Source organism: Ambystoma mexicanum, chromosome 2q, assembly GCF_040938575.1.
Source record: "Ambystoma mexicanum isolate Mex_15411 chromosome 2q, UKY_AmexF1_1, whole genome shotgun sequence".
Taxonomy (NCBI): Eukaryota; Metazoa; Chordata; class Amphibia; order Caudata; family Ambystomatidae; genus Ambystoma; species Ambystoma mexicanum.
This window is the reverse complement of record NC_090924.1, coordinates 659,474,017-659,618,195: the sequence shown is the minus strand read 5'-3', so window position 1 is coordinate 659,618,195 and position 144,179 is coordinate 659,474,017.

Sequence of the window (144,179 nt, the reverse complement as noted above, 5' to 3'; positions counted from 1 at the left end):
CTATTTACTGGTATGGGACGTCAGGGTTTAGCAAGTCTGTGCGAGTACATGCGCAACGCGCCAACGCTAACTGCTACTCTGGCTATGACGTTCCTGAACAGCTACCCTTTATGTATCCAATAAAGGAATCGTGTGAGCCAGATTTTTTTCTCTTGAGAATGGAGCCTCAGCACCATGCACTGCAGCCTGCTCAAAAACTCCATAGGCAGTCTACTATGCACAAATACTGTGCACTAAATTATGAGGCCATGACGATCATGCCAGTAGCGGCTGCTATGCCTGGCCCAGACTTCAACACTATCAAAGGCATTGGAAAAGTACTGGTTTTCCCAGACAGTCTTGTAAATTGCATGTTACTGAAGGAAGTGCTCAGGACTGTACTAGCATACTAGATATGCAAACAGAAGAATCCCCTAAAAGTCCCCACCTGACAGGTCGTTCAACAATACTTTATATAGTGTGCCTTCGCTTAAACCTCAAATATCCAACATACCATCACCTCAACATACTCAGGGAATTATCAAAAAGACTAGGGAAACAGGTGGACAAACTCATTGCTTAACACTCGCTCCTTGGATAAGCATGCTATAGAAATTCAGGACTATGGGCCTCATTAGGACCCAGGCGGTAAGGGGTTTACGGCGGCGTAAACAGTGCCGACCCTTACCGCCTGATTCCGAGGTCCCTTAGCGCCATGGAGGTTTTAACACCTGCTTTTAGCAGGTGTTAAAATCCATGGCACTAAGGGACCTTGTTGTTAATTACGCCACCGTAATTTACGGTGGCGTAATTAACGCCTTCCCCACTCCCATTATGCCCTATGGGGCAAAAATGGGAATGGGGAAGGGTAAATGGGTTAATGGGGATTTACCGCCCCACTCACCTCGGAATGGGGCGGTAAGTCCGTGTGATGGTTGACCTAAAACATGGCGCTGGTGCGCAGTGCATTCTGGGGGAACTCAGAGCCATGATGGATATTTATCCATGCCTCAGTGGAAAGCTACACTTGCTTTGCGAAACAACATGTTTTCAATGTTATTCGCTGATGAGCTTGGAATGCAGGCCTTCCCAGCCAAGGACACGGCGCTGGGAAAGCTAAGATCCGCAGGTGCCGGCTGGTACCTGATAGCAAAGTTTGTTTTGGGTTTGCTCGGCCTGTGCCAAGGTTTTGAGATGAGTTATGGAATTGTTTCCCGGGGCGTTTAGGAGAGAGAAGTGCTTTGCTCCTTGAGGTTACTGTCGGTTGACCCAGCTGGCAACCAACGGTCACCCATCAATGCCCAAGTGCATTGCCAGAAGGTTCGAGAAGTTGCCACCCCTTGTTGAGGAGGGCATATATGCAGAAGCCCTCAACGGTCAGACGGGATAAGCACAAAGACTTCAGTCGGAGGGGGGACGCTTCGGTCTGACACTCCTGTGGGTTGTTGTGCTCTTGGCCTGGCTGTTATCGGGGTCTTTCAGCCGCTGCTGGCGAGATGAAGTTCCATTAAGCTACGCCCACGGTGATGTATTTCTTTCTTTGACTTCTTTATGTTTTCTGTGATCTATGCCCATGTGAGTTGTACGAGTTATTTCTATGTACCTGTAAGCTTTGAATAAATAGCCGTAAAGAGCTGATTATCTTCTAAAGTGTGCGTGGCTGTGAATTATTGTGTCTGTTTTTGGGTTGAAGTATTTGCTCTATAATTGCACTGGTGATTTATGGTAGTTCCGTGCACTTTTCAGAGGAGAGCAATACATTTTTGGCGACGAGAGGATGGGATATTTGTGATGAATTGCTCCAAATATTAAAGAATCCGTCTGAACGCAGATATATTTGTGATGAAGTGTTCCAAATAATCTGTTTGAAGCCAAGTTATTTGTGATGAACTGTTCCAAATAATCTGTTTGAACGAGCGAAAGGTTGTTTTAATTGGGCAGTGAGTGTTGAACTGTGTTAAGCTTTCCTTTTCCCTTACTGTGAAATGACGATTGTGTGAGAGAATGCAGAGCAGGCTGTCGCCTTTCCTTGGTCGTCTCACTGCAGCTCTGAGACAGCCAATAGACAGCACCTTTTGTGTGGGCCTGCCGCGGCCGATAACATGTGTGGTTGAGATCTTTCCCCTTCAGTAAAGCAGTCGTGGCTGACTTACTGCTTGGAAATAAAAAAAAAAGGAGCCGAAAAGCCGTGAGCAGAAAGAAAAAATGTCTATGTTCACAGTGCTCCGATGAATGATGAATTAAAGATTTATGTTGAATTAGGAAAGAATTTTTTCATGCGGTTTCCCTTGACAAAGTTGCAAAGTGAAAGTTTGCTCTATTTTGGCATGAGAGCAGAGAAAGAAAAAAATGCAAGTTTTTGAAAGGCAAATTGTGACTAGTGTTTAAACCTTGTGATTCAGCCCCAGTGTGTTAGCGAGTGGGGGGCTGTAATATAAAGGAGGCGAGGATGCGCCTTTCTTATAATGTATGCTTTTGAAGTGTTCACATTCCTGAAGATAACGTGGGAATGAGCCGTGTTTAGGAGAAAGAGTAACATCAGTGTTGAAAGCTTAAAGGGTTTGTTTATGGCAACTATAAATTCCATGTGCTGGTGGTCCATTTCATTTAAAGGAACACACTAAAATTGCCTGCATTGCATTTTAGCTGTGCCATGTTTGCAAGGGGTGAGAGACTCACTTGATAAAAAAAAAAGAAAAAGTGAGTGAATGGCATTTGAATTTTCGATTTTTGTGTATTGATTTGAAATTGCAGAACCAGTTTGCAAGGGTTTGGGGGGAAAAGACAATTTACATTTTCTAAATTGCCCCTAGAGTATTTTGACTGTTTGCACGCTATACCATGGAATTGCTGCTAAAAGCAAAAGTACTGCTGTTATTAAGGGATGTATGTTTTATACGCGACAAGGACAAGTTGATTGTGATATATAGTGAAAATGTTGTTGACAAATTAACGGCCCACAAGAAATACAGAGTGTCGGTTGCTTTTGCAGATAACGTGCAGGGAGCTGCACTACACATGACATGTTTTGAATGCACTGAAATAAGTGGTTAGATTCTGGCAATGGTACAACAGAATGGAAAATCTGTGTGTGATAAAACAGCACAAAGACTTAGTGGGTTGCGGGTTCTTTTGAAAGATCGCACTGTGCATTGGAGTGAGTTTGTGAAGCCAAACTACAAGGTTACGAGGAAAAAGAAAAATGTATGCCTTTAAATAGGACATCAGTTTAATCAGGCTAAAAAGACATTTTGCAAAATTACATGAAATTGAATCTGATGACCAGAAAATGTGCCTCTTTTGAACATGGGAGTCTTGCTGTGTGGAGCTTGTGGCTTGGAGATAACTTGCACTGTCTTGGGCAAGGTGCGCGAAAAAAAAAACTGTTGAAGGAAGGCAGGAAAGAAAAATGCTGCACTCCTGTTCGGTGAAATGGTGTTTACCGAAGCTGGCAGATATGGGAGCTTTTCAGAGTTGCTGGAGCAGTGCAGGAAAGAGTTAATCTGGGTGAACTGTCTGAAACGAGTGCCTTCCATTGAAGCCGCCACAGTTTAAGAGTTATAGAGCAAAGAGATAAGCTTGCTGCGCGAAAGATAAACAATGACATTCCTGCATTCCATCCCCTGTGAGAGACACCGTCAGTGTGAGCAAAAACTGAGGAGGGGGGTGCAATTACAGAATGCTGAAACTGAACTGAAGGCAATAATTGCTGTGAGTGAAGATGAAAAAGAGCGCAATCTACCTTACACATAATGATGTATGCAAGTAAAGAATTTGCCCAGTATCAAATGGCAGACTGGGCGCGCATCGCGCGTATGAACAATTGGGGAAACTGTGCATTTGTGAATGGGCTAAGAAAAGACACAGCTGCCCATTTCAAGAGACATTGCCGTGCAAGCTGCATCCCATGCCCCATGTGATGTGAACTGAAGTAAAGCGCTGTGCACTGGAGAAGAAACCTCTAGGCGCTTTGAGAAGTGAACATACACAGCTGGCAAAATGCAAGCTACATTGCCAGGGCTGGAGTAACTGACAAAGACATTATGGTGTTCCAGATGAAAAAAAAAAACTGACAAAGGTAGCCGTTTTGCAAGAGACAACATGCAGAGTGAGGCTTTGGAGTATAACATGAACACTGCACATTAGCCATGATCCAGAAGCCTCACGGCTTAGTGCAAGAATAAATGATTTGTTGAAGCAAATAAAGGAACTGACTCAAACTATCGCTCTCAAAAGGGTGGCCCAAGAAATCCGCAAACACCCTTTAGGAAAATGACAAGTGGAAAACCAGAGGCTTGAAAGACACTGCCTGTATAGAGAACTGGAGAGAAGATAAACAAAGCTGCTTGTGCAACTGCAGGCGGTATTGGACTAAAGGACTTTACCTTTGAAAAATGGAGTGATGCCAGCAGGGCAACCTAAATCAAGATCATGAAACACTGGAAGCAAGTTGGTGCCTGGCATTCGTGATCTCTTTGGTGACAAAGAAAAACATTGATTCATTGAGAAGTGCGACCTGGGTACTTATTATATGGCTTTTGTAAAATCACAGATCAGTCTGAGGTACCATTGACCAACTTTGATCGCATTGCACAAATGAGTTTGTGAGTAGGCGGTTACACCCCGTATGGTTGAGTGCAAATAAGCGCCCAGTAACATGCAGAAGGGTGGTGTTAAGTGAAGGGGTGGAAAACGCTGATATTGAAGTTTTGATGACATCCTAATGTGGATAACACTGATAGTGTACCTTTTGATGAAATGTTAACCTTTCTGTTTGTATTTTGCCTAGGCAAATAACCACGAGAGTAGCGTGCCATGATTGGGGGGTAGACGTGTGCAATTGCCGGGTGACACTGATCAGTCAAGCAGACGCATTCTCAGAGAAAGCGAGTCACTGCGATATCAACTTTAAACCTGTCCTGCACCGCACTCAATGCTGCTAACGTGCGTGACGTATGAGGACATTTGTTCTGCAACCTGCAAGAAGTGTCCAACAAAGTAATAACGTTTACTGAACTGTCACGGTGCGGACTTGGTATATTGTCAAACATTTGATGCTGCACATTCAAATGATTTAGTCGACGGTTGTAAGGACCTTGTTGATATGTTTTGCCTTTCTTGTCTAAAGAACTGTGGACAATGAGTTGTGGACTGTGACATCATGCACCACAAACAGCTGTGTGAAACAGCACTTGAATGCCAACATGTTGAAGCCTGATTCTTAAATGCATTTTGAGATTAATATGTGAAAAGAGAAAATGAAATGTTTTGCCCTATAACTCGAGATAAAAGGTCAACCTTTGCATCTGTAGGGATTCTCCTGACTGTGATTCACATGTACATTTGTTATCAGAAGCTGAGGTTTTTAGCATTAACCCTTTCATTAGTGGGTGTTTCAGGTTTAGCTGTGAGGTTACAAATCTTTGATGAAATTAGCGTGTTTAGTGGTTAAAAGTTTTAATGCAGAACAGAGCTGCTGTTGATTACTTATTGCTGAAGCATAATTTAGGTTGTAACGCAGTTGAAGGGATGTGTTGTTTCAATTTACGTGACCACTCTCGATCCACTGAAAGTCATATTTGAGGTTTGAGAGATCTCATCTTTCAAGTTTCCCAAAATCAAAACAGAAATTGGTGGGATTGGTTATTTTCATGGGTTCCTGATATTGGAGATACACTGCATTATGCTTTCGCTTGTATTTCTATTATATTAGCTATCATAATAGCTTGCTGTTGTTGTATTCCATGTATTCCCAACTTGGTTCTGATATTTCGTCGGTTTCAAAGACCGCCTCCTTTGCCACTGGGCTATGGAAAGTAAATATCCAAGGGTGGATTGTGATGGTTGACCTAAAACATGGCGCTGGTGCGCAGTGCATTCTGGGGGAACTCAGAGCCATGATGGATATTTATCCATGCCTCAGTGGAAAGCTACACTTGCTTTGTGAAACAACATGTTTTCAACGTTATTCGCTGATGAGCTTGGAATGCAGGCCTTCCCAGCCAAGGACACGGCGCTGGGAAAGCTAAGATCCGCAGGTGCCGGCTGGTACCTGATAGCGAAGTTTGTTTTGGGTTTGCTCGGCCTGTGCCAAGGTTTTGAGATGAGTTATGGAATTGTTTCCCGGGGCGTTTAGGAGAGAGAAGTGCTTTGCTCCTTGAGGTTACTGTCGGTTGACCCAGCTGGCAATCAACGGTCACCCATCAATGCGCAAGCGCATTGCCAGAAGGTTCGAGAAGTTGCCACCCCTTGTTGAGGAGGGCATATATGCGGAAGCCCTCAACGGTCAGACGGGATAAGCACAAAGACTTCAGTCGGAGGGGGGACGCTTCGGTCCGACACTCCTGTGGGTTGTTGTGCTCTTGGCCTGGCTGTTATCAGGGTCTTTCAGCCGCTGCTGGCGAGATGAAGTTCCATTAAGCTACGCCCACGGTGATGTATTTCTTTCTTTGACTTCTTTATGTTTTCTGTGATCTATGCCCATGTGAGTTGTATGAGTTATTTCTATGTACCTTTAAGCTTTGAATAAATAGCCGTAAAGAGCTGATTATCTATTAAAGTGTGCGTGGCTGTGAATTATTGTGTCTGTTTTTGGGTTGAAGTATTTGCTCTATAATTGCACTGGTGATTTATGGTAGTTCCGTGCACTTTTCAGAGGAGAGCAATACAGTCCGCCAACCACCATGGCGTAAATGTAGTTAATGCCATGGTGGTAAAGGTACGACCCAGGCGGTAACTTACCGCCTGGGTCGTAATGAGGCCCTATGTCTCTGATCATCAAATTGATATCATGTGCATCAAAGAGACCTTGTTAAAATATTTCAGTGGCCCTAATATTGACCTAGCCAATGCGGATGGCTATAAGTTCTTTGGACAAAACAGAGAACACAATAAGGGGGGTGGCAATTTTGGCTAGGCAAGAACTCTGTTTCTTCCAATCACCCATTACCTGTTAGGGTTGTGAAAGTATGCTTTTGAAAATGAAGCCCACCCCTAACAATTGTGCAAATGTAATTTTATCATATCACCCTCCCAATGGCATGCCCTTCTTTTACGAGGAAATAGCTGGCATAATTGCTTCCTTGGATAGACCTTATAGTTCAACTATAATACTGGATGATTTTAATAGACAGCTAAATAACATTCAAGACCCTGAGGCTACGCTTCTTGAGCAACTTTTTCATATTAATGACATCATTCTTCATAGTAAGGAGCTGACCCATAACAAGGGCAATGTGCTCGATTGGGTGGTAGCCAGGAATCTTTTTCTTAGCTCTCTGGACGTCATACCGTGTATTTGGTCTGATCACCACTTTGTGAATTTTTTACTTACTCTCCCTACCAAGCTAGTTCATAAAAAGAACATGCTAAAATAAAGTTACTAGCAGGAATTTTAATAACATTCAGGCAATTGACTGCGAATGTTGTATGGCAAGGCTTATGGAGACCACTTCAGATCTTGACTTTCCATACACCTTGGCAGTTAATTATGAAGGATATTTGAATGAATTACTGACTCACATGGCACCTAGGAAGTACACGACTATAAGAGAAAGAGCTAATAGCCAGAACCAGAACACCTCGGCTCTTGCTGCTTGTAAACAAGACAAAAGAATAGCAGAACGTATCTGGGAAAACGATCGGACACAAGAAAACAAGGATATTTGGAAGTCCTTGGAAAATGTATACAAAAAGTACATACATGAAGCAAAAAGAAATGATTGTACTACTCAAATGACTAATTCTGTAAATGATACCAAGAAGCTTTTCAAGATGCTTAGGAAACTAGAGAAGCCCTCTGTTCAATTAAATCTGTTTACCCACACTGAAAAGGATTGCTCTGCAGTTCAACAAGCTTTCGCTGATGAAATTAAAATAGTCCATCTTCAAATTTCTGACAATCTGACCAAAGCTGCTAAAACTGCTATTCCCTTAGCTCCAAATGAAGCCCCTCATCTAAGCAAGCCCACCTCTGTCCTTAAGGGTATCTTTGCCTTTAAGGGTATCTCTGCAAATCATGTGGTGAAAATACTTAGAAAGTTGCAATCTACAACATACCCTGGAGATATTATTCCGTCCAAAATCATTCTTAATAATGTTGAACTTTTTGCTGCATTTCTTGTCCGTTTCACTAATGTCACATTTGCTTGTAACAAGGTTCCTGATCTTATACAAAATGAGTCAGTTACTCCAATGATTAAAAAACCTGGCCAAGATCCTAAAGTATACAGTAACCTGAGGTCCATAACAAATGTCCCTTCTTTGCTAAAAAGAGTTGACAAATTTGCTACAATGCAACTACAAGGACATCTGGAGGATTCAGCTATCTTACATCCCATAGAATGAGGCTTCACGTCACACCAGGGCATGGAAAGTGCCCTGGTGGATCTGCAAACCGAGATGTTGAACATCATTGATAAAAGCAAATCCAGCCTGTTGATGTTATTAGATCTATCAACTGCCTTCGACCTTGTTGATCATGAGACGCTCCTCACGATCTGGTAGATACTGGAATGTTCTCCAGGGAAGCTGTCGACTGGATTAGGTCATTTCTTAGGAACAGGATGGCAAAATATGTTGGTGGAATGCCTACTCGAAGCCAGCGCTGATTGCCTGTGGAGTGCCCCAGGGTGCATGTCTTTCTCCAGCCCTTTTTAATGTCCATTGCCGTCCTTTGTGCAATTTACTCGATAACCTGGGAACTGGGTTCACTAATTATGCTGATGATAACCAGCTTGTTATGGAACTGAGTGGTTACTACGATAAAGATGCTGAGAACATTTCTCAATTTATGAGACTGTTCAGGCCTGGATGACAACTAATGGATTCTGCCGTAATGGGGAAAAGACAGAGGTTGGCATATTTGGCTCAACTCAATACCAAGCCAAATTGAGAGGTAGGTACTCAGGCCTTACCATTGATCACCATCATATCAAGATATCTAATAAAGTTAAGACTATGGGTGTTATTCTTTACCCATCTTTCGGCGCTGCAGCTCAAGTGGATAATTTAATGAACTAAATCCCAATATCATCTGAGACTCATGCGATTAGTAAAGCCTTATGTGTCTTCGACAAATTGTGCTACACTGGGTACAGCCATCATAATCCCTAGGCTTGACTACTGCAGTGCCCTTCTCAGCATAGCAAACAAAAACTGTATGAAAAAGTTATAGACACTACAGAATGATGCTGTACGCATCGAGAAAAATATACCAAGGAATACTCACATCTCCTCACACAGGAGGGATTTGCATTGGTCACCAGTTGATGCCAGAATTTGTTTTAAGGTTAATAATATCATATATAAATGCTTGTACGGATCGTCACCATCGTATCTATGTGATTGTCTCACCCAACAGCAGTCTGTATCAACGACTCGGTCTAGTAATACCATGCTCCTCTCTTGCCCTTGCAGCAAGCGTGTCAAAGGAAATGGCTGCTCGCTTGCGGTACAGGCAGCCCTAGCCTGGAATAAGCTACCGGCAGACTTGTGCATGGAAAGGAATCTGCTAACCTTTCGTAAATGCCAAAAAACCCATCTTGTTCAACTAATCAGGGTTCAGTATTCTCTTGCGTTATGCACATGTCTGTCCTCTTATTGCGCCCTGATGCCTGCGGGCTCTGGTGCATAGTAAATAAATAAAAAATAAATAAAAATAAATGATGACTCCCTTTGCATCACAGATGACCATTGATTGAATGCCAATGCTTGCAGTTGCGGTACATGTGCTTGTTCGCTCGCGGGGCTGTAGCGCACCATGCATGAAATGAATGGCTCCCAGTACAAGTGGGAAGTGTGCCATGGCATAACACTCCTGGCACACTCTCTGCCTTACCTTTGTTGTGCGTGGCATGTATAAGTGCCTATGCAGATGTGATGTAATGCAGCGCAATACCCGGTGTAGGCACCGGAATTGCATGGGCTGCAATATGCCTTCAACAATGGCAGAGGTGTGCTGGAATGCGTCCGTAGCCAAAATATGTAGGGCTGTCAGCACCTTCTCCAGGGGTGTCAGTGCATGAGAGAAGATAATGGGCCTCATTACAACCCTGGCGTTAAGGGGTTAGCGGCGCCATAAAAGGCAGCGGCGCCGTTAAACCCTTAACGCCCGATTCACACTTTAACGCCTGCTTTTTGCAGGCGTTAAAGTCCCACCCGCTAAGGGACCTTAGTGCTAATTACGGCATCATAATTTACGGTGCCGTAATTAGCGCCTTCCCCATTCCCATTGAGCCCTATGGGCCAAAAATGGGAATGGGGAAGGGGCCATGGTGAATGGGGATTTACCGCCCCGCCAACCTTGGAATGGGGCGGTAAATCTGCCATCCACCATGGCGTAATCCAGCATGGACCATGGTGCTAATAGCACCATGGTCCAACGCCAGGGTTGTAATGAGGCCCAATGGGTAGTGTAAGGTCTTCCTGACCAGGTCTAGGATGACATGGGGAGGGAATCTCTACCTTACATAGACCTCGTCATCTGGCATCCCAAAAAGCATTGTGCGAGAATTGAAAATCTTGTACCTCACCATCTTCCTCCTTCTTCCATGAACATGTACAATAGCTGCCACTACAGCTGGATTCATCCTGGGAGAGCAACTTTAAAAAGGTGTGCATTGCGTGCTTACATAAATCTGTGCGCTTTGCATGTTATGTCATGTATCATGTGGCAGTGAGATCACCATGTTTGGTGTGTCTCTTAGCTCCGGGAAGTTGCAGTTATTAATCCATGAATTGGGTTATGTTTGCGCTTGAATGGGCGTGATATGTTTTTACGTCCCTCAACACACCCATGTTATTCCTCGTTCTTCCTCATTTTGTGCAGGGAATGGGGAATATGCATGTTTCGCCCCCTCTTTTTATCTTTGCGCAGACCCTACCCATGCTTTGTGTAGTGTGTTGCACAAATCGCAAACATCAAGCAATGTAAGTAAGACCCCACGCCAAGTCCGATCCATGAATCAGCACCATGAGCTTTGCATTCCGCAAAGTGCAGTTTTTCATGTGCAAAGTGCCTTTGAGGCCTGCAAAACATTCTATGAAATAGGCACATATAGTATTAATGTGAATCTACACAGACATCACAATCAAAGCATTAGACAGACCATAGAGGCTCAGATGGCAGAGTGATCATTAATGTTGCAGATATCCTATTACACATAGAGCCAGAGGCATGTCTTGGATGCCGTAGTATCCGGCCTGAGGCAGCAGAGTTATTTAAGAACCGGAAATGCCGCCATGGGAGTCAGGAAATAGTTGCCAGGGCAATATTAAAGCGGGACCAAGAAATGATGTCCTTACATTGGCAACAGCTGTCAGTAAAATATCAATATAAGATTGAAATGTGTTGCTGTAAATCTGTCTTCAAATACCAGCTTTTGGTCTGTCCACGTGACTCACCTTGTTATTTTTTGAAAACATACAATTTCATCCCAAAATAATAGTTAAATAAATGTGTAAGTAAAGCACATTTTCACTAGGGCTGACCTTGCTATTTTCTGAAAACAGAAAATGTCACACTCAAGTTCTGTTTTTTGTTTAGTAAACTACTTGATTGAAAATGCACTTGTTTTTCTCCAATTGCCAACTTTTCATGTTTTTAATAGACACATTTTGTCCTCACACATCAGATTGCAATTTCCCAAAAATATAAGCTTGGCTAGAAATGCCAGCTCTTGCTTGTTCTTGTAAATATAAGTAACCTGAGCTTGTCGGTTTCTAATGTTAGGTGTCCCATAATTAACCATTTTTAAAAAAAACCTTTTCTTTATTGGCAAGGAACAGTAGCAGGTGCAGAACACATTACATTGGCAATTAGCATTTCACACTTAGAACATTTGGAACAAGCAATGCATGAGTAATAAACGGGCACGTTGAGAGAGGGCGAATTGAGTCTAGCGGGGCTGCTCAGAGTCTGGGTTGCGTTTCCGCCCGTTCCGTCGACAAGGGCGAGGATAGAAGCTCTAAGTCAACTTTGTTATTCAAATAACTACTAAACTCTGTCCACACGTTTCTGGGGCGGGCATTCACAGGTAGGGAATTGATGTAGTCCTCCTCACACATTTGCGTCCAGGTGAGGGCCTTTAACCACATCTCAAATGAAGTGGGGGGAGCGTTGCTTCCAGCACTGTAAGATACATCTTTTAGCCACTATGGCCCCAACATTCAAGAATTTAGCAACTTTCTTTGCCCTAGTTCCCTCCCATAGTGCAAACTGCACAGGGGGTCGGGATTAATCTGCAACCCCACCATTTCTGAGAGGGCCTCCAGCCCAGCATCCCAGAACGGGGCCAGCGCCCTACAGGACCAGAACATGTGGGTATGGTCAGCTTCCCGGGATCTGCATCTCGGGCACACGTGGGGTTGGTTGTGTGTGAATTTCCCCACCCTATTAGGGGTGTAATACAGGCGATTAAGGAGCTTATATTGCATGCATCTGAATCTGGAGTTGAGGGAGACCTTACGTGTATGTATGCAACATTTTTGCCAACATGGTATCAGTAATTGCCAACCCCAGTTCATTGCTCCATGCATCCCGAGGTTTGTGGGATGGTTCTGCCGATTTTGCCATCAGTATTTTATATAGGGCAGATGTTATGCCCTTACCTCCTGCAGAGTTAGCAATATAGCAGATCTCAGGGGATTCAGCGGATTCATCTGAGTATGAGGGCCACATGGCACGTACTGCCGCTCTAAGTCTAAAGTATTGTAGTAACTCCAGTGCTGATTTTGAGTGTCCTGGTCGCCATGTCTGCAGGGTGATGAATTTCCCTTCTGGGAACAGGTCGGTGAGCGCCCGATACCCTAGGTCCAGCCTGTGTCGCATGAGAAGTTTGTCCTGTGTGGGGGCGAGGCCTGGGAATAACCATATGGGCAGCTACTTGTAGTGCGGGTGGCGTTCGTGGTGGGATTGCATAATCAATCTCCATGCCATGATCGTGGTGGCTACTGGATCAGCCTGGGCGTCAGCTTGATACGAGTGATAGAGGATCAGGGACATAACATTCACCTCCTCACTTGCAAGGATCTCAAGTTTGACGTGGGGGGAGGGTCCAGATATTTATACCAGTGTGTTACGTGTTGGGCTTGCGTGGCGATCCAGTATCAGTTGAGGTTCGGGGCATTGAATCGACCCCTTCTCATAGGGCAGAGTCATGTGTTGCCACTTCCTGCGGACGGTGCCAGAGTGCCACAGGAACCGGGCGCACTCCACGTGCAAGTTTGTGAAATATTTCTTCCCGGGCCAGAGCGGGACATTAGCGAATATGTATAAAAGCTTTGGAACTATTATCATTTTGATTAGGGACAGCCTTCCCGAGAGGGACAGGGGAGGTTGCGCCACCTCGACATCTTAGCCTCTGCGTATTGCGCTGTGGCGAAATAGTTGTCAGCCAGTAAGGAGGATCTCGATAGGGATACCTGGACCCCGAGATATTTGATGCCTCCTGGGGACCACCGGAGTGGGAATTCGCATGTGGCTCCTATAGACCTCTTTCCCTCATAAATACAGACACCAAAATACTCGCCAAGGTCATCGCGAACAGATTCCTACCCATCATGCCACACCTGGTCCACCCAGTCGCATGTCGGTTGGGGAGTTGCAGCAGTGAGAGGGAAATATTTCGGACTTGGTGTAGTTTATGGTGAAGGCCGAGAATCTACCAATTTTCGTTATCTTGCAGATGATCGGGTTTAGGTGGGTGGAGGGGTCTCTGACATATAGGAGTACATCATCCGCATATAGCGATATGATTTTGGGTGTGTTACGCAGCAGTATTCCCTTGCGGGTATGTTTGTCCCGTAACCTGTCCGCCATAGGCTCAATGGACAATGCAAATAATATGGTGGAGAATGGGCATCCCTGGCGCGTTCTCCCGTGGATCGTGAAGGGAGCCGACATAACCGAATTAACCAGAACTCTGGCCACTGGATTTGTATACAGCAGTTTGATGTAGTATAACATGTGCGGGCCGATTCCCATTTTCTCTAGTACCGCCCACATATATTGCCAGGAGACCATATCGAATGCCTTTTGGGCATCAAGTGTGTAGCTTTAGGGTCGATTCTAGACATAACGTTAAACAGTCAGCGGATATTCAAGGCAGTGGAGCGGGCAGGGACAATACCTCTTTGGTCTGGGTGGACCAGGTGTGGCATGATGGGTAGGAATCTGTTCGCGATGACCTTGGCGAGTATTTTGGTGTCTATATTTATGAGGGAAAGAGGTCTATAGGAGCCACATTCGTCCAGGGGTTTGCCCGGCTTGGGTAGCACGGTTATAATGGCCTCATGAAGGGATTGGGGGAGAGTAGCTAGGTGGAGCGATTCAGTCCAAACTTCATGTAGGCGCGGGGTCAATAGGGCGACATGTTCTTGATTAAATTCAGAGGTGAGGCCGTCCGGGCCGGGAGCCTTGCCCTTAGGGAGGGCAGAAATGGCCTCAGCTATCTCCTCGGGGGTGATAGGGGCATCTAGCTGCTCTTTGGTGGAGCGGGATATATAGGTCATGGGAATTTGGTCCAACAGAAGATTCAGGTCCTGTGGGTTATGCTTGCGCTGTGGACCATAAAGGGCTGCGAAGAATTCTGCAAAGGTCTCCAGGATGGGTTGGTCAGACCAATGCTGAACTCTGCTCTCGTCCCTGATACTGTCGATTCGGGTTCTGTCCCCCTAGATCTGGGCCAGCCTGGCCAGGGTTCGACCCGATCTTTCCCCCTCGCCATATTTCCATGCCGCAATAGGTCGGGCATAGTATTGTACCTCGCTGAGGGCATGTGACTCAAAGGATTCCAATTTTGTCCTTATCTGTGCCAGCTTGGGTGGGGAGGGGGCGGAGATGTATTCCCACTCAAGTTCCTTGAGTTTTGTCTCGGAGCAGTGTAGGGAATTCTTGATGTCTTTCAGGACCCCTGCTTCCCTAGAGATGCACATCCCTCTGATAAAAACCTTGTCCCATCAGATGTGTCATGACGCTTGTTGTTATCAAAAAACGAGTTAAGATCTGCAAGGATATCTGCTTTAAAGACTGTGTCATGCAGTGACTCTGATTTGAAGCGCCAGCTGGAGTGGTGAGGGAGGGCGGGTCGCAGTGTGGTCTCCAGCATCACTGAGGAATGATCCGAGAGCGTGCGTGGTAGTATCTGCATGTCTGAGGTTTTCCGCATTAGCCCAGTTGATATGAGAAATATGAGATATGAGAAATAGGTCAATTCTAGAGTGGCTGTCATGCACAGAGAAATAGAAAGTGAAAGTGTAATCCCTAGTGAGTGGGTGGAGCACTCTCCAGGCATCGCATAGGCCAGCAGAGGCCATGTGTGTGTGGAGCCGATGGGCGGCTCTGGACATAGTCCTGTTTGCAGTGCCGGATCGGTCCAGCACGTTGTCTAAGATAAGGTTCATGTCCCCCCCACAAATGATTGGGACCCCAATATATCTCATAAGCAGAGTGTTTACGTCATCAAAAGATTCAGGGGCGTCTGTGTTTGGAGCGTATGTATTCACCAATAGACACTCTGTGTTGGCTAGCAGGCAGTGGAGAATCACGTATCTACCCCCTGGGTCTATGTGGCTTGTGCGTAAGGATAATTCCACTGACTTGTGGATCAAGGTTAGGACTCCCCCGGACTGAGAGGAATAGGTAGTGTAAAATGTATTGGCGCCCATGCCGGTGCCAAGGAGGATGAGAGGTGACTAAGAGCGTGGGTTTCTTGGAGGAGGAGTATTTTGATCCCATGTCTCTGGGCGTACGCAGTTATCCTACAGGCCTTTGTGAAGTTGCCTAGCCCCCGGATGTTCCACGTCATTAGTCTAATGGCCATATTACAGTTTTATGGGGCGTCCCAGCAACGCAAGACATCGCTTGTTGACCATGTGACAGCTGCCGATGCACTGGCACACCCCTCCGCCCTCCAAGCCACAGTTTCCTTGCCATTTTTAGCATAACATCCCGCAACTTTACCCTCCACCGCCCTCACTGCCCACCCCAACCCAGCAGTGCAATAGTACCCACCCAAGGCGTGCCAAACCCAACTAGGCAGCGCCTGCCTATATGCCCAACTGGGGCACAACCAATGATCATAACCTGCCAAACTTGACATTGCAGCTGCAGCGGGGATTGCCACTGCCGTTTACCCAATTTAGCTAAGAGATTGGTGCAGTGCACCATAGAACGTACAGCGGTAAGTGACATTACAATTGCAAGGGAACCATTGTATAGAATTGTGACTGGCAAAAAGGAAGGCAGGATGCGAAAGTCCATGAGTTGTAGCGAGGGCCGGCTAGGGAGCAAGAAGGAACCGCCTAGGCATGTCTCCGCAGAGTGTAGCCTCTCAAGTGCAACCGGAGGCCCTCATATCGAGAAGGGAGATTAGACGGTGTGTGTAGTGGTGGTGCCCAAGTGGGCCCACCTGCGGTGGCCGGCACTCGTGTCCTCAGTCGTTGTCTATTGGTTCATCCACAGGGTCATAGAGTGGAATATGTGATTCAATAAACTTCACTGCTTCGTCCGGGATCGTGAAAAAGTACAGTTTGTTGCGGTGGGTGAATTTCTAGCATGCCGGGAAGAGCATGGTGTATTCGATTTTCTTTTCCCTAAGCATCTTCTTCACGCCATTGAACTGCCTGCGCTCCATTTGCACGCTTAAGGAGAAGTCCGGGAAGATTCAGATGATTTGAGACTCGAGTCTCAGTTCTTCCTTCTCGCGGGCCAGACGTAGTATGTGGTCCCTGTGCCTGTAGCTGAGGACCTTAGCGATGATCGGCCTGGGGAAGTCACCTGGTTTAGGGCGGGGGGCCAGCGCCCAGTGAGCGCGCTCGATCGCGAAGAACAGTGAAAGTTGGGGGTTATTCAGGAGGTCTCTGAGGAGGTTTTCAACAGCCTGTTCCATTTTGCCTTTGAGGGCGGACTCCGGGACCCCCACAATGTGATTGTTGTTTCTTCGGAATCTAGACTCTCAATCATCACATTTCGCCTTGACTTGTTTCATATCTTGCACCAGATCAGAGACTATGTTTTGGAGGGAGGGCACCTCGTCCTCATTAACCCCAATTCTGGTCTCCGCCTCTGTTAGTCTAGTCCCGTGTTTGTCTAGTTTGGTCCTCATGGAGGCCATGCTTACATTGATGTCGTCTAGCTTCTCATGGAATGAAGCAAAGTTCTTTGCCATGGTCTCCATTAGTGTTGTCAAGTCGGGCTGGGGGGGTCAGGAGGTGGATCCGAGTCATTGTGGTTCGAAGCAGATCCTCCCTGCTCCTGTCTGGGAACCGACTTGGCATATTTATCCATTGCTCCCACCTTGTTGGCACCGCGTGATCTATTTGACATGTTTCAGGAGATCAACGGAGTAGGCCAGGGTCAAATCCAGCAGGGCACCTGGTCTGAGGCCTCTGAATTCTTTAGCGATGTCTGTGTCAGAAGGGCAGAAAGGTGACCTCACCGTCTCACCGGAGGCCAGGTCGAGCATGAGGGGGGTTGGCGGTAGGCGGCTTACTGGATTGCTTTGTTCCGGGGTGGCTGTAATGTTATTCAGGATGGATCATCACATCAACTATCCCGAGGAGGTGTCATGGGCCAGGGGGGAGCTGGCCAGATAGGGCACAGTGTTAGGTGGGTTATTCCACGGCCCGCTGGAGTCACCCACTGCGGAGGCACAGGAGAGCTGCAGACCGTATGTATCAGCGGTGGCAGTCAGTGCAGTCCAAGGCGGCTGGTCAGGTGAGGAAGAAGGATGGTGTGATGTTAGGTCCCCCGGCCGCCCGGGCAGAGCGCAAGATGAAGGAGGGAGCAAGTCCCTGAGGCCCCAAATGGTGCAGTGAAAAAGGATGGGGGGCACGCCACTGCTCACCTTGGATTGGGGAAGTTATTGCGGTGCCCCAGGTGCACGATCACAGTCAGGAGGAAATGGGCAGACCGCGCCCTCAGCGTGGCAAATGTGTCCGGTGCATGGAGCTCAGTGGGGGGGAGGATGGAGTCGTGGTGATCCCCGGGTATGAGGCGGCGCTCAGGTCTAAGGTAGTGCCCCTAGGCAGGAGGGTCCTTGGTGAGTATGGGCTGTGCCGGGGTGCCCACGCTGCAGCAGCAGGGGAGGTCAGCCCCCGGTGCAATATGTCCAGGGCCAGTTGGAGTGGGAGCACAGCAGGGCCAGATCTTAAAACAGAAAGGGGGTGACGCAGGGCGTGCTGTAATCAGCCCCCCAGCTCCTCACCTGTAGCGGAGCAGTTCAGGATCCAACGTCGTGGACGGCATGCCCAGTCACGCCAGATCGTGCTCCGGAGCTCGGGGAGGAGGGGCCCAGGCAGGCAGCCGAGGTAGGGGGCCGCGGTGGATGGGGGCCGGCCCCGCGACCCAAGATGCCCACGCCCGTTAGATGGGGCAACACTCTGCAGGACAGAGATGAGCCGGTTGGGCGCAGGGCAGGGGGCCGCGTTCACACCCCGAGCACAGGTCACAGCTCCGGCTGCCCCTGCCGTGCAGTGCAGGCCGCTCGGGCACCAGTTCGAGCGGCTCCAGCCGTGAAGCCGACACAACCCAAGGGGCACTTGGGCAAGGAGGGGCGTCCCCGTGCAGCGGCGGGGCTCTGGCGCAACGCTCCTCAGAAAGTGCAGGATCCAGTGCGGGAGGCGCAGCCTCAGCAATATTGGAGGGCCAGGCCCGCGGCGACAACGTGCACCCCGGCAGGGCGCAGCAGGTGAGGCAGTCAGCTGGGGAGGAGGAAAAGGATCCCAATTCGGCGATAGTGCTCCGTTTTCATTCAGGGACAATTCTATTTTCTGCTCTGGGTTCCGTCTACACAAGCACTGGTTCCAATGGCGGATGTTTGGCAGTCGGTCACGGAGCTCAACGGCCCCCCCACTAATTAACCATTTTTAAATGTGAGTAACTGTGCTAATTGCCCGCCAACATTGTCTTGTTGTTAAAGTGTTCGCATTCACTACTGCACCAGAGGGACAGTTTCTTTCCTGCATTCTCACGAGCAATCTCATGGGCAGATGGTATCTTATTTATATCAGAAATCCCTTATTGTACACAGGTTCTAGACTCAGGTACTCCAATCAAAGGCCAGGTTAAGCCTAACATGCACAAGCAGTTCTGTCCATTTATGTGCATCACACACCAAGACCTGAATTCATCCAGTTGAAATATTCACACTGCAACCCACGACACAACCTCGGTCCCACCTTAGCCCACCTACTTGATATCCCTGTGACAATAATAATTCCTATTGGCGGTTCTGCCCTCTCTGCACAAGAACCAAAGGTCTTGAACTTCCTTCCCGTCAACGTCCGCTTCCTAAAAGACCACCTTCTCTTCAGAAAAATCTCTCAAGACATGGATTATCCCATACTCTTCACTTTCCTAACGCTCACCCATAATCGCCTTAAAAAACGAAAATGAGCAACTTCCAGTCCAATGCTCGATACAACATCCATTCTGCAACTAAGCCACTGGAACCCAGTAGTCCACAAGCATCCCTAACAGGAACAACACGGCCATCCGCAGCATGAGCTCGACTCCCTCGCTCCTTCCTGACAAAGCTGCAACTATGAAGCCAATCTCTTTTGACAAACTCGTCTGGACATGGATGTTATGATCTCAGGTATCTAGCTGAGATGAGGGAGGCAAGAGCCAGTAATGTCAAAGTGCTGCGAGGTCGTGTTTATTTATTTATTTAATGTACATTTGTAAAGCGCTTATACATCAAGTAAATTGTGTTTCAAAGCGCTCACAGGGCAATGGGGAGGGAGCATGGGAATTAGAGGCAAATATAATAACAATGAAGAGAAAAAGAGGCGGTCCTACTAGGCCTTGTGAACATTCAGAACGTTTAAGTGCAGAGAGAGAGAAGGGACGAGAGAGGGGGGGGGTGCTAGGGGTTCCACAGAGGGAAGTGCTAGGGTGTAAGTTGCCAGCAGCTGTTAAGTGCCTGGCAGAGATCACTTGGTAAGTGAGTGTTGGGGTGGACTGAGGCTAAAGGCGATTGGGGGAAGGCCAGGATCCAGAATACCATATAAGGGCCCTAGTCACCAATCTCAGAGACTGTGGGGTTTAGCAAGGTAGGGAGAGGGGAAGGAGGAGGTGAAAAGGAATGTCTTGCAGTGCTTCCAGAATTTGAGTAGCTCTGGCTCAAGACTGAGAGTAAGGGGAAACTGTTCCAGAGGAGGGAGCTTGCGGAGGAAAGAGATCAGCCACCACCTCACTATTTAGAGAAGTGCTTTACAAGCAGAGAGTTGGTGCCAGAGGAACGTAGAGATCTGGAAGGAGAGTTTTGAAATGTTGGTGTGTGTGACTGTGTGAGAGTTCTGGGAGTGACAGTTTTAACTGGGAGCTGGCTGGTGGTGGATGAGACAGTGGTCGGTCTCTGTCTACTTATCATCTAAGTACCTGTATATCTACTTATCTACCTGTGAAGGAGAGAGCAGTGGTCCTGGGAGCTCAAATGGCTGGTTATGATATGATATGATATGGCATTTATAACGCGCCTATACACAGGTGTTTCAAGGCAAGGGAGGGGGAACAGAGGGACGACAGACAACGATCCTACTAGGCCAAGTGTCATTCAGATCGAGCAAGTGCATGGGAAGGGGGAAAGGGAAAGTGCAGGGGGATGAGGAAGGGGTCAGTGCAATACAAGGGATAATAGAATAAATAACAAAAATAAAGTAAGGCCAGTAGGTGGCAAGTGCAAGGGAGAAGGGTAAGTACAGGCATCAGGTGTCAAGTGCTTGTGGTAGGACTGTAGGGATACAGAGAACAGTCCACAAGTGCGGGGTTATCCAGGAGGTGGCAAGTGCAGGTGTGCGGCTGGCGGACGGGGGGACCTGGGCCCACGATCAGAGGGTGGCCAGGTAAACCAGTCTAATTTCAGTATTAGCCAGGAAATCAGCAGGGGAGAAGAGGAGATAAAGCAGAAACAAAGAGAAAGGTTTTGAGGTGCTTCCGGAACCTGAGATGGTTCTCCTCAAGTTTCAGGTGGCCAGGGAGGCTGTTCCAGAGGGAGGCCCCGGCCAAAGAAAGTGATCTACCACCAACTCCTTGCTTCGAGAAGCGACTGACCCTGAGGGAGTTGGAGGTGGATGAGCGAAGAGCTCGAGAAGGAAGATATTTAGGAATAGAGAGTTGAAGGTATTGAGGCCCTGGCACCAGAAGGCCTTGTGGATGATGCAGAGGGTTTTGAACTTAATCCTCGCAGCTATTGGGAGCCAGTGCAGAGATTTCAGTCCTGGAGAGATACGATCCCTGGGCTTGAGGCCAAGGACAAGTCTTGCAGTCCTTTTCTGGATGAGCTGCAGAGGGTGGAGAGTAGAAACAGGCAGATTTAGAAAGAGGCTGTTGCAATAGTCCAGCTTGGAGAGAACCAGAGCTCTGGAGACAGTGAGCGTCTGAGGGAATGATAGGAAAGGAAGAATACCTCTGAGAAGGTGCAGATGGTTGTGTGACTTCTTGGAGATATCACAGATGTGAGGAGAGAAGGAGAGTGTGGAGTCGAAGATGACCCTAAGGTTTTTAGCCTCACAGGTGGGAGCAGGGAGAGGGCCAAGAGAGGCCAGCCAGAGAGTGATGGAAAAGGAGGGTGTGGGTGTGCTGATGAGGAGAATCTCAGTCTTGCTGGCATTCAGGCAGAGATCGTTGGTGGCACACCCTTCCTGGATGGTGGACAGGCAGTCAGAGATGAGAAAGGGAGAAGAGGTGGCTGATGGTAGCCTGAAAATGAGCTGAGTGTCATCCGCATAGCACTGGAAGTTGGGGCAGAGCGCTGCAATGCAGTGGGCAAGAAGTGTCAGGTATTGGTTGAACAGCCAGGGAGAGAGGTTGGACCCCTGGGGAACATCGCAGGTGGAGATAGAGATGGAGGAGAGGAAGGACCAGAGTTGGACCTGGGAGGGTCGATCAGAGAGAAAAGAAGTCAGCCACGCCAGGGCCTGACCCGTGATGCCCAGGTTATCACAGAGATGGTTGAGCAGGATGGCATGGTTGACCGTGTCGAATGCAGAAGAGAGATCAAGTAAGATGAGGACACAGGGGGTGTTGGAATCAAGGTTAGAGAGCAGGTCTTCGCGGATGTTCAGAAGAGTAGTTTCCGTGCTTCTGGCAGCTCTGAAGCCAGACTGATGGTCGTGGAGACAACCAACAGATTCAGTGTGAAGATTAAGCTGGGAGATGGCCAGCTTTTCCAGGAGTTTTCCCAGGAAAGGAGTGATGGAGATTGGGCGATAGTTAGTCGGGCAGGGAGGGTTGGCAGAGGGTTTCTTAAGAAGAGGGTGCACAAGGGAGTGTTTCAGGGGGAGGGGAAGACTCCAGTGGTGAAGGTGCGGTTACAGAAATCAACAAGGGCAGGTGCCAGGGAGTCAATGTGGTCCTTGATGGTTTTGGAGGAACAGGGGTGAACCTGTTTTGATGAGACATTCATAGATCGGACTTGTCTAGAAACCTCATCTGGGGTGAACAGGGGAAAGGCAGAGAAGGAGGGAGGAGAGGTGGCTGCAGAAGGGCCAGAGAAAGCGCAGGGAGTAGAGGAAGAAAGAGAGGACAAGATATCCTGAGTTTTAGAGATGAATTGAGAGGCCAGAGCCGTGCAGAGGGCCTGGGAAGGGACAGGAGAGGTAGAGACTGCGGCAGGATTGGCCAGTTCCTTGCAGATTTTAAAGAGTTCAGCCGAGTTGTTGGATACCACAGAGACACAGGCTTGGATGTGAGCTATCTTCTTAGTGCGAACAGAGAGCCAGTATTGCCTTTGAAGCAGGCGGCAGGCCAGTTTGTCAGAGGATGTACATGTAGCAAGCCATTTCCTCTCAGCCACCCTGCACTTGCGTTTAAGGGTGATGAGGTCTGAGTCATACCAGGAGTTGCACTTGGCTTTCGGCTTCAGGCGGATCCTCATGACAGGGGCAAGAACATCGAGAGTGTCTGATATAGCAGAGTGGAGCATGGAAAGGGCTGTGTCAAGGTGTGAGTCAGCCAAAGGGGGAGAAGGGGGAGAGAAAGTGGCGGCGAAAGCCTCCACTGACGCGCGCTTCATGCGTCTGATGACCGAGAAGGTGGGTGGCAATGATGGAGTAGGCTTGGCCTGGGGGGTAGAGAGGGTGAGCTGGGAGGAAAGGAGAAAGTGATCACTCCAGGAGAGGAGTGGTGAGAGGGATAAGAAGGTGAAAGTCTGAGGAGATCAGAACATCCAGCATATGCCCTGCAGAGTGAGGCGGGCCAGAGGTGAGAATGGAGAGTGAGAGAGAGTCGCAAAGGTCCCGAAAGAGTCCAGAGGAAGGGCAGGAAACATCCAGGTGAATGTTGAAGTCTCCAAGAAGGAGGAGTTGCGTGGTGGAGAACAGGATGGAAGAGGAAAGGTCTGACCACTCAGAGAGGAAGGAGGAGATATGACCATGTGGCCGATAGATGGTAAGGGAATGGCTAGGAGGGAGAGAGCCTGCAAATAAGGCATTCGAAGGAGAAGTAGTCCTGCGTAGGAATGACAGAGGCAGGAATCCACTCAGGACAGATCAGGGCTACACCCCCTCCGGAACAGTTGTGCCTAGGCGCAGAGATGATCTTGTAGCCATCATGGAGGAGAGTGTCAAAGCTCGTGGTTGGTGCAAGTTGTAGAGTGCCAACTGAAAGAGGGGCGCCAGACAGGAGTGCTCCATGCCCCCGGGAGCTTGCAAGTCAGTCAAGGTGAGCTGTGGAGTGCATAGCACAGGGACGTCAGGCCGTGGCCTTGGTTGCACACAGTGGCCCAGTGCAGACAGGAGCAAATAGTGAGTGAAACGGAAATAGGAGAGCACTCGTGTAGGCTGCGTGGAACATCTGAGAATTCTATTTTGTCCTGTGCATGGAGTTTGGGCCTAGATCCTGGAGTGCTGTGCTGGGAGTGGCTGCAAGTGAATAAATGATGATGCCAAACTTGGAGAACGCGTGCGTGTCATCATGTGAGGAGTAAGCATGTGCATTGACAGAGTGTGCAAGGATTGGTGGTGCATTACAGACGTCCGTGATTGGGGTCATGGAGCTCCATAGCAGTCCATGGTTACAGGACGGCTGTTGTCAGCATCAGACCATGGAAGTAGCCTTGGAGAAATGTTTGGTTTTGATTGTTAGGCCAGAATTGATGTAGTAACCCTGTGAGAGACTACACAACCCTTGTCCTCTTGGTATTAGGTAACACACGTATTGGTATAGGTTTGTACTACACAAGTTGGTAGTGTGACTGAGCAGCCAGACTTATCTCAAGAGGGGTACATGTGAACTGTTTGTTGTTTGTTTGTTTGTTTGTTTGTTTATTTATTTATTGTGCGCACCGGACCCTGGGGTAGCAGGGCGCAAGAGAACAAGGAAGTTTACAGCTTGGTTACATACATTACAAGTTACAGGTTACAGAGCATGTGGAGTGGCCATTACTTGACTTTACAAGGTAAAACAAGTGCAGACAATCAATCAAATCCAAGGCAAGCGAGCCATATAGCAGGTCGGTAGAGAACAAGCAATATAGCAGGTCATAGCGTGTCAGGTGAAATGTGAAGTACATGTAGAAGTGCAAGGGTAGAGAGTCATTTAAATCTCATTCTCAGTAAGCCATTTTATGGAGTTCTTTCTGAAGTTGTTGAACGTTTGGTTAGCTCTGAGTGCATGAGGTAGGGCGTTCCATAATTGCGCTGCCTTGACTGGGAAGCTGGATCCTCCAATAGTGGCTAGTTTAAATCTGGGTACTAGTAGGCAGTTAGGGCTGACTGTCCTTGTAAGTCTAGTGGGATTTTTTCTGTTGAAGCGTTCTGAGAGGTAGCGGGGGGCTTTGTTGTTTAAACATTTGTGGATACGGGAGGCAGATTTGAGGTTGATTTTTTCTTGGGTGGATAACCATTTGTGTTTACGTCTTATTTCTGAGATATGTACTCTTCTAGGGATACTTAGTGCCGCTCTAAGTGCATTGTTTTGGAGCACTTGGATTCTATTGATGATTTGTTTGGTTGTCCCTATGTAAAGGGCGTTGCAATAGTCTAATTTTGATAAGATGAGGGCTCTAGCTAGGATAAGACAGCTGTCATCTGATAGGAATTGTTTCCCAGCTCGTATTAGTTTGCATGTATAAGCCGTGGATGAGGCCAATGCGTTCACCTGTTTGGTAAAAGATAGTGTCGCATCAAGGTAAAAACCTAGGGTTTTTACTTCTCTAGCGACTTTGATGGTGTTACCATCGATGATGAAGGCTGAGTAGTTTTGGTTGAGTTTGGAAATGCGGGCTGCCGTACCTAGGATGATGAGCTCTGTTTTGTCATCGTTCAAGCAAAGGCCATGGTTGGCCATCCAAGCTTGAACGATGCTGTAGACTCTGTTCACCAAAGCCAGATCTTCAACGTAATCCCCAGTAAGTGGTAGGAGAATCTGGGTATCGTCTGCGTAGTTAGTATAGGTGATACCCAGATTATTAAGATCGTCGAAGAGTGGCTTAGTGAAGATATTATAGAGTGTCGGCGAGACACAGGATCCTTGGGGCACTCCGCAGGTGATGGGAATCGGGTCTGCTGCCGCTGCGGGGGAGAACACCCTCATGGTCCTGTCACTAAGGAATGACTGTATCCAGACTATAGCTTCCCCTGAAAAATGGGCCGCCGAGTCCAGGTGATTGCATAGGACTCTGTGGTCCACCAAATCAAAGGCGGCAGATAGGTCTAGGAGGAGGAGGAGAGCTAATTTGCCCTGGTCTCTGAGTGAGTCTATTTGGGCCTTTAAGTCGATAAGGGCAATTTCTGTGCCGTGTTGTGGACGGAAACCGGATTGGCGGGTGCCAAGGAGATGGTTCATCTCAAGGAAGTTCTGGATTTGGGTGTATGCTATCTTGTCTAATATTTTTAGTAAGAAAGGCACCGTGGTGATGGGTCTATAATTTGTAGGAATGTTGGGGTCCAATGTTTGCTTTTTTAGAAGGGGGAGTACCCAGGATTCCTTTAGATTACGAGGGATGGTGCCCGTAGTGAAGGAGGCATTAATAAGTTTTGTAATGAAGGGGGCTAGATCTCTAGCCGCGTCCTTGATCAGTTGTGCAGGGCATTGGTCACCTTTGCAATTAGAGGGTTTAAGAGTCAGAATGGTCTTCTCTACCTCAATTACCGAGACCTTGGAGAAGCGGAATAGGGTAGATTCTTTGGGTGTGGGAATTTTGTCCAACGGAGGTTGAGTTGGTAAAGAGGCTTTCTTTAGGGCAATTTTGGTTTGGAGGTTGACCACTTTGTTGGTTAGTGCCAGTTGTATGTCTGTACACCAGGTTCTAAAACTGTAGAGCTGTAGCATTGAAATTCACCAATGCAAGTATCGAAATAACACTTAAACTCAAGGTTTTCTAGTAAAATATTTTTACAGTCAGTTTTAAATTAGCATTCTTTAAAAAGGGCAATGTGCAACAATAAAAATACAATTCAAAATACTTAGAATCAAGGCAAAGCATGTAGATACTCTTTAGAGATGCTTCATACACACTTCCTACACCCTGAGATGACGTCAGTAACTAGGACAGTAATGGCATCTATATATCACTTGTGCACTTGCTAAATATAAATTCTGAGGTTGGTAGAAAGGAAAGTTCAAAGGAAGGAAAAAGGTTAAACAGGTTCTTAAAGCATGTGAGCACTTTAAATCTTCCAATGAAGTCTATATAAAATCCTTTCCCAGCAATATTAGTTAAAAACCGATGTATCACATATGAGGGACAGTAAGAATCAAAGTCAATGGAATAGAAGAGTCTGTAGGGAGCCAGGGTAGCCAAAGTCAATTGGAGCAAAATCTATGGAACTGTGGCACTTCTTAGATATCAAAAGTCTTGCAAAAAGTTAGAGAATTTGTTTTCAGAAAAATCACTGTAGGGTCACAAGCTGTTACACTTGTGAAAGTTAGAGCTGAGATCCACTCTAGAAAAGCAGCTACTACAAGTCTCAACTGAGAAGAGCAAGCTACATACAAAGAAATAAATACCTCAAAGTCAAAACAGTACCTTTGGTAAGAAGAAGAGGATTCAGTTGGTTTCCGTCTGGTTGCAGTGATGCAGATCCTGGGTTCCCGGGCCTCAGTCGTAGGGACAAGCGAGAGGATTTCTGGAGGACTCCTGCACAGCAATTCAAAGGTCGGCAGCAGCCACGGGCGAAATTCGCAGTTTCAGCGCTTGGTAAACAGCACCACTGTGGATCTTGGACACCGATTGGGCTTCCTTCACTACTTGAGTCCAGGACTCTGGTGAGATGAATCAAGCTTGTGTCATCCTGCTTCGGGAGAGTCCTCAGGAGACTCCTGGAGCTTTTGGTAGGCTTACAGATGTTGCACTCGACTATGGATTTCTCGACCCCTGGCACTCGGTTCCAGCAGCAGAAAAGAAGTACAGCGAGTTGGGGAAGGTCTTCCAGCAAAGTTCATCTTGGGGTTAGTTGGTCCCAGTAACCCATGGGAAGAAGTCCTTCTTTCAGGAGCTTCTCTTGTCGATCAGAAAAAAGAGTTTCAGCACAGCAGTAGGGCTTCACCGAGCAGTTCAATGGTCCAGGAGGATGCAGCAAGCTTTGTTCACAGGTGCTTTGTTTGGTTGGTCTCCTCAGTGGCTGACTCTGTCTTCAGTCCAAGAAGCCTTTCCATTTAAGCAGGTTTCTCCCATTCATGCACAGCTTAGCTGTCACTCACACAGTAGGGCGGCTGTCCTGCCCAGCCAATCAGGACTGGGTGCATTCAGGTAACCATAGAGACAAAGGACAGAGGAGTTTCAGGCACCTCCCTCACTTTCTGCCCGTCAAGAAACACTGGAGCCAGTGGCAGATTCAGATTTCATTAAGTAACCCCGCCAAAGGCAAAATGAACAAAGGGCTTAAACCTAGATTGGCACGCAGAGTAAAAGCCAAGAAAGACCTCACAAACAAGAAATGGCATAAAAAGAAGGCTGGGGCCATTTTGACACAATGGTCACCCATGGCTGCTATACTGCAGCTGAGGATTCCGCCTGCAGTATAAAAGCACAAAGGTAGGAAAATTAAACCACTGCCACCAGCTCATTAAAGTAGTGAGGGTAACATAAACAATTTTACATGAGTAAGTAGGAAAAGGGGCTACTAAGTAAACCCCGAGCACTCCACATAAGATTGTGTGAGCTGGACCTACAAAGAGAAAAGGTAAATAAAGTCAATTGCACTTTACTATTCTGGGAACAGTAGTTCACACAAGAAAAAGTATTTAAACCTTATGAGAGATCTAAAGGATTTCTCTGTGACACTTGTTAGGCAGAATCACATGCAGTACCCTTGGGGAACACTACAAGTGTCAGTACAATTTCACCTTTGTTACACGCCTGTACTACACAGTTATGTGGTAGCAGAGGTTGAGAAGCCAGACGTATCTCAAGAGTTGAGTGAGCAGTAGAACAAGTTGCACATAGGACCAACAAATACAGTAAATCAAACAAACACTCGAGGTTTCTTGGTAAAACAATATACATGTATTTACATAGTCAGTTTGAAAACATTGCACTATCAAGAGCAGCTCAATTTCATGTACTAATGTACTACAGATACACAACCAATAAGTTACTGAACAAGTTCAGCTCCCCTGAAGTGGGAGCAAAATGGCACTTCAGATACTTTAAAAAGGGGTAAAAAGACAAGGTTATAAGAATCAACAGTACAGTAACTTTCATAGGCAGGGCAAAGGGTTTCAGTAAAATACTACCATCAATTCAGTTCATAGGCCTGGGCCAAAGGCATTGGTTCAGAGTCTTTGTATAGGATAGCACAGTTCTGATAGTAAACGGTTAAGTCTTTGCCACGGATCTTAGAAGAATTTGGTCAGGCGAAAAGGTAGACAAATGTTTAGGGAAGGACAAGCCTTCGAAGTTGGGAAAGTTTCACAAACTTTCACCGTGGCCGAAAAGATTTCCGGGCCGCATTTGCACAATACCATTAAAGTGAGGAAGAGCTGTAGCTGAGGCAGTGTTACGCTCACCTGGCTCCCACAGGGGTGTCGAGCGGAACTGGACAGCCACGGTCTCCACCAACGTGATGCGTAGTGCAGAGATGACTGACTGGACTGGCCCACCTAGCTTCGCCTGCTTGACCTATAGAAGTAGTCTCCTAAAGATGGGGAAAGGGAATTAGCTACCCGTGGATTTGAGTATTAACACCTCACTGCGTCCCCACTTATCACTTCTGACATTCCCTTTCACAAAGCTCACCTTATAGTTTTGTATGATGAGTTCTCCATCCTGCGAAGAATGCAGGGGCGCGTTTATGGCCAGTTACTTCACTGGCTTGAGGATATTGGAAGAGTTCTGGACAAATCTTGGCTCCAAACCTCCGGGCGAAAGGCTTTAAGTATATAGTTCTAATGAGTTCAAAATGTCCGATTAATCACTCATGTCCAATTCCTTGTTTCTTTTGCAGCTTAGACCCAAAAGATGATCGTCTTGTGGCAACTGAAAGCGTTCAGGTAAGAGTCTGTGTTTTGTAACACTGTCCGGTAAATGATGCCAAGGTTTAACTCGCTGCTTTCTTTTTTCTTGCAGGTGCAGCGTAGGAAGATTTGGCGTGCTGGTGGATAATACCTCCTGCGATAAAATCAGGTAAGCATATGGTGGCAAGAGATTGTCCTTGTTTGTTCCCTTGGCTCACCTTGTTGTTTTCTTGTCCCCCTTAGGCGCTGGAATGCGGCAACCAGGTGATGGAGACAGCACCGGAGATGCTGCGAGGAACGGTGGGTATGGCGCGGCGCTGCTGCTGGCGATGCGACGCGTTTAAAATGAAGTCTGTTTCTGGTTCGAAGATCTGCTGAATCCGAAATCAGGTAAGACATCCAGTTAAGTTCTTGTTCTAACCTTTCTTCTTCTTTCCCTTCTTTCTAGGCGCTCTGGACCCGAGGCGGGCGTGGCAGGATGCTGGATGCTGACTGCAGACACGGTGAGCGTTACGCTGCTGGATGCAGAATAACGCGAAGCATGTGCTGCTCTTCGGGTGTGGTTTAAATAGCCTTCAAAGTAGTCCCAGGTAAGTATTCCTCCACAGCCACAGCCGAGTAACAAATTAGTCCCTAAGATAAAATAGTCCCTTCAAGCCTCACTTGGGCTTGGATGCTTGGATCCCTTGCAGCATGGTCTGCCTCAGGTAAGTTTTAACATATGAGCCTGGCGCCTATGGCGCCAGGTCTGATGTCCCATATGAGCCTGGTGCCATAGGCGCCAGGACTGTACCCAGATAGCCCCTGACAGGGGTTGCAGGGTTTGCTCCAGGTAACATGATGCCTGCTTCCGGGGTTGATGGACTTGGTCTGGATGCCCGGGGGTAGGCATCATAACAGCACTCCCCCCCAAGGCCCCTCCTAAAGTCGTTCTTCCCCTTGGCCTTGGTTTGTCTGGGAAATTCCGGTGGAATCTTCTCACCAACCTAGGTGCCTGAACGTGGTCAATAGGTTCCCATGACCGTTCTTGTGGTCTGTAACCTTTCCAGTCGATTAAATAAAAAAGTCTTGACTTAACCATTTTGGAGTCCAGGATACTTTTCACTTCAAATTCGGGTTCCCCGTCTATTAGGACCGCGTCTGGTGGCTTGGTTAGTCTTGTCCCAGGTTGTACTGGCTTCAGAAGTGACACATGGAAGACGGGGTGAATTTGCATGCTAGCAGGTAATTCCAATTTGACGGCCACCGGGTTGATAATGGCCTTAATAAGGTAAGGTCCCAAATATCTAGGGTTAAAGGTCTGCTTTCCTTTTAGATGTATGTGTTTTGTGGCCAACCAAACTTGATCCCCAATTTGGTATTGTGGAGCATCACTTCGATGCTGATTAGCGTTTTTCTTGTACTTTTCTTTCGCATGTTTGAAATGTTCAGTTGCTTCCTTAAAGGCTTGTGTAATAGTAGCGTGCAGATGGTTCACTGCGGGCATTTCTAAGTGTTGAGGCGAGCCAAGTTCTGAGGTTCGAGGGTGGTGCTCGTGTATGGTATAAAAGGGGCTTTGTCCAGTTCTAGAATGTACTGAGTTATTGTATGCATATTCGGAGATCCATAGAATGTCCTTCCAATTACTTTCAGTCTGGTGTAACATACAACGCAGGTACTGTTCAAGAGTCTGGTTGGTCCTCTCCGTTTGACCATCGGTCTGGGGATGGTGACTGGTCGATAACCTCACGTCGATTTGCGCCAATTGACAACATTTCTTCCAAAAATTTGAAATGAATTAACTACCTCGGTCAGAGACCAATACGGAGGGAAATCCGTGTATTCGAACAATGTTTTCGAGAAACTCCTTGGCCAGAATTGAAGCAGAAGGTAATCCCTTAAAAGGAATAAAGTGGGCCATTTTGGAAAAAAGATCCACAATAACGAGAATGGTGTTAAATCCATTACATGGGGGTAGGTCTGTAATAAAGTCTAACGATAAGGTGTGCCATGGTGTAGGGGGAATATCCAAGGGTTGTAAAAGGCCAGCCAGTTATTTCTTCGGACTTTTGTTTTGGGCACAAATGCCACAGGACATTACAAATGACTTTACGTCTTTTCGCCAGGTGGCCCACCAGAATTGTCTCTTAATTTTAGCTTCCGTTTTTTGCGATACCTGGGTGCCCTTCCATCAGGGTGTCATGAAAATTGGAGATGACTAATTCTTGTAGTTCCTTATGTGGTAGAAATAGACGCCCTTGATAATAAGGTAGGTCATTGATGACAGAGTAGTCTGAGCCTTTTTTTACCCAGTCCTGCAGGGCTGTTGGATCGAAGAGTTGTTGGATCTTTACCTGAATATCTTCTAGGGTTTGTAAAGTAGTTATGCCAAGAATTCTTTGTTCTGAAATTATAGGCACCGGCTCCGGGTACGCATATGCTTCTTCCATTCCAATTCGGGATAAGGCATCTGCCTTGCCATTTTTACAGCCTGGTCGTTAAGTGATCACGAAATCGCACTCGGCAAAGAACAATGCCCATCGAAGTTGGCGTGATGATTGGGCTTTGGCTGTCTTTAAATACTGCAAGTTCCGGTGATCAGTGATTACAGTAATGGTATGCCTGGCACCGAGAAGATAATGCTGCCAAGCCTTGAAGGCGGATTTGACAGCTAATAGCTCCTTCTCGGTAACCGCATAGTTTAACTTGGGTGCCGAGAACTTTCTGGACCAAAATGCTACTGGGTGAAGTTGACCGGTTTCAGGATCCTTCTGGGACAGGACAGCTCCCATGGCTAAACTGGATACGTCGGTTTCAACTATGTATGGGAGTTCAGGACGAGGATGCTTTTATACAGGTGCAGACGTGAATTTCGCTTTCAGTTCTTGGAAGGCATTCTCAGCTTCTTCAGTCCACAGGAAGCGTTTTTTTTTTTTTTTTGCAAGAGTGCTCTGATAGGGTGTACAATGTGCGAGAAATCCGGAATGAATCTGCAATAGAAATTAGCAAATCCGAGCATGCTTTGTACTCCTTTAATTGAACTGGGTGATGGCCATTTGAGAATTGCGTCCACCTTTCGAGAGTCCATTCGAACTCCTTTTGGAGCCAGGATAAATCCAAGAAATTCAACTTCTGTAGTATGGAATATGCATTTTTCCAATTTTGCATATAACTTGTGCTGGCAAAGTTTCTCAAGCACTGCACGAACGTGCTTCACATGGTCAGATTCTGAAGAGGAGTACACTAGAATATCGTCTATGTATACGACAACACAGACGTCAATGGGTTCACGCAGGGCATCGTTCATAAAATACTGGAAGGCTGCTGGTGCATTGCACAACCCGAAGGGCATCACCTGGTATTCGAATAACCCATACTTAGTGTGAAAAGCAGTCTTCCATTTGTCGCCTTTCTTTACACATACCAGATGGTGTGTCCCTCAGAGATCTAATTTAGTGTAGATGCAAGCGTCCTTTACTTGGTCTAGTAATTCTGGGATCAGAGGCAATGGGTATCGGTTCTTAACCGTGATCTGATTTAAGGCGCGGTAGTCTAGGTACTTTCTGAGGTCATCTTCCTTTTTTGCGCCAAAGAACAAAGCTGAAGATGCAGGGGACTTGGATGGACAAATGAAGCCATTGGCAAGGTATTGGACCAAGTATTGTCGTAGGTGAAGGTTCTCGGGTTCCGTAAGTGCGTAGATCCTACTACATGGAGGTTGTGCACCAGGTATGAGATCAATTTGACAATCGTATGATCTCTGAGGTGGTAAGGTGTTTGCCTGTTCTTTTTGGAAAACATCCTGGAATTCTTGATATTCGTGCAGTAACTTCACAACTGGAGTAGCGACTGTGGCCAGGTCCTTGTTCAAGGTTTTTATTGGGAAACAAGTATGTGCACAATCCGGGAAGGTTATTCTCTTCTCTCGCCAATCAATACAAGGATTATGTGTTTCCAACCAAGGTATCCCCAGTATTATTTGGAACTGCGGGGCTTTGATTAAATCAAACACAATAGTCTCTCGATGCCCATCCTGATCCAATAATGTCATCTATGCGGTGGAATGAGTTACAGGCCCAGAGGCAATTTCAGTTCCATCGACTGTGGTGATGACATCCGAAGTGGTCTTTCTGCAGAGAGGTAGATTCATCCTAGAAGCCAATTCGTGATCCACACAGTTTCCTATGGCCCCGCTATCAATGTATGCCCTAACTGCGTGCAAACGTGATGGCTGCCTTGGATCTATAAGGACCATTGGTATGATGAAATGCGAGGTCTGAGTATCCTTCAAGCTCGGCAAGCAAACCTCTACGCTTGTCGGGCGTGGTCGTTTCCCGAGTCAGGCTCCATATGGCTTTTATCAGCAGCTCCTACCACCTTCTTGGGTGGTTTTACAGGGCAATCCCATACAAAATGTCCCGAAGCTCCACAGTATAGACATAATTGCATTTGCCGCCTTTTTTCTCTTTCCTTCTGTGTCAAGCGTCCTTTAACTCCTCCGATTTGCATGGGTTCTGAGGCATCTGTTCCTTTGCGGGTAGCGTTGGGTTTAACCAACACCCGGTTCTCGAACTTGGCTCGATCAGCCTTTCGATTCTGAAGTCTGTGATCTAACTGGACCACTAAGTCTATGTATTCAGCACAGTCTTGAGGTGGGTTCACAACTTGAGCCAAAACATCTTTGAGTTCTCCTCGACGACCCCGATGAAACAACGTAATCTGTTTTTCCTCGGGCCATCCAGTTTCCACCACCAACCTATTAAAGGTTGCTATGTAGGTTAGAAGGTGTTGGTTACTGTCATAGGGACAAACGTTCGTTATCCAGGGCCTGTCCTTGAGAGTGCCGGGCAAATAGTCTTTCCATGCTCATTTGAAAACCCTGAAAATCCCGAAGAATAGGGGCATCCTGATGGACTAGTGGGATTGACCAATCCGCTGCACTGCCGCTGAGATATGATAATACGAAAGCTACTTTGGCTTGATCGTTTGGAAAGGCTCCAGGTCTGCATAAAAAGTGCAAACGGCATTGGTTCATGAACACGGCAAATCTTTTCGGGTCCCCCGCAAAACGTTCTGGTGGGGCTAAAGGGATATTGCCTGGTAAAATCACTTGCACAGGGTTGCTTGGTGAAACAGGGTTTGGAATCCCCCTGAGTCCCGGTAGGGGTGTTTGCCCCGCTAGGTTTTGCAGTAATTGTCTAGTAAGATCATCAGTGCGTTCCTTCGAAACAATCAACTCTCTCCTGAGTGTATTAGTTTCTTGGCGAGCGGCATGTACTTCAGCCCTAAGTTCCCCTAATAATTGGGCCAGTTGGCCAGTTTCTGAGGTCTCCATGACACCCGGGTGAGAATTTGTAGGAAGGCTTTGCGTTCTGTTACGCTCACCTGGCTCCCACAGGGGTGTCGAGCGGAACTGGACAGCCATGGTCTCCACCAACGTGACGCGTAGTGCAGAGATGACTGACTGGACTGGCCCACCTAGCTTCGTCAACTTGACCCGTAGAAGTAGTCTCCTAAAGACGGGGAAAGGGAATTAGCCACCCATGGATTTGAGCATTAACACCTCACTGCGTCCCCACTTATCACTTCTGACATTCCCTTTCACAAAGCTCACCTTATAGTTTTGTATGATGCGCTCTCCATCCTGCGAAGAATGCAGGGGCGCGTTGATGGCCAGTTACTTCACTGGCTTGAGGATATTGGAAGAGTTCTGGACAAATCTTGGCCCAAAACCTCCGGGCGAAAGGCCGTAAGTATATAGTTCTAATGAGTTCAAAATGTCTGATTAATCACTCTTGTCCAATTCCTTGTTTCTTTTGCAGCTTAGACCCAAAAGATGATCGTCTTGTGGCAACTGAAAGCGTTCAGGTAAGAGTCTGTGTTTTGTAACACTGTCCGGTAAATGATGCCGAGGTTTAACTCGCTGCTTTCTCTTTTCTTGCAGGTGCAGCGTAGGAAGATTTGGCGTGCTAGAGGATAATACCTCCTGCGGTAAAATCAGGTAAGCATATGGTGGCAAGAGATTGTCCTTGTTTGTTCCCTTGGCTCACCTTGTTGTTTTCTTGTCCCCCTTAGGCGCTGGAATGCGGAAACCAGGTGATGGAGACAGCACCGGAGATGCTGCGAGGAACGGTGAGTATGGCGCGGCGCTGCTGCTGGCGATGCGACGCGTTTAAAATGAAGTCTGTTTCTTGATCGAAGATGCGCTGAATCCGAAATCAGGTAAGAAATCCAGTAAAGTTCTTGTTCTAACCTTTCGTCTTCTTTCCCTTCTTTCTAGGTGCTCTGGACTTGAGGCGGGCGTGGCAGGATGCTGGATGCTGACTGCAGACACGGTGAGCGTTACGCTGCTGGATGCAGAATAATGCAAAGCATGTGCTGCTCTTCGGGCGTGGTTTAAATAGCCTTCAAAGTAGTCCCAGGTAAGTATTCCTCCATAGCCACACCCGAGTAACAAAATAGTCCCTAAGATAAAATAGTCCCTTCAAGCCTCACATGGGCTTGGATGCTTGGATCCCTTGCAGCATGGTCTGCCTCAGGTAAGTTTTAACATATGAGCCTAGTGCCTAAGGCGCCAGGACTGATGTCCCATATGAGCGTGGCGCCATAGGCGCCAGGACTGTACCCAGATAGCCCCTAACAGGGGTTGCTGGGTTTGCTCCAGGTAACATGATGCCTGCTTCCAGGGCTGATGGACTTGGTCTGAATGCCCAGGAGTAGGCATCATGACAGGCAGTTGTTCCAGGCAATTTGAGCAGGTCTTGCTGTTCCTGAATTTCAGTCGTGAGGACAAGAAGGAGGACGTCGGGAGCTTCCTGCACTGCCCAGGGATGAGGCCACAAGCTTGGCAAAACATTGGTTTAAGGTGTGAGTGCCTTAAAGGCCACAAGCTGGTTTCCTTCCCCCTGGCTATCCGGTTTTCAACAGCACTCTGAAGAAAATTCGACCAGGATGGGGACGGTGTCCAGGTGGCTTGCGAGTTGTTTGTTCCCACCAAACTCAAGGGAAGAAAATAACCTTGAAAGGCTTCTCTGTCGATGGAGATTCAGGCAATACGGACCTGCAGCAGGGCTTCACCGGTCTTCCAGGAGTTGCAGCAGTCCTCTTCCTTCAGCTCATCTTCGGTTCTTTCGTTCCAGAGACCTGCTTTTAAACAGTTGTACCCCATTCAATCCAGCCTGGCTGTCAATCACACAGCAGGGTGGCTGTTCTTGACAGACAGCCAGCCGGCCAATCACGCCAGAGTGCTTTGGGGTCTCCTAGGAGATTAAGCACAGGGAGTTTCAAGCACCTTAGTCACATCCTGTCCACCCCAGACACTCAGGCCTAAGAGGAGGGCTTCAGCATTGATGTCCGCCAAAGGCCAATGCACAAAGGGACCAAACCTGGTTTGGCGCGCAGAGACAAACATAAGAAGGACCTTTCCTAAAAGAAATGGCAAAAAAAGTTGACCGGAGTTTGTTTTTCAGGATAGGTCTTTAGCCCCATATTAAAAAACATGGCTGCCCCGATTTTTAGCTACCGTTGTACGCGGTCAGGAAAAATCATGGTAGTTTGATCTAAACCACTGCCACCAGCCATTTAAAGTAGGAAAGGGTAACATTTGACTGTTACATGAGATTTTTGATTTAGGCGATGCTAGGCAACCCCTCCAGCACTCTATAGGAAGATAGTGTGTGCTTGGTCTGTAATTTTGAAGACACTAGTAAAGTCAATTTAACTTTACATGCTCTCGGAGACAGCAGTCAGTCCAAGAGAAGGTATTTAAACCTTGGGAAGTCCCTGTGCCACTGCACTGCAGGTGCTGTGTTTCACACAGAAAACGCTGATGTCTATGGAGTTGTCTTAAAACTCCATAACCAAAGAACACAAAAGTAAAACACATATCCAAATACATGGAAGAGTGGGAAAAAAGGCTCTCACTCTTCCCAGATAAAAAATCAAATCCTAGAAATCCAGCAAAGTTGCTAGGGGTCTCAAAAGGTAAGGGAAATGATCACATTCTTGAGAATTCTGCCTAACACTCGCCCCCCCCAGACTAAGGGACAGGAGGATTTAATCTACTCCTGGATGAATCTTCTTACTCCAGTTGGTCAAACATCCTGGAGAGGCCATCAGCATTTTAAATCATTATAATCTGATTGTCTTTTTGTAAAAAAATCTTATTGTACAGTGTACATACAAAGTATGCAAACCCTAACCCCTACCTTCACCATCCTGGGTGGCGAACAACCTGGGTGTCATCTTTGACTTCTCTCTCTATTCACCTCATATCGCTGACCTTGTCAATATGTGTATGTATATATTTTTGTTGATGTAACTAAGTTTCTCAATCTCATGTAAATGCTGCGCACTGTTAAGCGAGGGAAGGCTTGCGTATTGCAAATAATAAAACAAACAAACATTTAAACCGGGATTTGTACTTCTCAACGAGTTCTTCTTTGGGTGGACATGGCACAGTGGGAATGTTTGGTGGCAATGCATCAGTGCTCTGCACAGAAACGCTCACAATTCCATATCTGTGCTTCTCGAGTGAACTCTATTTCCTCATAGACTGGTTTGATCACCCATTGCTTACTTCTTTTTGCAAAGGCCGTAGTGTAGCGAAGCAAGTCTACATTACCTGTAGTTCTAGATTGTTCAGGGCACACATTCTCGTTATGGGTCAAGACCACAAGTAGAGTCCTATGTTTCATGTCCTGCATGGTGAAATGCAAGCGCTTTGGCCTGTACTTTAGGCACATATTGTGGAACACTTCCAAACCTCCTGTGTGACAGAATTGTGTCAGCCCCCTCAAATCTCTTGATAGAGTTTTATCGAAAACAATCTTCTCAATGGCTTTGTGTGTGGGTGAAGATGGAACCAACCACTTCTTCTTCCGTGCCTCCTCTGGGGACAAAGGGCCATGTTCACATTGGTGGAAATGTAGGTTTTCTGTCCAGCGGTGAACGTTGGTACAGTGGTTCATCAGTGACTGCCATTTTTCAAGTAGGATTTCCACTGACCCTTCACAAGTTTTGGAGCTACACCAAAGATGGTTGCTGATAGACTGGGACCACTGTGAAATACTTTCCAAACCTTTTTTTTCCCTGCAGCCGAGATTTTCTTATTGATTGATTTAGCAAGATGCCATACATCAAACTGATGTTTAATATGTGGAAACTGCTCTCTCATTGTCTTGGCAATTGAAACGTGCCTGTCCGTGGCTATGAGGTCGATGTGCATTCCCCTCTATTGTAGATATTCCACTGATTTTATAAATCCTAGTTGCTCCATGGCCACTGAGGAATTACATTGGGACACCTGCACGACCACCGAACTCACAATTTTCTTACTATCCATGTCCTGAAAGTGGTAGGTGCAGTACTTGGCAGAAAATTCAGGGCTGTCGCACTGTCCATCGCCGGCTAGCCTGAATCGTTTGCCTTCGAATGTATTTGCTAGAGACAATTGTTCAATTTTCCAAGCATTACTAATGGCCGGAAATAGATAATCATGTTGGAATTTGTAGTACTGCGTTTTAGAAATGAAATGGAGTCGCGCAAACTGAAAGAAAGACTCTAACTTTCTAAAACTGGAGCCACTCAAAAGTATGCAGCTGCACACAGTAGATTGCCTGCTGGCAGTTTCCCCAGCATCGGCTGTGCAGACCATGTGAACGTATGATTTAATCTACAGGCGGCATGTATTGTGACGTTACTGCCTTGTTTTTGACAAGTCACAAAAATCAATGGCTTCCCACATACTTTCCCTCTGATGGAATGCCCACATTTCAGCATACTTATAATATTCATCAAACAACTGTCGAATACTATGTATTTGCCCTCTTTCATTAGACTGTCATCCGTCGTGAAAGTTGTTTCGGACTGTGCCGGTGAGGACATATCAGCAGAATTGAAAGAAATATCGCCGATATCAGGTTCTGATGCGTCATTGAATGCTGCACTGGTTCATTCTCTGTCATTTCAACATCTGTTACTTCAACATTGATGGGAGAACACAACAATGTCGACAGCTTTTTTGGTGGCAATTTTTTGGTGGGTGTAGATTGTGTGAATTGATCTGCGACTATTTCAGAGCTATCTTCAATACATTCAGTATCATCTTCTTGTGGTGTTGCAGTCGCACTATAGCAATGGTCCTTTACAACATTACTGGATTCTCCGGACACATTCATTTCATTTTCTGGCCATTGGACATGAGCATCTCTAGTCTCAACACACAGCGTCTGAATTAATAGTTCCTCCATAGTGTAAATGATCTGGCAAGCAACATCTCTCATTCACTTCACTGTCTGTGTATGTATAGTTCGTAGACCCACGGGTAACTAGAGGACAGATTGGAAAAGGGATGTTCAGTTTAAACACAAGATAAATTATACTACAATTGACTGGAAAAAAACATAAAATAGTCCCCAGCACAAAAAAATGTCTAAAGTTATGAACTGTTTGTAACTAACCTTATTTTTTTTCTTTTCTTTGCAACTTTCTTGACTCGACCTTCAACATCTGCACGCTGTAGCTCCAATTCGTTTCCGCATCTCTTCCCTTCCCGTTGCGCTGCAACGACTATATTTTCTGTATCCGCATAGACAGCACAGAATGAGGCTCCATCGACTCCCTGAAACACAGTACTTTCCTTACTATGTATCACAATATTGTTAGCATAAAACACACGTGAGGACGAACACACAGGTACATCTCAATAGCTAAACATGATTTAAACATTGTGTAGAACAATCAAACGACAAGTATTCGAGCTCTGATGACCTAGTTCGATGGAACTGTCAGTATCCATACCTCTGGCTCTGCATGGACTGCCATGAATGATTGTATTGGAGAGGATGCATCAGCAACTCCCTGAAACACAGTATTTGCGTTAGTATGGTTTTCAATATTGTAAACATACACACACTTGGGGTCGACGGCACAGGTACATATAAAGAGATAACCACAAATGATGCTTTGTCTAAAAGAATCAAGGAATATTTAAATATGATCAGATTTAATCGACTTATTTCTCTGATTTCTTTACATCTGCATCATCTAAATGGGATATTGTGATTGTAGTGGAAGCTCCATCGTCTCCCTGAAACACAGTACTTGCGTTAATAGGGAAGAAAGTATAGCAAATGGAATCACGTTATATGATCACGCTCGATGGAGCTGTCAGTATCCATACCTCGTGCTGCTCAAGAATATCTAGGGATGTTGTAAATGTAGTGCGCACTTCCGAAAGCTGTTGTGCCGATTCGTATCCGCATGGTCCCGCTTCCACTTCCCCTGGAATTACTTGAATGTCAGGCTCTGCATCAAGTGCGGGGGTTGACGCTTAAACAACTGCCTGAAACATAGTATTTGCATTAGTAAGGATTACAATATTGAAAACCTAACACACACTTGGGGTCGACCGCACAGGTACATATCAATGGCTAACCACAAATGAAACATGGTGTAGAACAAACGACAAGTGTTCCAGTCCTGATGATCACGGTCGATGGAGCTGTCAGTATCCATACCTCGTGCTGCTGAAGAACATCTAGGGCTGTTGTCAATGTGGTGGACCTTCAGCATCTCCCTGAAAGACAGTACTTGCATTAGTATGGATAACACTAATTATAACTGAAAAAAACACCAGGGGACGATAACTAAGGTGTATATCAATTGGAAAGCACTAACCAAACAATTGGTAAAATAATCACACGATACATAAAAACTATTACTTGACATGCATAAAACAAGTCTGTAGCGGAATAGCCAAGTAAGATTACCTGATACGCGCTAGAAGTGGTTGATAACTGCGAGCACGTCACAGAAGTAGAATGTTGTTGCTTCAGATTCGAGGGATAGTCAAGCAGTTGTAAAGGTAAATTATTGTTTGATAATGAAATGGCAATATTTAAAATTGCCATGTAAGGAGACAGAATACTTGAGAGTAATGCTATTGAAAATGCGCAATATAGCACAGTTCCCTGTGCCCATATATAGATTTTGTTTGTGGGTTATGAAATCTAAAAATAATATATTGATATATGTCATTATTCAAAAAGCTATACACTCATATCAATGTCGAAAATATTACAAATTGGAAACAACACCTAAAATATCAATTAATCCATTCGGCTACCTGCACACTACCGCAAGGCCTAAAGCTAAAAACGGACACTTGACTCACCAGTGGAGGAATGTGGACGAATAGAGTGGGAATAGCGTTTGCGAGAAATTTTCGTGTCGTTTGCCGTTTATTCTTCTTTGTTACCCAAGATGTGGCTTACATGTTCGAGGAAAAGTGCCGGCTGCAGATGCGGTATCGACCACCCCTCTTGTCCTGTAAGACTTCTTGGACTCTACTTTCTAGCTCATCCAGTGGATATCCGCAATGTCTGACCCATTCTCTTATTCGATCAACAGTTTTCGGGAATACATGCATTGTAGTGCCTTCAGATTTAGAATGGGTCTTCGAAGGGCAACCACTAATCGAACAGGCAGGCATTGTTGAAAATTCTGAAAAGTAAATGTCTACATTATTAAACAATCTTGATGAATACAAATGTGATACAAAAGTAAATGAACCATACAATGTTCAATGCAAAGTTTGTTTTACTCGCCGGAACTATACCGCTTCATAATGTGCAGCTTAGTATTTGCATAAGTTGCAGAAATTTATAAACGATGTGACTAAACTCTGAAAATGTGACTCATCCCTTGGATGTTCTGTCTTGCACGAGAAGGAAACATGCTTACATTATAGACTGGACCCCCGAAGGATGCAATTCGATGACAATTGACGCAGATGAAAATAAATAGATCTATCGATAGCATAACAATTGAAACTCAAGTCAATAGCAATGAGCCAAATGAACATAGCACTATTGAGTACTCTAATCACAAATAGAAAGAAATTTAAAAATGACGAACTATGACTAGGATACATGGCCTTACCTTGACCAACAAACAGTTGGATTCAGCAGGCCGAGCAGTATGTTGCAGGAGAACAGGTAGATGGCCACAGGTAGCACACTTACAAGTTTGCTCGAAGCGGTCACAGATGGCACGACGACGAGCAGATTAGCATAGATCTCAGTGCTTCTCAGGTAGAACGTTCAGGAGTTGACTTGCAAAGCACAAAGATGTTCTCATGAGACATATCAAGTGGTTTATAAAGTATTAGAAACAGGGGTGTGTTTGTGAATGAATGACGTGTGTATGTCGTGGTGTTATGTGGTTTGCAGGGGGGCGGCCAGCGTCAGGCTTGGCCTGCCTGGAGACACGGGGTGAGCGTTTGCCCCTGGGCGTGGGATACCTTTTGAAGTGTACATGGTGTATGGCACCTTGGCCGTTATCGCCCCTGACAGCACACCATGGCAGCGATCATCCACGGGTGCGAAATGCCTTTGATGGGGGGGTGGATGGATGGGCCGGTGGCCGTGCACACAAGGCACAGGAAGACTGCTGAATGGAGACACACTTATGTGGATTGCAGGGGGGTGGCCTGCCTCAGGGGAGGCCTGCCTGGAGACACGGGGTCTGAGGAGGCCATGTGAGCGATTGCCCCTGGGCGTGGGATACCTTTTGAAGTGTACATGGTGTTTGGCACCTTGGCCGTTATCGCCCCTGACAGCACACCATGGCAGCGCTCATCCATGGGTGCGAAATGCCTTTGATGGGGGGGGGATGGGCCGGTGGGCGTGCAGGCAAGTGTGTGGGAGTGAGGGGCCATCAGGCCCCTCTCATCCTTTACTTCTCAGTAGAAACTTGGACCAAGTGCCTCCAGTAGTGGGTTCGCCCCTTGCCCTTATGTGATGTTAACTTTGGTTGACATTCGCGTAGATGGGACCACTGAGCAGGACACGGGGCATCCATTTTTGTACCCCTTTTCGACTCCATCTTGGTAACCAGGCCTCACTGCGATAGTACAGTGCGCAGAGTACATGGGCCCCACCCTCGTTCCCACTCTGACTGGAAAACTCCGGAGGTATTTACAACAGCTAATAAATGTAACACATCACTCTTCCTCTGATATCACTGTCCTGCATGTGAACCAGCCTGAACTAAGCACATAGCTCGTTCATCTCCACAAACGTGTCCTTGCCCATGCACCCTCGCCAGTGGAAACTTACTGCCATTCTGACCCTGTGCAAGGTATTCTCTTCATGTGCCAGACCACTGACCACGCCATGATGCCCAACTAGCAGATCCCCAACTAACATTAGACCCCTACCACAATATTTTGTTGCCTATCAATAACAAATGACACATACCGGAGATTCTTGTGAGCACAGACCCACACTTCAACCAGTGTATTATAGTGGTCAAGACCCTTAACCTAGGGCCTGTATAATCCAATGTTAATTGATAGTATAGATATATATGAGACTTTTATAGAGACATAACCTACTGAAAGACTTTGAACAAGTGTTATTTAGTGCATGCATTATTGAGAATATATTATGTTAGCTTAGATAGTGACCACCCCACTTCACAGCGACCTGACCTTCACCCATTCGGAGCACAAATGTCTGACGTCCATCCTTGAATGGAGACACACTTCATTCATTTAAAAAATCGAAACAACCGTTGTTGAAATATATGTGGTGTTTTATTTTGTATCTTATTTTGATGGCACAAAAATACGAGACTTTACACATTGTACAGGTCAGGTTGCAGCACAGCGAGGGAAAATCCCCTGTACTGACCGCTGTCACTCGGGAAAGTTTCTCTTATGGCACGAATGGCACAGGCGGGTATTACTCTTCGAACGCGGTGTCCAAGCCTCCCGTGAAGCCACCATGTAAAGGAACAATAGGCCACCAGCCGGTACCACCTGTGAAAAAGAATGATACAAACTGTTTTTAAATGAACAAGATAAGTTTATTAAACTTTTGTTGTCAATGACAATTCTTGTAACTAATGGCATTCTGCTTGGACAAATGCTATCTAGAGACTGCACACTATTGAACGACTTTTATGCGTTAACATGATATGTATATGTAATTTTGGATATAGTAGAAGACCATGAAATAGGAGTGGCATCACAAGCAGAGTATACTTACTCGTTACTCGGATTACGAGGACGAACAGTTGCACGAAGTACTGTAAGAGGATTCAATTCAACACTACAGCTAAGTCAACGCCTTGTCTATAATACTGAATGAAAACCCTTATTGATATATCTTTATGTCCAGTTCATGCGTTCTGGATGACTACCCCTATATAACACCCCTCTCTTGGAATCCCCCTGACCCCACTGAGCCAAGAAGTAGTTCTGTTTTGCAAGTTAAAAGGTTTATTTGATAACTTAAACAATATATATTATATCACGCTTTATAATAAATTAATAATTGAATAGCACACTTAATCTGATATGATAAAGATTAACAACGGAGAATCTGGCACTAGCACACTTCTTTATAATCAATGATGAGTGGTTATAGGATGGATAAGATAGCAACAATACTTTTATGGTTTCAAATGGATGCAATGTGGAATGAAATGTAGTACAGAAAATAACTTGATAGGATTTCAGCAAAAGACAATGTAATCACTTTCTTGGACAATTCACCCCCCCTTTTATGCAATGCAGGGAAACGGAAGGAAGGCACACAATTCTCAGAAATGCAATTCAAATGTAATTCAGTTCACCCAGCAACTTAGACTACAGAAGTTGAAAACACAGGCAAAATGCTTTGATATGTGCTGGCAATGGAGTGAAAATATGTTAAAATGCTTTTAATTCCCTCTAGAGGTTCAGGGTGAGTGGTATCTAGTTAATATTAGTCCAGGCTCACACTAGCAATGATTCAGGGATAATTAGCAGGTTAAACGAATTTCTGGCAAATGGAAGGCAAGCAGCAGCAGATTTTTACATGTGGAGAAACTTGCAAATCGCTGTAAAATTTGCGGGTGCGCCGGGCGCGATTACAGAGGAACTACAAGGACTATCACTATCGTTTTGGGGTCCTAGGAAAGCCTAGGATCTCAGCTTCCAGATGAAAGTTACTGCAAGTCTAGCATAAACGGTTACGGAGATATGAGCGATTAAATAAAGGTCGTTTTTCAGATTGAAATTTTAAAGTTCACAAAGACAAGTGCAGCTTGCAAATAGCAAATCACAGGTGACAGCTTTACAAATGACAGGTGACAGTTAGGAGGCAGTTCTACTTAGATTAAAATAGCTTGAATTATATTATTTTAACTAAGAGATTGGTTCTGCACAGTTTTCTAGGTACTCACACTATTCTTGAGTGAAATGGGCCTAGCCACGGATCTGGTCAGGTTGTAGACTGGACTCTGGTCTCTGCACTTCACAGTGATCTGGGTCAGCTCTCTCTGGTTCTGCTAACAGGTCAGCTCTACTCTGCTGGTCTGGTCTGGGTCTCTGAAGGTTGATGGAGGTAAAGTATGGATTTTCCCGGCAGAGCTTCCAGCTGCAAATGGATTTGAAGGTCCCTATCTGTCCTGTCTCTCTGCTTTTATGTGTTTTGAAATGGGTGTGTGTGCAGCATCACTAGGCTCTACCCCTCTCCACTTATCATTGGCCAAGCTTTCATTTCTCCCCTGATTGGGGGAGCTAAGTTGTGTCAGAGTGATGTCATTTTACAGCCTGCAGAAAGTCCACTCCTCCTGTCAACTTGCACACAAATCTAGATTTGAACCAAATACATATTTCATAGCTACACAGTGGTTTGAAATTACATGCACCCATCACATATCACAGGAGGTATCCCCTGTTCCAACTCTGCTCTTCCTGTGGGCTTGCATTCAGAAATGGCAATATTTTGCACTTTTTAACTGGTTTGCAATATCGGACATTAATCCAAATTTACACACATGTGCGCAAGGAGTATGGACATTAGTTGATGAAGTGTCAGATTTTTCACATGCACACATTTTGAGTAATATCCTCTTTTCCGCTAAAACCCCCCTGAACATGCCACCGGTTCTAAAAACCTCTTAAAATGTGGGCAGAAAAATCACAAGAATTATGGTGTCATTTAAATAATTTTCACAAGTCCGTACTATGAGTTATTCATCTTTTTAGAGTTATGTTCTGGCCCCAAAGGGGTGTGGTTTTCCCCCAGCACAAGGTTGAATTTCTGGTTTTTCCAGTTCTGCCAAGCCAGCTTGCTCTCACAGGCAGTGCTCCTCCCCTTTACTTCCAGGAGGAAGCTACATTTACGACATCTGCAATAAACCATCTGCCTGGGTCAGGACAGGGCTTTGTTCAGAGCTCCTGTATTCTGTGGGGGCTCCCCTTAATTCAATTATCAGAGAGATGGCATATCCTTAGTGTGGCCAGCAAAAGGCAGATAGGCCTGGGAACACAGCTGTGACTCAAGTTTCACTCCTGATGGGGGGTAGTTGCCAGGCAAAATTGGAATCTCTTTAAGCCAGTTTTTAGCTACATGTCATTTCTGTTCCCCAGTTTAAGTCAAGACATTTTTTTACATATGCAGTTAGGATGCTGATTCTAAGTTTAAAACTATGACATTTAAACAATTGCAACCTATGTGACACTCAAAGTAGGTCACTCATTTCTTTTAAACATTTAGATTTGTAGTGTCTTTCAGTCCAAATTTACTTAAACTGCTGAAATCCACAGCTCAGCCAGTCTTGTTATAAACCTTCAAGTCACTTCAGAATATAACTTTACATTGGATCCACCTCTTAAAATGTCTTTCTTTGGCATGTTTTGGGTTCATTTATTCAGTTTTCTACAAAATCTGGTGGTTTTAAAACGCCGGCTTTTGGATAGTGGTGAGTACTGGTACTGCACCCCTTTTTGGGATTTAAGAAAATGAATTCCCAACAGTTATGGGTTTGCTTTTGGCAATCACCATTGCCATTCCCAATGGTTTCAGTCTACTGTGTGGGTAGTCCACTGGTGGTTTTAGGCAGTGTCCTTCTGTGCCCATAACATCGGCAAAAATGAGTGGCAGCCTATTCTTCATGCATTTCCCTGTGCATTTTCTGGGAAGCTCTGGCCATCATGATGTTTTCCATGTCAGTACTGCACAGTTTTGAGGTAGGGCTTGGATGCGTGGATAAAAACATCCCACAAGCCCCCCTTCTTGCGGTGGCCATCTGATCCTTCACAGGTGGGACCCGCAAGATCTGGGATGTAGTTCTCATCTTCTTCCGGTAGATGGCACAGTTCAGCATCTTTTCCTCCATCCGGTACTGATCGATCGGTTCTCCTCGCCGGTCCTGATGGGAATATTGGGCGGTACCCCGGGCCCATTGCGTCTCTGCTCCCGGTCTCTGGATCGTCCTCCTTGGCCCGTCTCCAGGTTTTCTTTCTCCTAGGACGACAAAGGAAGAGCGGCAATACCTATTCATAGACATTTTTCCACCACGGTTGAGATAGTGGGGCAGCATATGCATTTCATCATAACGAAACATTACATTCTTATTTTGAAAAAAAAAACAGTATAACTAAGAGACAGTTTCATGCAAATCACAATATTTTAGAGACTAGATGTGGTATGTTTTATGGTTGGAACTGAATTAGTCTGAGACAGTACCCGCTAGGATTCCAGAGGATTCCTCCAGTTGTTGCAGAGTGTGCCTGGGATGGCAACATTTCAACTGGTTTATGTGGACCCACTTGTCTTCCCCCGCTGCCAAAGGACCTTTGGGGATGTGGATTTTGTAGGCCACAGGGGAGATCTTGTCGATGATCTCAAAGGGTCCCTTCCATGTAGGCAAAAATTTGCGCTGCTTGGCCTGGTTCCTTTGGAAGTTGTATAGATAGACCCGGTCTCCCACCTGATATTCCTTCCTGGAAGTTTTCAGGTCATAATGGGTCTTCATGCTATCAGCCGATCTTTCTAGATTCCGCTGAGCATAAGCAAAAGCATGTTGAAGGTGTTTCCTTAAATTCTCCACATACTCATGAGTAGTGGAGGCATTTATCAGTGTCTGCTCTTGGGTCCTGTAGAGCAAATGCTGCGGAAGCACCATCTTGCGCCCAGTCATCAACTCAAATGGTGACATTTTGGTTGCAGATGAAGGGGTAGATCTGATGGCCATTAGGACCAGAGGTAATCGGATATCCCAACTTGGCCCAGAATCTGCCACAAACTTTTTTAAGATGCTCACAATTGTCCGGTTATATCTCTCTACTGCCCCAGAAGAAGCTGGCCTGTAAGCAATATGCAACTTCCTTTTGACCCCCCGTATCTCCCACATTTTTGTCATTACTTCACTGGTGAAGTGGCTACCCCTGTCTGACTCAATCCTTTGAGGGAGACTGAAACGGGAAAAGATGTGGTTAATCATCAGGGCAGCTGCGGTTTCTGCCTTGCAATTTGGGGCTGGGAGACATTCCACCCACTTGGTAAACAAGCATGTCACAGTCAACATGTACTTATTCCCCCTAGCAGAGCGAATCACAGGGCCTACAAAGTCGATTTGTAAATCTGACCATGGCAGTGTCATCCCCCTCTTTTGGAGAGGCGCGCGGTGCGTGAGGGATGATGGCTGAAATTGTGCACACACAAGACACCCCTTCAAATATTGGTCGAGGTCCTGCCCCATGTGTGGCCAGTATGCAACCTCTCATAAGATTTCCAATGTTGTGTGAAACCCCCTATGACCGGCGGTGGCCGCATCATGGGCGTGACTTAACATCAGGCTTCGGAATGAGGTAGGAACCACCCACTGGTCATGGCCAGCTTTGGATTTCCTTACCAACAAACCGTCTTGGATTCGGAACATTTTTGGACATTTCATCAACACTCTTAGGTCCTCTTTCCCAATGTAATCGGTATCCGTCAGGGGAAAGTTCTCAGGGTCCTCAAGGTGCTGGTAAAATTTACCAATTACTGGATCCCCCTTCTGAGCGGTAATCAAATCAGCATCAGGGGTCTCCTTACTCCATTGTGCAATTGAAAGGTCGTTGTGAGCATTTGTCTGGGACCTAGTGATAGCAGTGACCTGGATTTCCCCCAACAGGGACTCAATCTCAATTAGATCCCCTTGGATGGCCCCGGTTTTGGCCAGCTGATCAGCTAAGTCGTTTCCAGTTTTGTCTGGCCCCTCTACTTTGGAATGACCCTTGATCTTTTTCCAATAGATGGTCATCTCATTCGAGGTGACCAGATCGTCAATGTTTTGGATCAACTTCCCATGTTTCAAGGGTTTGTTGTTAGCACATAACATGCCCCTGGCTTTCCAATTAACCAGGTGCTCCACGAACCCGTTCCGTACATAATCCGAATCTGTGATTATGACCAGTTCGTGGAGTTGATGCTGGACAGCAGTGAGGATGGCCTGATGCACAGCCATCAATTCTGCCACCTGACTACTTCGGGGACCAATTTTGTATCCAGCGGAGGGTTCTGGGGACTCATTCACCCATGCATTCCCTACGCCGGCCACCAGTTCTTTCTCCCCGTTGTTGTCTATATGGTAGGAGCATCCATCCACATAGACAGTGGGCATTCCCTCACACTTGTCCTCTTCAAAGACTTTGTGTGGGGAATTAAGGTATGCCTCCATGTTGTCCTTGATTTTTAGACTTTCGTGCTCGAGACAGTTTTCTCTGGCACAATCATGCAAGTCAGCCAGACCTTGCGCGAGGGGACTCTTCTTGTTTTGGCCATATCTGACCTCCACAGGAAAGCCTTGCATTGACAGAATCCAGGAAGTAATTCGGGAATTACTCACATTTCCGGCCCGGATTCTGTCACTTTGGAGATATTGCAGAGGCTGGTGTGGAGTCTCCACTATGATGTGTTCCCCCTGGATAAACGGGCGGTAATTCTTCAATGCCCACACCGTTGCCAGGAGTGTCTTCTCACAATCGTTGAATTTTTCCTCTACAGAGGATAAAGTTTTGCTCGCATAGGAGATTACTTTATTGACCTTGTCATGCTTTTGGTATAATACTGCCGTCAAGCACGTATTAGAGAACCCTGTCTCCAGGAAGAACTCCTTGTTTCTGACAGGGTAAGCTAGACAAGGCGCTTGTGAGAGGCTTCTCTTGAGTTGTCTTACTGCCTCGGCTTGTTCTGGACCCCATTCCCACTTGACCCACCCCTTCAGGAGATGAATCAGGGGTCTGGTGATCTCTGCGTAGCCCTCAATGAACTTTCTGCTGTAATTGGTCAGTCCAAGGAGGCTCCTTAGTTCCCGCAGAGTTGTGGGGTCTTTCAGTTTTTGAAGTGCTTCCACTTTCTTTTCCTGGGGACAGAGGCCCTGAGGAGTAATCTCATGCCCCAAGAAATTAACACGGGTTCTACACCACTGTGCTTTCTGAAAGGAAAGTTTTGCTCCGGCGGCCCTCAACTGCGTCAGAACATAACGGATCTCCGCTATGTGTTCCTCCACAGATGAACTTTTGATGAGGACATCATCTACATAAGCCAGGTTACCCCTCGCACCCAGGTCGGGCATGGCCTTATGTAGGAAAATATTGAACTCATTACCGGAGTTAAGGTATCCGAAGGGAGTCCGGGTCCATGTATACTGCTGGCCCCCAAAGGTAAAAGCCAGCTTGTATTGGTCCTCCCTACTGACCGGCACGGTCCAGTATCCATTGGTCAGGTCTATTGCAGTGAATACCTGTGACCCCTGAATCTGGGCCAGCCCTTGGTCAATGTAGGGCAGAGGCCATCGGGAAGTATGGACCCGTTTGTTGAGTTCCCTCAGGTTAGCGCAGAGTCTCCACTGGCCGTTTGGCTTTAATATTCCCAGCACCGGATTATTGAAGGTGCTGTGAACTGGACGGATTATTCCCCGGGACTCAAGGTTCTTAATTATTTCAGTAAGGGACTCCATTGATGCGAGAGGCAAGCGATATTGCTTCACAAACACAGGAGTCATGCCAGGGTCCGTGGGGATTGTTGTTGTGTGGATGTCAGTGCGACCACAGTCATATGAGTCTACCGCAAAGAGATCTTGGAAATCCAAGAAAACTTGTTTCAACTTTTGCTTTTGTTCCAGAGTCACACAGGCATCAGCTAGGTTGACTCTCTCTTCCACCATCTGCCTGAAGCCTGGAAATACTTCTGGTTTGGCTATCTCAGCGGCCTCCTCCAGCTGGGTGGAGAAGTCCCTGGTCAGAGTGCTGATTTGGACTGGAGGCTTCAGGTGGGAAAGGCAGCCCTCATGGACTTGGAAAATCACCTCATCCCTCCTGAAGTCACAAGTCACATCTTCCTTACCATAAGGGCAAGAAGTGTACACCAGGAAGTTCGCCCCATGCCGGGTAAAAATCCTGTCTGGTGTTGTATTGTCGTCACTGTCACTGTCAAAGCAGTCCTTGGGGATTGGCCCTAACAGTTCATTTACTAAATCGATGGAAAAATGTCGGTCATCAACCGCCATTCCAATAATGGTGCCTGCGGCTAGAGTAATACTCTTTAAGTCGCTGTTATCCACCTCTATTAGAATGGTGTCATGTTCTATGTTGACTAATGGTGTTGGGTTTACCCCTAACCCTTGCTGTTGGAGAGAAGCATTTAGATGTATGTAAGCATCAGGGTTTTGCAAATATTGTCCTCTTTTAACTTTCACTTCCAGGGAGAATTGTCGGGTCCTTTCTGGGATGGTGACTTCCTCTTTGATCTGAATTTCAACTGCATAAGGTAGCAATTGAGCTGACCTAAATGCTTTTTCTGGATCATCAAAGCCCATGGGATTATCCGCTAATCGGGACCAAGCTTTGAAGTTTATTAGGTCCAAACTAATGGCAAAGCGATTGAGAATGTCACTGCCTAAGTAAAAGGCGGCAGTGACGTCTCGCACGACCCAACAATTATGGACTATGCTCTTGTTGCCAATAAAGATTTTGAGCATACACCTGCTTGGCAGGAGATGTTTGGAATTGGGTGCTTCCAGGTCCATTTCCCATTTGTCTATCAGTTTGAATGTGGGAATGGCTGGATCTTTTGGGAGTTGGCGGAACATGGCCTCGCTGATGAAGCTCTTACCGTTGTTCACACACACTCGAGCGAGAACAGAGTCCTTCCCATCATTTAACTGGACAGGGATGAACAACTGCTCTCCAATTTGCTGAATCTCAGCCAGGCTCTGAGCTGATTTCACATCTTTCTGGACTATAGGAGTGGGAGTTTCTGATTGTGGATTAGTATAGAATCTCAGAGTGTTTCCTTCCAGCGTGGAGTACCACTTTAGACTGGAAGGAAGGTTGATTTTCAGAAATAGAGAGGACCCTCCATCACCAGTCTGTTGTCCTACTGCTATTACTGTCACGTCTGGAATTTGGCTATTCTGGAAGTGAAATTCTACTTGGTCAGATTTTTGTTCAACCATGTGGCACGTGCCGTTTAAACTAACATGGTTGACACTCTGTTTTAATTTTATTGGTCGGCTAGTCTAGGTCCAGAGGACCTTGATTACACAATCTATTAGGGGTGACAACCTTCTCAGGAGGTCATTCCCTAGTAAACAAGGGGTGCCCTCTGGAGTCACAACTATGACCGGGTGTTTCAACTTGTGTCGCCCAATTTTAATGTCCAAGTCTGCAGTCCCCTCGACGGGAATTTCCTTCCCGTCAAAGTTCTGCAGTTGTCCAGGAAGTGAGGTGAGAGGAATTTGGTAATTCTCTCCCCTTCCTGCATTCAGTTCGTCAAAGGCCCTTCTGGATAGAAGGGTAGCTTGAGATCCAGTGTCCACCAGTGCCAAAATTGTACCCTGCCCCTATAATTGTACCGGGGCATAGTATCTTCCCTCCTTCTCCTCAAGGGGGCACAGATAATGTACATTTTTGGACAACTGGTGGGCTAATTTTCTGGTTTTGGACATCGCTAGCGAAGAGATTTGGGCGGAATTCTGTGGAGAGCCTTGGGAATCTGAAAGAAAAAGTTGGCAACTGGAGATCAGAGCCATTGTGGGTTCCCCTGGCTCCGGTTTTAGGCCGCCCCCCCCTTTTTGGAGGCAGTCACCAGGATGGGTTTGAACCATGGGATTTTCTTGCTGTTGGTTCTGGGATGAGATGGTGGGCGGCGGTAGCTCAGTCTCCACATCTCCCCAGTCTGGATTTGCATCCCTAGGGACCCATTTTTCCTTGGGAGGAGTTCCCCCCTCTCTGAAGGTGAAGATCCTTTTCCCAGGATCCTCTGAGGATCCCTCTCCCTCAAATTGGAAGATCTGTACCTCCTCCTCAAACTGAGTCTGTTTGGGTCTTTTGTTTCTCCTACCCCCCCTCTGCTCCTTAGGAGGCAGACTTTCAGGGGCAAGAGATTTTGTTTCCGGTTCCTGGGTTTCAAGGGGCTGTTTACAAGTGAGGAAGGAAGCTTCATCCAAGGCTTTACACCCCCCTTCCCTTTGTGCCTCCTCCCTGGGAACCGGTGAGTTATCGGGGTGCTGCCCCCGTCATTGTTCTGGAGCACCAGGTCCAGAGTTGGGTGCGTTCTGCGCCGGCACGCCCATCTGAGGGTTCTGCTGAGCCCTCAGTATGTGACCCAGATCCCGCGCCATGTTTTGAACCTGGCGCTCTAACTGGGAAACCCGCTCAGGCTGATACGGGGCCCTGTTTTCTCCCCTGGGCTGATCCCGGGAAGGGTAGCTGTCCCTTCTCTGGTAATACCCCGGATTGGGAAGATTTGGGTACCCCTCCACTCTTGGCCTCCCCTCTCCCGGATTAGGTTGTCTGGGCTCAGGGAATTGGGGAAAGAAGGGTGGAGGATTTTGGGGCTGGAAATTGGGTGGATACCTGGGGAAAAAGTTCTGCCCAGGATTTGGAGAATTTCTGCCCTCCTGTGGGAAGTTGGGAGGGAAGTTCCCTGGGTTAGGTGCTTGGCTGGATCCCCCCCCTTGGGCTGGAGGAGTCCACACATAACCCAGGATGGGTTGATTTCCCTTGTAACGGGGACTTACATAATCAGGAGAGCGAGGGACCCCATTTGTGGGGCTGCCTCCCTGGCTCCCTGTCTGTGACTGGCCCGAGGACCTTCTGGGCCTAGCATTATTAGGTGCAGGTAGGTTTTTAGGCCCCCCCATCTCCAAATCCAAAACGGGGGTGACCTTTACCTCTGCCACCTTGGCAGCAGCAGGGGTGCTGTTGGCTTTGGGGGTTTTCTGGGCATTACTTTTGCTATCTACCGGTTTCTGCACCTCATAGATCCGGGTAGCCTGTTCAATGACCCAGTCTAAAGATCTTTTCTCGTGAAAATCCCTCACGAGCTGGGTCATTATGTATTTGGGCAAGGCATGAAAAAATGTATTAATGAATTCTCTACTGTCTGTGCGCACCCTTCTGGTGGTCTGCGCAAAAGCACGCTTTAACTCCTGCACAAATTCTTGTGGGGCCTGATCCTCCCCACATTGTAAATTGTAGGCTGCCTTGCGAGCCTCTTGAGGATTTCTGTGAACAGAAAATTTTTCAAGATGGCCGCCTTATAGGTGGACCATCTTAAATGATTTTGGTCCTCCAGCCCCGCAAAGAAACTGGAGTATTCCGGGGAGAAGGTCCACTTTACATATTGAATACAGCTTTGGCTGTCCTTCAAATGGAAAGTCTCCATCATTTGCTCAAACAACTCTAAGTGCTCCCAAACAGAATACTTAGCGTTCTTATGGTAAGGCGTGATGACGCTCCTGATCGCCTTAATCTGCTTTAAGGGGTCCTTAAGCAAGGCCCTTTTTTGCCTTATTGGCCTTTTTGGTTCGGGTAACCCTTGTCCATTCATCCTCTGACTCAGAGGCACTGCTCCCAGAGGTTCCTGTCTGTTCTTCCAGGTTTTCCTAGGATTCTGCGAGCCTGGGAATGGCTGGCAGAATGTGGGGACCTGGTCTCCTGTTTCCTGTGGTGCTCAGAGGAGTCCTCAGATCCCTCCTTGCTGCCAGGATTTGCTGGGTACCCCCCCCCACTGACCTAACTGGGCAGAGGTTTTCAGGATGCCCTTAAGGGGCCTACTCTCCTGGGGTTCCCCACTGAACTGTACTGTACTTGGGTGCCCATACCCGGATGCCCGCCCCTCCATACCTGGGTGGTACTGGCCTATGAGCCCCATACTTTTGTCTGGATAGTAGTCTGCCATCCCTGTGGCCCGGTGCTCATGTGCGCCAGGGAATATGGGGGTGGCAGAGTCCAGTGACTGAGAGGTATGAGGGCCTCTGGTACTAGGGCTCCTGAGGTTATGCTCCGGAGCTTCCCTTTCCCAGCGAACCTCATCTCTATCCGCCCCTGCTCCCTGTTGCAATGCAAGAGCCTGCATTTGTGCCTTCAGTTCCTCAGTTAAGGCCTTACTAGACTCTATCAGTCTCTCCTGCATCGCTACCTGTTGTTGGAGCCTATCATTGTGTTGACAGAGGGCCTCATTTTCCCTCTGTGCTTCCTGGTTGGTCCTGGAGAACTGGGCCAGTCTTTGCTGCAGGAGGGTTACCTCCTGGGCTGTGTCCCTATTGGCCTGCTACTTTCTTGCTAGAGCATCCTCCACCCTCCTGGTGTGCTCTAACAAGTTCTGTTGTTCTTTTTGGAGGTCACCCAGTCCCTGGTGGGCCAGGTGATTTTCTTCCATTTTCTTTTTAAATGGCTGACTTCCTGGCCTAAGGCGTCTCTTTCCTGACTAAGAGCCTGCATTTGTGCCGCCAGGTCGTCCCTTTGCCTTTGGAAGGCACCAGCTTTCTGGCGTTCTTCATCAAACTCTGCCTGGGTATCCAGGTCTTTCATAATCAGCTTGTTGCTCTCAACCTTCACTCTATCTAGATGACTTTGCAGGGTGGCTACCTGCTCCGTGCATGCCCTGTTAAAGTCTAATTGTTGCTCCAGCTTTTTCTGGCTCTGCAGTAAGGAGTCCAAACTGTCTCGGTGCTCCTTCTGCAGGGCCAGAAATCTAGTATCCTGGTCAGCCTTTTCCTGTTGCAGTATATCCATGTGCTCTTTTATTTTAATGATATACTGCCTACTGTCATTTTCTGACTCCTGGCTCCTGAGCAGCCTCTGCTCAGAAGAGTCCAGCTCAGATTGGGCCTTCTGTAATGCCAGCAGTTGCCTACTCGCCAGATCTTGGCCTTCTGCACATTTGTCCTGCATGGCTCCCATATGTAAATATAAATATGCCGCTACCCTGGCAATCTTGTTGTGCTCATCCTTGGCCTTAGAGGACATATATAGTTCACTCAGGGCCACATGTAAGGGACCCTGGTCTCGCCATATATCTGACCCTGTTTCCGTGATTTGGGGTGTGATGGCCTGCAACCAGACTGTTTGGTCCTGGTGAGTCCACTCACCTCTCACAAATAACTTATGTAAGAAGTGCTCTCTGGCTATTTTCATGTCTACTAAGGTCGTCATTCTAGAGATTGGTCTCTGTCCTGACTTACAGAAGTTTGTATTTTATTTTTGCAAAACAGACCTTTTCCTAAGAGCGTTCCTTTGAGGAGTGCTTTACAGCGTAACACAGCGTGGTGATCCGACCGGATATGTGTATCTGGTCAGCTGGCACGCTGTATTAATCTGCATGCACAAATGGTAGATCTAACCCAAACGTCCGGCACGAGCCCCCAATTTGTAAGAGGATTCAATTCAACACTACAGCTAAGTCAACGCCTAGTCTATAATACTGAATGAAAACCCTTATTGATATATCTTTATGTCCAGTTCATGCGTTCTGGATGACTACCCCTATATAACACCCCTCTCTTGGAATTCCCCTGACCCCACTGAGCCAAGAAGTAGTTCTGTTTTGCAAGTTAAAAGGTTTATTTGATATGATAAAGATTAACAAGGGAGAATCTGGCACTAGCACACTTCTTTATAATCAATGATGAGTGGTTATAGGATGGATAAGATAGCAACAATACTTTATGGTTTCAAATGGATGCAATGTGGAATGAAATGCAGTACAGAAAATAACTTGATAGGATTTCAGCAAAAGACAATGGCCCTCATTACGACCCTGGCGGAAATCGTGGCGCAAAATGCACCATGGAGCACGGCGGAAAGCTGCCGATAGCGCCATGGGGGTTGGCGGATTTACCGCCCCATTCCGACCTTGGCGGGGCGGTAAATCCCCATTCCCCATTTTACCCTTCCCCATTCCCATTTTTGCCCCATAGGGTATAATGGGAGTGGGGAAGGCGTTAATTACGCCACCGTAAAATACGGTGGCGTAATTAACAACAAGGTCCCGTAGCGCCATGGATTTCTCCGCCCGGAAAAACCAGGCGGAAAACGCTCCATGGTGCTACGGGAACTCGTAGTAGGGCGGACGGGTGCGCCGCGAATACCGCTGGCGTAAACCCACTCCGCCAGGGTCGTAATGAACCCAATGTAATCACTTTCTTGGACAATTCACCCCCCCTTTTATGCAATGCAGGGAAATGTAAGGAAGGCACACAATTCTCAGAAATGCAATTCAAATGTAATTCAGTTCACCCAGCAACTTAGACTACAGAAGTTGAAAACACAGGCAAAATGCTTTGATATGTGCTGGCAATGGAGTGAAAATATGTTAAAATGCTTTTAATTCCCTCTAGAGGTTCAGGGTGAGTGGTATCTAGTTAATATTAGTCCAGGCTCACACTAGCAATGATTCAGGGATAATTAGCAGGTTAAACGAATTTCTGGCAAATGGAAGGCAAGCAGCAGCAGATTTTTACATGTGGAGAAACTTGCAAATCGCTGTAAAATTCGCGGGTGCGCCGGGCGCGATTACAGAGGAACTACAAGGACTACCACTATCGGTCCTAGGAAAGCCTAGGATCTCAGCTTCCAGATGGAAGTTACTGCAAGTCTCTAGCACAAACGGTTACGGAGATATGAGCGATTAAATAAAGGTCGTTTTTCAGATTGAAATTTTAAAGTTCACAAAGACAAGTGCAGCTTGCAACTAGCAAATCACAGGTGACAGCTTTACAAATGACAGGTGACAGTTAGGAGGCAGTTCTACTTAGATTAAAATAGCTTGAATTATATTATTGTAACTAAGAGATTGGTTCTGCACAGTTTTCTAGGTACTCACACTATTCTTGAGTGAAATGGGCCTCGCCACGGATCTGGTCAGGTTTTAGACTGGACTCTGGTCTCTGCACTTCACAGTGATCTGGGTCAGCTCTCTCTGGTTCTGCTAACAGGTCAGCTCTACTCTGCTGGTCTGGTCTGGGTCTCTGAAGGTTGATGGAGGTAAAGTATGGATTTTCCCGGCAGAGCTTCCAGCTGCAAATGGATTTGAAGGTCCCTATCTGTCCTGTCTCTCTGCTTTTATGTGTTTTGAAATGGGTGTGTGTGCAGCATCACTAGGCTCTACCCATCTCCACTTATCATTGGCCAAGCTTTCATTTCTCCCCTGATTGGGGGAGCTAAGTTGTGTCAGAGTGATGTCATTTTACAGCCTGCAGAAAGTCCACTCCTCCTGTCAACTTGCACACAAATCTAGATTTGAACCAAATACATATTTCATAGCTACACAGTGGTTTGAAATTACATGCACCCATCACATATCACAGGAGGTATCCCCTGTTCCAACTCTGCTCTTCCTGGGGGCTTGCATTCAGAAATGGCAATATTTTGCACTTTTTAACTGGTTTGCAATATCGGACATTAACCCAAATTTACACACATGTGCGCAAGGAGTATGGACATTAGTTGATGAAGTGTCAGATTTTTCACATGCACACATTTTGAGTAATATCCTCTTTTCCGCTAAAACCCCCCTGAACATGCCACCGGTTCTAAAAACCCCTTAAAATGTGGGCAGAAAAATCACAAGAATTATGGTGTCATTTAAATAATTTTCACAAGTCCGTACTATGAGTTATTCATCTTTTTAGAGTTATGTTCTGGCCCCAAAGGGGTGTGGTTTTCCCCCAGCACAAGGTTGAATTTCTGGTTATTCCAGTTCTGCCAAGCCAGCTTGCTCTCACAGGCAGTGCTCCTCCCCTTTACTTCCAGGAGGAAGCTACATTTACGACATCTGCAATAAACCATCTGCCTGGGTCAGGACAGGGCTTTGTTCAGAGCTCCTGTATTCTGTGGGGGCTCCCCTTAATTCAATTATCAGAGAGATGGCATATCCTTAGTGTGGCCAGCAAAAGGCAGATAGGCCTGGGAACACAGCTGTGACTCAAGTTTCACTCCTGATGGGGGGTAGTTGCCAGGCAAAATTGGAATCTCTTTAAGCCAGTTTTTAGCTACATGTCATTTCTGTTCCCCAGTTTAAGTCAAGACATTTTTTTACATATGCAGCTAGGATGCTGATTCTAAGTTTAAAACTATGACATTTAAACAATTGCAACCAATGTGACACTCAAAGTAGGTCACTCATTTCTTTTAAACATTTAGATTTGTAGTGTCTTTCAGTCCAAATTTACTTAAACTGCTGAAATCCACAGCTCAGCCAGTCTTGTTATAAACCTTCAAGTCACTTCAGAATATAACTTTACATTGGATCCACCTCTTAAAATGTCTTTCTTTGGCATGTTTTGGGTTCATTTATTCAGTTTTCTACAAAATCTGGTGGTTTTAAAACGCCGGCTTTTGGATAGTGGTGAGTACTGGTACTGCACCCCTTTTTGGGATTTAAGAAAATGAATTCCCAACAGTTATGGGTTTGCTTTTGGCAATCAGCATTGCCATTCCCAATGGTTTCAGACTACTGTGTGGGTAGTCCACTGGTGGTTTTAGGCAGTGTCCTTCTGTGCCCATAACATCGGCAAAAATGAGTGGCAGCCTATTCTTCATGCATTTCCCTGTGCATTTTCTGGGAAGCTCTGGCCATCATGATGTTTTCCATGTCAGTACTGCACAGTTTTGAGGTAGGGCTTGGATGCGTGGATAAAAACATCCCACAGTACGTGCATAAGCACCATCATTATCCTCAACACGGACCGTGTGAGGCAGGTTGCCTTGAAGTCTGGCAGCTCGGTGATGCATTGAGGCCGTGGCTCGACTTCCGAAATGTAGGCCACGCATCCTGAGTTTTCACAGCAGCAGCAGTTCTCGTCCTCGGTTGGCATTAGCTCGCACCTATTGCATGTGCACCAGGTGGAAACACCGTCCATGCGACTAGGTCCAGTGTCTTCATCAGTTGATTCGTCCTGCCAACTGCCGTCCGAAGCACCATCGTTTTCGCATGTTTCCCTTTCCAGTAGTTCCTCCTCGGTATACTCGGGCTCGAACATGTAGGGCATTATTGTAGCCATTGTGTTGTAAACAAACGAAAATAACTTATAGCGGTGGTACTGGCATCTGTTCACACGGGCTACAAGCAACGAAGGTAGCTGACCAGAGCACAGAAACGAGTCACAGAATACTCAAAGTAACACAGAGAGAGGAATGGAATCGAAAATCTGCTGCTGTGTGTTGTGAAACAGTCTGTTTATACCTATTGAGTAAAGAGGCTTCCTGCAGTTTCCATGGCGACACGTCATTAGCTCAAGCGCAGCGATTGTTGACACGAAACGTGCTTTGGCGTTGTGAAATGGGCGGTACGCATCTGCTGATGACAGGCTCAGGGGCGGGATATGATTTAGTGCCGCAAAAGCAGGTCAGCCAGGGCGATGGGGCAAGTGGTAGGATTATCACAAAATGGCAGCGCCCCGGTGCCTGTTTTCGCGTGCGTTTAATGGACGAAAACTCGGGTAAGGTCCACAGGAAATTTTTCGAAAATCGTGCGACTTAGGTTTAAAAACACATGGCCGACCTGGAGGGACAATAAAATATTTTGACCAAACCATTCTTTAATTTGTCGCCCTTGTTGGGGGAGGCTGGAGTGTTAAGCACTGTTTGTGTTCGTTAATGTTAGAGAGAGATCCCACTACTATTTGGAGTCACATTAATCAGGCACCTATCATGTTTGTGTAGTGACCCCAGGGGTGGCGGAAAAAAGGTCTGTTCAGGTAGATTCAGAGGGATGATGTGTTGTAAGGCATGTGGTATCACCAGTCGCATTTACGTTGTGGCCTCAGGTCAGTTTAGGGGTAGCTGTAGCATTAGGGGTGTAGGGCAGTCTGCAATGCTATTGTAAGGTCAGGTGCAGGGTGTGCACAGGGATGATAAAGGTCAAGTTCACATGTATTTTGATACTTGAGGGTGTGGGGTAGTATGCAGGGAAAATATTTGTGGCATTTGTGTTCATTTTGATTTTTGGGGGAACTCAGACATGAGGATGCTGGAACGTTTTCCGCTATTATACGGTTGGTATGTGCATTCTCTGTGGATCATTGGGCATATGGGTGCAGGGGAACTTGGATGGTGTTAGTTGTGTCATGATATGTATTAGAAAAAGCAATATATTAGACTGTGTTCCTTATTTATTTGTTGTATGTGTTGTCTTTTGTTTTATCTGGGCTTACACTAATTTGTTTCATTTATCATTGGGGTCATTGTTATAGATTGGGTGTGTTGACCTGAATGGCCGGTTGGGTCTGGAGGGGAAAGGAGTGTATTGTATGGTGTTGCAATTCTTGTGCGTAGTGAGGTGCTGCAGGAGGCGTGTTGATGGATGCCTGCATGTTTAGATTTGCAGTGTGGCTGCAGGAGGCTCTAGTATAAATGGCCATGGTATATTTTGGACAATGGCAGTGTTAAGGTGCAGCCAGGTGCTGTGGGAGACGGGTTAGGTCTACTCGGTCGGAAATAGTTCACCTTTTCACATTTGACCTAATTGTTTTTGGTGTTTTTTCATGGTCAAAAAAGCAGGGGGAGAACCCCTGCAACTTCCCCACCCAAGCTTTCCCCCACCATAACCCATTCACTTACCCCTCCCCATATATCGATTTAATTTAATTGGACCGAAAAAACAATCAAAAAGATTCGGTCAAATCGAAAAGGTGAAATGTTTTTCAATCAAGTATCCTAAGACCGTGGGAGACGTGTTGACTGATGTATGCAGGATTAGTTTAGCAGCGTGGTGCTGCAGGAGGCTTCTGGCTGTAGCTTAGTAACTGGACTACATGGTCTGGATATATGTTTGTAGCCATGTCTTAGTGATGGTAAGGTTGGATGTCTTGATTTTGGTGGAGGTTTGATGGGGCCTTTTGGGTCAAAGTTGTTGGAGCTCAGAAGTTGGGTTCTTATGGCACCGCTGTGTGTGCAGTGGATCCCTTCTCCACACATTGCAGTTGTTTTTTGTTGTTGTTGCCCTATTATGATTATTGGTATTCCTGTGGGTTTTTCAGTATTTCTCTTGTTGTTTGGTGGTAGCTTCTTAGTGTGTAGATGGAATAATGCAGGGAGAGGCTGTGTCATGATTTAGGTATCTTGCTGAGATGTTGGAGGCATCAGTCATGTCTGATTGGTGTGAGCAATTTTACATTGTGTTGCTGGAATAACAGAAGGAGAGGTGTGAGGTGTCTGGCTGAGATGCTGAAGGAAACAGCCAATGATGTCAGAGTGCTGTGAGGTCAGTGTTGGAATGTTGGTGTGTGTTTGACAGTGTGAGAACTCTAGGAGTGACAGTTATAACTGGGAGCTGGCTGGATGTGGATGGGACAGTGGTCGGTCTCTGTCTACTTAACATCTTGGTAACCTTATGTCTACTTACCTACCTTTGTACCAACAGACAACTACTCCCTTGAATCACAAATCCAGTGTCTTATATGGCAGGGGAACTCACAACATTGGACAACTATAACCCTCTCATCAATATTTCCATATTATGCAGCTCATGCTAATGGAATGGGAGGAAAGGAGGTTGGAGACATTAGGGAAAGGTGAGGACAGAGAAGACATGGGTGATGCAATATCAGGAGGGAGACGGAGTAAGACATCAGAAAGAGGATGATGTAAGACATCAACAGGGAGAGATGGTAGCTCTATTCTACCGGGTTTGCCAAGCTCGCCATGACCCTGTTTTTGCCTATTTACGGGTGCTGGAAAAAATGTAACTCTGTCGGCAGCCATGCCCTTAATAAGGGCACGGATACCACCAGAGTTGTAATGAGGCCCACAGTCTTTGAAAGCCATGTGCAGAATAATTACAAGCCAAGACTTCATAGGGAATAGATAAAGAAAGTCCCTAGTGGTATGGAAAACCATGACACTCATAGTACAATTAACTAAAATCCCAACAAATGCAGGGTGAAATAATTCTAAATGCAGTTTCATCACACGCGACCCATAAGTGAAGTACAACGTCCATTCTTTAGCAACGGACACTGATAGTGCAACTGCCACACTCCTTACGCATTTTCCCACGCACGAGGTACAATGCAAGGCCAACTACAGAGGAATCACCCTAGCACATGTACTAGGAATAAGGGACGGTATCTTTTTTAATTGAAAGGAAAGCAGTCCTTGCACCTCTCTCCCCCTACTCCCGTTTGGCTCATATTTTGACGACCTGTCAGATGTCCAGGGTTTGTCAGTAGAATACCAATCAATCAGCACCCTCAGTGTCAGGCTGCCCCGTATGTATTGTGCCAACCAATAGTCTTTCGTAATAATGATATATGTTTGTCGTTATAAATTTAGAGATGCTCTTAGGCAGAGCTACCAGTTGAGCGTTATCCAAATAGAGGTTTCACACCTATAGTATCCAATTAGAAGTTTAACCCTTTTAGAAAAAAAAGAAAAAATTATATATATTGTATATATACATAGGAAGAGCACTTTTTGGGTGGCTTATAACATTGCTGCCCCTGGACGAATCCTCACCAAACTTTGCAAAACAAGTATATGGACCACTCTGCAAAATTTTGTGAGGTTTGGTCAAGGGGGGAGCAAAGTTATCGGGGGGTCCCAACATTTCTTTTTTTCCCATAAACATAATGTGAAAAAACGCTGCTCACGTCTACAGTCCAAACCGCTGGATGGATTTTCACCAAATTTATGGCAGGAGCAGCAGCTTGGTTCCCAAAGTGTGCTTTTGTTAATTTGGTGTAAATCTGTCCAGTAGTTTTTTTTTTTTTTTTTTAATGACCAAAACGTAAGGCAAAAAAATGTGTGATATCTATGTCTGGTACATGGACTCACCTCCCTGTTCGGTCGGCGGACTGGCCTCTGATTGGGCCAGAAAATGTGCAGACTTTTGCATGGTCCGCAGATGTTGGGGCACGGCCGCTGATTGGGTGGTGGGAAAATGTGAAATGTGTCGGTTTCCGCGAAACGTCACCATGTTGGATTTGCTGACTTTTTGGGGTCTGCGGACAGCGTAGTGAAAAGATTAAAAAAAAGCAACATTGCACTTGTCAAACTCAATAAACAATCTCTGGGGAGGTGGGGAGGATGAGGATGGGATGGGATATGGCCATGAGAAGTCAATAAACAGGTTGTTTCAACCCCAACAGTCTGCAAACACTGCAGATGTCCTGGGGCAGTCCTGTGGTGTCCATGGACACTTCAAATGTCCAGGGACATCTGTACCTATTTGTGCATTACAGGGATGGGGAAAAGCAGTTTTTTGATGGCGTATAACCTTAGCACCACTCAATGAAACTGCATGTAATTTTGCAATTTTATTCTAGACCTAATCCTGAATGTTTTGCAAAGTTTTGTGGGATTCTGTCATGAGGGGGCAAAATTAGAGGGGGGGTCCCAAAATATTGTAAAGGCATATAAATGTGGTGTCATTTGAGGAATCTGCACAACATTTGGCAAAACGATTTTGGATCTAGGTTTTCTAAAGTTTGGTGGGATTTTCTCAAGAGGGCACGAAATTAGAGAGGGGTCTCAATTTTTTAGATGGCTTATAACTTTTTTGCTATTTGACAAATATGGACAAAAGTTCTGAGAAAGATTATAGACCCAACCTTCAATGGTTGTGTAAAGACTGAATGGATTTTGTCAAGTGGGGGCTAAGTTATATGACTATTGTATGTAAATACATTTCGACACTTTTTAAAAAATAAAACATGGGCGGATTTCGAGCAAACTCGTGAGGAGCATTGGCAAGGACATACATGGATTTCTAAAGTTTGGTGGGATTTTCTCAAGAGGGGACGAATTTAGAGAGGGGTCTCAATATTTTTAGATGGCTTATAACTTTTTTGCTATTTGATGAATATGGACAAAAGTTTTGAGAAAGATTATAGACCCAACCTTCAATGGTTGGGTAAAGACTGAATGGATTTTGTCAAGTGGGGGCTAAGTTATATGACTATTGCATGTACATACATTTTGACACTTTAAAAAAAATAAAACATGGGCGGATTTCGAGCAAACTCGTGAGGAGCATTGGCAACGACATAAAAGCATGGTTTTTCAAAAGTGCCCGTGTTTTATTTTTTGACAAGTGTCATAATGTAGGTACAAAAATAGTCATATACCTTTGGTGACTGTGCCCGTGGGCAGCAGCCAGATTGTCTGGGTCATGGCATAAGGTCATGATGCAGACAATCTCGCTACTGACCATGACCGCGAGGGATGTGTTAAAGTGGCCATGTCCACCTGGGACCAGTTGTGTGGCAAAGTTATTTGAAAGTAGGATAGGTTCGAAATGGAAAAAGAATGTGCTGATAGTATTATGGTCATAGGGTTCTGCAGGCTGCCATAGAAAGGGAAGAGGGGCTCTGTACGGAGCCCCACCTTCTCTTTCCATGGTGGCCATCTTGGAAAAGTATTGTCCTTCCTACAGTGGGACGCCGGAGATGTTCCGCTGTAGGAAGAGAAATCTATTTTTTTTAGCACCCCACCTTACCGCTTTGGGAACCAGGGTTGCTAATGGCCTTTATCCCCCATTTCAGGGGCTGTAATGGAAGATAATGATCCAGAGTCCTCGTTATTCATTTATTTATTTATTTATAACACGCTTAGGCCCGCAGACATCGGGGTGCACACATACACACTTTGCTTGGGCCGATAACTTGGGCTGCCGGACTGTTATCCCCTGTTGCGGACGAAAAATGGTGTTAAAGTGGCCATGTCCACCTGGCACGGCTATGTTGTAACGTTATTCGAAAGTAGGACAGGTTTGAAAGGGAAAACAATGTGCTCTTGTTAATACGGTCATAGGATTCTGCAGGCTGCCATAGAAAGAGAAGAGGGGTACTGTACGGAGCACCACCTTCTCTTTCCATGGTGGCAATCTTGGAAAAAGATTGTCCTTCCTTCATACAGCGGGATGCCGCAGGCATCCCGCTGTAGAAAGAAATGTTTTTAGCACTCCGGATTCCTGCTTTGTGCATTTCACTTTGGTATCCTAAGCCTTTGGTGCACTCCCAACAGTGGTAAAGAACTGCCACACCCATGATTCTCTCTGGGTGCTAGAGGTATACACGTCCTCTACCTCATCTTCTTGGTCCTCTTCATTGTCTTTGGAAGTACTGCATTTTTTCTTTTGTGTAGGTCCACCAGCTGGTGGTGGTGGCTCTTGGGGAGGAGGGAGGGCAATATCTGATGCCATTTTTAAGAGAAATAGCAGTTTTACTAATATTCTTCCAAGTATGTGCTTTTCACTAGATTGTTAATGGATAATGAGTAAGTATAGGTGTAGGAGCTGTGCAAGGGTAAATTTTGAGCTTTAAAGTTCCTAGATCAGTCGGAAAATGCAGTTCCAAACAGTCTTCCAAGCATGGACCCGATTCCGAAGTGCGGACACCTTCGAAGACACGTCATCATGCTGCGTGCGAGCGTATGGTCACGTGGCACTGTCCGGAAGGTCTGTGATGATATCAGACGTTTGCGGATGTCGAGAGATGCAAAAACAATGAAGAAAGTTGCAAAAAGTGTATAGAAGAGTTAAAAATGATGCTAGAAGGTGGGAAATGGTAGAGTTTTAAGGTGAAACATTGTAAATTGGACAGAAGTGTTACTATATTGGGGTAAGTATGATATCAGTAAGTTTTAGGAAAATAGCATGCACTGGTAAAAACCCATGAAATTCATTGAAAAATCTTTGTTAAAGGGACGTTATGGTTAAGTTGCACTGATAAAAACCTATGAAATTCAATGAAAACACTTTGTTAAAGGGGCATTATGGTTAAGCTGCACTAATAAAAACCTTTGAAATTCAATGAAAAAACTTTGTTAAAGGGACGTTTTGGTTACAAGTAAAACCGAAAAACCTCAGAAATTCGCGAGTTATGGTAAGCTAAGCAACCATAACTCACGCCACCACCATGCACTGCTAAGACTAACACCCAGGAGATCAAAGATGACATCACAAATGTCATTAATGACATCACTGATGACATCACATGTGAAATTAATGTTGATGAGAAGTCCCTACAAGGGGTTGTGTTTATAATGTTGGTAACAAGATGTCAGGGGTGATCGGGAGACCTATCGTGAACTACTTCATTGATAAAAGAATGTACTCATCTAAACAACATTGCATTTGCTGTTAATACAGGAACCTAATCATATATACACATAGGCAATGACTGCAGCATGCATCATAGAAGTATAATATTTATAATCTTGAACTCTTGAGCTCCTTCCGGAACTTTAGAAGTGATGGGTGAGTCTGATGTTGACAGGGAGGTCGTTCTAGAGTCTTCAGGCATAGACAGAGAAAGCCTATCTTCTGGTGCTTTCCTTCCTGCAATGGCAGAGTTCAAGTCTGCACATGTCCTTACTTCTGGTGGATCTGAGGCCTCCGGAGGTGCTGGGTTTCTTTGTGAGGTAGCTTTGGGACTTCAAGGTGACAGCCTTGTTGATGATGAAGCAGGATTTGAAGATGATACAGGCTTAATTTGGGAGCCAGTGCAGTTTGATGAGAGGGAATTGAACGAAAACCTTTCCTGCCACCTCCCACTCCCTCCGACGGACAAAGTCACTTTTCAACTCATCTACAGACCACCCAGGCCCACCACCTAATTAATCGAAGACTTCACTGACTTGGTCACCACCGTGTCTCTCACGCATGCCCACAACATCTTCCTCAGCGATTTCAGCATCCCTGGCAACCCAGGGGCCTAGTCAATGAAGGAAGATATCCTCTGCCTACTCGACACTCTGAACATCACACAGCAAATGAAACACCCAACTCACAGGAAAGGTGATATCCTCGACCTCATCATTATCGCCCTGCCCACCATGCATCACAGTTCCCAATCCTACTTGACAGGTCAGACCATCTGGCAATCCCCTTTGAAATTAGTCAGACCACACCAGTCAAGCAAACCAATCGGAAAAACAGTGTAGTCTGTCTCGCACTTCTATTTCCTCCAGGTGGGTGTTACCCTTGAAAAACCCCAGTCCCAGTGGAGCGGGCAGAGTGTTTTGTGGATACCAGAGTGGATACCTGAGTCTGTCTCCCATTTCTATTTCCTCCAGGTGGGTGTTACCCTTGAAGAACCCCAGTCCCAGCACAGCGGGCAGAGTGTGGCAGAGTGTTTTGTGGATACCAGAGTGGATATCTGAGTCTGTCTCCCATTTCTGTTCCCTCCAGGTGGGTGTGACCCTTGAAAAACCCCAGTCCCAGCGCAGCGGGCAGAGTGTGGCAGAGTGTTTTGTGGATACCAGAGTGGATACCTGAGTCTGTCTCCCATTTCTATTCCTCCAAATGGGTGTTACCCTTGAAAAACCCCAGTCCCAGTGGAGCGGGCGAAGTGTGGCAGAGTGTTTTGTGGATACCAGAGTGGATACCTGCGTCTGTCTCCCATTTCTATTCCCTACAGGTAGGTGTTACCCTTGAAAAACCTCAGTCCCAGTGCAGCGGGCGGAGTGCAGCAGAGTATTTTGTGGATACCAGAGTGGATACCATAGTCTGTCTCCCATTTCTATTTCCTCCAGGTGGGTGTTACCCTTGAAAAACCCCAGTCTCAGCGGAGCGGGTGGAGCGTGGCAGAGTGTTTTGTAGATGCCAGAGTGGATACCTGAGCCTGTCTCCCATTTCTATTTCCTCCAGGTGGGTATTACCCTTGAAAAACCCCAGTCCCAGCGGTGCGGGCAGAGTGTGGCAGAGTGTTTTGTGGATACCAGAGTGGATACCTGAGTCTGTCTCACATTTCTATTTCCTCTAGGTGGGTGTTACCATTGAAAAACCCCAGTCCCAGCATAGCGGGCAGTGTGTGGCAGAGTGTTTTTTGTTCTGTGGTTCGTGGGAATGATCTAAAATACACATCGGATACTCTAAGACAAGTACCCCCTGCTAACATCTGGCTCTAAGAATGAACTGGTGGAACTGGACTGAATGCTAACCAATACTCGTATAGTGGTTCTATTGCAATTGTATAATCTGATAATCCATCCCGATATTGGAGCTCTTCCTCTGCTTAGCGGGGGTGGTGTTGTTAGTTTTCTAGTGATCATAGCTCCATTTTCGGAGTCTCTATACATTTCGGTGGCTTATAGCAACAAACAGAAAACCAAGGAGTGTGCCCGTAAAAAAACAGCCCCCGCCCCCCTGCAATCTCTGTAGAGTAAAATCAGTGCTATTTATTAGACAGCCAAGGAGTGAACAGAAACTTTGCCTGTGCAGCTACGCGACGGTAATTAGTTTTGGTGTGTTGCTTTTCTCCCATTTGTCCATTGCACTTCTAACGTTTCTTTCAATGGTTAAAATCAGAATTTGACAGGAGGGATTGATTCATAGTCCGCTGTTTAGCACCATAGTTCAAATCTACCTTTCTATCACACCCGCAATGCGGCTCGTCAGTCTAGCATATGACGTGTGGCGTGCGGCTTGATATGAAGCTTGTTCGGAAGCTGAATAGATTACAGCTGCACTGGCAATTCTTAAATGCTGAGGAGGCTAGTGAGTCTGGTGTGTCTAACCAAGGTAACAGCGACGCGAGCAGCTGCTATATTTTACAGCTGAAGTTGCTTGTAGTTCTCTGTTCTAACTTCATATTGCCTACTCCTTACCTGTTTACATAGTCGGAGTTGTCCTATTGTATTTTCATCTTTGGCGTTTGAAGAAGTCTGCAGGTGACTGTACGCAATTTAGCTATACTTAAGATACTCACCACACCTTATGCAGTTCTTTCATGGTGCTTTGGAACCTAGCCCCACTGAAAATCTATAGACAGAAAGTTTCCTTTGCAACGACTGTGTTTGTGTGTTCGTGTGACATGCTTTTTGAAACGCTTTTCACCTCTAGGTCTCGGTGACCAGGGAGTGGCTTCCGTGCACTATAATAATATTGTGAAATAACATCTAAGCAGATAACTAAGCAGATAGCTTGCCAGCTACTTAGAGTGTTTATTAGCACTCTGGTTTTGCTTTTACCTTTGTTTTTCTTTTGCTTTTCAGACGCACATACCCCGGCGTAGTGCGTTTAGCGCATACGCCAAAGCAACTGGGTTTATAGATGTTGTTGTGAGCTGTAGGGTGGAGGCGAAGTGGACTCTATAGTAGAAAGAAAGTGTCACTTTAATGGCTATTTAACAGCACGCAGGAGGCAAAGGGGAGTTGCTTGAGAGTGGCTATTGCTGTACTGTAAGTGTACTCAAGAATAGGGCTACACATCTTTAAAAATCCCAGATTTTGAGAATTGAAGCATAATGGTTAACAGACTGGTAGTGGCAGAAAGTTAACCGGTACTCCGGTTTACATGAATGAGGAGGAGCAAGAACCAAGTGATCTGGAGGCATCCTGTGTCCAAAAAAAATTGATAGAAGGTACCTCACGTATGGGATCAGAGGTGGTCGTCCAATTACATTGTAGCCCAAAACTAAACGAAAATAAAGGAGATACTCAGGACAGTAGTTTGAATGAGGCTCTCTCAAATGTCATTGGGGTAATTACCCCACAAACGTTCTCATTAAAGGAATTGAATGATGTAGCACAGGAAGTTATTGTGTATCACGAGATGGGGAGGGAGGACATGACTGTATGGGACTCCTCCGTGGATGGAGCATTGAATGATTTGTTCGAAAACAAGATCGCGGAAAGCTCCTTGATTGCTCCGGCTATTAAGGTGGAATTAGGAAGACGTTTTCGTCTTTCCTAAGGTCCATCGACCCCTGTCTCGCAGAAACCGACTGGTGTCGAAAACGTCTTTATGTTCAAGTGCCTTGGGGCAAACAACACAATACTCAAGGTAATGTCTAAGGACTCATTAAATCTAAATATTGTACCAATCCATCAAGAGGATATGTAACCACCTAGTGTTAAATCTAGCTCACCTGCTCATGAGATAAATCCCAAACCAGGGACCTTAGATCTAGAACTACAAATGGATCAGGACTATAGCAAGACAAGTAAGAATAAAGAATTCAATAACAAGAATTCTCTGTTGGGGGTGTGGGTTTTATACCTACAGTACAAGAAACCAATTTGGATGACGAGTATGTTTTTCCTGTAATCACACGCATATTGAATCTGTTAGACAAGGGCCATGATCAAACACATTGGGAGACAAGGACAATGAAAAACGCATTGATAAAGGAACAGGAAAAAACAGGGTAGTATGGTTGAAAAATGAACACAAACCAATGGGACAAATCCCCAGTATTTAGTAGCTTTAAACTACACTGATAAGGTGAGAGTAAGAAATACAGCAGATGAAAATCTAGAAGAGTCTAAAGAGAAAATTAGGAAACATTCCATCTATCCGCATGCCCAGCATCCAGTCCCCCGATCAGTACAAATTAATGTGAACCCGGTGGTAGGGGGTGAGTCGAGGGATAGGGATCTTGTTAAAGAAGTTGCACCAAATACTGTGAACATTGGAGAACAGACTACCATTGTGAATACCCTTTTGGATATAATTAAGTCCTTCCAAAACATCCAACTCATGGATCAATCAACATGTTCCTCCTCTCAGGAGGATATTGCAATACAAGAAAGCCCACCCGCCCTGACAGATCTTATAGATCTAGAGACCGAAGTTGGGTGGGCTGACACACAGAACACCAATGAAGGGTGGGAAGGGGAGATCTATATGAATGGGACCCCGATTATAGTCCTCACCCGCAAAGAAAAACACTCTGCGATACGGGCAGACAAGCGGAGAGCAAAACAAATAAATAAATAAATCGTAATAAGCAACAAAAAAAAACTGAAAAATCAATCATGCAAGGATGTTTTGAAGGATCTTAATCAGCTGGATGAGGAATCCAAATCATTGTTAGGTATAGCCTTTCAAGTGGCGCAGGTTCAAATCCTGGTGGGGCCAAACTCAGCCTTTCATCCTTCTGAGGTCGATAAATGAGCACCACACACCGTGGGTAATAATAAGCAGCGCTCAGATACCTGAGGGTTCGTAGCGCTATATAAATGCCAAATAATTATTATTATAAGGTTAACAGATGATACCAGGGAGTTACGGAAGCCGTCAATTGGCTTCCACATAAATCTTAAAAATAAAAAAAATAAAAAAAGTAATGTGGGGAATAATGAAAGAAAGGAAAATGACAATATTCTAAAAATTGTGCAGGAAGTATCAATAGTGGAAGAAATTCCCAGTTCTGTTGGTGGTTTGTCTCAGCAGATACAGGTGGTAATCTAGTCACTAATACCTTAACAGAAGAAATTAAACATAAAGGTATAAATGGAAACAGAGGGGTGGAAGGTAAACAGATGTATCATTTGTTTCTTAAAACCCTTCGTAACCAAGGATTACATCAGAAGGAGTTAACTAATCTTGATCTGAAGATATCGAATCAAGTGGATATACCAACATCCGAGATAAATCTATCCAAACAGACTACAGGGCTCCCCAAAAAAAACCTTAAAAGAAGTACAAGTGCACACAAAAAATACCTGCAAAATACAGCACCATTCAGATGAAAAGATGAAAGATAAAACATTTCTAAAGCAAATTACAATCCCACAAAGGGAGCAGCTAGTTGGTCCAAATACATTCTTGGAGGTATTTAATGAACAAATTAGATCTACAAAACCTAAATCCTTGATTGAGGCTAATGCTCAAAAATCAGAAATACAAACTGGTCTTGAAGATAAGGAACAGAACGAGGTAGATAAGGCAGAAGGTAATCAGGCTCTTGATCATACTTACCTCACATCCCTGATTAAGAGTACAATACAACAAACCCTTTTACAACACTCAAACTCCACACATGCTAAAAAAGGTATTGAAGTTGAAAAATCGAATGTTAAGCCAAACGGAACAGCTGCATATTCCCTAATTGATTCAGCGATAATGGAGTTTCAGACTCTGGAAACAGTAAAATATAGTGAAAAGTATTCTTCTAATGATGAATTGTCACAATTTAACATGGACCCATCAGCTAAATTAACAAATTTGCCAGCAACAGGGTATTTTAACAAAATCCAGTGGCTTAGGCAAATGCTAACTGACTTGGCAAGTCTTTTTTTATTCTTCCTGTTTGATTATGGCGCCCCCCACTCTTTGAATAGAAATTGTGTGCTCTCACTGTTCATGGAAATCCCAAATCTGAGACGCCTGCCTGCAGCTAATCTAAAACTTGTCGATTATATTCACCCAGAACGCTTTGAGTTTGTGCATATTGTGTTCCATTTGTGAACTGTTCACAATCTGGTTCTTAAAAAAATGAAGGATTTAAACAAATTGGGGTATGATGTAAAAGATTATAACTTTGTTTTAAACATGCAAAACCAGGGCTTTCCGTCATATGAAAATAGAAATGAAGATCCGAAAGAAATGGATCTACAGTATACCCATAATTATGGGAAAACTAATCATGATCAAATTGAGATTGTTAGAGATGTCATGAAAGAATGTGAGTCCATGGAAAATAATTGGAAGCCCCCTAAATCAGATGATGTTAAATCATGGACATGGTTGGCCCAATCATTAAGGGACTCGATAACAGAAGTCAAAAATCTAAAAGCCGGTCTTTAATATGATACCTATTTGTTGTCCTGGAACTCTAGGGTCTTTTCCTATTTAATATCGTCAAAAGAACTCTGTCGCAAATTAATAACAAATAGTATCATATGTATCCAAGAGTCATGGATGACATGCAAATTCCATATGGATGGTTTTGATTCAAGATTTCAATTGGCCAATAAATCTAGTAAGGGCCGCCCTTCTGGTGGTCTTATTATATCAGTTAAGATACGAGAGGGCATACAAATCCTACAATCAATCGCTCCGATAATTGGGGTCTTGGCTGTGATACTGGAAGTAATAACTGACCAGGTAAAAATATACATCTTGGTAGTAAATAGATACTAGAATCCATCTAACAATTTAACAAATACAATCAAGAAGATTAGCTCCCTGTTGGGGGACATGAAAATTAAATATGAAGGCCTCCATATAATAATTGCTGGCAATCTGAACACCGAAATCCCCTCTCTAGATAGCATGAGTGTAGATTTGGAATCAGATTGTGGAATTGTGCCATTTGAAGGGGAAATTAAGTAAACCTAATAGAAGGAGGGCTGATGGGCAGTACAAGGAAAGCCCTCCAGGCCCACATGCAGTATACCTTTTTCTTGAATTGGGGCTTCTCTTATGTGAATACTATCCAAAAGTACTGAAGACACATGCACCTAGCCAAATGGTATATATAAATCAACAATAGACCATTTATTTATGTCAGGAAATTTACTTCAAGTTTGTAAATCATTCAAACTGATTGACAACAACTTCAGTGATCACAGATTTCTCCAAATAATAATTAACATTGGATTTCAAAAAAAGTAAAGAATCAGTACAAGGAAAATATTGAAGTAAATGTAAAAAAATAGAATAACATGGCATTCAGGAAATGTTGGGAAAAGAAACACAGTTTTCAAGTCAAATTGCCAACAGTTTACAGCTTGAGGAAAGATGGCATCTCACTTCCTCACGCTCATTCTTTTGACAATTTGGTAAAAAAAACATAACAATGTATGTAATAAAAGTATTCGATGAATCAAACATCTCTCTATATCTAAAATTAAAGAATTGGCTAAAATCATATGAGGGAAATATGTTGCAATCAGATAACGAGACCATGTTAAGAGCACTTAAAGACAGATCCTCTAGAAATTTTTGGAAGCTCATAAATTCTCTGGAATCCCCACATATGATATCACAAGATAATAGTGTATCAGAGGAGGTGCCGGTAAGTCATTTCGGAGACATCTACACTGCAAAACATTCTCCTTCTTTAAGTATGCTTGAAATAAACGAGCATGAATGTAAATGCTACTTTACTGAGGCAGAGATAATGACCCAAATTATAAAATCTAATCCATCAAAAGCTTCTGGGCCTGACGGCCTAGCAAATGTAATCTTCAAAGGTAATCTGGGCATGTGGGCCAACGCCCTCTATATGTTGTTTAGGAACATCATTTTGACCAAACAAATTCCCACTTCTTGGAGATTATTTTATCTTAATCCCATACATAAAAAGGGGGACAGAAGTGATCCTCAAAACTATAGGCCCTTTGCGTTAATGGACGCCGATTCTAAGGTATTTGCATGGTTGGTATTAAGGCATATAGAAGAGTGGTCAGAAACAAGTGCAATATTTCAGTTTAATCAATTTGGATTCAGAAAGAAAATGGGGACTGAGTTGGGAGGGCTTATGTTCTCCCTGTTACAAGAACATTCCTGGGAAAGAAATGCTTCATGAACATATGTGGCAAGTATTGACTTGTCACAAGTTTTACACCGGGTTGATAGGGCATTATTATGGTCAAAATTATTGGTATTTGGACTGCCGAGGCATATATTGTCCTTACTCATACAGGTACATGAAGGATCTCAGATTATAGTTCGACTGAATCAGGAAGGTAAATTATCAGCTCCAATAAGCACATGGAATGGCCTGCGACAAGGCTGTATTTTTGACCAACCTTATTTAACTTATTCGTATCTGGCATAGGGATCCCTCTGGACCAAGCAATGTTATTTCACCCCAAATAGAAGGGGTGAAGTGAAATTGGTGCTCTTATTTCCTTTTAATAGATAAAACCCAGATAGGAGTGCAGTGTATGATAAATAAATGTAAAGATTACATTGACATGAATGGACTTATTATAAATGAAAACAAATCTATTGTCCTTACCCTAGGAGCAAATAAAAAAGCAGCACAATTTAGCTGATATTTAAAAAACTACAAACTCAAAATTAGACCCTCATTCAGGTATTTGGGATACCCAATATTTGCGAACCTAAACAAATATGCATATTGGAACGTTTTAGAGGATCGAATTACGGCTTTGACTTTGCAGGCACGAAGAGTGGATTGATTGTATTGTTGATACCCCATGTTACCTTTGTTGCATTTCTTTAATTTGAAAGTTATGTCTAAACTTAGTTATGGTCTGGAATTTTTTCCAAAATGTACAGAACTGAGTTTTGATAAGATTGAAACAAAATTCTGGAGAAGCATATTGTACTATCTCCCACAATGTGTTCCAATGTCGGTAATACGGTACAATCTGGGTCTGCAATCCCTAAAGAGTATTATTGAATGGAAAAAAATTACACTTTTGAGGAAGTTCATTGTAGAATCGGGGGAATAATCTATTTGCGATATTGGGATCACAATTAAGAGATAGTAAAACAAAATCAAACTTCTTAATCTCAATGTACGAAGGCACAAGACACATACTTGACAAAATGGGAGAGGATGTTGAACTTCTTATCAGGGATCCTATGAAAGTAAAAAGTAGAATCAGATGGTGTGATTGGGGTGAAACCAATGAGAAAGTAAAGAATTCACCGCTACGTGGTCATTTGGTATCTAACTGGAAGACTGTGGGTTCCTTGTAACCATTATGAATAAATTCCCAGATAGAAAATGGAGGGATAATGTCATGCGTATTCGTTTTAATGTATTATCAACCTGGGAAATTCAAGAAATTAGAGATAAAATGGGAAGTGGGCATGTGCCTTGTTGTTTTTGCAACAGTATAGGTGTAAAGGAGACATTAAGACATTTGCTCCTTGAATGTGATTCCCTCTGTTTGGAACGTTCAGAGTATTTTGGCAAATTTGTGTCATATACAGAGAGATATTTCCCAGAGGTGGGAATATGTTGCATGGAAAATCAGTTCCTTTGAAATTGGCCATTCTGCGATTTTTGTCAAATGTCTGCGGTTTAATGGTTTTGGATTGATTTGAACAAAGATGGGGAAAGAATATCGATTATAATTTTTTCCCTTTCTTCTTTTTTCCCTTTTTTTATTTTTTTAATTAAAGAATTTTGAAAATGATGTATTTAAACAAACTGTTTTATTGTTAATTCATTATGTAGTGATACTATGCAGCAATGTTTTTATTTCGTTTTAGGACCAATTTCATGCTTTCATACTTACAATACTTTGCACACTAGGTCGATAAGTGTGCACCTTCTAAAAAACAATCAAGGTGCCAAACTGTCCTTTTATAACAATATTATGCAGTAAAGTTTACATTTGGTTTAGTTAAAACCTTACATACTAGCATTTTGCACAATATGTCGAAAATAGTGCATTTGCAAGTTCACTGTAATATTCTGTCTTGTTAGTTTTTAACCATTTCCTGTACTTTTGCCATTTTGCACACTAAAGTATGCATTTTATAAATGGAGAGGAAAGTAAGAAAAAAGAAGGGAGAAGAAAAGAAAAAATAGTTAATTTGTCACGTCAAACAGTTCTATAGTCAACCATACAATGCAGTAATGTTTACATTTTGGTTTAGTTTCAATCTTATTTGCACATCTGTGATTTGCATACTATGTTGAAATCTATGTATTTTGTTCCAGGGACTGTATGGGAAAAGTAGAAAGTACACTGTAACCCTTTAACTTGATCATTTTAACCATCTTCTTTTAATGTGGTTTGATGTAAAGATGTGTTGAAAATTTTATGTTGGAATTGTTCATGTACATGTATGTTGTATAACTGAATAACTCGTTAAGTTGCAAAGGTTGTTCACAAACTAAAAACAACTAAATAAATTTAAATAAAACCCAGCAAGAAAGCCTTAAGATCATTCCAGAACTTCGCAGTGGATGCTCTCACAGAAGACATCATCAAACTCCTCCCCACATGGACTGATCTACCTGTGATGAATCAGAACTGTGACTCCCTTCTCCAAAGTCTCCACACCACCTTCACAGCAAACACCAACCGCCATACACCAGGGAAACAACGCACACTCAAGCCTTGACCTTCCGCATCCTGGTACATTCAAGAACCCAACTTCAACAAACAAACCATCAGAAATCAAGAAAACAAGTCTTGCAGCACATCCAACCATACTCTGCTCAGATGTCTGATCACCACTCCCAATGCCAACTACTATCAAAATACCATAGCCAAGGTCAAGAATTTAAGCAGAGCCCTCTTCAAAGCCATCAAGCACTGCATCAACCCTCAGCCCGATCCGTAACGCACTCCATCTAAAAATCCACTGACATCAACGCTTTGTTCCTCAGCAAGATCAGCATAATCCACCAAACATAGGGCCTCATTACGAGGTGGGTGGTAAGGGTTAACAGGCACCAGTAAGGAGACCAGTGCCGGTAAACCCTTACCGCCCTATTCTGAGGTCCCTTAACTGGTCCCGCTATGGGCGCCTAGTTTTAGCAGGCGCCCTTAGCGGGAGCCGCTAAGGGACCAGGGAGCTAATAACATAACAGGCCTCTTATTAGCTCCATCCCCATTCCCACTGAGCCCGATGGGGGCTTGAATGGGAATGGTGAATGGTTCTTGGAATGGGGACTTACCGGGTCCTCCAAGGTTGGAATGACCCGGTAAGTCCCTATTTCGGGAACCCGGAATGCGGTAAAGGGGTAGCCATGGTGCTATTAGCTATTAGCTATTAGCAGCATGGCTACCGCCTACCTCATAATGAGCCCCATAAACAGGAACAACACAACTAATAGCACATAACACATCCCATCTCGCAAAACCACAACTAGCTGGACAACTTTCAAGGTACTCATTATTGAAGACCTTACGGCCACCCTGTCATCCTTCAATGCCACATCCAACGCAAATAAAATCCTCCCAGCCTCCATATTCAAGTCCCTTCCATGTTGGTGGGCCAGTCTGGAAATATTTTATACTGTGGCACAGTAACAAATGCTCCTGGGCACCGTTTGTGGCTTGAATCCAATGGATTGTTTTTCATGAGTTACCCAACAAAAGCAATTTCCAATTGTATGGCTTCTTGCACAATATTTCAAAAGTGTGCTGTAAAATGCACAATTTTAACCCATTATATTAAAATCATTTCTTGGGAGGAAAATACCCCCCCCGTACCTCTGTTTGTTGGTTTGGGCTCACTCGCTACACTCAGTCACTCACACATATTTAGGAGAAACATTTACACTAATCCATTAAAACAATTCACCAGCCGCCTGTGTAACAGGTAAGGCTGGGGACATAAACTAGAGGATGTAACAACAACATAAATAACATTGAGAGCCTGATACCTGTATTAACATAGTTGTAATTTCAACAGAGTAGTCGTTAAGGCAGAATGCAGGGCAACTGGCTATTAGTATGCATTGGAAGGCAAGGGTGTTGGGAGGATCCTTCTATCACTAAAAGATGGAGTCTGAGCATCATTTTGAAGAGTTTTGCTAAGAGATGGCTTTGATATACAGGGAAGAGGAGGTAGAATTGCAGTGTAGTAATGCAAGTAGGGAAATGGGGGGAAGTATGTGGAGGCATGGGAGAAAGAAGAGACTGATTGAAGACTAAAATTGAAAGTATGAGAGGAAGAGTTCAATGAGATGCAGTTAGCACAGAAGTGGGGGGAAAGAACATGGATGGATTTATAGAAAAGTAGCAGGAATGTATAGAGAGAGTGATTTTGGGAGGAGAGCTGGTGATGGTTGTTAGACATAGGGGAGGATCTTGGAAGTTTGAAAATGTTTGTCAGAAAGTTGGCTTTGTTGAGGGGAACATGAGAGTAGAAGGGTGGATCAAGATGTTGGCTTATACATTAGTATAGTTGGCCCATCACAATAGAGCTAAGAGCCTTAGCTAAGTGGTGCATAAGGTGTGGCCAATTTATTTTACTATTGTTAAGGAGTCGTAGTCTGGCAGTGGCCATAATTAACTGGACAAGTTTAAGATCAATGTATAACTGAACACATGTCTTTTGGATTTCAAGAATTGACCACGACGCAGTGTAGAGTGCCCCGTTTCAGATGTCAGATAAGCAATTGTTTACGTATTCAGACATTGCAGGGGTGAAGGAGGTAAAGACGAAGATGATCTGACTTTCATCAGTGAAGTTGCCTTATTTAAAGCCAAAGGATGAATGAGTTAGCTGAGAGAGGAGGGGTATAGAGTACAGAGGAGTGGTCCATTGACTGACACTTGAGGAGCATCACAGGGGAGGGGTGCCAGAGAGTAGGTTCTGGAGTTCTCTGAATTGGAGAAGTCATGGCCATGGAGCTAGGTAGGCTGCCAGATGGGTGCAGTGTCCTTGGAGTCAAAGTTGAAAAGTGTTTGAAGGAATGAGGGATGATCCAGTGTCAAAGTCCAAAATGAAGTTGATGATGTAGAGGAGATGAAATTGGGGGCAATGGCAAGAGAATTAGGGACATGGGTGAGAGCAGTCTCAGTGGAGGGTTTGAACTAGAATCCATAATGGAGAGGGCTCAGCAAGTGAGTGTATGTCAATATAGCCTGCTATATAGATCACAATATCCCTCTTGATGATTTTAGAGTGATGGGCACAGAGTGAGGCATATTAATAAAATTATAGTTTGTTGAGGTCAGCATTTGGTTTCTTTAGAAGGGGTATTAGTGTGGCAGTTGTGTAATAGGATGGGAAGACACAGGTTGAGATACAGAAGTTGAATAGGGCAGAGAGGTGAGTGCAAGTGAAAGATGGTAGTTCCTTGATAGTTTGTTGTGCAAAAGGGCCAATTAAAGTGCTGAATAGGTTGGCAGAGTGAGGGATGGGTGGAAGTTCAGTGGGAGAGGTGGGGGAGAAGTGGTATAAAAAGGAGAGTACGGAGGAGGGGTTCACAAGGGACTTGATGCAAAAGAAGGGTGGACAGGTTGTCCTAGATTTTGTTGATTTGTGGGAGGAAAAATCATCATCAGCGAGAGAAAAAGAAATTGACTGGTTCTTAGAGGGGAAGGATTGGGCTGGGTTGAGAGCTGTGCTTAGGATCAGTAGCAAGTCCTTGCAGGCACCAAGGAGAGCAGGGATCAGTCTTTGCATCACAGGTGCAAGCAGCGATGCATGTTTGTCCTCAGCAGCTGGATAACTGTGGATACAGTTCATGGTTTGAAGGGTATGAAGGAGGAGGCAGAGCAGTGATCATTAAGGGGGGTGGACAGTGCTAAGTTGAATTCAATGAAGAGGAGTTCAGTGGAGTGGGATTGTGCAGGAGGGAGAACTTGGATCCCTTTTTTTATTTGGTCAAAGTAGGGAAACATGGAGTCAGGTTTCAATTTATCTTTAGTGATAGACTAAGGGGGGCAAGGGAGGGCAAGAGAGAGGGGGGGTGAATGGAAATGGTGAAGTGGGTGAGGGAGTGATTGAGGAGAGAGGGGCCAACCGTGAGAGGAGAGGAAACCCAGATGGAAGATATACATATACGCTTCAGAGAGTTACCTTGCAAGCAGGTGGGGAATTTAAGGAGGTTAACTAGTGAGTTATCAGAAGTAGTAGAGGGAATAGGAACTGATAGGGTTTAGCCATATTAGAGAAGTTGAAATGTCCCATTATGCCAGGAGGGACATCAGTTGGCAGTGTTTTGAGTAAAAGGTCAAGATCAGAGAAGAATTGTTGAAGTGTGTCCTTGATGATCCTGAGACCAACACCACCCGCCTTTTTCCATGTTGAGTGTAGAACACCTTGTATGCCCAGATGGTCCAGCTTTGCAGCTCATGTGCTGTTAGTGTACTGTAATCTTATTGCATGTAATGCCCATTAGTGGCCATATAAATCTAGGAATAACGTTATATACCCAAGTCATCTTTATATGCCCACGAACACATTTATATCCAAAAGAGCCCCTACATATAACCATAAAAGGATTTCTGACTAGGAATAATATGCCTGGGTAAAGACTTACTTGACCATGTGCTGCCATTAGATGCCAAGAACACCATCAGATGCCTGGGCCTCATTATGGGCTTGGCAGTGTGGCCAAAAACAGTGGTAAGGCAGTAGTAGCAGAGTTACCACTGCATTACCACCACATTACTGCACCAGCAAACTATGAGTTTGGAGGTAAGGTGGAGGAAAAACCTCCACAAAAATGTTGGAGGTAATTCCATTACCTTACCACATACAAATTGCAAGTTTGGAGGAACGTCTGCCCAAATCCCCATGGACTCCATAAATGGGGACTAACAACGCCTTAGCATCACTTGTAATCCGTTGGAAATTCTCCCGGACCAAGTGGCAGTAACAGTAAATCCATTTGGTGGTATCTCTGCAGATTTACTGCGGAAATAGCAGCAAACTCATAATGCAGTCCAAATTAATTTGTACTCTATTCCAATCATATCCCAAGGGCACATATTCATATTCTCAAGTTCAGGCTTACATGTCCATGTACTGCGATTGTATGTCAGAAACTACTTTGTTATTTCTGTGTACTGCTGCACAGTTCCAAAAGACCATATATTGCATATGTATCACCAACCTACGGCCTGTATATCTTGTTGAAGTGTGTCCTTGATGATCCTGAGACCTACACCACCCGCCTTTTTCCATGTTGAGTGTAGAACACCTTGTATGCCCAGATGGTCCAGCTTTGCAGCTCATGTGCTGTTAGTGTACTGTAATCTTATTGCATGGAATGCCCATTAGTGGCCATATAAATCTAGGAATAACGTTATATACCCAAGTCATCTTTATATGCCCACGAACACATTTATATCCAAAAGAGCCCCTACATATAACCATAAAAGGATTTCTGACTAGGAATAATATGCCTGGGTAAAGACTTACTTGACCATGTGCTGCCATTAGATGCCAGGAACACCATCAGATGCCTGGGCCTCATTATGGGCTTGGCAGTGGGGCCAAAAACAGTGGTAAGGCAGTAGTAGCAGAGTTACCACTGCATTACCACCACATTACTGCACCATCAAACTATGAGTTTGGAGGTAAGGTGGAGGAAAAACCTCCACAAAAATGTTGGAGGTAATTCCATTACCTTACCACATACAAATTGCAAGTTTGGAGGAACGTCTGCCCAAATCCCCATGGACTCCATAAATGGGGACTAACAACGCCTTAGCACCACTTGTAATCCGTTGGAAATTCTCCTGGACCAAGTGGCAGTAACAGTAAATCCATTTGGTGGTATCTCTGCAGATTTACTGCGGAAATAGCAGCAAACTCATAATGCAGTCCAAATTAATTTGTACTCTATTCCAATCATATCCCAAGGGCACATATTCATATTCTCAAGTTCAGGCTTACATGTCCATGTACTGCGATTGTATGTCAGAAACTACTTTGTTATTTCTGTGTACTGCTGCACAGTTCCAAAAGACCATATATTGCATATGTATCACCAACCTACGGCCTGTATATCTTTATTTTTCCATATATCACCATCTTCTGATAAACACACCTTCATATATGCGTCTGTGGCCATCATATATAATTGATTTGAGCTTTTATATCGTGCTTCATGCCAGTGCCCGCCAATAAGCATGGAACCAGGATTCAAACCTGTGATGCTCTGCTTGGTTTTGCTTCCAAGACAAACGCATTTCCCCAGGGCTATCCATCATAAACTAGGATCACCTTCATAATACAGGAATAAGGCTTGCATTGCCAGGTTTCGACAAAAAGCAAACACATTCACTACCACACACACACACACACACACGCAGCCTGCCCTGGTGCAGCTTCAACAATATACACAAACCCTATCCAAGGTTCATCCTCTACACAGGTACACAGACACACCCATGCAAACACACACATATGTTTGCATGCACCCCAAGCTTGTCCTTATGCAGCCTGAACAGAACACAGATGCACACAAACAGCTCATCTCCTGTGGCTTTTGCCGCCTATACAGAACAGCACAGGTTCACCCACACTCATTCACCTCATATCCATGCCATGGCAGAGGGACAATCACTTCATCTCCTTTGCCCTTCAGCTTCATGTATGCAAAGATACACAGCCAGCCTAGGTGATAGCACCCCAGGACATATGCATGAGTATGTTGTTAAGTGCATATGGACTGCTTGCATGATGGGACTGAATTTGTGGGGCGGACAGCCTGTGGAAAAACCATGCCTGTGGGCCAAAGGACAAAATGTAAGTCCTGCACATGCACACATATATATTTATAAAATGAAAGAATTAACAATTGTCCAGGTCTATTTACAGGTCTATTTATGTGTTTTGTACACAACACACTGAGGCAGAAACTCACTCCCTCAGCCATATCCTAATGGGTTGGGTAGGACCCTGTCTGCCCCGAAAAAGGGGCCGTCACTGAATAAATGAGACTGATTATGACGGGGCAAAGTGGGGGCGAGTTACCCTTACATATTCACAAGAGCTGTACTGAGAATAAACAGTAGGTCAGCGTTGGGGTTCAGTGGAGTCCTGTCTGGCATAGTGTATCGTCAGCTCTCTTGGGTGCATTCATGTGCAGTGCAGGCACATCAGAGGCTGATTCAGGTGGGCCACATGGCTGTTTTGCAGAGGAGATGAGGGCAATGGGTCTGGTCTAATGGTTGGTGTGTATTCTGGGTTAGGCTTTTAACCTGCAGTCTTCAGATTCCGAGCATGCTGAACCACCGCTTCATCATCTGGCTCAGGTGAACGGGCAAAGACAGCTTCTCCAAGGACATTTTTAAGACTTGCCTCAAGGAAGGGCCCATCAAGACAAATCGAGTGAGCTGCATTCTTGGTCTCAACCTGATAGACAGAAGTCTGACTCCCACAAGTACTAGGCCAACTTCACTGTTAGGAGGCTGCATATTCCACCCGGGATAGTCCTTCCATCAAGTCTTCAGCCCATGCTGTCGTCCTGCTCGAAATCGCATGGGTAGTTGAGGCTAGGATAAGAGTGGAACCAGACCTCCAAAACCGTGTTGCATGCATTCAAACAACCCACAGGAAACTAATCAATGCATATCTCCAGAGTCAACGTTCCCAGCCTACCTCCTAGCAAACCATGCAGGTGTGTATTCGGGTGTGATAGCCAGACAAGCCTTTTACAATGCTCTTGATTCCTCCAGCACCTGGGGGGGCGGGGACACAACCATATATATCTCACATGTGCCTTCACACACAAACACACAGGCATTTGTTCTGGTCGTAGAAGGCTCAGGCAGGGTTTTCCACAGAGATAGCTGGTAGCCTCTCCCGCAGAGTAGAATGTGACTGTACCCCTTCAAAATAATAAACTGCTACCAATCAGAGGGGGTTCCTCGCATCCAGCTGTGCGAGATTGCTTAGACACGAACACAGGCTTTCTGGTACCATGACTCTGAAGAACTTTGGGTTCATTAGGGAGCAGGTCAGCGTGGATTTAGCTGATGAGCCCTTTCTCTAGTAGGACTTAATCAGGCAATAATCGGCAAAGAAGGTAAGGACAAAAATAAGCAAAGCATGTGCAGCCTCTGCATTAGAGCAGGGGTTTGCAACATTTGGCTCTCCAGATGTTTTGGACCACAACTCTCACCAGCCATAGGCAACATAATGGGCCTTATTACGACCCTGGCGTTAAGGGTTTAACGGCGCCGTAAAAGGTGTCGGCGCTGTTAAACCCTTAACGCCTGATTACGAGGTCCCTTTGCGGGACCCCACCTTAATGGCTGGTTTTTCCAGCCGTTAAAGTAGGGACCCGAAAGGGACTTTGGTGCTAATAACGGTACCGCAATTTGCGGTACCGTTATTAGCGCCTTCCCCATTCCCATTGAGCCCTATGGGGCAAAAATGGGAATGGGGAAGGGCCATGGCGGCATGGGGAATTACCGCCCCGCCAACCTCGGAATGGGGTGGTAATCCCCCATTCCACCATGGCGGACACCGGCATGGACCATGGTGCTAACAGCACCATGGTCCTCCGCCTGGGTCGTAATGAGGCCCAATCTATTTGGAGGGATAATAGGAGTGGTAGCTAACATGTGGAGAGCCGCAGGTTGCAGACCATTGCATTAGAGTAACAGATTATTACTTTCTCTCTCACACCAAGACGTCTCCAATCCAAGATGAGGACATCTGCTCTGGGTTACCGGTAGCTGAAGAACTCCGATCCCATCTGACTGTCACACGGACATGGGCAAGCCTGATATTTTCTGTGACAAAGTATATTAGAAGGAATTTGAGTCCAGAAGGCAGGGGAGAGTGTGAGTTATATTCTTATTGGGAATCTGATAATAACAAGTCTGACCTTTTTCATGTTATTCTTTCAGAGATTGCTTAACCAACTCTTTTACTCTTGGTAAACCGGTTCTTCATGAGCCTTTCTCCTATTGTATGCCAGAGTTCTTTAGCCCTTGAAACATGAGGGTGAAAAGTTTTGTCCTGCTCCATTTGTGCATCTTGCTACTGGCCCTGTTTGGTAGACTTTTGATTGCCTTCAGCATTGTTTTGGAATAATTGTATTGATGTTCCGAATATTCGCCAGCTATAATTGTGAGATTTTGCATTCAAGATCTCCTTGCTGTAATTTTCTATCCAGACTCTATTGAGTACACTTTCTAGTTACACAGCTCTCAATGAGTCTCTCTTTCTTAGAGCACACAGACTCATCACACCAGCTGGCACAACTAGTCTGCAATATGTCTTTCTTTTAATCTCTTGCTGGAGCATTTCTGATTCTCGCTTCCAATCATCTAAGAACCATGTTTGTGAAGTATTTCTCTTCGCTACTTGGATGGGTATGCGTTAAAAAGATTCTATGGTCCACGGTGTCCACTGCCTTATAATTTGAGAACTTGCCCTGGAACAGTAACACCTTGTCCCTTACCTCAAACCTTCTTTGGCTTTCTTCAAAGGCTGAAGTGGTGTTTTGTGAGGCGATATGCCCCTCAGCAGTGGGTCGACCTTGTCGCTAATGGACCGCCACCCAAGTTAAGGGCCCTAGCAAAGCCAGGGTCCCTTGACGAGGGTGGCGGTGCCGTTACCGGCAGGATCAGCCCATCGCCGAGGGGCATATTGCCATTAGCATCCATGTAGTAAACTACATGGATGCTAATGGTGGTTTAAAAAAAAAAAGAAACGTTCCCTTTTCTCACTGCCAGCTCCGTGGAGTGTTGCTTGTCAGCAAAGTCCATTTTCAATGTTGATGACTGTTATGTCATCAACCTGAAACGGACTTCCGAGAACACTAGCACTGGGCCGCAAGATACAGATACATTTCTTTTTTTTTTTAGATACACAAAAAAAACCACACAATTTGCACCAGTGTAGGAAACTACAAGGGGGCTAATGTGAGAGGGAAGGGGGAGTGGGGAAGAGCGTGCTGGCTTATGGAGCTCGGAATGCGGACTTGTACCATACAGTACAGCCCTCATTCCGAGCCTCCTGATTGGCTAACAGCCCCTCCCAGGCTGCTAATGAGGAATGAAAGATGGCTACCATTAGTGTTTACATTGATCATGCAGCGCACACCATGGCCAAGATGCCGCCTCTTCCATTGAGACACGGCTACATTCCTAAGATTACTGTGGAGAAATCAGTTTACCCCACTTCCCCCCAAGTGAAACCTCTTGGATTCTCTTCCAGATTTATTAATGGGGCCAACAGGGCCTCAGGCTCCGGGCCTCTTCTTGGAGGCAGGAATGCTAGAAATAATGTGCAAATATGGTGGCTAGATGGGGACAATGGCCTAGATTCTCTTGCTACAAATATCTACCTTGTGGCACAAACCGTTTTCAGTCAATTAAGAAATGTAAGGTACACCCTACATTTTTGGCATCCAGCTTATTCTTAAATTATAACTCTTGGAGCAGGAACAAGAGGTATTGGTATTCAGTGCCACCGTTTTAATTGGTGATACAATAAACTTTTTCCCCCCATTGAGGCAGTGGGGGTTCGCTTTATGGTCACTGTATGGATGACATTGCTATGCACCCATCCTCCCCAAGAATTGGGATTGCATTTGCACGTATTCTTTTCCAATTGTATTTCTTTTTTGACATACAGACATCACACTAAATAACATATTTGAAGATGGAACATCTCTTTAACCAGTGCAATACTTTGTTTTCTCTTCTTCAGTGGGGGCCCCTCCCTGTTGAGTGAATTGGAGAGGCCCAAGATAGTGGTTATGCACAGTCTGTCCAGAAGAAACCTATAAATGGAATGATGTGCCAGTTTGTTTTAGCACAAATGTAGGCCTATTTTATTAGGCATTCCTTAGGGAACTTATTATAAACGTACACACAACAAACGTGTTATTAATATTTAGTACCCGACGAGGGAGGTGTGACATCCTCCAAGTAAATGAGGAGGCTTGAAACGGTCTTTACCACACAGGTTTGTCTGCCTGTTTACGGAGATCAGCCAGAGTTGGGCAGTGTCACTTCCTCCTGTAAAACGTCAACCTTACTGCGGCTTTTAGATGAGGAGAACTGATTTAGTTTTGGCAGGTCCTTGAGGTCTGAAACCATTGTGTCCTTCAACCAAGGGTGTGGTTCTATGCCTGTAGGCAACTTTGAGTTCAATGTGTCTGGTGCCACTGCAGAAGGTATAACAGTGACCACTAGGCCCTCTCCAGCAGTAACAGGTGTCTCTGTGGACTCTGGATTTGGACTGGCCAGCAGTGGCAGTGCCTGTCTCTTACTATATCCAGCTGAATGAGCCCCTGGGACCATGGCCACAAGTGGTGCTCCACCTTCTGCTTCCTTAGCCCTAGATCTAGTGAGCATGAAATCATTTATTTTTCGGGCAGGTCATTTCCTAAAAAACAGTCCACTGGAATTGCGTCCTTGACAGTGACATTGTCATGACCTGGTCTCTTACATTGAGAAATCGACGCCTTTCCAGGCAATCTTCGAAGTTGCCGTGGCATTTGTCACAGCATTGAGATCGGGGAAGAAACTTCATTTCCCAGCGTTTCCGGAAAGGAAACAATCACGTGACTCGCACGTTACGTGCCTCCCGTCTTTCCCATACCGCGGCTATTTGAACTGCTATGGGACATTTCTCCGGTGCTCCTTAACTGGCTTTTTGCTGACACGTTAAGACGCACGTATTTCTTCTGTTTTCCTGGTAACGGACTGCTTTTTGTCTTCTCCTTGTTCTGCTTCGTGACGCCGATCTTCCTTGCCCTCAATTGCTTTCTGGCTCCCTGATCTCGGGCTTCCTATCAACACCGCTGTTGGATACTCCATACCTGGCAATGTTTTGTTTCCAATCTTGCTCTGCCCGGAATCTCTCAAGGCAATGGGTCCCGGCTTTTGTCTCCGCGGCATACTCCCATATTGACCGCTGTTGCTTATCCTGTTTTTTCCTTACCCCTTTATTTTTTCTCACAACATACACACTGCGTCCCTTCACATCCTCACTATCTAACCTACGGAGGAATTTTGGACACTTTGCTGCACTTATTTCATCAACCAAAGCTGTGCTTCACGAACTGTTGGATTACTTGGGGCGCTCTGCTGTTTTCCTTACTGGTAAACTAACTGGTGGATTACTTTGGACGCTCTGCTGTGATTTTCCTCTGGTTGGCTTTGCTGTTTGCTTGCATTTTCATTCAGATTATTGGGACATTGATAGACACACCCTTGTGCCGTTTGGGTTAGATTGTTGGGACCGCCAAGGAATCTGGACTCTGATCATCCCTTCTTCTAATATGGTCTTCACTGGCAAGTAGGTTCACTACTGATTCACATTACATAGCAGGTAAGAGTGGGGTTACCAAGGGAGGTGCTGCTGGGATTGTACCATCAGAGTTCTTGTTACTGAATTGTGACATTGTGAATTATGACTTCTAGCTCTATTGCTGCTCCTGACTTTTCGCCCAAGCCCCTGCCCTGACAGGTATATTATACCCTGCAAGCAGCGCTCTTTGGAGGAAGGTTTTTTCTGTCATCAGTCTACTATTCTGCGGTTGTATTGGACTAATTACGGTCCTCGCCTCAGACAGAATCACGACAGACGTGGTGCAGAGAGGATTTCCCTCTCCAACTAAGCTCTACAATTGACAGTGGACATCAGTAAAGGGCATATATCCCCCTAACTAACTAGTCAGGAACCAAAATGATCTTGCACACCCTATTCTCGGACAGCAGTGATATTCACAGCAATATCACATTGTGACGGGGCTTTGTTACCATTTATGAATTCATGATCCAAAAGATCTCAGTCTTACCAAGAACCAGGTCCTCAATTTGAGACCCAGGACCTTTCCCAATCATATATATTAGGGACATTTGGTCAACCCCGTGCCTAGATGGAATTCATCATCTGTGATGCCTACATTGATTCAATGAGCATAGCACTAACTACAGCCAGTTTGGGTCTAGTCTTGCAGGAAGGATCTCCATTCCTATGTGTCTGAACTCCACACACATGGCAGCCCCTTGGGGATGAACATGTGGGTGCCCCAGTGGTAGGGGTCTCCTCACTTGCCCTTTCTATGGGAGTGGAGGAAACATGTGATTGGAATTTCCCCTCTATTTATTTAGACCTTTCTTAGCAGGAGGGTGCTTACCATCCTTTGGATTGCTTTTGTTATTTGCCTTGCCATCTGCTTTAGATGTTGTAGCTTCAGCCTTTTTCAGCTGCCTTTGCAATGTCCGAAGGGTCTATGATTCTCTTGTCCATTAGATGCTGGTGTAACTCCATTTCACTATTTTTACGGACATTATCAGATGCAACTAAATTATACATGCCCTTCAAAGTGTCAACTTTGTTACCTATGATCCATCCACTCAGATACCTCAAGGACTGATATGCAAATGCCTCAAAGTTTTGACCCTCCTTCCCGTTGAGCTTTCTAAAGCTCCTAAAGAGAACAGTAGTTCTGGGGTTTTTAAGGACTTCCTGAGGAGGACGGCCTTCATGTTTGTATAATGGGCTTCTGCTCAGGAGTCCACTGAATTATCACATCAGGTCCAACCACAGGTGGGCTGTTCATAAGGGCTGCTCCCCACAGCTCGTCCTCCAACTCCTGGAGGCAGAAAGTTAGTTCCAGTGTTTTGAACCAAAAATATCCTTCCCCAATTCAAATGGCTGGACTATGTCCTTGGGGTTGTGGCACCTATGCTTTCCTTGGGAACCACCACTGGAAACCCTTTCCTCCTCAATGGAATCTTTGCTGGCCTCGCTCTAGGCCGCCAGTTCCTTTTTGCATAGCATCAAATGGTTCCAATGCTTCTGCTCTACTTGAGCTTCTGCAGCCTATTGCTCCCACTTCTCTCTGCTTTTTTTCAGCCAGGCCCACCTGCTTTCCTCTAGGAGGAACCTTTTTGAACCTTGTTCATCTTCAGTGAAACTCACTGGGAACATATGCTTGGGATGTGGCCAGAGTGTGGGATCTAACAGATGCCAGTGACTGTTGGGATGTTTGGGACCTTTAGGACATCACACTACCTACCTTCTGGGAGGAATGTTGGAAAGCGATAACACTGTCATTCTCCCCATCTAGTTTAACCAGCATCCAAGAGAAAGTGGCAGCTGGGCTTAGGGATCCAGCTCACTATTGGCCCTCTCTGAACCTTCCGACCCTCTTGCTTCCTCAAAAGCTTAGTGACCCTTGAGCAGTTCAGCCTTCTTAACCTTCTTGCCTTGAGGGAGTCGCATCTCTTGGTAGAATTTGTGCAGGATGCTTGTTTTCAATGTCTGCTCAGCACTCATTTTGAGTTCCGTGGTAGAAAAAATGCCTAGCAAAATTTGTATCGTTAGCTGCACAAACATTTATTTTGAAATACTAAGCTGTAGGCACAGACTGTGTCAAATCGCAACTGCTGCCACCAGTATGTAATGTAATTGGTTATTTATAACGCACTTAATACCAAGAGGTTTTTAAGTGCTGACCCGGGGATCGAACTTGTGTTGATCTGCATCGTCTTGCTTCCAAGGCAAGCACATTGCCCCTGAGATAGACAAAATGAAGTCTTCTCTGCAGGAGTGCAAGTGCGAGTAGTGGCCAAACCACCTATTTAGCACCCACACTTATACAAACTATCAATGATCCCAACCATAGAGGTAAAACAGGCACCGCTAAGAGATATACCTCTATTGCCTTTTGTTGTAACATGGGCAGTGGAAAGGCTGTGATCTCTGAAGGTGTGGGAATGCAAGCAGGTAGCAACCAGAAAACAATAATGCATTTCTAAAATAAGAAAAATGTCCAATCAAGGTTCTATAACAATGTATACTTTAATTAAACAAACAAATCATACACTGAATTCGTAAAAACACTATGAAACCCACCCCTTAAAAGAAGACACAAGATGCAGAGCAGAAATGTATGACCACTCAGTATACTTTGCAAGAAAGAAAAAAACAGGCAAGAAATGCAACAATGGGATTGTCTAGCTGGAAAAAGTTGCAAAAGGGACTTAACCTGTCTCTAGGGACAGGGTCGCTTTAAAGTACCGGATTCTAATGTTTGACAATGAGGAACCAGGCTTAGAGATGCTGGAGATGCAGGTCGAATCAGGTTCAGGTTTGAGGAGCCATATTGGTTCAAGCAGCGAGCAGACATCTAGTCAGTATGAAGCAGGCACTCAGTTCGGTTCAGATGCAGTGGTCCAGCAATGCAGTACAGATGGCTAACCAGGATCAGTTCAAACATCGAGTCACTTCAAGACATTGCTAACCACTGGTTTGGGCAAATGAGTGACATGATGTTGCAGTGGTCCGAGGCACGGTACAGCACTTGGAAACTGTGATCCTGCTGCTCCGATGCAATATCTGAAGAGACGGCATTTCAAAGTCACCTGCAGTAGTGAAGTAGTTGTTCGATTCAAACAGGTGTTGGGTTCTGCTTGGTGTGATGCAGTGATGAGCCAGTTCAATGGATGAAAAACAGTGGTGGTTCTAGGTTTGGGATAGTGCCAAAAGTAGCTCTTTGGTTCAAGTGCAGCAAACACAGCTTGAATGTGGTTTGATCGATTTAATGCTATGAAAGCCAAGTTCTTGGCTGTTCTATCAGGATGCTGTGAGACCCACTGCAGGGGGCTCTAGGGCAAGGTGAGCCTTTGTCAGTCTCTGCTCTCCTAGCCTAAAGAGGTTTTATACAGAGTGGTGGCCTTGGGCCTCAGGCAGAGATACATCCAATGTTCCCTAGGAACTAGTAGGGAGTGGTGTCCAGTTAAAGTTTTGAATCCTTTTAGTCGAATGCCAAAAGGATCGAATCAATAGGCCCGAAAACAAAAGGGTTGACATTTTTTTTTACAAGTATTTTTTTTGTTGCTTTCGTATACATAAAAAAGGTGTTTTTTAATAAGAAAAATGGGCCATCCCTACTAGAATAGGTGAACATCGATCCTGTATCAAAAATGGCACAACAGACACACCTTTGGTGGAACACTATAAAAAAATGAAACACAGCTATGATGATCTCTTTTGGTGTGTTTTACAAACTTTGGGTCCACATCCTCGTGGCAGTGATAGAGATTTGGAGCTCCGCAGACTGGAACAAAAATGGATCTATAATCTGGATTCAGTGAATAAGGGTCTCAATCTGTACATCGAATGGAACCTGTTTTTGCGAAAATAATCCCCTTGTGTCTCTAGTCTAGCGTATTCACACTAATTATGTATCCATCATACTGACACACTTACTTGAGTAGCTAACCCTCAACCTTTGTCGGTGCTACATCTTAGGAACCCACGAATCACGCTTCCACCTTTGGGTATGTGATTTACTGCACATAATATCGGATGCGCAATACCTGTACATATGGCCACCCCGATAAATGCACAAGTGATGCACCCAACCAGGGTGCATCACTTGTGGTGAAACAAGCATTCGCTTTTTTCCCCAGGTCATTTCTAAAGTCATGTATCAGTTGTTCGCATCCAAACCATTTTTGTGTTCAGGTCCTTCCCATTTATGAGGTTTATATCGGCGGCCACTTTTCCGTCAGGCAGGGTGGCCGTCTGCTGCTAAGCATTTCCACCTAAATCACAGGTAGTTCTGAGCTGCATTTGTAGTTTTTCTTTAACAAACGGAACTAAGTCACACAGCACGCGCTCACATGACTAGTACTTCAATACTAGATCACGTGTTGCCCATGCCGATGAATGCTGATTTACTCGCTACGGAGACGCCGACAAATAAACAGCAAACTGCTGTGTCTGCCGCCCTCAATCTCCCAAGTAAGTTTGGAAACCGTTAGTTTTGCTACATTTGTTTAGCTAGCTACTACTGGTTGCTCCACAATACGGGCTGGTCTCTCCAACAGCTTTTCCCTCCTGTTCCCCCAGGTCAACCGGGAAACCGGTACACACTCCAGAAGCAGACGCGGTTTCACCCACTGCTAAGTGCCATCTTTGCACTCTCCGGTCTGAATCACCAAGGACTTATGCCTTGATATCGCTGCTTTTGCTTGTTTGGTATGCAGCATTCACCTACCTGTCTCCGCTATAGGTAGGCTTCCACAATTATTTAATAAATAGAGTCAGGAGACAAAAAATAAAATCAGGCTACAATTCTTAAAGTGGTTATACTTGTTTTCTCCCACCAGTTAAATGCACAGAAGACTTATGCTTTGTGTCTTGGCCATTATACATGGCCCTTTGAAGCAAAAGAATTAAGATTGCTGACAGTGGTCAGTATCAAACGGTACAGTCTCATTCTGTAAATGTTTGTTTACTGAACAGATATGCATAGAAGGGTTTAAGTCACTCAATCCCTTCTCTCTTTCCTCCCCTTCCTTCCCCCTTCCCCCCCTCCCTTTCCCTTCCTTTCCTCCCTCACCATGTTTGGGCACAATTTTTCAAAATGCCATGAGCTGTTTGTTAATCGAATGAAATAAGGTGACAAATGATGGTTGTCACATATACCTAATTTAGGTTTTTTCTTGAGCTTGTTTATAAATAAAGTAGCATGTTGATTCTATTCTTTGGCTGTTTAATATATAGACTGTCACCTATACATGAAAGGACTACATTTCTTTGATTCTTTGAATATGGTCGGTAAACATTTTTCTTTATGTGTTTTTTTACAACTGCTGGTTATAAATGAATATAGACCATCAACATGACATCTAAAAAACTTCCCTATTTGGATCACAAGTGTCCTGATGAAAGCCTTAACGGGTAGACACAAATCTACTATCGACCCTGAATTGTGGGGTACTAGTAGCTACCGTATCAAGGCTGGAAACATATATTGTTACTGTCGACACTTTTCTAATGGGCGTTTTTGCTTTGTGTAACGAAATGTGCAAAAAATCACCCACTAGTTACTAACATCACTCTGTAGATATAGGATGTTTCCTCTTTGGATGGTAAAAAATACCAGTTTGTTTTGTCTGTTCTATTGTATATATATATTTTTTATCTGTATGGACATCACTCCTTATGTCCATGTTTTTTCATGTGTTAAAAAATAAAAATTGATATTTTTTGGTAAATTCCAACCTCATCGTCTTTATATATGTTTGGAAAGACGATTTTTCACCATTCTCTTGTTCTAGGTGCGATGCTAATTTTGCAGCCAAATACGACATTAGCAGGTAGTTTGTTGTGGACCCTGGTTGTTTAAACTTGTTTCTAAGTCCTCTCCCAACAAGCCCCTAAAAAAAGAGGACACTATATTGCTCGTTTTATGATTGCACTGGTCCAAAAGAGAATCCAAGAAAGTGGGAGACTCCCTTCTTTCTTAAGCAAAATCATACATAGGATTGAAGGAAAGCAAGCCTGCTTTAAGGAGTCCGATACTTGTCATATGCCTTCTGATGCCATACCCAGAGTGACTTGTTCTAAAGAAAATTGAGGGGACAGGAAGGACAGAAAATCTCACAGAAAAGTAAGACGGAAGAAGCCATCTTTCAACCCATCTTTGTTCCCTCGCTGTCCTAACTCTGCCACTTTCCCAAATGTTACGTCAAGGGATCTCTGGTGTCCAGCCCACTGGTGTAAGGAAGTCCTTTGTTTTGGGCTTCGCTCTTTGATGCCAGGCTCACAGGGCGTCTACAGCTGGGAGATCCCAGGACTGGCAAGGAGGCCATTACCTTCCCCCTTATAGAGTAATTAGAGGCATCTTGCCCTTTTTCACATACACTGGAATGCTGACAGGCAGGCACCTGGAGTCCACATACCCTCCCATAGCTGCCTGAGCTCACAGAGATGACACTGGTATACTAAAAATCAAATGTCTTTTTAATAATTATGTAAACTCCCCACCACCATACCAAAAGAGGCATGACTTATTTTTTCAGATTGCCCTGCCACTAGGTGTGTAGTTTATTGCAATTATAGTGAGTTTGGAATATAGGTGTAGAGTTATGTGCAGCCTTTGTAGTGATTTGGCTGCCACCGGGGTATTACCCAAATTGACCTTTTGCACAATTGACCTAATTATAGTGGTCCTAATTGACCTTCTGCACAATTGACCTTTATATTATTTTAGTTATTTTATATATCTATTGGGTTGGTTTTGGATTATAAATAATATAAGGGAATTGGGTGGAGGGGGTTGTAGGGGGTTTTGGATTGGGTGGGGGGTTGCGGAGGGTTTCCCCCACATATATGTCCTAATTGACCTTCTAAATTAGGTCAATTGTCAAAAGGTCAATTAGTATACAACCGTCACCGGCAGTGGTCAAACAGGTCACCTGTGACCTCTAAGCCTGATTCGTGCCACGGGAGAGCAGGGTATGCAACTCAGGCTATTGAGCCAGCAGGGCACAGTTGTACACAATGCATTTATCATGGAGTTTACTGAAAGGGTGGTCTGGTTAGCCAACCACTTTTTCTGAGATGGATTACCCACCTCATTTTGTCATTAATAAATATTGAAAAAACAAGGGCTTTTACATCCTTGCCAGATGGCAACACTTCACAAAAGGAAATACACGAGGGGCAATCTATGGGATGTGTAGTCCATGTCATATACCCACACACAGAGTTAAAATTGGAGTGTCATAATAATATGCCAGTCCCTTAAGCCTTAGAATTACGTTAGAGTGTGAATCAGAGAGTATACATGTAAGGCACTCTGGTAGCTAAACTGCAAACCACAAAAGAAGGAATCAGAGTTTAAAGTATTGCTTCTGTCCAAAATCCCAGTCTGTAAGAAATAAGACAACCCTAGAAGTTGGGAGGGCAAAGATCAAGCTGACTTGAGAATTTGAAAATGTCTGTGTTCTGTAAATACTGTTACAGAAGGCTGATCTCTTAATGGCAATCACACCCTCCTTTAAATGTGGCCTTTACTATCAAAGGTTCATTTATGGATTTGTGCAGCTTTATTGACTTGAGGCAAGTTACCAGAAAAGATTAGCTCATGAATAGCTCATGAACAGGACTGAACAGTGTCCGAACGAGGCTTAGGCAAGATGGCTCTTGTTGCTGGGCTCTATGCATCTCCCTCCACAAGAATAGATTTGTCAGCATACAGATGTTATAATACTGGAATACTGAGAGGCCTGATAGTTTGTGAATTCAGCTTAGGCTTTTAACTTTGCAGAAATTCCTCCTTATGTGTGCACTCGAGCAAAAGTGGAGAAAAGGGGATCTGAATGAGAACATCTAAGATATGCTCACTCAGATGCCCTTTGTGATTTGGGCTGCTCCTTTTTTGCGCAAGTGGTCAGATGTGCTAGTTTTGATAATCTGGCCCATAGCCTCTACCTTGCAAAAAGCTAAGTTTCCTGGAGAGTTTCATTTCATAATGCACTGCTATTTTGCATGCTGGGCCAGATGACAGTCTACTAAGACCCAGTTCTGTACATAAGTAAATTTCATGACAGTGCTGCAATAATACACCCATGCCAGTTTAGTGCTTTACAAACGTTCAGGTTGCAGAACATACTGTGCCACCCTTTCCTCAAGTTACAGGGGCCATGCCCAGTAACCCTCTCCATTTGCTGTCCCTGTCCACATGCGACCAGCCTAATCCTGGGGCAAAGTAGGCAGAGTTCTGTGCATTCTCCATGCATCCCCAAATCTCTGGAATATGGACTCATTCCTCATTGGGCAAAGCCATTAGTTCTATGCAGTTTCTATAGTGCAGCCAATCAGGCAGCCTATGGTCAGGACTTGGTATCTGGAGCCTAGTCCTGTGGACAATGCATGGGATAAGCACATGCCTCTGACATGGGGCAACCTTGCACTTCACAAGTTTGAATCCTGGCACAGCTGATGGCTCACTTTGCCCTACATATTTCCCAGGACGATAAACTGAGTACAATTAAATTGGGTACTAATAACAGGCGTTATTACAGCACTTAGAAGCAGGAGGAATCTGACATGGAACACTATAGTTAAAATTCATTGTGTTATTATTAGCCATAGCAACACCTGGAGTATGACACACATACCACTGATGTTCTGGTCATCCCACTCAACATGCTATCTATGGAGAGAAAGTGGGCGTACTTGGCAATACGTGTTCCGATCTGGGTAAAAGCAAAGTTGTTGATTAGTGAAGAACCAGAGAAAATGGCGGGCATGTCTGCAAACAGCAAACACTGTGGAAGAGAGGGGCACTCATGCTTATCATGGACATGCCTGTGCTAGCTCCTTTCTGATTTTGCTCAGAGACTCAGTTCTAAGCCACTTTAATAGCATGTACATTGTTACCAAATTCGATGTATTCCAGCCTGTCCCAATCTTTCTTTCTTTCATTCCAATCTCCTGTACCTTAATTCTCAGCAACCCGTCTTATTCCATATGTCAGGTGTTTTGACCCACGTTTGAGTCATTAAGCTGCAACATTTGGTGCTGTGGGCTTAGACAATCCAAGATGGCCAAAAAGCCCACATGTGCGCCAGAATCCAGGAGAACCGCGCAGTTTGTGCACACCAAAATGGTCACCTAACCTTCCACCCACCAGTGCGAGCGTGATGGGCCAGGGGTGCCATGAGTGGAATGTGTGCATAAGGAAAAACAGCAGTGCCTGTTAGCTTAAAAAGCCCTTTGAAATCACCTTGGTTTCTCTGAATGCAAGCTAAAAATGCCTATGTCAAACATTGCAGGATATTCAAAAATCTCACTGAACACCAGCAGACATTTGGCAGAATTAAGTTTTGTGTGCATACAAAATCTGGAAAGAAAAAGAGCCCAAAACAATGTTCATAACAAAACTGGCTGAGCTGTGGAGGTCAGCAGCTTAAGTTAAACTGAACTGAAAACCACTAAAATCGAAATGTTTAAATTAAATGAGGGACCTACTTTTGAGTGTCACATAGTTTGTAACTGTTGAAATGTCATAGTTTTGAACTTAGAATCAGCACTCTAGCTGCATGTGTAAAAATTGTCAGTTTGATTTGAATGTAGACAACTGGGAACAAAAAGTGACATTTAGCTGAAACCTGGCTTAATGAAACTGGATTCTGCCTGACAACTACCCCCGACAGGAGTTGAAACTGGATCAACAGCTGTGTTCCCAGGCCTGGCTGCATTCTGCTGCCCCCACAAAAAGGAGGTGACACCTCTCTGATTGAATTACCTGGGGACTGCAGGAAACTGAACAATGGACTCAGGCAAATGTTATATTGGGGGGGGCGTAAAGTGGCTTCCTCTTGGGAGAAGTGGGAGGAGAAGTGCCTGTGAGAGCCAGCTGAGCTTGGGGGAAGTGGATAAACCATTTCTTCCACCATGTGATGTGGGAAGACACACTCCTTTTTGACCACGGCATAAGTTAAAAAGATAGATAACTCATAGTGCGAACTGGTCAAAATTATATAAGTAATATCATTATTCTTGTGATTTTTCTGTGCATGTTTTAAGAGGCGTTAGGACCCTGTGGTGTATTCTGGGGGTTGCTAGCGGAAAATAGCGTCTCACTCCAAATGTCTGCATGTTAAAAATCTGATACTTCATCAATTAATGTCCATACTCCTTGCGCACATGTGTGTAATTTTTGGTAAATGTCTGATATTGGTAAACCAGTCAAAAAGCGCAAAATGTTGTCATTTTTGAATGCAAGCCCTCAGGAAGATCAGAGGCGGACAAGCATGGACCATAAGGAATATATAATGTGTACATGTAATTTCAACAAATTGTGTATCTGGGAAATATGTATTTGAATCAAATATAGATTTGTGGGCAAATTGACCAGGGGAGGATCCTCTGACTATAAACAGACCTCATCATGATGACAATCCATTTCCTTCCCCCAATCATGGGAGAGGGGAGAATTGGGCCAATGACAAGTAGAGAGGGGCAGGCTCAGTTATGCCAGGCACACACCCATTTTCAAAACACATAAAAAGAGACTGCTGGGACAGATAGACATTCAATTCCATTTTCTGCGGGACGCTCTGCCGGGAGACTCCAGACTTCACATCCATCAATCTTCAGAGACCAGAAATTTACTTCAGAACTTAAAGCAACGGCCTAAACCCACAAACTGAGAACTCTTCTCAGCAGGCCTCAGCATCCTTAAAATCATTTGCAAACTATTCCACAGCTGGGCGAGCTGTCTGAATTCTTTTGCCAAGAACTTTTGCCAGTACCCAGAAAGCAGTGTTACATCCAGAATCCACTTGATCTGGACCGGAAAGCAGAGCAGTATCCAGAACCATGGCCGCTGTATCCAGAGAGGCTAGACCAGCAGAGCAGAGCTGACCCAGACCGCTGTGAGCAGAGCCGGTGCCTGATTGACCCGCCGCTGGACGTGTTGACCAGATCCGTGACGAGGCCCATTCATTTCAAAATTAGGAGTGAGTATCCGCTAGAACTGTGCAGAACCCAATCTCTTAGTTAAAATAATCTAATCCAAACTATTTTAACCTAATTAGAACAGCCTCCTAGAAATCGTGTCATCTGTCATTTGTAAAGCTGCACAACTGTCACCTGTCAATTCTGCAGCTGCAAGCTGTCACCTGTCATTTTGAGTTTTACTTTAAATCCGAAAATCTACCTTTATTAAATCGTCCGTATCTCTTGAACCGTTTGGGCTAGGAACGAAATTTTCATTTTAAAGCTGTGATTCTAGGCTTTCCAATGAGCCTAGAAACGACTTCCTACTCCCTATACTTTTTTACGCAATCGCGATTTACGCACTCGCGAAATGTACCCCGATTTGCGATTTTGGCTCAATTTCTCCACTTGTCAAAATAGCAGCTCCATTCTTTCCTTTGTTAAAATCCGTTTGCAACGTGGTAATAACTCATAGAGCATTGCTAAAGTGAGCCTGAACTAATACCAACAAGCATCTCTCACTCATCCTGAATCTCTAGAGGGAATTAAAATCAGTTAGCACATTTTCTCATCCATTGCCATCACATTTAAAAGCATTTTGGGGCTGTGTTTTAAAAAGCATACCTGTTGTCTAAGCTTGCTGGGGGGGAACTGAGTTCCATATTGTATTTGATTGTATTCGTGAAGACTGTGTGTGTTACTTCCATTTCTTACATTGCATAGGGGGAGGGAGGTGAATTGCCAGAGAAAAAGTGATTACATTGTTGTTGGTTGAAATCATATCAAGTTTATTTGCTGTACTGCATTTATTCCACCTTGCATTTCCTTGAAACCATAAAGCATTTTCAGCTACCTCATCCTCTATACTACTCCTAAGTAATCAAGTGTACTACTGTAACATTACCCGTTGTGGATCCACATCATATGTCTAAGTGTACTATCAGATATTAATTTGTTATGAAAGTGTGACACATATATATTGTTTAATTTTTCAAATAAACCTTTTAATTTGCAAAACAAACCTACTTCTTGGCTCAGTGGGGTCAGGGGGATTCTAAGAGAGGGGTGTTATAAAAGGGTTGTCATCCAGAGTACATGAACTGGACCTAAAAATATATCAATAAGGGTTTCCCTCAGCATCCCAGGCTAGGCATTGACTTTGCTGTAGTGTTGAAGTGAAGCTGCTTAATAAAGTGGGGGCTCGTCCGGGATTCTGGGTTAGATCTATCACTTGTGCAGATTAATACAGTGTGCTAACTGACAGGAGACATACATCCGGTCGGATCACCATGCTGTGTTACGCTGTGAAGCACTCCTCAAAGGAACGCTCTAAGGAAACGGTCTGTTTTGCAAAAATAAAATAAAAACTTCTGTAAGTCAGGAAGGAACTCAAATTCCAGAATGACGACACTGGTAGACATCAAAATAGCCAGAGATCACTTCTTACATAAGCTATTTGTGAGAGGTGAGTGGACTCATCAGGACCAAACGGTCTGGTTGCAGGCAATCGCGCAACAGGTCACTGAAACAGGGTCAGATAAATGGAGAGATCAGGGTCCCCTACATGTGGCCCTGAGTGAATTATATATATGGCCCCTAAAGCCAAAGATGAACATAATAAGATTGCCATGAGAGCGGCATATTTGTACCTATATATGGGAGCCATGCAGGACAAATGTGCTGAAGGCCAAGATATGGCAAATAGGCAACAGATGGCATTAGAGAAGGCCCAATCTGATCTGGACTCTTCTGAGCAGAGGCTGCTCAGGAGCAAGGAGTCAGAAAAGGACAGCAGACAGTACATCACTAAAATAAAGGAGGATATGGATGTGCTGCAACAGGAAAAGGCTGACCAGGATACCAGATTTCTGGCCTTGCAGAAGGAGTACCAAGAAGGTTTGGACTCCCTACTGCAGAGCCAGAAAAAGCTGGAGCAACAGTTAGACTTCAATAGGCCATGTGCTGAGCAGGTAGTCACCCTGCAAAGCCACCTAGATAGGGAGAAGGCAGAGAGTAATAAACTGATTTTGAAAGACCTGGATACCCAGGCAGAGTTTGACCAGGAGCGCCAGAAAGCTGGTGCCTTCCAAAGGCAAAGGGACGACCTGGCGGCACAGATGCAGGCTCTTAGTCAGGAAAAGGATACCTTAGGCCAGGAAGTCTGCCACTTAAAAAGGAAAATGGAAGAAAATCACCTGGCCCTCCAGGGACTGGGTGACCTCCAAAAAGAACACCAGAACTTGTTAGAGCACACCAGGAGGGTGGAGGATGCTCTGGCAAGAAAGGAGCAGGCCAATAGGGACACAGCTCAGGGGGTAACCCTCCTGCAGCAAAGACTGGCCCAGTACTCCAGGACCAATAAGGAGGCACAGAGAGAGAATGAGGCTCTCTGCCAGCACAATGATAGGCTCCAGCAACAGGTAGCGATGCAGGAGAGACTGATAGAGTCTAGTAAGGCCTTAACTGAGGAACTGAAAGCGCAGGCTCTTGCATTGCAACAGGAAGCAGGGGCCGATAGAGATGAGGTTCGCTGGGAAAGAGAAACTCCTGAGCATAACCTCAGGAGCCCTAGTACCAGAGGCCTTCATCTCTCCCAGCCCCTGGACGCTGCCACCCCCATGTCCCCCGCGCACATGAGCCCAGGGCCACGGGGATGGCAGATTACTATCCAGCTAGAAGTATGGGGCTCATAGGCCAGTACCTCCCAGGAATGGATGGGCGGGCATCCGGGTATGGGCACCCAAGCACAGTGCAATTTAGTGGGGAACCCCAGGAGAGTAGGCCCATTAAGGGCATCCTGAAAACCTCTGCCCAGTTCGGTCAGTGGGGGGGGTACCCATCAAATATTGGCAGCAAGGAGGGATCTGAAGACTCCTCTGAGCATTACAGGACACAGGAGACCAGGTCCCCACATTCTGCCAGCCATTCCCAGGCTCGCAGATTCCGAGAAAACCTGGAAGATCAGAGGGGCACCTTTGGGAGCAGTGCTTCTGAGTCAGAGGATGAATGGACCAGGGTTACCCGAACCAAAAAGGCCAAAAAGGCAAAAAGGGCCTTGCTTAAGGACCCATTGAAACAAATAAGGGCAATAAGGAGTGTCATCACGCCTTGTCATAAGAACGCCAAGTATTCTGTTTGGGAACACTTGGAGCTCTATGAACAAATGATGGAGACTTTTCATTTGAAGGACAGCAGTAGCTGCATCCAGTACGTCAAATGGACCTTCTCACCAGAATACTCCAGTTTCTTTGCAGGGCTGGAGGACCAAAACCATTCAAGATGGTCCGCATATAGGGCGGCCATCTTGAAACATTTTTCTGTGCACAGAAATCCTCAAGATGCTCGCAAGGCAGCCTACAATTTGCAATGTGGGGAGGATCAGGCCCCACAAGAGTTTGTGCAAGAATTAAAGCGTGCTTTTGCGCAGACCACCAGAAGGGTGCGCACGGATAGCAGAGAATTTATCAATACGTTTTTCCATGCCTTACCCAAAAACATAATGACCCAGCTCGTGAGAGATTTTCATGAGAAAAGATCTTTAGACTGGGTCATTGAACAGGCTACCCGGATCTATGAGGTGCAGAAGCCCATCAAAAATAAAAATAATGCGCAGAAAAACCCCAAAACCAACAGCACCCCTGCTGCTGCCAAGGTGGCGGAGGTAAAGGTTGCCCCCGTTTTAGATTTGGAGATCGGGGGGCCTAAAAACCTGCCTGCACCAAATAATTCACAGCCCAGAAGGCCCTCGGGCCAGTCACAGACAGGTAGTCAAGGAGGTAGTCCCACAAATGGGGTCCCCCGCTCCCCTGACTATGTAAGTCCCCGCTACAAGGGAAACCAACCCATCCCGGGTTATGTGTGGACTCCTCCAGCCCAAGGGGGGGGATCCAGCCAAGCACCTGACCCAGGGAACTTCCCTCCTAACGTCCCCCAGGGGGGCAGAAATTCACCAAATCCTGGGCAGAACTTTTTCCCCAGGTATCCACCCAATTTCCAGCCCCAAAATCATCCATCCTTCTTTCCCCAATTCCCTGAGCCCAGACAACCTAATCCGGAAGAGGGAAGGCCAAGGGTGGAGGGGTACCCAAATCTTCCCAATCCGGGGTATTACCAGAGAAGGGATAGCTACCCTTCCCGGGATAAGCCCAGGGAAGAAAATAGAGCCCCGTATCAGCCTAAGCGGGTTTCCCAGTTAGAGCGCCAGGTCCAAAATATGGCACGGGATCTGGGTCACATACTGCGGGCTCAACAGAACCCTCAGATGAGCATGCCACCGCAGAATGCCCCAAACTCTGGACATGGTGCTCCAGAACAATGACGGGGGCAGCACCCCGATAACCCACCGGTTCCCAGGGAGGAGGCACAAGGGGAAGGGGGGTGTAAAGCCTTGGAGGAAGCTTCCTTCCCAACTTGTAAACAGCCCCTGGAAAACCAGGAACCGGAAACAAAATCTCCTGCCCTTGAAAGCCTGCCTCCCAAGGTGCAGAGGGGGGGTAGGAAAAACAAAGGACCCAAACAGAGCCACTTTGTGGAGGAGGTACAGGTCTTCCAATTCGAGGGAGAGGGATCCTCAGAACATCCTGGGAAAAGGATCTTCTCCTTCAGAGATGGGGGAACTCCTCCCAAGGAAAAATGGGTCCCAAGGGATTCCAATCCAGACTGGGGAGATGTGGAGACTGAGCTACTGCCGCCCATCATCTCATCCCAGAACCTACAATACCAAAATCCAAGGGTCAAACCCATCCTGATGACTGCCTCCAAAAAGGGGGGGGCTGCCCAGAACCCGAAACCATTTCCAGTTGCCAACTTTTTCTTTCAGATTCCCCAGGGTCTCCACAGAATTCTGGCCAAATCTCTTCGCTAGCAATGTACAAAACCAGAAATTTAGCCCACCAGCTGTCCAAAAATGTGCATTATCTGTGCCCCCTTGAGGAGAAGGAGGGAAGATATTATGCCCCGGTACAAGTACAGGGGCAGGGTACAATTTTGGCACTGGTGGACACTGGATCCCAAGCTACCCTTCTGTCCAAAAGGGCCTTTGATGAACTAAATGCAGGAAGTGGGGAGAATTACCGTATTCCTCTCACCTCTCTTCCTGGACAACTGCAGAACTTTGACAGGAAGGAAATTCCTGTCGAGGGGACTGCAGATTTGGACATCAAAATTGGGCGACACAAGGTGAAACACCCGTCATAGTAGTGACTCCAGAGGGCACCCCTTGTTTACTAGGGAACAACCTCCTGAGAAGGTTTTCACCCCTAATAGATTGTGTAAACAAGGTCCTCTGGACCCAGACTAGCCGACCAATAAAATTAAAACAGAGTGTCAACCATGATAGTCTAAACGGCACATGCCACATGGTTCAACAAAAATCTGACCAAGTAGAATTACACTTCCAGAACAACCAAATTCCAGACGTGACAGTAATAGCAGTAGGACAACAGACTGGTGATGGGGGGTCCTCTCTATTTCTGAAAATGAACCTTTCTTCCAGTTTAAAGTGGTATTCCGCGCTGGAAGAAAACACTCTGAAATTCTTTACAAATCCACAATCAGAAACTCCCACTCCTATAGTCCAGAAAGATGTGAAATCAGCTCAGAGCCTGGCTGATATTCAGCAAATTGGAGAGCAGTTGTTCATCCCTGTTCACTTAAATGATGGGAAGGACTCTGTTCTCGCTCGAATGTGTGTGAACAACGGTAAGAGCTTCATTAGTGAAGCCAGGTTCCGCCAACTCCCAAAAGATCCAGCCATTCCCACATTCAAACTGATAGACAAATGGGAAATGGACCTGGAAGCACCTAATTCCAAACATCTCCTGCCAAGCAGGTGTATGCTCAAAATCTCCATTGGCAACAAGAGCATAGTCCATAATTGTTGGGTCGTGCGAGACGTCACTGCCGCCTTTTACTTAGGCAGTGACATTCTCAATCGCTTTGCCATTAGTTTGGACCTAATAAACTTCAAAGCTTGGTCCCGATTAGCGGATAATCTCATGGGCTTTGATGATCCAGAAAAAGCATTTCGGTCAGCTCAATTCCTACCTTATGCAGTTGAAATTCAGATCAAAGAGGAAGTCACCATCCCAGAAAGGACCCGACAATTCTCCCTGGAAGTGAAAGTTAAAAGAGGACAAAAATTGAAAAACCCTGATGCTTATATACATCTAAATGCTTCTCTCCAACAGCAAGGGTTGGGGGTAAACCCAACACCATTAGTCAACATAGAACATGACACCATTCCAATAGAGGTGGATAACAGCGACTTAAAGAGTATTACTCTAGCCGCAGGCACCATTATTGGAATGGCGGTTGATGACCGACATTTTTCCATTGATCTAGGAAATGAACTGTTAGGACCAATCCCCAAGGACTGTTTTGACAGTGACAGTGAGGACAATACAACACCAGACAGGATTTTCACCCGGCATGGGGGGAACTTCCTGGTGTACACTTCTTGCCCTTATGGTAAGGAAGAGGTGACTTGTGAATTCAGGAGGGATGAGGTGATTTTCCAGGCCCATGAGGGCTTCCTTTCCCACCTGAAGCCTCCAGTCCAAATCAGCACTCTGAACAGGGACTTCTCCACCCAGCTGGAGGAGGCCGCTGAGATAGCCAAACCAGAAGTCTTTCCAGGCTTCAGGCAGATGGTGGAAGAGAGAGTCAACCTAGCTGATGCTTGTGTGACTCTGGAACAGAAGCAAAAGTTGAAACAAGTTTTCTTGGATTTCCAAGATCTCTTTGCGGTAGACTCATATGACTGTGGTCGCACCGACATCCACACAACAACAATTCCCACGGACCCTGGCATGACTCCAGTGTTTGTGAAGCAATATCGCTTGCCTCTCGCATCCATGGAGTCCCTTACTGAAATAATGAAGAACCTTGAGTCCCGGGGAATAATCCGTCCAGTACACAGCACCTTCAATAATCCGGTGCTGGGAATATTGAAGCCAAACGGCCAGTGGAGACTCTGCGCTGACCTTAAGGAGCTCAACAAACGGGTCCATACTTCCCGATGGCCTCTGCCCTATATTGACCAAGGGCTGGCCCAGATTCAAGGGTCACAGGTATTCACAGCAATAGACCTGACCAATGGATACAGGACCGTGCCTGTCAGTAGGGAGGACCAATACAAACTGGCTTTTACCTTTGGGGGCCAGCAGTACACATGGACCCGGACTCCCTTCGGAAACCTCAACTCCGGCAATGAATTCAACATTTTCCTACATAAGGCCATGCCCGACCTGGGTGCGAGGGGTAACCTGGCTTATGTAGATGATGTCCTCATCAAATGTTCATCTGTGGAGGAACACATAGCGGAGATCCGTTATGTTCTGACACAGTTGAGGGCCGCCGGAGCAAAACTTTCCTTTCAGAAAGCACAGTGGTGTAGAACCCGTGTTAATTTCTTGGGGCATGGGATTACTCCTCAGGGTCTCTGTCCCCAGGAAAAGAAAGTGGAATCACTCCAGAAACTGAAGGATCCCACAACTCTGCGGGAACTAAGGAGCCTCCTTGGACTGACTAATTACAGCAGAAAGTTCATTGAGGGCTACGCAGAGATCACCAGACCCCTGATTCATCTCTTGAAGGGGGGGTCAAGTGGGAATGGGGTCAAGAACAATCCGAGGCAGTAAGACAACTCAAGAGAAGCCTCTCACAAGCGCCTTGCCTAGCTTACCCTGTCAGAAACAAGGAGTTCTTCCTGGAGACAGGGTTCTCTAATACGTGCTTGACGGCAGTATTATACCAAAAGCATGACAAGGTCAATAAAGTAATCTCCTATGCGATCAAAACTTTATCCTCTGTGGAGGAAAAATTCAACGATTGTGAAAAGGCACTCCTGGCAACGGTGTGGGCATTGAAGAATTACCGCCCGTTCATCCAGGGGGATCACATCATAGTGGAGACTCCACACCAGCCTCTGCAATACCTCGAAAGTGACAGGATCCGGCCCGGAAATGTGAGTAATTCCCGAATTACTTCCTGGATTCTGTCAATGCAAGGCTTTACTGTGGAGGTCAGATATGGCCAAAACAAGAAGAGTCCCCTCGCGCAAGGTCTGGCTGACTTGCATGATTGTGCCAGAGAAAACTGTCTCGAGGATGAAAGTCTAAAAATCAAGGACAACATGGAGGCATACCTTAATTCCCCACACAAAGTCTTTGAAGAAGACAAGTGTGAGGGAATGCCCACTGTCTATGTGGATGGATGCTCGTACCATGTTGACAACAACGGGGAGAACAAACTGGTGGCCGGCGTAGGGAATGCATGGGTGAATGAGTCCCCAGAACCCTCCGCTGGATACAAAATTGGTCCCCGAAGTAGTCAGGTGGCAGAATTGATGGCTGTGCATCAGGCCATCCTCACTGCTGTCCAACATCAACTCCACGAACTGGTCATAATCACAGATTCGGATTATGTACGGAACAGGTTAGTGGAGCACCTGGTCAATTGGAAAACCAGAGGCATGTTATGTGCTAATAACAAACCCTTGAAACATGGGAAGCTAATCCAAAATATTGATGATCTGGTCACATCGAATGGGATGACCATCTACTGGAAAAAGATCAAGGGTCATTCCAAAGTAGAGGGACCAGACAAAACTGGAAATGACTTAGCTGATCAGCTGGCCAAAACCGGGGCCATCCAAGGGGATGTAATAGAAATAGAGTCCCTGTTGGGGGAAATCCAGGTCACTGCCATCACTAGGTCCCAGACCAATGCTCACAATGATCTTGCAACTGCACAATGTAGTAGGGAGACCCCTGATGCTGATTTGATTACAGCTCAGAAGGGGGATCCAATAATTGGTAAGTTTTACCAACACATTGAGGACCCTGAGAACTTTCCCCTGATGGATACCGATTACATTGGGAAGGAGGACCTTAGAGTGTTGATGAAATGTCCAAAAATGTTCAGAAACCAAGACGGTTTGTTGGTAAGGAAATCCCAAGATGGCCATGATCAGTGGGTGGTTCCTACCTCATTCCGAAGCCTGATGTTAAGTCACGCCCATGATGCGGCCACCGCCGGTCATAGGGGGTTTCATACAACATTTGAAATCTTAAGAGAGGTTGCATACTGGCCACACATGGGGCAGGACCTCAACCAATACTTGAAGGGGTTTCTTGTGTGTGCACAATTTCAGCCATCATCCCTCACGCACCGTGCACCTCTCCAAAAGAGGGGGATGACACTGCCATGGTCAGATTTGCAAATCGACTTTGTAGGCCCTGTAATTCGCTCGTCTAGAGGAAACAAGTACATGCTGACCATTACATGCTTGTTTACCAAGTGAGTGGAATGTCTCCCGGCCCCAAACTGCAAGGCAGAAACAGCAGCTGCCCTGATGATTAACCACATCTTTTCCCATTTTGGTCTACCTCAAAGGATTGAGTCAGACAGAGGTAGCCACTTCACCAGTGAAGTAATGACAAAGATGTGGGAGATACTGGGGATCAAAAGGAAGCTACATATTGCTTACAGGCCAGCTTCTTCTGGAGCAATGGAGAGATATAACCGAACCATTGTGAGCATCTTAAAAAAGTTTGTGGCAGATTTTGGGCCAAGTTGGGATATCCGATTACCTCTGGTCCTAATGGCCATCAGATCTACCCCTTCACCTGCAACCAAAATGTCACCATTTGAGTTGATGACTGGACGCAAGATGGTGCTTCCTCAACATTTGCTCTACAGGACCCAAGAGCAGACATTGATAAATGCCTCCACAACTCATGAGTCTGTGGAGAATTTGAGGAAACACCTCCAACATGCTTTTGCGTATGCTCAGCGGAATCTAGAAAGATCAGCTGATAGCATGAAAACCCACTACGACCTGAAGACCACCAGGAAGGAATATACTGTGGGGGACCGGGTCTATCTATACAATTTCCAAGGAACCAGGCCAAACAGCGAAAATGTTTGCCTACATGGAATGGACCGTTTGAAATTATAGACAAGATCTCCCCTGTAGTGTACAAGATCCGCATCCCCAAAGGCAGTTCGGCAGAGGGGGAAGACAAGTGGGTACATATAAATCAGTTAAAGTGTTGCCATCCCAGGCACACCCTGCAGCAACTGGAGGAGTCCTCTGCAATACCAGAGGGGGCCGCTCCAGAGTAAATCAGTTCAAACTCTAAAATATTCCACATATCAGAAATATAGTAACGTAATACAAATGTTCCCTGTTATATATTGTTTTTAAAATCAGACTGCAAAATGCATTCGGATGTATAAAATGTACATGTTCGCCAAACCATTAATAGTGGTGGAAAAATGTCTAGGAATGTGTATTGCCGCTTTTGCTTTATCATCCTAGGAGAGAGGAAACCATGGAGACTGACCAAGGAGGATGACCGGGGACCGGGAGCAGAGACCCGATGGGCCGGGGTACCGCCCAATATTCCCATCAGGACCGGCGAGGAGAACCGATCCATCCAACCGGATGGAGGAAAAGATGCTGAACTGTGCCATTTGCGGAATTGGAAGAAGATGATGCGGACATACCAGTGCGTGGGTCAAAACATTCTTCGCACCGACTCCCCCTCGACTCAAATTCAAAGTGCAGTCAGGTGGGGGGGCTTTGTCATGTGTATTGACCCACGTTTGAGTCATTAAGCTGCAACATTTGGTGCTGTGGGCTTAGAAAATCCAAGATGGCCAAAAAGCCCACATGTGCGCCAGAATCCAGGACAACCGCGCAGTTTGTGCGCACACCAAAATGGTCGCCTAACCTTCCACCCACCAGTGCGAGCGTGATGGGCCAGGGGTGCCATGAGTGGAATGTGTGCCAAAGGAAAAACAGCAGTGCCTGTTAGCTTAGAAAGCCCTTTGAAATCACCTTGGTTTATCTGAATGCAAGCTAAAAATGCCTATGTCAAACATTGCAGGATATTCAAAAATCTCACTGAACACCAGCAGACATTTGGCAGAATGAAGTTTTGTGTGCATACAAAATCTGGAAAGAAAAAGAGCACAAAACAATGTTCATAACAAAACTGGCTGAGCTGTGGAGGTCAGCAGCTTAAGTTAAACTGAATTGAAAACCACTAAAATCGAAATGTTTAAATTAAATGAGGGACCTACTTTTGAGTGTTACATAGTTTGTAACTGTTGAAATGTCATAGTTTTGAACTAAGAATCAGCACTCTAGCTGCATGTGTAAAAATTGTCAGTTTGATTTGAATGTAGAAAACTGGGAACAAAATGTGACATTTAGCTGAAACCTGGCTTAATGAAAATGGATTCTGCCTGACAACTACCCCCGACAGTAGTTGAAACTGGATCAACAGCTGTGTTCCCAGGCCTGGCTGCATTCTGCTGCCCCCACAAAAAGGAGGTGACACCTCTCTGATTGAATTACCTGGGGACTGCAGGAAACTGAACAATGGACTCAGGCAAATGTTATATTGGGGGTGCCGTAAAGTGGCTTCCTCTTGGGAGAAGTGGGAGGAGAAGTGCCTGTGAGAGCCAGCTGAGCTTGGGGGAAGTGGATAAACCAGTTCTTCCACCATGTGATGTAGGAAGCCACACCCCTTTTTGACCAGGGCATAAGTTAAAAAGATAGATAACTCATAATGCGGACTGGTCAAAATTATATAAGTAATATCATTATTCTTGTGATTTTTCTGTGCACGTTTTAAGAGGCGTTAGGACCCTGTGGTGTATTCTGGGGGGTTGCTAGTGGAAAAAAGGGTCTCACTCCAAATGTCTGCATGTTAAAAATCAGACACTTCATCAATTAATGTCCATACTCCTTGCGCACATGTGTGTAATTTTTGGTAAATGTCCGATATTGGTAAACCAGTCAAAAAGCGCAAAATGTTGTCATTTTTGAATGCAAGCCCCCAGGAAGATCAGAGGCGGACAAGCATGGACCATAAGGAATATATAATGTGTACATGTAATTTCAACAAATTGTGTATCTGGGAAATATGTATTTGAATCAAATATAGATTTGTGGGCAAATTGACCAGGGGAGGATCCTCTGACCCATAAACAGACCTCATCATGATGACAATCCATTTCCTTTCCCCAATCATGGGAGAGGGGAGAATTGGGCCAATGACAAGTAGAGAGGGGCAGGCTCAGTTATGCCAGGCACTCACCCATTTTCAAAACACATAAAAAGAGACTGCTGGGTCAGGTAGACATTCAATTCCATTTTCTGCGGGACGCTCTGCCGGGAGACTCCAGACTTCACATCCATCAATCTTCAGAGACCAGAAATTTACTTCAGAACTTAAAGCAAGGGCCTAAACCCACAAACTGAGAACTCTTCTCAGCAGGCCTCAGCATCCTTAAAATCATTTGCAAACTATTCCACAGCCGGGCGAGCTGTCTGAATTCTTTTGCCAAGAACTTTTGCCAGTACCCAGAAAGCAGTGTTACATCCAGAATCCACTTGATCCGGACCGGAAAGCAGAGCAGTATCCAGAACCAGAGGCCGCTGTATCCAGAGAGGCTAGACCAGCAGAGCAGAGCTGACCCAGACCGCTGTGAGCAGAACCGGTGCCTGATTGACCCGCCGAGCAGACAGAACCGCCGCTGGACGTGTTGACCAGATCCGTGACGAGACCCATTCATTTCAAAATTAGGAGTGAATATCCGCCAGAACAGTGCAGAACCCAATCTCTTAGTTAAAATAATCTAATCCAAACTATTTTAACCTACTTAGAACAGCCTCCTAGAAATCGTGTCATCTGTCATTTGTAAAGCTGCACAACTGTCACCTGTCAATTCTGCAGCTGCAAGCTGTCACCTGTCATTTTGAGTTTTACTTTAAATCCGAAAATCTACCTTTATTAAATCATCCGTATCTCTTGAACCATTTGGGATAGGAAATTTAACTCCCTATACTTTTTCCGCAATCGCGATTTACGCACTCGCGAAATTTACCGCGATTTGCGATTTTGGCTCAATTTCTCCACTTGTCAAAATAGCAGCTCCATTCTTTCCTTTGTTAAAATCCGTTTGCAACCTGGTAATAACTCATAGAGCATTGCTAAAGTGAGCCTGAACTAATACCAACAAGCATCTCTCACTCATCCTGAATCTCTAGAGGGAATTAAAATCAGTTAGCACATTTTCCCATCCATTGCCATCACATTTAAAAGCATTTTGGGCCTGTGTTTTAAAAAGCATACCTGTTGTCTAAGCTTGCTGGGGGGAACTGAGTTCCATATTGTATTTGATTGTATTCCTGAAGACTGTGTGTGTTACTTCCATTTCTTACATTGCATAGGGGGTGGGGGGTGAATTGCCAGAGAAAAAGTGATTACATTGTTGTTGGTTGAAATCATATCAAGTTTATTTGCTGTACTGCATTTATTCCACCTTGCATTTCCTTGAAACCATAAAGCATTTTCAGCTACCTGATCCTCTATACTACTCCTAAGTAATCAAGTGTACCATTGTAACATTACCCGTTGTGGATCCACATCATATGTCTAAGTGTACTATCAGATATTAATTTGTTATAAAAGTGTGACACATATATATTGTTTAATTTTTCAAATAAACCTTTTAATTTGCAAAACAAACCTACTTCTTGGCTCAGTGGGGTCAGGGGGATTCTAAGAGAGGGGTGTTATATAAGGGTTGTCATCCAGAGTACATGAACTGGACCTAAAAATATATCAATAAGGGTTTCCCTCAGCATCCCAGGCTAGGCATTGACTTAGCTGTAGTGTTGAAGTGAAGCCGCTTAACACATATACCACCCTAATGTAACTTGCAGGTGGTGTTTAACTAAATAAATAAAAGAATCCTGTATACATACATAATCATCTGCTATGGTACTGTGCCATAGGAGGTTTGGATTTACTGTTGGGTCTGTATATAACACACCCCACAGACCAAATAATGATCACATAGTGGCAAAAAAACTGTGCCTCGTTTGACAAAAAGTGTTAATTGTAAAGATGAGCCCCCCAGCATTTGTATGTTCGTGCAGTTGTGTCCCCACCATGAAATTTCCATCGTTTCCAACGCTTGGAAAAATGTGTTAAAAAAGGCAAAATCGTCTTAACAACTTTTTTTTCTAATATTGTTTGCAAAGAATATAAATGCCTCCCCAATTACCAATTGAAAGAGGAATTTAAAATTGATTCTAATAATATTTGCATGACTTTACCCGGTGCTAAAAGTAGACAGATTCCTTGCGAATCAATGGGTCTAATGCCAGCATGAAAATAACAGGTGATTTTTTTCAGGGCGAGCATTTATCCTGTCGCTGCCATGACTCCGCCTGCCAAAACGTTTGGAATTTGCCAGATCACTAAAATAGGTGTTTAAACAGGAGAAACACTTTAATGACTGCTTTATGCACCTATTTTAGTATTGCAGGAGATGCAAAAATTAGCCCCTTAGAGAAATGTATATTGTTGGAAGACTAAGGACACTGGGGTGACAGGAAGCAACCTGCATTGGATTGCATCCTTCTTGACCAAGAGAACAGAAAGAAAAACGATCAGATCACCGCCTCTAAGCTGGCATGCAGAGTATACCAAGTTCCCAGCCTCTCGCCTCTCATTTTCAGAATGTACATGGCCCACCCTTGGACCTCACCAGAAACTCACATGCATCACGTGATTCAACTACGCAGAAGGCAAGCAAATTATTTACAAAATAAACAGTGATCCAATATAGGACATGCCTGACCCCAACACATGACTTGCACATGTATACTATTATATGACCTCCAATAGATGTAAGGTCAACTTACCCGAAATGGAACTCATGATCTGCGGTGTTGAACCACCTAACCCAGCATCATTCCGCTGGCTGCAACAGTGGCCTCTTGCCCAAGGCCTACTTCTACTGTAAGGAACCTTGGACGCACAATGGACCGCAGACTTACATTAGACACACAGAACAATTTCATTGTAAGGAGTTGCTTCTTTCAACTCAGCACCTTGCAGCCCATCATGCCCTATCTTAACGCAATGCACAATACCATAGTAAAAATCATGCTGGTAAAATAAAGACTCAGCTACCCCAAAAGCCTTTGCCCTAAACTCCCAAGAAATCTACTCAACAGACTGCTAAATATCCAAAACGTATAGCTTGACTACTCTAAGAGTTAAATGACACAAACATCACCCTGCATTCCCCACACTTAACTGGTGACCAATAAACAAAAGTATACACTCAAAACTCTATGTGTTGCTCACCAAATTCTTACACTGCATTTCATCAAGAACACTGGAATCCAGCTACAATGCACTGGTACTAGTACAAAACCTCAACCAGAAACAGCATGGGGGGTCCAATTTCTCCTTCCTTGTAACCAAACTATGGAACTCCCCAGCCAAACACCTCCACACCGAAAAACGCCATCTTACCTTTAGGACAAAACCTGACTCTTCAACTAACTTATACATAATAGCAGCACCAGAACCGCACCCAACTATATAGCTAATTACCCCAACTTCACCCTATGTAAGGTACCCTTCAAACCATTGAAATCAATAGAAAATTATCTGCATCCCACTGACTAACCAATCACAAAACTGTTTCCCATCCACATAAATTAAACAAAAACAAAAAACAAATACATCTTTTGAACCACCTATTCCCTTCACTGTCAGGCACATACATCCTCACCGAAAGTGAGCACTAAACGAGAATGAGAATCGTCTAGCGATAAATGTATCCAAAACCAATGTAATGTTGGTTGCGCCCACAAAAATTTACAGAACAAAGATAACAACCTCTGTGGGCATTGTCAAATACACTCACACCTATAAATACTTGAGGCTGGAGATGTCTACATCAGGTTACACAGACATAAATGAGACCAAAGTTAGAAAAGTGAGACAAATTACATGTGTCTCTAGAAAGTTCTTAGCTGACCACGCTGGATTTTCTCTCAAAGGGGTTGTGATACTATACAAACAATGGCTCTGCCCTACAATCTTATATGGGCTTGCAGCCCTTGCTATGAGAGACCTGTGATGGTTAGAGGGGGTAGAATCACGTTTCTGGAAGACAGTACTGGGCTTAACAAGATCAACCTCAATTGAGCATGTGCATCTAGAGTTTGGGCTCTTGTCACTGAGGGCAAAACATCTGTCCCGTAGGGGGTCCTTGATGCTGAAGGCAAAGGCAGCTCCAACCTGCCCACTTGTGGAAAAACTGGATGTGAGCTATGACCTCAGCCAAGCTGGGAAAGTCTCTTCCCCACAGTTTAAACTTTTTTATGACCTGGAAGCACTGCACCACGAGCCCCAATCAGGTGGGTGAGAAACAGAATGTTTCATCACTACACACTGTCCACCAGTACACAGCAGTAAGCAAAATGCCCCACCACAAATAAACTACAACTAAACAATAGCTCCAAGGATGTTCACCCCACGGAAACCAAAGAACAAGTCAGGACAGAAGGAAACGAATGACTGAATACACAGACTCATCAGGACGGACGTACTAGGACACCACATCAACACGACTCCGACCCTAAACCATTCAAAGCCTCAACCGACCAGTGTCACACTAGATAACCTGAGAATAGATATTACCTACCCAGTCCCACACCTGAATATTAGGACCAGACGCACCTACCAATCCAAACAATACTCACTATGATACAGCTGGATCAGTACAGCACCACCAAAGCAAGTCTGCCCACAAGGAACCAGAAACAACCCAAGTACATGAATCAGGATACAAACCCCACTAACCCAACCTTCAATCTTCTGCATACTTAAACCCACACAAAGCCACAAAACCATCTCTCTCCCAGCAATCCGCACTCACTTTCCACACCGCATCAACAACACATAAACTTCACCCACAGCACTCGAGGTCTCACCCGATCCGACACTAGCAGCAAAGCCCAGCACTCGGTGTATACCGAGCTGAAGATGCCAACAGCACACCACTTCTCCCCTCCTCCTGACTAACCCTACCTATCCTTCCTGTTTACAGATCCGCCAGAGCACCTGGGGACCAATTCCGTCGGTGACAGTGCGCTATACAAATACCTTTAACATAACATAACATAACCCTTGTACTGCAATTGACTGGTTTCTTGATTTTAGTTGTTGCTCTGTTTTCTCAACATTAAAAGGGGCCTTTACTTGGATGCTAACAAAATGGGACTGGCTGTGCAATTATGACCACCTGTCTACACTCAAGGGCTATGGTGGTGTGGTGGCAGTGGAACACCGTTTCATGAAACCAGAAAGGTATTTATTGCTCTGCCCGAATCTAGACGTTCGTAGCTTCCGACTAAAACTTCGGACAAACCATCTGCCAGTCATAGCATTGTGTGGTCCAAAATGCAACATACCACCTGAAGCAAGTTTTTTTGCGGAATGTGCACAGTTCAGTCCAACTCTGAGATGGGCAGATATGTGTTAAAGGAGTGCCCCCTAATGGGCTCTCTTTTTATGGTATTGCTTGGCTCTTTTTTCTATAATTCTATCAAATCAGCTCAATTCTGGGTGTTTTGCTTAAACGCAGAATCCATGAATGTTCTTTTGGCCTTATTTAGGGTCTGGCAAAGGATTCAGCTGCTATTAAGCAAATTAGGTTTGGACTACAAAGTTTCGTAAAGAAGCACAGATGGAGCTTTAGTATGGTTTGAAAAAGAAAAAGAAGAAACTATTTGAATGCTCTTTAGATCAATGTTTGTATGTACCTATGAATCTGAAATTCGATATTTTATTGTAAATAGATAATTTTACTGTATTGTATTGTACTATTGATTTTTACTGTTTGTTTATACTTAATAAGCATTCCCTGATTGATTTAATGATTGTAAAATTGCTGTTATGAAAAAATGTACAATTGAGTAAAATAAAATAAATAACAGTGGGCACTAAATGCTTATTTCTCTTCCCACACCACTCCTAAAACTGCTTGCCTAACCCCAATTAACTGACTCCTTTATAATGTCTCCTACCTCCTTACACCACACAAGTACATCCCCCAGAGATGGCCACCACAGGCTCAACTGATACTGCACAATCATTATTGAGCTATGACAAAGCACCTTTCTTTAGTCCCATTACACTCCCACACAGAAAATGGTAGCATTACCCAAAGCATACATAGACTCCTAGATTGTGGGCTGTTCCTGCCAGATAAAATGTTCCCAAGTGTCTCCACCAAAACCATAGAAGCATATCAGCACACAGGATCCAATTGCTTCCAACTTGCACCCATCAACCTCACAAATGTCTCATCTGTCTCTTTGACTATCCCAATAACAACCCCACCCTATTTCCGTACAATGGCATGTGCATGTGAGGAAAACAACAAATGACAGAAGTACGCTATACTGGACTACTTTACTTATTTAAATACCAACAAAGAGGATGTTTCCCCCTGGTTATCCCGGTGATATCATGAAGAACAAAAGTGAAGCTGTAGTACTATACAATGTGAACATGATGTAGAAAGCATTACCTTGTTGATACCTGAAGGGAAATCTATATCAAAGAAAAGTATGCAAAGTAAGAAAAGCACTGCTTTGTAAAAAAAAAAAACATGTGAGCTGCGGCCTGCTCACAGCATCTAAGAAATACACAGGTGCAAGGACATGTACAATGTTTGCAACCCATCTGCAATCAGAGTACATGTTACCAGAAAGTATCCAGAGCAACCTTTATTAAAATGAAAAACAGTCGAATCTGAGATGAAAAGAAGAGCATTTAAAATCAAGTTCAGCTGGTGTTTGTTGTTATTTCACTTACAGGATTATGAATGAGGATTTTGAAATATATCAGTGTTGAAAATGTGGACCTTTAACAGAAATTTCATTACAAAGAAAAAAAGTTATAATGTTCTGTTTTGAAACAAGGAGAATAAAAGGACTTTTCAAGGCTGCAATTGTGAATGAAACCTGCCTGAATGAAACTGGAACTGATCTGCTAAAAGGTATTTCTTACTATCCCCAACCCACAGAAGCACAGGAAGAACAGGACTCAGTGAGTTGGGTTGACTTCATATGAAAGAACGGAAACTCAAGGTTTAGCAATCTGAGCCATACAATTGCATAACTGTGGCTGGAGTTGCTTCACAGGATTCAGGCCCTGCAATACAAAAATATGGTACACATTTTTAACTTACATCTGGACTAATATCCATAAACAGACATTGAATTATTTCAGAGCAACGGTCAGTAGGGGCCCCTCTCATCTAATCACAATCGGCTACGCCTTTCCTGAAGGAAGGAGTGTAACAATTTTGCCGACTGGATGTCTGCATCAGAGGGGTAGCCAGGACCTGGAATCACCCAGAGACGAGGGACTGAAGTCAATAAAAAAAGCCCAGCCAGCTTAACTACAAAGACCTTTCAACATAACCAATCCTTCACAGGAGTCTTAAAATGCCCCAGCCCTGAACAAACAAGTTGAAACTCTAGATGTTCTGTTGCTGGGCAGATTAACTACAGCTTCCATATAATATCTGTAAATAGGAAAATAATGCACCATCGAAATTACATTGGATACACTTTACTGCTTATAAATTTGGAACTTAAGATTGTAGAGACTTATATTTTTTAATGTTCACCTTGAAAAGCCCTATTAGTCCGATTAAGTCAGCTTAATTTTCCAAATTAGGCAAATGTGTGTCAATTTGCGCAGAAATGGTACACGTTAGTGATTCATATATCATAGTGTCCATGCCTCTGAGCCTGTTACTTTAAGATGGAAAAACTATTTGTGTTTAAAAGTATCAAAGCGAAAAAGAGAAACATGTGTGACTCATTCCTCATATGCAAGACCAAGATCTAAATTGCATTACTTGATTTGCATAAGTGAGAGAAATCTGATAAACCGATTAGTGATATGATTATGTGTGTGGAATATGCTGTTAGAAAGTTAGAAATGTTTAATGCCAACTTCCCCATGATAACATCACATCAAATGGGAGGGCAAATGAGTTTAGAAGAAACTCCCTCCTTATTAGCATGCCCCTGGAGGAGTTGGTTTATTGAGATGTCACTTTACGAACACTGACCAATCACATACATTGACCGATTACATTAAAGAAACAATACATACACTTTTGGGGGGTGATTTCTGCTTTATAAAACTTCAAACCCATAGATTCAGGGACAGTACCTCCTCACTGACTGACTGAGAGGAAAAAGGAGAGAAAGGAGAACTGATAACAATAGAAAGGAGAATGTAATAGACTGCCTTCCTTTTTGGACCCATTTAATAGATTAGCAACGGAACACTGTAAGAGAGGCCTAGCTGATTATAAAGACCCAGGCCATCTTTGGTAGAAGAGACAGCAGACTGGTTCCACTACAGAAAGAGGAGCCTAGGCTGTGGAGGGAAGCTGATTCCATCTTGCTGATTAATGCCCACCTGTTCCTAGAGGGGGAGAATTGAACCAGTCCTTAAGAGGATGCACACCTGTCTGTCAGACAGCCAAAATAAACTTGGGAATCAATACTCTAAAGGGAAAAATATTAAAACCAGGCTCCTGTCATTTGTCAGTACTGTGGGGCAGGCATATGTAAATTGACTGTATATCCTGGGAAATAAGTAAATATTTCAGAAGTATATGTGGTTCTGGAATTATAGATTTGACTAAATAGATCCTTTGGTGTGAATATACTGGGAGATCCCTTGACTCCTTTTCTGTACAATGTACATGCAGAGAAGTGCAAGGAAAATCTCTCTGTGTGCATACCTAGAGAAATAAAGTTAATTAAGACCTTTCCTGGTTATATCAACACATTCTATTACTGTTGCTGATCCACTCAAGAAAAATGGGCAAAGGGTATCTTTAAGCTGCCCATTGAAGATGACAAATTAACAGTTTCACGAGGTAATACAATCAAAACACTACTGAGTACTGAGAAAAATTTAGCAAACTTATTTTTTTCTCATCTTATAAGGGATTCAAATGCATAAATGCTAAGTAGCTTGTCTTGCAATTAAGTGTTCTTGGATGCATTTTGAATTTCTGACCGGTTCATTTAATGGGGAAATGTTAATTTGCAATGAATAAGAAGTAGAGAGATTTAGTGTGGGGTATTCTGATTTAATTTGATTTGCTATAAAATGGTCATTTTACGCCAAGCCCTAATTCATTGTTCTACACATGAGTGATGCATGCTCATGATAAATCAAATGTACACAAGGTGATACATTTTCTTTTAAAATGTACGTTCATAATAATGGCATGTTGGCAATTGATGTTAGAAACTCATTGATGCATAATTTGTGTATAGTTAAAATGATTCAATTATTTAAATTGTATTAATAAATGGAACATCTGTGCAACCCTCTGTGTTTCTTATCCCAAAAGGGGAGGGAGCCTGTTGGGAATAAATATTATTACACTGGGGGTCCAAGGCTCATAAAAAGATCTTCATTCAATAAATAGAAATTGTGCACGACTGGTTTGGGGTGGGTGGAAAATTCCACCAAAATGGATGTCACCTGATTAAAGAATCCAACCTTCCTAGCTCATGTGCAATTATTTTGTGTTTTTATGCTCAGATTCTCTTCCTCCCCAATGGGATTACATAATCGTTCATATTTGTAGCAGATGAGAAAGTGACTCATTTGAGACAAAAACTATTCTCTCTGCACCAAATAATTTAATAAACATGTCAGACTGTCAACAGTGAATACCTCCTCACCTGAGTCTTCACTTCGACATTCTTGTGAGACAAGCATAGAAGTTAGTGAACCACCAATAAGTGTATATCAGACATAGAAGAACAGGGGTGTGTAGTGATCAAGGACCCTGATTGTAACTCTGGCTGCAGGTCCTGTCTAGGATCGGGGTCTTTTGTTTCCCAACCTCCATTGGGACACTTCAGGACAATCTCAAAGCAAGTGATTACTTGCTCCACAATACATACATAGTCTGAGCACTCTTTGGCGCTGTCTCTCTGACACTGTTAAACGACCTCAAGCAGCACCTATTTGCATTGGTTCTTCTTTAGGCCTCTCGCCTAATGTGGGTAACACAGGAGAGGAAGAAGAAGGGACTGGAGGCTTGTTCAGAAATCTTCTGTGTTCTGTTCTTCTTTCCATCAGGTGATAGTCTATCTGCAATACTAGTGAAATCAGCAGTGCAAGCCAGTTCATGGAGTCCTCTTCTGAAAACAGAGCATTGTGCATCCTCAGGCCACCTTGCCTCAATGGCTGTCCACTTGTAGTTTCTAATGTAGGTCATGAGGTCAGAAGATCCTTGCCGTATGTCCAGAAGTTTTTCATAAGTGGTATATGTCACCCTCAGTCTCTCAAATGTCTGTTCAAAAGAGCATCAAATGCCTGAAAGCCCTGTAAAACAGGATTAGCAGCAGTAACTAGTGGGGTTGCCCAGGCCAAGCCGTTACACACCATGGTTGTGAGCATAAATCCCACTCTTGCCTGGTCTGTGGCAAATGTGGTAGGGTGACAGGTGAAATGCACAAGACAGGCATCAATAAATTCCTTGAGCCATAGAGGTGAACCTTCATATTTACCAGAAGCCAATCCCATGGGGGGAAGATCTGCTGACCTTTCTTCTCTTTCCAATACTATCTTTTTGAGAACAGAGTTCTCTGCCTTCAGGTTTTGTACCTCCAATGATAGTCCTTGGACAGCAGAAAGGAGTTTGTGGACTTGTTCCGCTGGAGCCATGTTTGCCTGGAGTTGTAGGCATTGCAAACTGTTAACAGTGAGTACCTCTTCACCTGAATCTTCGCTGGATACTGGCTCCAGTGTTTCCTCTGGCGGAGGTGTGGTACCCTTCTTCTTCACAGACCTCCTTTCCTTGAAGAGATAGAGTCTGTCATGGAAAGAAGCCGATATGCCCAGCAAGAGTCTGCCAAGGCAAGAGGTCCCCACCCGTGCCAAAGCGGAATAAGTTAAAAGGCCTGATTTGCTGAAAAAAAGCATTCAATCAATGTTCTAGTCTTGTGGTATACACCTGTATTCCAGATGAGTGTTGCATGCTGCAAATGCCAGGTGTTGGTGATCTGGATAATAAGAAGCAGACAAATGGACAGTAGTATGTGAAAAAAAACAGCACAGAACACACAGGACTCACCGGCAAGAGAGAGATTCAGAATCCAGACAGAAGACTTTGTAAATAGCACTGGTACACAGGAGAAGGACCAGCAGAAAGGGCTACCAAGAGGAGAGCAGAGAAATGACAGTGAAAGGGATCTAGTAGAAAAAAGCAATTAGAGCTGGGGGTTCCTCTTTTTTAGGGGGCTGTGTGGTTAAGGACCAGGTATAAACATGTATATAGAAAAATGCCACTGAGAACAGCTACCCGCCTACACACGTACTAGGTGTGTCTAGTTGCAACAAGTGCTATCAATCATGTAAGTCAATAGATCAAGACATGAAAAATAGAGATAAACATATTTTAATTTATAAGTATAAAAACACTCAAAATATTTCTAAAAAAGAGACAAAAATGCATTTTGTTAACACAGAACATCACATAAAATGACAAATTGTGAAAGTCAATATCTTCAACAAGCTAAACCAAACAAAATCACTGGATTAGAACAATGTTGTGAGGTTAGTAAAAAAGTGATGTAGACATGTTGCTATTACATATGTCCTCAATTAGTCATTCATTTGTCCTTAACTCTGTCGACACAGAGAAATGTGTTTCTGGGTTCTAGCAACATTTTTTGAAAAACACTCTATAGATGATTTAAAATGCTATGGGATGTGCGCTGGACCCGTCTTCAGGACGTTAAATAATGGCATCAAAGGTTGGATGACAGAAGGAAGTTCATTGATTGGTCTTTCACATTATATCAATCTTTTCATTTCTTCTTTGGCGTGTGTGGCATCGAATTGGGTCAGCATCTGAACCGAATTCAATTGTTGAAACTGTGGATTCTCACAGTTGTTGAAACTTTAAACGCGGTACAATGTACAGCTGCATGGGGCCTTGATTGCCATGGTTTTCTTGTATTTTATCCGGCACTCGGAAAGGTATTAATCCGTGATACAGTCTGGAGGTGTAAATGCTTGGAATAAGTAATTCGAAGCGGCAAGAATATGTCTAAAAGTTAGTGATGTGGCGTGAACACTCGTTCGCTGAAAGGGATCTGCAAGGTGGGCTGCATGGAGAGGATGGTGAGTAGAGGCAGACTGGGAGGCCACCCAAGAAGGCAAGCTCGAGGAGCACAGTGGGACAGAGTAAGAGGCTCAGAGCAGTGCAGGCCCAAGACAGTAGGAAGACAAGACAAGAAAACAATGTCTTACCCAAAAGGAAGTAAGCCGGGTTGCAACATGAGGCATGGATGTTGCACGTTGTATATGTAGAAAGCACATCGCTATCTTGGGAGACGACAAGAACAGTGAAAGCCTTCTGAAGATGAACGTGGCAGAACACTATCAGCATAACAGATGCCACCTCTGCTTAAGCTTCCAGGACAGATGAACGTAAACACAGACCTATTACCACTCTCTCACACCTCCTACCACTCACACAGATTTATATTCTGCCTCCCTCTGAGTTTGCCAGCCTTCGTTTGGCAAATATAAAAACAACCTTCCAGGCACCCTTCCCCACTTTATCTCTTCCTACACTCCAGATTTATCACACATTACCTTGCATTCTCCTACGCTAAACTACATCACTAAAGTCTTTCCTATTGTTTTGTCCTAAATATCTGAACATTTAAATATAATGCTGTATCTTACTCAACTCTTCCACCCCTCTTTTTAAGCATTCACCAACAATTCTTCCTAAGCATGATATTTCCCAATTTCTGTGGGAGATTTGACTTTATCCGCTGCTCTTAAAACCAGTTCTTTCCAGCTGTAATAACCCCTGCCAAAAATGTCTGTAGAGACCTAATGTTTTATTGGACTCTAGATGCATAAGGCCTTACAAAGGCAGTAGAGCACGATGGAGCAATCAGCACAGTAAATGTTGTTCTAATGCTTCACCTTATGTGTGTAAACCCAGAAAAGATGGACGAGGATTTGAAAACCTGGGACATTTACCCTATCCTTCTGCTGATCCACTCACATCTGTGTAGACTCAAGTCTTTGTAGAGAAGGTGAGAAATTCTATTGTCTGACTAAGAGACAGAGTGAGCAACCTTGAACTCTGCAGTGATGTTAGAGCAGTGCATAAGCAATTAATTTTTCTGCTGTAATATCAGAAAACATCTGTGAAAACTACCAGTGGGTGTGGGCAAGAAGGTCGCATGATTCATGTGCTCCGTTTTCCCCCTGCCTATGATTGACCAGAGACTTCCCCCACTGTGATATTTCCTCTGGAGAAGTCGAGTGGCAACCCCCTGAAACTCAATGGAGGAAACAGCGAAGATCTGCAAGAGAGAAGGTACCTGTTCAACATCTGGTGGATGCAGGGCCCTGGACACCCAAAGATAGCTGGGCCCGCTGTCACAGCCGAGGTACGTGGAGGTGGAGAGCCTGGGTGGGACAGCAACTGCACCGGGGACTCAGCAGAAATCCACAGTCGAAGCAGTAGCCCTCCAGCCTGGGCCTAGCACTGTAGAGAAGATGGGCCCCATGATGCTCTGCATGCTGTAATTTGAGCTGCACAGGCCCTAGACATCACAGCAGATCTGAAGGACACCATGCAGGGCATTGCAGTGGGTGGGCGAAGGTGAGGCCTGGAAGTGGGGATTCACTGGCCTGCCCCCCATCCACAGGAGGGCTAGGATCACAGAAGCGTCAAGGTGCATGTGTGGGGAGCCACAGAAGCAGACATTGAGGGGTGCTTAGTGAGGTTTTGGCCTGAAACCCCATCGGGTATCCCAAGACCCGCATGGAAGAATAAAAGCAGGGCCCCAAGAATTGGTCCAAGGGCTGTGGTGGTAGGGGCACAAGGCCCACAACACCGACAGAAAGCAAAGCCCAACAGTCATTTCCGTGTGCTCCCAGAGGTCAACACGGGAATGTAGGAGTGAGCTCCCAAGTCCCATGGAGGTGTATGGAGATGGCTAACTAGAGCAGCAACTGGTGAATATGGCTGAAAGGGTTGTGAGGGGGCACCAATGAAGATTGACATCCTCAACATCCTACAACAGATAAAAGCCTTGAGAACCTTCCATCCGGTAAATTAAGGGCAGAGTAACCAAGGTGGAAGGATGGGTTGAAGCAATAGAAAATAACTATGCATCCATATATATTATGCAAATGTGCTTGAATAAACGTCTGAAAGCTCTGGAGCAAAGGGACAAGGAAACTGTCCTTAAACTTGAGGATGTGGAGGACTGAGCGAGGATGAACAACATCTGCATATAGGGCCTGCCGCAAAATGGGGAATCACTGCAAACCCTGGAAAATAAATTAAAGGAAGTGGTGTCCATGATCTATGGAGAGGAAGCCCAAACAACTGTACAGTTCGACCACAAACATAGACCGGTGGTGCAAGAGAAGGACCTAACCAATGCCACTTTTATAAGGATAAGATGGATATCCTGACACGGGTAAGACAGCAAGGTATCATCACTTACAAAGGGTGAAAACTTCAGATATTCCAAGGGCTGTCTTGGGAACGCTGAACATTTGGCAAACCCTGAAACCACTAACAACCTGGCTGACTGAAAAGGATGTCTGGTACATGTCCGGCTACCCCGCCGCCTGTCTTTTTCTTGTTTTAATTTAATGTTTATTAGCATTTTCTTCAAGAAACATACAACTTTAAGCATTCAGTTTTCATTATAACGTTTTGATCACTTTTTCTCCCATCACACAACCCCCTTCACTTATAAAAAACATTCTACAAGTCGTGACAAGGCATCCAGTACTCCTGGTTACAGCACAGAACCTTACAGCAACAAGGCTTCAGATCGTTTCACCCCACTTCCCTTTGAGTCTAGATTGGTAGGTAAATATGTTCCAGAGCTTATTCATCGAGTCGTTCTTAGAAGGTGTGCACTTATATTTCCACTTCTGGGCTATGGCAATTCTCCCTGCTCTTAACATTGCTTCAATCAGTTTTGGGAATCGAGATTCATTACTATCTTAACCTGGAACACCCAACAACACTTGCAGTGGTTCCATGTCATGGGCTATCCCAACTGTGTCCTTAATCCAACTAAGAACTTCGGACCAGTAAACTTGCATTCTAGGGCATGTCCACCACATATGGAACCATGAACTGGTTTGGCTGCATTACCTGAGGCAAAGAGGGGAAGATCCCACATACATTTTGGACAGCCTCAGGGGTGGGAGGTGCCAGGCATGCAATGATTTAAAGTTTTTTTTTTTTTTTTATTTCTTTTATTGATTTTATACAAACAAAAACAATGAAAACCAAACAAGCAGCATAATCATAATGGTTCAATTGCACATCAAGTGATCGTAGTCACTGCTCCCATTATCCCACCCTCCCCCCATGAGCCTATTTGTCCATCTCTTTCAGTGTTTGGCACATGCGGCCGGGTTTCGTCCTCTTCGGAGTCTTTTGGGTTTGATGTTACTTCAAACAATTCTGTTATTAGCGTTTTCCAGGCCAATAGGGTGCCCACTTCCCCCTCATCAGCCCGGCTACTCGCATCTTGTCTTCCACCCCATGGCGATCCTACATTTCGCAAGCACATACGCCAGATTTCTTAGTTTCTCAATATGTTTGAGTTTCCGTGGCCTAGACAACCCGCCCAGTAAGCAGGCCCAAGCCGTGTCTATTACAAGAGTAACCCCTTTATCGGCCAGTTTCTGTGCCACATCACTCCACTAGCATCTAATAATCGGGCACGACCAAAACATATGTGTCATGTCAGCGTTTTCCAGGTTACATTTAGGACACACTTGTATGCCAGCGTTTCGGAACTTAGATATCCTCAAGGGGGTCATGTATGCCCTATGCGTTACATACAGCTGAATTTGTTTTAATCTGGCATTTCTAGATACTTTTTTGTGGTAGCCCAGGGCAAACTCCCACATCCCGTCCTCCATCGGGGCCCCCACTTCCATCTCCCAGTCCAGTCTCAGATGCGTCAAATCTTTACCCACCTTAGCCATCACCATCTCGTACAGTCTCGAGATCTCATGACCCCCTTCAGACATATCATACATTGCTTCCAAAACTGCATCTGGTTCTTCTATCAGAACTGTTTCTGGCCAGGTGCTCTTAATCATTCTCACCAATCTAATGTATGTGACATATTGCCCCGTGTGTAGCCCCGCCTCTTCGTTGAGTTCTATAAACTCCTTAATGGATCCCTCCTGCCAAACATCGCCTAGCGTTGCCAGCCCCACTGATTCCCAGTAGTTCCTAACAATCGCCCTTAGCTGATCATCCCCTCCTGTTAAAGCCACCAACGTTACCTGCGGGAGGCACGGGTATGGGACCTCCATTAGGCGACAAGCCCTACGCCAAATTTTCCACCCCAGCTTCAACATCGCAGGGCGCCCCCTCATGTCAGTTTCGGACAGCCAGATCATTTCTTTCAAATAAAACGGGGCACGGTCCTGCCCAAGCACAATGGGGTGCTCAGGGGTCACTTCATCGGAGAGCCACTTAGCCACATATTGCAACTGTCCCACCAAATAATAAACCTCAAAATGGGGCAGTCTGATACCTCCTTTTTCATAAAAGTTCTGCAGTTTCCAGAACGCCACCCTATTTCGGGTACCGTGCCACAAGAAATCTCTACACATGCTGTTCAATTTACTAAAAAACTTCTTGGGTATTATGTGTGGGATATTGCTAAAGCAATGCAAAAGCCTGGGCAGAACTACCATCTTGAGCATAGCCCCCCGCCCCATCATCGCCAAGGGCTAATCTTGCCCAGAACTGCATGCTGTTTCTGATTTTCTCAACGGCTACTTCCGTATTGTGTCTGTGTTCGTCCTGCGCCGTGTGATATATATCTATGCCCAAATAGCAGAAAGAGCGCGCTGCCCACGGTACCTGTAGCACCGGTAGACCTCCTGCAGGGATCCCCTTATAGCTACCTAATGGGAATATGACTGACTTTTGGGGGTTCACCGAGATGCCCGACAACTCTGAATACCTTTCCATCACTTCAAGTATGTATAAGAGGTTTTCTTCTGGGTATTGCAAGTACAGCAACAGATCGTCCGCGTACAAGGATATCAAGTGTCGTTCCCCTCCCACCTCAATGCCAATCGTCTCGTACTGTGCCCTAAGGCATATTGCCAAAGGCTCCAGGGCCAAGATGTAAAGCATCGGGGACCAGGGGCACCCTTGTCTGGTGCCTCTGCCAAGTTGCCATTTTTCGTATATCACCGCTCCAGTTCGGACCCTGGCAAGTGGCTCACTATACAACATCTTGGCCCACCTGATATAGCACGGCCCCATTCAATACCCTTCCAAAGCAGCCAATAGCCATGACCACTTGACCGAGTCAAAAGCCTTGACTGCGTCTAGAGACACTATTGCCATCTCACCCTCGTTTTTGACACCCCATTCGACCACCCGATGAAGTCGCCTATGCTTGTGTGTAATGTTCCTGTTCGGGACATAACCCGTCTGATCAGGATGTATGAGTCTGCGAATCACTTTCCGCAATCGATTCGCAAAAACTGCTGTGAGAATCTTGCTGTCTTGATTGAGCATCGACAGGGGCCTGTAGGAACCACATCTGTGCTCCGGTTTATTGGGCTTGGGCAGCGGTATTATAATCGCCTCTCTAAGCGACTCAGGCAACCGTCCCATCTCAAACGCTTCATTCAACATGTCCAGCATTGGGGATAGGATTTCCTCCTTGTATAATTTATAAAATTCGCTGGGGAACCCATCTGCCCCTGGGGTCTTACAAGTGGGCAGCTGCTTTACTACCTCTTCTAATTCCTCCAACGTGATTGGCTCATCTAACTCCTCCCTCTCTTCGTCGCTTATCTTGGGCAGCCCTATGTCTTCTAACGTTTCGTTTATCGTGCGCTGGTCGCCAATCTCATCATCTCCATACAGCACTTTGTAATATTCCACAAATTCTTTGTTAACCCCCTCTTGCGTGGCCACCTCTTCTCCGTCCTCCCTAATAATGGTCCTAATCGGAGACTTAGGGGTCTCGCTTTTGTATAGCCAGGCCAAAAGGCGGCCTGTCTTGTCTCCCCCTGCGTGCTGCCTCTCGACATATTTCTTATAATTAAGATTGCAGAGTCTTTCCCAGTGCTCTGCACATTGTTGCTGTAGTTGGAGTACCAGCTCCGTGTCTACCTCTTCGCTCTTTAGCGTTGTTTCTAGCTCAGTTTCCGCCCTCTGTAGGTCAGCCAAGACCCCACCCTGTAACCCTCTTGACTTAGCAATGGCCGCCCCCCGCATCACCACCTTAAAAGCTTCCCATAGTGTGCCCGCAGAGTCAACACTTCCAGTATTTTCCACAAAAAAGTTAGTAATCTCCTCCCTTATATCTTCTCTAAAGATTGGATCTTTGAGTGCCTCCGCTCGGAGGTGCCATGTAGGGATTTTCGCCCTCGGGGGGCAATATTGCCAACCGAGGATCAGGGGCGAATGATCCGAGAGGACCCTGGCCTTGTATTCGGTTTGAGTAATCTCGGCCATCACATCTGCTGTGACAAAGACGTAATCAAGCCTAGTGTGCAGTTGGTGCGGGGCCGAATAGTGTGAGTATTGCCTCTCAGTGGGATGTTTCATCCTCCACGCATCTGTAAAACTAAAATCTGTTAGCAGCGTCCGCAACGCTCTCGCCGCTGGGCTAGGCTTATTCACCCTGTCATCTGACCTGTCCACCGCCGGATCCAACACACAATTGAAGTCCCCACCCCAGATCACCGCGCTCCCCATACACACACTAAGATTGGCACACAGGGCTCTGAAATATGCTGCTGTGTTTTGGTTGGGGGCATACGTGCTTACTATGCATACCTCCCTGCCCTCTACCAGCCCTCGCAATATAGCCATCCTTCCATCCATTTCAACCACCTCTTGTGTCAATTTGAACGGGACATGCGGTGCCATCCAGATTAGCACCCCCCGGGCATATGCAGAGTATGGCGAGCCCACTACGGTCCCTTTCCACTTTCTCTTAACTAGGTCCAACTTCTCCCGCGTCAAGTACATTTCTTGTAGTAATGCAATGTCTATTTTCTGCCTTTTCAGATACATCATGATCTTGTTTCTTTTCAGGTAGCTGTTAAGGCCCCTGATGTTCCACGTTATTATCCTGAGGTCCCCCATAGGTCGTTAATAAGCCCCCACCCGATCCTCCATCGATTACGTCCCTTCATGCACCGCACGTGCCGCAAGCTGGTTCTCCCAAATAGGCTCGAAACAAAACTTAAACTCCCCATAACCACACACACTCAACTCCCCATCCCCCAACTTTCTGCCCACCCACCCCTCCCCCAACAATACCCTCCCCAACAGTTGCCCAGCTCCATTCCTGGATCTCAGGCATCCCCACATCTAGCCCTGCCGAGCGCAAGCTTCTACTCAGGGCTCAGTAGGGTATAGCCGCCCTAATGGCCACTGAAACGAATAGTCTATTGGGGTAGGTCATCCGCGTTCTGTTGCTCCTCTCAAAAAAACATTACACATTCAATTGCCAAACCGTTACCGATTACAATTACACTCACTATATTCCAGTCCGAATCGAGCACCAGGCTCAGATTGTGTACAAAGTTCAGTTAGTCACAGCTTCTCCATACAATCAGGGTCCTTTTCCTTACTGAATCTTCATTTGGTATGATCCTGCCAATCCCGATCCGCTTCTTGTTCCGGGCAGCCCTGCAGGTCCAGCCATGCAACAACATCCTCAAAAGAGCGCTTTGTTCATATGTAGCACTTTCAATCGTGCTGGGTACAGAAGCATATATCTGATTCCTGCTGCCCTCAGCCTCCTTTTGACGGCTACATAGCTGTACCTCTGCCTCTGTACCAGCATTGTGTAGTCCGGATACGCTGTGATGTTGGTGGATGCTCTCTCTATCGTGCCGCCCTTACGAAAGTATTCGAGGATCTTCTCTCTATCTCTGTAATTCAGGATCTTCGCGATGATCGGTCTTGGCGGGGCCCCCGGCCGGGGTGTCCTCATCAGGGCGCGGTGCGCCCTCTCCACCGTGAATCCCTGCGAGAGATTACCAGCTCCGATCCCTTGCAGGATCATGTTTTCAACATAGTTTGTGGGATCTTGGCCTTCTTCTCCCTCCGGAAGGCCAACCACGCGAATGTTGTTTCTCCTTGCTCTTCCTTCCGCCTCTTCCACACGATTTTCCAAGTTAACGACCTGTTGTTTTAAGACATGAATCTCCTTCGCATTGCTCGTGCTAACATCGGTATTAATCTTCACCCCACTTTCCAAACCGCTGGTCCTTTCTGCAAGTGCCCTAACATCTTGACAAAGCAGGGTGAGTTCTGTGCCAACAGCATCGATCTTATTCTCCAGAGCTGTGCGTAGATCCGCCATTGCCAAGTCCCATTTAGAGCTTAGCCCCGTTATAGCTTCTAGGAACTGGTGCTTATCCCCTTCGGGGGCATCCTCAGCGGGGGTCTCGATCGCGCTCTGTACTGATGTTGAGGGGGTCCGTTGCGTTCTCGTGAAATTCTCCATCGTGGGTTGCTTGGTCTTAACTCTGGACAATTCGCCTCATCAGGTCGCCAGACGGACATTCGAGATGGCACTTCGGATTGTCTTGCGGATGGGCTATGGCCTTCCACTCCCCATGCAACTTCCATAGGCCTCATCACCCAAGCATCCAATGTCATCTCCTCTTGCGGTCAGATCACCGAGACTCCATTCGCGTATGTCAGGCTGGGCGCTTTCATGGATTCGACCACTCTGCCATATCACCCAATTGTGTCGCTTCTCCAGGCAATTTACCGCAGCCGTGTCCCGCAGGTTCGGGGAATCAGTTTCGTTTCTCCTCGGAGGCCTTTCCTTTGTTAGCCGCCATCTTGGTGTCAAAGCAGCCCCACAATCGCACCGACAAAACCATGTATATCTCACGATTCTCGGGGACTATGAGCTTCTCCAGCGAGCTTCACTTATCTTGCAACTTCCGACACCTGATCCTCAGAGTTCTAGGCGCTCGTTGCGGTTTCAGTAGGTAAATTTGGCAAAAATAGAGTCGGATCATCAGGAGCTCCTCACGCAGCACGTCCTATTCCATGGCCAGTTAGCCACGCCCCCCCTGCAATGATTTAAAGTTATGCTCCATTGCAGAAGTGTACAGGTTACCACTAAACATAATTTTGAATATCCTACTCCAGGTGGCCTCTGAAATTTCCTCATCCAACTGTTCTCCCCAAGTATGCATGAAGGTCTGTCACCCCTCCAACTCTGACTTAACCCTCACCTTGTATAATTTGGAAAGAATTCCCTTTCTTGAAGTGATTACGGGTTTGAGTTTCTATGTTAGCCCATGAGCATTACAAGTATGCAGAAAAGTTGCATGCAATTTTACATCAATAATTTACAAAAGAACACTAGCTAGTGATAACAGGAAGGTTAGTTTTAATATAACTTTTTCAGAGTAATTTCATCCATGATTTGCAACAGTTGTGTAAAAGAAGTTTGTGCCAACATAACTCCGCTAGGAAGCACGTGTGTTGGTTTAACCCTTTATGGGGCTATTTCAAGGCACACTAGCACATTAGTTTAATATATTCTGTGGTTAACATAAGTACAGTGCAGTATATACTTACAGGCTGATTCATGGAATAAATGTGCGCCGAAAATCTCTGCGCAAGCGTGCGAAAGCATGTGAATCGCAACACAAGTGCGAAAATCGCAGTGCAAGCGTGCGAAATCCACGCACATCGATTCATGGAAGTCCGTGCACGTGTAAATTCTGGGATGTGCGCTAAAATTCTGCGTGGCGCATGCGGGCGCACACGTCATCAAACGGCGTGCACTACGCGCACAGCGAAAGCACACATAGCGCGGCGCACACAACAAAAGTAGGCGGAACACGGGGCGTAACACGCGGAATGGGGAACAACGCGTGAAATTGTGGGCGTTACGGGGGAAGTACAGGAGGCAAATGCGCGGAACGCCCACACGTGCACCTACAACACGTATTCATGGAATCGAACAGGGCAAATGCGTGAGCCAGAAAAGATGCGCTAATCCGGAAACACGTACGCCAGAAGGAAGCAGGCGTACGTGGACCTGCGCAGCATAAAAGTACGCGCAAACAACAAACAAGCTTAGATGCTATGATGAATATACTGTTCCTCGCAGCGGTGGCCGTGGGACACCGCAGGAGGAGGAGGATAGTCAGTGCCAAAATTTTTACACCCAGGACCAGCCTTTTTGGGATGCCTGATGACCAGGTGTATGGGAGGTACAGGTTTCCACCTCACATAATACTCGACCTGCTGAGTGAGTGGGAGGATGACCTCACATCACCCACCCTGTGCTCCCAAGCACTGAGCCCCTTGGAAAAGGGGCTCAATGTACTGCACTTCTTGGCTACTGGTTCATTTCAGCAGACAACTGCCATAGTGGGGGGGGGGGGTGTCACAGGCCATGCAGTCACGCTGCCTGCACCAGGTGTTGGCCATCATGACTGCACGCCCATCAGTCTGCAGGCACATATACCTGCCCAGAACACCTGCAGAAAGGCAGGCTGTCGTCCAGGATTTTTACGGGGTGGCACACTTCCCCAAAGTGCTAGGTGCCATTGATTGCACCCATGTGGCTCTACGTCCTGCCAGGGCAACTGAGCACATCTATAGAAACCGCAAGCACTGGCATTCCATCATCGTGCAGGTAGTATGCGATGCCAAGGGAATCATCACCTCAGAATATGCCAACTATCCAGGGTCCACCCATGACAGTTTCATCTACAGAATGTCAACCCTGAACTGGAACCTAGAAGCTGGGCGGCATGGCGATACATGGCTGCTTGGTGAGTATAAATGCTGCTGCACATGCATGCATGTCAGATACTGAGTAATGTCACAACCCCACTAATGATACCCATCATCACCTCCCCAGGGGTCAGTGCCTACCCTCTGAGCATCCACATGATGATGCCAATTCGGAACCCCACCACACCACCCGAGGTAAGATACGACACAGCCCATATTGCAACCCGGGGAATAGTGGAGCGCAGATTTGGAGTGCTCAAGTCACGCTTTCGCTCCCTTGACCGCCCTGGTGGGCAGCTGCTATATGTGCCCTCAGTAGTGTGCAGGATCATAGTGGCAGCATGTGTCCTGCACAACATTGCAACCCGCCGGGGCCTGCAGTGGACATGGTGGTGCCCCCACATCCCCAACCACATGCAAGGCCGCTGCGCATGGGAGGTGAAAGGGCACGTGGTGAGGCAGCCCGTACGCAGCTGGTGGCTAATTACTTCACCTAAAATCACACCCCTGTGGAGTGCACACAGCCCTGTCACATACCAGCTGACAATCAAGGATGATGACATAAGGGACAGTCAACTGTCACAACCACACCAGCCTGATATTGGTCACCTGGAAGTGTTACATTGTGTGCATCCCTACCTACCGAAAGACAACCAATGCTGTGTCACAAAAAGACACACATTTATGCTGCATGAATTAATACCCCCTTGCAAAATACAAAATGAAAATAACGCCATGTCACGCAACCCCTCCCCATGTCCGCCACCCAACACACCATGGCATGTCATGCAATGTGAAAGCAAACAAAGGAATGCACAACACATGACACAAGTGTCACAAAGTGCACTGTCCCAAATGGAAAGAGGCCACAGACAATATGCTCCCAGTAATCAATAACAAACAGCACACATGACCAAATTCTTACCAGCAACACAATACAGCAACACAGCATGAAACATTGCCAAAATATGACAGTACAAACTCAAAGTAGTGCAAGTGTTACAACCTGAATAATCCAGCACATCCACCCCTTCCAACTGCAGAGTTTTGCTGTCAGGCAAATGTGTCAGTGTACTGCATACAACATGAACTGCATCTGCAAAGGAGATGGCCTTGTGAAGACATGAAGAAGGTACCTGTGAATAAGGAGAAAGACGTGGATGCACAAGCACATATCAATACACCATGCAGTGTTCAATACAAAAAGAAACCCCACTAGGGATGTCCACACAGTTATGACTACAGACTGCCCACACAGCTCATGGGAGACCAATGTCACTGTGTAAGTCACTGTCACTTGGTCACACCCTTTGCAAGCACATGGAAAAGGGAAGCAGGAGGGGTGTGTGTGTCAGGAACCCAAGCATCTAACCCAAACACAGGACAAGCCTGCATGTGCCCAGCTGGAATACACAGTGGATGCCCACGGGAGCCACACAAGGCAACACACTGTAAAAAAAAAAAAAGAAATGCCCATGTGGGGTCCCAGGGGTGGGGGGGGGGTCTGGCACCCAGGAGGTTCGAGGACAGGGTGCACACCAACACCCACCTGCGTGGATGTTGCGGGAAAAAAAATACCTCCATGGGCTCATGGCCTGCACGGCTACGCTAGTGTGGGAGTAGTGCTGCTGTCGCTCTCATCACCCGCTGCTGCTGCATCAGGAGGTGGTGGTGCTATGGGAGGCAGCCCACGCAAAGCCCTGGTAAGGTCCTCCATTGCGGCAAGCATGCGGGTGTGGAAGGTCTCATTCTGGAGGATGATAGTGCGGAGACCCCCATGCAGCACCTGACGGGTTGCCTGCATTTCTGCATGCATGGCCTCCCGTGATGCCCGGATCTCCTCCCGAGTTGCCTACAGCTCAGCTGAGAGCGAACGTGTGAGCTCCTCCAGCTGCTGTTCTGACCTTAAATTTCGGGAAGCCTCAAGTTCACCCAGAGTCTCCCTGAGGTTATGGAGTTCTACTCTAAGGGCTTCCCTGTAGCCCTGTGACTCTATAGATATGGCTTTGCGCAGAGTCTCCAGTGACGCCCGTCAGTCCCTGTTGGACACCAACATGTCTTCCCTGTGTGATTAGCAAATGGAGTCTGTTGCCTGCTCTTGTTGCTCCATCTGCGTTTCAGGGGGGAGAATGGAAGTGGCCACCCGCTCCATTGCCTGAGCCATCATTTCAACCGATGCTCCCTGTTGAGCTGCTATACTGTAAATGGAGTTTCCCCATACAGTATTGCCTGGTGGTGTACGGCCACCGCGTTGGCGGGCACCACACCTGTTCGGGGCAAGGCGATCTGCACCTTGCTGTGCTGGCACTACCTGAGGCTGCAGGACTGCATTCCCCCTCTGATCTGCTGGCCCAGTAACAGGATCAGATGTTGTGGAGTGTGACCCTGCATCCGTAACCGCCAAAGGCAGACTTGACAACACTGACATCCCCATAGAGGGTTCTACCCCTGGTGCAGGTGGGTTGGACAGAACAGAATCATTGCCAGAAACACTCACCTGCGACTGCACATAAGTCTCATCATCTGAATCAGCACCTGAATAGAGGTCTGGGGAGGTGCACCCAGTGACACCCATGGACAGTATGGTCTGCAGTAAGATTGGGTTTTCACCCACCACCACACCACATCCCCCACTGGTGCCCAGTCATGCCTGAGATTCCTCCTGGGTCTACACCATCTCCTCAACCTCAACAGCATCAAGTACGTCATCACCTGCAAAAACATGAAAGACAAAAAATGGAAACAGGCATTAGCACCATAGCACACACATAGGCCTGGCAAGCCAGAGATCCAGTACATGATTTACACATGTCCCACATGACTATAACCATGGCATGCATGCACTGTCATTGAGTTGGAAGGGGAGGCAGAAAGCAGACACTGAGGACACCAGATGGAAAAGCAACACATTTGCTGCATGCTGGGTAGCACTGGCATCACACATTAGCCTGTGAGTGGCATGTCCAATACACATACATGACACATGCCAGCAAACAGATGGCATGTAGCATAGCCATGGTACATTTGACAAGTACAGCCATATGTCAGTGAATGAGTACAGTCACCCATCCATGTGAGATGGACATGATGAGATGAAAAATGCAAAATAGTGTGACAAAATATGCATATGCCACACACTGCAACACATCCAGTGTACAATAATACAGTGATGGCAGGCCGATGTACACATCAATGGTTGGTCACTTCAACATGACAGGAAACAACTATCATGTACCACATTCAAACAAGCCCCATAAATTAATGTGAGCAGGCCAATACTCGATCAGCCTGAATGGTCTAATCATTCACATAACAAGGTAACAAATGTGGGCCAATGTGGGGTGTAATCAATGACAGAAGCATGTCACATATGTGGCATTAGGGCTGATACAATGTGTTTCAAAAATGGGAGAATTGAAACAATCAGCCTGAATGAACCCTGAAAAAATCTGAACAATGTTGTTGCAAGATGACAGTTCAAGGGCAACTGCAGTAATGTTGCGCTAATTGGCTACTGTGGGCAGAAGGGATACTGTCATACCCAAATTCAAGGCTGGTGAATGTTTTGGAGGAAGCACATGGGTGACCCATACCACTCAGGAGTACACACTCTAACCTGGCAGTCAATCAGAACCCGTCAGCCAAACAACATACACATGGATTACACACACATGCATGGGCACTCACCGGACAAAGCATCTTAATCTGGTAGGTCTCCCATGCCTTGGATCTGTTCCTCTGTGACAAAGGTTCCAGCAAAATACTCATGTTCAGTGAGTTGTTTGTCCTCTGGTGGAGACCCACCACCAGTCACCAGAGTAGAGGCATGATTTGAGGCCAGCTTGTTCTTTCCTCTGCGTTTCAGATCATTCCACCGCTTGTAGCAATCATCAGCTGTGTGCCTCACAAATCCAAGGGCACTAATGATGTCCGCGCTGGTCTGCCAGTGTGCCCTACGTTGACCAGGTTTGGTCTTGCACCCTGCAGTCACCACCATTTCGCGGCTATGTGCCGACACATAGGCCACAAGTGCATCAAGTTCAGCGTCATTAAAGCTAGGCTTCCTTGATGTACCGGAGTGTGTAGCCGTGTCTGGGGTCTCAGCCTGTAGTGCCAGAGCACCCTTCTTTTTCTTTTTCAAAGGTGGTGTGGATCCTGAGTGCACTGCTCTGGTCAGTAGGGGCAGAAGCGCCGGTGGACTGGGTACTAGGAGTGTGCAAATGCACAATGACCATAGGTCTTGGTGCAGGCATTGGCTGCAGGGTGATGTTGGCAGGGCCAACGTCGGTTTGATGTAACTGGACCGACACTGTCCTGGCTTGGAGACTCAGAGCTGGGGTGGATAGAGCTGCAGCTGCGCCTGCAGCCTCCCTACCCTGCCTACTTGGGGCAGCAGATGACATTGCTGCCCCAGATCCACGTGGCCTGGTGACAGCAACTTGCACCGCCACACGTGGCTTAGACTTGCTGACCTGGAAGTCAGCCTGAGAGTCATCCTGTGCCGGTTCAGGTGCCAAAATGGGCTGGTCCAACAAGGTCTGAGCTGGGATGGTGTCAGCTACGTTACCAGGGAGGGGGGGAGGGTGTCCCTGATTGGTCCTCCACACACGGGGGTCTTGGGGCACCCTGCAAATCCTGGCCATGACCCCTACCGCGCCCACCACACCCACCTTTTGGAGGTCGGCCACCTTTGCCTCCCTTACCGCTTGGTCGCCTCCAACCATGGCACTGATGTTGTTGTGCGTATGGGAGTAGCAGTAAACAATTGTCCTGGGCAATTGGGGGTGAAAGGGGTAGGGTACTAAATGAATTCATACCCTAGTGCTCTAGCAAGGCTGTCTGTGACCCCTGGGGGAAGATGACGGGTCACGCAACGCACAGGCACCCCAAAAATAAAAATGAACTTGCACGCAACCCCTGGTAGACCACGTGCGTGGAAAAATGAACCCGCACTACGCTGTGGCACCCAGAAACACAAAAATAAGCATACGCGTAATACACGCAGCCTACACTGACCTCTGAAGGGGTACGCGACACACAGGGCAAGCACAGTTGTTAAATACGTGCGCGACTCACCGTATGCCTGGAAAAATAACGTGAAAAAGAGGCTCATGTGCGTGTTGGCAACATCCCCGCCAAAAGAAGAATTATACACTGTCTGAGGAAACAGGACAAAAGAAGAAGTGAACGCTGTTTGAGGAAACAGGCCAAAATAAGAATTGAACGCTGTCAGAAGTAACAGGGAGTACGAACTTGAACCGTTGTGAAGTATTCGCGAGTGAATCGACTAGAAGTACAAAATTCACCCACTCGCTCTCCACGAAAAGCACATTACAAGAAAATGGCGACCTACACGTACGTTTTCAACCGGCCCACACGTACAACATCACTTACGCGTGTACGCGCTAAGGCCCTTTTCTCCAATTACACAAGCTGACACTCGGGGGTGCAGTTTTTGCACGTGTACAATGAACATGCACCCGTGTTGAGGGAAACGCCCTTGCGCGTCACGTCACAGACGCGCTTACGCGCTAAAGGGCCTTTTGCCCAATGAATTTGCGTACGTGCTGTGTCTTCACGTGCTGATTCACTATGGACCTGTCACGAGGGAAACACCAGCGCGCGTAACGTCACAGACGCACTTATGCGCTAAGGGCCTTTCCTCGAATTACATGCTGATTTGCAATTTTTTCATGTGCCAAATCACTCCGTATCAAGCTGGCCACGTGACAACACACGGAAGACCACGCTCCTGCCCAGAAGGCCGAATTATTGCCCCCAAGAGCCCCGAGCATGCTCCCACCTGCCATCTGCTGCTGCCTGCCTGCCTGCTGCTCATGTGCCCTGCTATTTGCTGCCTGCACGTCAGCGAGGGGTGCAGTTGCTGTGACCACCCCTGCTGGAACCGAAGACTCCCGACTGGGATACCATCGCTCCACAGCCCAGCCCCAGGACTTAGTTGCCCACCCACACCTGCCTCTGGGGTTGCCATGTCGGGCACAACACCATCTGGCACCACTGGCAACCCCCAGCCAGAGACGCAGAGGGCCACCAGCTTCAGTGCCAGGGAAGTTGGTGTCCTGGTGGAGCGAGTCCTAGGGCAGTATGATGCCCTCTTTGGAAGTTCGCGTGCCGACAATGAAGGATGGACCAGGATCTGGATGGACATTGTGACTGCCATCAACGAGGAGGGAGTGGCAGTCCGCAACATCAAACATGTCTGGAAGCACTGGGAGGACTTCAGGTCCAGGACCATCGACACGGCCCAGCGCCTCTTGAAGGCAGCGGATGCCAAGGGGCGCCAGGGCCAGCTGTCAGACCACCAAATGAGGGTCCTGGAATGCATACACCCAGCGCTCCACGTCAAGGTCCTTGAGAGGCAGACCGTCTGTAGTCGAGCGGTAAGTGTACATGCATACTATTGGACGCTGTGCGTGTTGTGGTGTGCCAGTAGTGTGCAGCTTATACATGTGTTTTTGTAGGGCCATGTATGGATGTGTATGTACAGGGGCGTGAGACTGACACATGTGAGTCCTCTCATGTGTGAGACACATGGATGGTGTATGTGTTGGTAAGAATGCAGGCAAAATGTAGGTGTGAGAGCACACAAGTTTGCATTGCTGTGTATTTACGTTGGCATGGTTGTGGTGTCACACAGGGATGGTGGTTCCAGCTGCATGTATCTGCACTGTGTGCATGTGTGTGTATTTGACAAGTGTGCAACTGTGATGCAACATGGATGCATGTTGCACTGACATGAAGAAGGCTGAATGCCAGATGTGACATGGATGGCGATCTCATCACTGTGACAGTTGGTGGACATGTACACATGCATGTAAGTGTGTTGGTGTGTGTGCATGTGTTGTGCACTCCCTGTGTTTCATGTGACATCAGGCTCACTTTCGGATGCTGATGCTGTTGTATGTGTATGGATGATGCTGCATGGTGCAATATTGCTGTGGAATTGCTCATGTGTGTGATTAGAAATGACATGTGTGTTAGGGAGTGTGATGCCATGTCTGAAGTTTGACACTGCCACTCATGTACAACTGTCATGTGTGTATCAGTCCATTGTACAGTGCCCTGATGCCTGTGTTCTATCTCTCCCTGTCTGCAGCGTCAACTGATGAAGAGGGCGGAGAGGGTGCTGTGGAGCAAAGCGGCAGGGATCGCACCACCAGCGGAGACGCAAGGCCCGGCTCCCCTCTGAGATTGTCATCTCTTCGGGGAGTGAGGAGTCTGGTGCCGCGTCCCAGGCCACAGCTGCCGAGGGTAGGTCCAAGAGGCGGAGGTTGGAGATGGACTCCTCGGCAGCAGAAGGGGCAGCTGAAACTGCACAGGGTCCGACGGAGGAAGATGGCATGGAGTCATCCAGATTGGTGGTGGGTTTGGAGGAGAAGGAGCCCATGGAAGGGACACACACGGGTCTGGAGGTGGGGATTCCACTGGTGCTAGTGGTGCAGTGCAGGGGCAGGGACAGGAGGCAGCACAAGCCGCTGTGTAGGTGCCTCTGTGTAATCCTGTCCCTGATCCTGTGACTGCATCATCCGGCACCAGCAGGGATGCCTACGTCCAGACCCGTTTTCAGGGAAGGGATGGGCACACGACAACTGGCCCTCCTCTCCCTGCGGACGTGGCTATCCGGGACCGGGTTGAGCCTGTCCTGGCTGGGATAGTGTTGCGTCAACGGGGCATGCGAGGTGACCTGTGGTGTTTTCGTGAAGACACTGCACGTCATCTCGAATGCCTCTTTGACCGCGTTGACCTACTGGGACGGGTCACCAGTGCTGGATTCCTCCGTGTGCTGGACCTTCTTGCGACCCCCTCCTTACCTGAACCCCCTACGTGCCAGTCGTCCTCCATGCCATGTTCCCACCCAGGTATCACCTGGGTACCCTGTGGAGCTGCCTCTGACCCAGCGGCCAGGCTGGTGGAGGACACATCCCTGCCACAGTCGGAAGTCGGACATCCAGCAGGGGTGGCCACCACGGCAAATGCACCCCAGCTGGAGGAGGACGTGCAGGCAGCAAGAGCCAGGGCGCAGGCACAGGCACAGCAGCAGCAGCAACATGGTGGGAGCAATGATGGCTCGGGGCCTTCAACATCGGAGGGGCAGGCATTGGCCAGAGGGCAGGAGGACCCAGGATTACAAGTGTCTTCCGTGTGGCAGCGGTTGGGCCACGCCATAGATGCGGAGCGGCAGCGGGCGGAAGAGGCCGGCTTACAATAGTCAGGGCGGAGAACTCCATGCGGAGGGCACTGGGAGTTGGAGGTCAACATGTCATCGTCCCTGCAAACCCTCAGGGCCATGGAAGAGGACCGCCTCCAGGACATTGAGCAGGAGTTCGATGATGCCCTGGCCCGGGACATCAAAAAGTGAGCCGTTGGACTAGCCCGCTGCCATTGTAAATAGTTATTTAGTGTTAGGTTTCATTTTTGTTTTCATTTCTTTTTGGGGTGCTTGGACAATACCCCACATTTTTGTATATAGTTCTTCATTAGTTAGTGTATTTTTGTAGGTTTCATTTGGACAGTTGGGCTCATGGACCCAGGATTTCATCCTTGTAAATAGTTGGAGTGTGGATTTGTCGGCATTTTCTTTTTTGATTTTTCATGGAGCAATGGATTTTACTTTTTAATTTCTGTTTGGATTTGCTTTGTTGGAGGGAGACTTTGGAGACATTTTTGATTTC